A 111,159-nucleotide genomic window follows, 5' to 3' on the forward strand; every position below is an offset into this window, starting at 1 on the left:
AGAATTAAAGGCTTTAATTTAACCGGTGTAACACAATACTGAAAGACAAAATAAATGAGCACCTGCCAAAGACAAGCAAAATAAAAACAACATATGGGAAGAAGGTTTAAGAGCCCAGAAGAAAGATCTAATTACAGGCAGCAGTAGCAGCCACCATTGCCGGAAGGGTGACATTTGCTTTCCTTTGTATGTGCAGGTCAAGCGCTCCTCTCGCACAGCCCTGGGGGCCGAACGGCCTGGCGATCTGTAGGAAGGGGAGCGTAGGACTGAAATGCTAAGGGCAGCACTCTGAACACAACCTTACCTACAGGTCGCCAGGCAGGGAGTTATTTTGCACCATTTATAAACTACGCAGCCGACCGCTGTGCATGGCATACACCCCGCAAAGAGTCCTTCCTCCTCTGTCCCCACAGATAACGGCATTTCAGAAGAAGCAACACTGGCTGCGTCTGTGGTCATCTGCAGAATCCTCAAGTGGCAGGGAATATACTGACTCTTACTAAAAGCAAACTAACAGGGTACGTACTTCTAGCCCAAAGAACAACCAAGTCAATCACCTCAGTTACTGCAAAAAAAAAAAATGCTTCCAGGTGTTTAGAACTGGAACAGCAGAGACAGGTGCTGACAGTTCTGAAAAGCAGGATAAGATTAGCCACAGGAGTTACCTGAGCTACCCAAGCAAAAGTGATGCTAACTGAAATACGGGTAGGAGTATGGAGAGCTTATATTTAAAACAGTTTCGCCCTCACTGGAAAAAGTGGAAAAGAATAAGCAGACTTGGAAGGAGAAGAAACTCGTTTTTCAAAGATGGAAAATGCGGGCATTTCTGCAACAGGAGGGAATTCAGGTGGCTCCGTGCCAAAGGATTCACTTACCTCGGTAGAGGGATTAAACTTAATAAATACAATGTGAATATTAGCACAAGGAAAGGAGTCCTAGAGTTGCGTCGTGCAATCTTTCACATTCCGTGCAAGGCAAGGAAGGCCCGGGATAAAATTACAAAAGCAATTTTACATTAAGGAAGATGGGAGATAAAGCTCTACACAGTGCAGAGCTCATCTGCTCAGCATCGGATCTCATGTTGAACTCCCCGTTCTCTTCCTCGTTCCCAGGTAATCACCAGCGACTGAGCCGTAAAATACCTTGGCAAAAGCCTCGCTTGGGGAAAGGGATGGAATCCACGACTCAAAATTAAACGTCGCCCTTATTAAACTGCTAGATCTGAATACTAGCAAGTTTTATGAGCAGGAGATTCCAAAGAAACTGTAACTCCAAATATGGATTTGTTGTAAACTCCGTGTTACAGCCTCACCAATATTACCGGGTGCATCCATGTGCATGTTTTAAGCTTGCCTGAACTTTTCAGTTATTTGAAATCCAAAACCTAACTGTGTAACCAGCTGTATTTATTCCAAATAGACACAGATATTGGCTGTGTCCATAATAGATTTCAGGGTGAATGAAGAGTTCACGATCACGTACCACCCCAGCAAGGGGTTTTTTGAAAAACTATAAGGCCTTCGGTGCTGATGTCCCCCAGTTCTTCCTGACTTTGTCTGGAGCGAGGTAACAGCTACGTTATCCAAACGAGTACTCCATGCCTGTAACTGAGGAGCTTGCAGAGTTGTTACAGATACCAAAGCAGCTGCAGTACTTTCATTGCCCTGCAAATACCAACCGTCCAAGCCCGCCAAGATCTTCCTGTGTGCAGGATCACACGTCAGACATTCGTCACACAGCATGCATTATGTTGAGTGCATTCCATATCTGAAGGTAATTTAGATAGGAGTAAGCCATTCAAATAACAACAAAAATACTTGGAACCAACAGGTTTTGAAGCTTTCATTCATTAGTGTTCAAACCAATTTCTAAGGAGTTGTGATTAAAAAAGACCAAGCTGTGTCCAGTCTGTTAGTCTACAATGACATCTCTTAAACCTTCCCCTGCAGCGCTTGGTGCTGGCGGCTGCTGGAGGCAGTACTGCACGCTGGATAGCCTGCTCCTGCCAATCCCTGCCACTCCTAATTCAGCTCCGCCTCACAGGTGAAACAGCGTAATAGTTACTTATAAAATTATTGATAACTTATGTTGATAACTGGAAATTTAAACGGCACAAGACACAGACATTAGTGACTGTGGGAGACAGTGACCTTTCCTATACAAGCTACACTCAGTGATAGAAAATGGCAAGTTAAAATTGAAGATGATTTGTATTTTAAATAAAAAGGCACGATAGCACAATTAAAGGCAGGAAAAAAGTTCTTGTATCACCCTAGCGCACTCGGGCAGGGAAGGAGTATCTGTGAAAACATTCACAGCTCCTACTAATGACATTCATGTATTCACAAATGCTTGTTTATTTTTTTTTTTTAATTTCCAGAAGGAAAAGCTCATTAACTATTCTCACTTTCCCTTTTAAAAAGTTTCAGGCATCCAGTCAAGGGGGAAAACAACCCACTGCCATATGTTTTGATCAGCAGCAGAGAATGAATAGCAAGTAGTAAATAGCAGGGAAGATTGCAAGGTGATCTTACGAAAATACTGATTTAGAAGTACAGGCAACTGACTCATCAGGAAAGAGAACAGAAAGCCAATGTTATATTTGGCCAAGTCTAACTAATACTCAGTGGGAATTAATAAAAACAAAACTAGGAGCCACGCCGAAAGAGGAGAGTCTGTGAATGGGTAAATGCGCGTGGAAGGTTGGCATGAATCTTTGATGAGGAGGCTGCTGCCTGCTGATATTTGGGAAGAAGCTAGAGGGGAAAAAAAAAAAAAAAAAAAAAAAAACACACAAACCAACAGTGTCACAGATTTAGCAGATGTGAGAGCTTTTCGGTAAAAATCCCCGGAGGGACACAAACAAAATTAAGTGCTTCAAGAAGTACATATGGTTAAACAAAAACCAAATAATAGAGACAATGACAGAAGGGCTTGGGTAGGACAAAGCTCGTGGTCTGGATAGAATATATTTCATTGTAGCCTTTGAACTTGGGAAAAATAAATGACTCATTAGCAAACTTTCTTCATGACTCATTAAATAATTGAACACTACAAATTGATACAGTATTACTCTAAATGAACTAAATTTTAAGTAAAAAGAAGATCATGGTTTTAAACTGTTTGCTTCCAACTTCCTTTGCTTTAGCTCCAAACAGTAGCCCGTTTAACAAAGGGGCTCGTACCCCTTGACATTTTTAATTAAGCCATCAAACTGGCACTGTAATGTTCTGTTTCTAAAGATATCCTGGTAGCGTGGCATTTCCAATGTCCTCCTAAAGCGTGGAGAGGGCCGAGCTAATACCGAAGGGGCAGGGAGAGCCAGCTGGGATGCGGGTTCTGGCAGCAGAAGCAGCTTGTGTTCCCCCAGTGATCATTCCCAGAACTGTTAATTTTGGGGGTGTTGTTTTAAAAGCTGGAAAAACATCTCTAGAGCAAGCAGCATGAGGCTTCAATGCTAAAGAGTCTCCACGTACATATCAGTACATTTGACTCATTTTTATCCATGAAGCTGTTTGTTGCCAAAGAAAGAAACAAATGAGTACATGGCTAAGATTAAATTGGGAAGCAGCAAACTCTGGCAACACGCCCCGAATGATTAATTATTTAGTAGAACATTTGGTAATACGGTCATGCCCAGAACCACTTTTCACAGAGAGAGATTGATGGCATTAATAATAAGGTGATTGAGGGTACAGCGTAAAATTTATCACCACTTGACACAGCTCAGCATTGTTAATGCTTGAGTACTTCTTGAAATTCCTTTCTTGTATTTTCTCTTGCCACAGATATATCGCCCACCTACTGCGATAAATCAGAGTGCCATTCAGGCATTAATGGTATGACAACCCCTAAAACTGAAATTTCCAACAAGGAGAAAGCATGGAAGTGGGTTAGGATCTGTAAAGCAAGCTGCAAGGCGCACTCCGCAACACTGCCGCACCCTGGAATCGCCACGCTATGAGAAATTGCGTCGCCCACGGAAAATCAGAGGCAGGATTAAAACCAGAATTTATTCCTGCTCTTGAACTTTCTCGCTTAAAAGCCGCCCGTCGTTTTCTAGGCCAACGAAACATTACAGTGGAGCTGACAGCGTCAAAGGCAGCCAAAAGGAATGAAAAGCATCAAACAATGAACAGCGACTCCAGCCTGCAGAAAAAAAAGGTGATGTCTATGAGCTCCAAAGACAGCGACGTCCTGAGCAACCGCTGTCTCACAATACAATTTAATGATCAAATAGATCAAACCCAAGCCCGAGTCCACTTCTGAGCCCCCAACGCTGCTCGTACACCAGCAGCCGCACAGGCTGGGCTCCTGGCACCTCGCCGTGCGCGCAGGCTTTGCTCCATGGGCACAGACGCTTTGGGCACGCTGCAGCCCAGTCCACCGAGCCCTCTTCCAGTCTTGGCTCTCCTGAGCACAGCAAAGATTTAAGATTGCTTCTTCAGCACCGGCCGCAGAGCCCTTGTGCTTTTTAGACCACCAGATTTGTCTGGAAATGAGAAAAAAAAAAAAGGAAAAAAGCCACTTCCCAGGACAGACTTGCTTTCTTCTGCAATTCTGAATAAGTAAGCACGGTAAAGAAGTACTGTCACGGGTAGAGCCGGTAGTTATAAACCTTGTAAAGCGACAGTGAGTGGCTAAAACAATCCAAGAGCGCTTTCCTGCTGCAAAGGCTTCTGAGATTTTGCTTTTATTTAATGGGATTTGTTTCCTCAACCACTGTGCAATGTTTTCATTAAACAAAACCATTTTACAGTCTAAGACTTCAACCAGGGAACAAACGTGGCCAAGGGTTTCCAAAACAGAAGCTTAAATTCAGGCTTTGGTGCAAGTGAGATGTTTGGGGTTATTTGAGAAAATTGAGGTAAACTACTGAGTATTTGGCAGTTTGGGAAACACCACGACTTAATTAGGTGCCTGAACGTACCCGAGAGGTGTTCGAGGAAAAGGTCCCCCATTTACCTGTCTCCTGTGCAAACTGCATTCATGGTGGAACTTCTCCCTCACTTTTTTTTTGTCTAAGGCTCTAAGGCTGTTCAACAATTTAAAGAAATAAGTCACGACCACCCCATCATATTTGTAGAATATTACTTCCGACATTTAAATCCGAGAATCCTAACCAGCAGGAAAAGTTCCAAGCTGAGAAGCAGAAAGAAGGTGAATGAACGCATTTTCTTCCTCTGGGATTCTGTACACAAACAGGAATTTGCACTGTCTTATCCTGTGATGTGTAAGAACCAAAAATATAGTACACATTTTGAAAGTTATTGCAGCAAGTCCCAGGCCTGGTGTCCAGTGTCCAATTATTATTAATCCAGTCTGATTTTCAAACTGCATTATACATTCAGATATTAAATTGATTTTGAGTCTTTGGAGATGCTGCAGCTACGCAGCAGGGGAGTAGCAGACCTGAGACATGCTGGTAGCGCACAGGAGGGGGAAAAAAAAAGTTGACTATTTCCTTAAAGTCTCATTTATGACATTTGTACACGTGTGAAAACAGGGATTATTCAGGGGTTTATATGTCTGAAGTGATCCAGCACTCTGAGTTCAGATATAGGGTGGTCTGGGTTTAGGGAAAATGGGCCAGTGATACCTGGGAGTACAGGGAGCATTCATCCTCACCTGACACAGGAAAGGTCTAAGGATTAGAAGGATTAAGATTAAGGAAGACAGTTCATGCGTGAGGCAGGCTGCTTAACAGCGCACGAAGACGACGTCTGCATGCCATGATCTACATCAGTGCAAAAGTGTGCTTCAGCACATTTTGGATCATACGCATGTTCTTCAAAACACCGCATTCTCTACCTTTTCACTCTGGTATTTCAGAGACATGAGCCTTTCTAAGATATGAAAGCAGAATATATGCAAATATGTATAAAAATCAGAACCAACAAATAGTTTGTATGTGCAGCGAATATTTTTAAGGGGTTGTTCCCCTAAATCTTTTCCCTTAGCAGACCAAAACTCCATGACATTCGCAGGAGAACACCATAATTCAAAGGAGTCTTAAGTCCTGCAAGGGTGATCCAGCGTAAACACGAGCAGTATTTCCTCCTGAACACTGTATGCTGGACCTTTCTGGAGACAAACCACACCGAGAAAGTTCTAACCCCAGTCCAAAGACCTTTGGCAAGAAGGCAACGAACATGAATTTACCTTCCAAAACTACAAACCACTCACAATATACATTTGGGGCAGGTCTTGGCTAGCCAGTGAAGTTACTGAGCGATACGCTCAGATGTTAAAAGACAGGCAACCGCATTATTTTTGCTGGTAGCAAGGTGTTGCTGTTTACCATGGGAGCGTTTGGCAATAATCGCTTCTTATGTAAACAGCTAGAAACGAACAATGTTTTCTGGAGGCCTAAAGAGAAGTCTTGTTGATTTTCCGAAAATATGCATAGATGCGCAGTCTTGCACCTGATAAATACTCAATCATTATACACTTAAAGTTCTATTTCATCTCTTAGGTTAAAGCAATAAGAGCAATAAGTTTTGTAGCACGCGGATGCGTTCGAAATACCTGCAAACTGTAGGGCTGGTTTAGCACACAGTACTCTTAGAGTAAATTAGAGCGCTATTTTTTTTTAAGATTTTAACTCTGTAACAGACAACTAGACTACCCTGGTGATACTGTAATTAGCAGTGATGTAAATGTAATAGTGAATAATGAATGTTGTTACTGTAAGTATATTGTGGAATATCTAATCAACATGGAAATCAACATGATGCCTTTAGGATACAATCAGCTGGAAGAACTGTCATTAGGTGTCATCTACTTTGTTCCTGCCGCGGCAAAGAAAGCATGATACGAACTATCAAGAACTCTTATTTACTGAGAAACTTATTTTTAAAAGCTTTAAACTCTCCTTATGACCTCCTTATTTTTCTGATGCAAGGGACAGCAGATTTTATAGCAATATTAACTTTCCTCTGACTACCTCAAAGAGCAAAACTCCTGGAAAAAAAAATATGCTTAACTGAACCATGGTTAGTTCTATCTTTAACAGTTTGCAACACCAGTTCACGAAGCCCTTTATACCCTTTCATTACTCCACCCATCCCCTCCTCAGCACACGGCACTGAAGGTAACGATCAACATCAGTCATTACACCATGAGAAGAGCAGTTGTTTTTTAAAGAAGAAAAAAAAAAAAATCCAGCTTGCAGATTGATTTTAGAAGTTGATTACTACTGTTCTGCACATATACAAAGAACCATGCAGTGTGGAAGAAATTATGCCCTCGTTTAATAGTTTGATATCATATTTAGTAATATCTTTTGCCTGGAGGAATACCAAATAGCCACGCTCTTCATTCTAAGGCACCAAATGATCTCCCAACCTGCTGAAAAGCACTGCTCCCAAAGCGCTTCTAGCCCTCACAGTCAGCCTTGGGGCAACCTGTGATTTTCCTACGTTCATTTACCAGACTCAAATACAAAAGAAAACCTAGTCTCCATCTAAAAAAACCCCAGCAAATAAGACATCAGTGCTTGTATAACCAAAGCCCGAAATCTTGACAGACTCCAAATCCAGAATGTACTCTTAGATTTGCTATTAACATTTTTTAAATTTTCTGTGGTGCAAGTAAACTTTTTTTTTTTTTTTAAATATAGGCTTACAATGTGGCTTTTGAGAGACTCGTTGGACTTTGAGAGACCATGGCACTTACTGCCTACAGAAACCAGTCCCTGACTTAGGAAATATATACGTATACATAGAGGCTGTGATGTCACAGGAACTGGCTAACACAAGTCCCAAAGAAGTCACGTTTGGCGTGCCAGCTGTGCCCAGCTGGACATGCAGAACTGCCACTGCCATTTCAAGAAGGTGTTAGATTGCCACTTCAAAGAGCACAACAAAACTTCTGCCAAGGAACAACAGGCAGACACACAGGTAATCCTCCTGTTGAAATAAACTCTTGGGTCCCCTGAAAATTCAGATTTTTCCCTTCCTGCAGTCCTAATGAACAACTTTATCTGGAGCAGGCTGTTCCCAGGACATAAATACTCCAAATCAGTTGCTGTAGCCCCCTGCTCTCCATCACCTTTGCCCTTTTTCTTTCTCATCGCTTGTTGTGGTACGTGGAGCATAGCCCTTGATCTTACAGCACTTCCACTAGACCAGGATCAAAGTTTAGAGGCTGGCAAACAAGCGTCGGAGACTCCAGCCACAAGGAAAAGGCCTTTTTGTACTCGAAAAACAACACGCATACTTCTGCTGCCGCGTAACTAAAACCACAGTCATGGTTAGGCACGTGATGATGAGTAACGAGGATACTCGTTGCAGATTACTAGCTCTTGAGTGCATGGAGATGCGTTCACGCCATCCCAAATGCTGACAGCGCCAGGATTCATCACTTGCTTTTAGTGACATCTCCCCCTACGTGCTTTTATTTTTCCATCGTGAGCGAAAATTTCAAAATGTGGCAGTAAGAGCTGGTTATGGATGTCCTGAACTGACAAACAAGTGGTTATCCACAGAAAACCAAGTATATTTTTTTAAAAGTGTGAAGCTCATGACTCCATATCCCACCTTGTCATCACTAATTGAGGTAATAGCCCCTCTTCATGACAGGTTTAATGATGACGTCTCTACGGCTGCATTCCCTGCCCCTTAGCTCGGCTAACTGGTGTGCTGAAATGAGATGGGGAGGGAAGTTACAAACCCAGTCTGGTTCTTCAGCTCTCGGTGGCTCAGTGCAGCTCTCGCAGTTGGTTTTCATTCAGTCCTTCAACGGGTGACGGAAAAGACGGGACGGTGAGCTGCTGATATCATTCTCAGGGGTAATTCTGGGACCCGCAGCCAGCGTTGGCAGGAGGACGCTTCTCACTGGGATCAGTGGAGGCACTGCCGCTCCTCCCCAGAGCCAGTTATTTTTAAGTCACATCTGAACAAGGAATTATCAGCTTAAGATCAGCCTTTCTCCTCTGCAGCGGGTTCAGTTGGATGCAGTACTTGGTAACTGGAAAAGCAAATTGCATCCCTTTTTCTTGAGCCAGACTCCTGTTGGCTTCGGTGGGTGCTGCCTCCTGCTGAGTGGAAGAACTCACAGCCTGGCGGTAGGTACACGGGTAAATACCTGGGAGGGTGACATGCCACGGAGGCACAGCAGCCCCATTTCAAATGCTACTCCGCGTGCTAATGACCGACATCCTTGCCTACAGGAGGTGGATGACTCCACACCACTTCTCGTACCACCTGCCCAGTACCACCTTGCTTTCTGGTGGTGGTGATTTGCGTTCTCTTTAGCCCATCACCTAAGGAAAAATAACCAAGCACCCCAAGAAAAGCTATCACCAGACTCTCCACACCTCACAGCCTGCCCCATGTGCACTCCTCTCCCTCCTTGCTGTCCAGGCCCTGCATTTTCAGTGGGCGTTTGCCGCTCCAGCCATCGCGTATTTAGCGGCAGCACATCCACGCATCGGGTACACGGCTATAATCCAAGGAGAGGCTAAAAGCCCATTGCAGACAATGTCTCAGAAACACGAAGAGGCTTGCGATACAGCAAACAAAACAAAACCAAAATGGTCTTAACACACTGGTGGTTTTTTTCACTGAAGTTATTTTATGGGGTTTTTTAACCCATCACCAGATCACCTACACAGTATTATTTATCATTAAATAAAAAGCTTCACATACCAAAACAAAAAGACATTGCATTTGCTAACAACCAAATCCCAACATCTTTATTTTTGCCAGGCTTAGCTCGGGAAGCCCCTTACTGGGATGAACGGCTAAGCACCGGACCAGGGCCCCCAACAGACATTTATATTGTCGATTCCACCACACGGCAACGGGCAGCTCCAAAGCCAGGCTCTCCTTTTCTCACCACTGAATGAAAACAGCTTGGGTAAATCCCCTTTCCCCCACAAGTCAGAGCATTTCTGTTCACACCAGCTGGGTGAAGACTGCACTCTATATCCAAATACCTCGGGAGTTCGGGTGGGTGTGGATCCAGGGCTGACACTCACGTCTTACTGACCTCCATGGTGTTGCTCCTCAGCTTCCTTGCAGCTTTGGTGGCCCACATCTAAGGCTGCGGGTCCATGGAGCATCTCCAAGCGGCGCTCACCCGCAGCCCCGGTTAACCCCCTCGGCTCCTCCTGCTCACCCTGGGTACGTCCGTCTTCTTGGCCAGATTTCGGAAATGATTCAGTTGAGGAAACAAACAAAATGGAGCTTCCTCCCTGAGGGAGAGGCATGACCAACAGGTGAGCCGCGAGAATACCAGCAACCTGCCGTCACAGTCTAAGGCTGTCATTACCTTACGTTGTGTAAAATCAAGGCTACGATTTAGCCTTGCGGAATTAATTTGTTCAGTCCTCATTCTCTTACTTTTATTGGAGGGGAACGATCTGGAAGCAGCTGAAATCACGGCATTGGGGCACTGCATTTGACTACAGGTGGGCTTCGGCCATGAAAAAGGTTCCAGATTTGTACTCCTCAGACTCAAAACCAGAAGACTCCTATCCAGACTCCTCCCTAGTCCTTTGTGCCTGCTTCTCTAGCTGCCAAGATTTGTTTGAAATTGATGACCAATCAGGAAATTTCTGAAGAATCTGACCAGCACAGGTATCTGGGTGAATTTTGTGTTTATATACATTTTGAAAGATTTCACTTAATTTTATCAAAATACTTTTGCAAATCTAGGTACACACTTCATATAAAAAGGTGGAACAAGCCTAGGACTGATGACGAAAGTGCTGACGGAACTAATTCGCATTTAAAACCTAAAACCGTTCCCTTCGGTATTACTCTTTCTAACAATACCACTTATTTCAACAGCTGATAAGTTAAAATGTATTGCCAGTGACCACACAACCCAAAGCTATTTTTCTCTTGAAAATTTAATGGAAAGTTATCCCAAGTAATCATGAAAACCCACAGCAGCGCTGGCGTTACGTCCAATGTCAGTCCTGGCGCATTAAAAATGTCCCTCTGTACCGCTTGCGATCAGAGAAAAGATTAAACGATACAGAGGGTTGGCTGGTGGGTTTTTAGTAAGTTCTGGCAACAGGGGTTGCAGCTCTGGATGGTGGCCAGGAGAGCAGTTTTCGCGTGCAGTCGAGGCTACGGCTTAAAACAGAGAAGGAATCAAACCTCCCTCTCTCTGCAACCCATTGAGACCAATGCCCGTTGATGTCAGCACCCGGTTCGGCCCCGTTCGCGCTCCACCCGTTGACCGTGAGATGTGGGCCACCACCATGGCAAGCGCAATCTAGATGCCTTCGTAGATAGAGCAAGCCAGGGAGGCTCTGCCTGACTGCTTCTCAACAACCCTAGGGCAGAGCAGCCCTCTCGTTGCGTAGATGGGGTAAGGAGCGGCATCAAGCCGGACAGGAATTGCAAATGAAGCTAAGAACACCGTACCCAACGGCCTCGCCTTTCAGGAGCATCTTAAATCTCAGCGCTCAGCTGAAATGACGCCTTTTTACAAATAAGCAAAGGAGTCCCATTTCTATCGGAAGGTGCCACAAGGGCCCTGCAACATCAACCTTCACTGGAAGCAGAAGCAGAGTTTTTTGACGCCACTGTGCAAAAAGTGCAATGGCACATGATTAGAAGTTGTTCATGGAAAAGATAAATTTCACGCTTTTCTCTGTTTTTTCAAGCTCATCCTATCCTACACAGCAAACATAGCAATGCAATCAAGCAGTATTAGAATATCTTTCCAATACTGAAGAGGATACGTCACATATAATCTTAGCAAAATTGATAGCAATGCCATATAAATATTAAGCATGTCAGCATTAATCAGCTACCACCATACAGACAAATAATGTAATAAACATTTTTTAAACCGGGGGTTTCCATGCAGGTACCCACATCAGCAACCTTTTTCCCAAAGGTTTAGAGTGCCAGGCTGTTGGCATAAACAGATTCTGGCAGAAACAAGACGTGGGGCTTAGGATTCCTGCTAGTAAAACAATTAGTTGAACTTCAAAGTCATTTTATGTTGTTATATTCACACTTTTGGGTTTGTTCTTTCAAATGTGGTTGATTTCCTTACATGCTTTGCTTTTTACTAATGGTTTCACTATAAATATCATCTCTGTTCCATTTTCCCGTCTCTTATGGAAAAGATCAATCATGGAGTTTATGTCAGCTTTTAGAACAAAAATGATTGTCTAAAGGAGGAATCTAGGAACTCTCTCTTATATGAAGGCAAACTTCAGTGTTTAAAAAAGAAGACCCAATTGGTGATAATATCACTTACTGGCTTTACCTCCACGGCCAGCGTGTCCAGACTGGGATAAGGATCCAAGCTTTTCACACCCACGAGTGGTTTTCCTCAGAGGGAGATGAGCCTTTCGAGATAGCCTTGGTAGGGTTACTCACCTTGCAGTTGGGGTCAAGGTTTTCCACAGTGGATTTTGAGAGACAAGGAAATTTAGTGTACTCTGGTATCCAGTTGGCAGCAGCAGACACCTGGGAAGCAGTAACGACGCCATGGCCAGAGAGGTAAACCGAGGCGCAGAGGACAAGGGCCCGCTCTGAATCCCAAGGCAATCCGTTAACGAACTCTGCTTTGTTTGGTACTAAATGGTCAGCCCTTTGTGAATCCGTCCCGTTTGCCAGCCTGCTGTCCTGACTTCTGGGCCACGTTCAGACTCGGATCAGCCCCACTTTTACCTGGTTAAAAGGACTGAGAAGCCAACAGAAGATCTGTTTTTCCATTTGAGTTTGGTTTTAAAGACACAAAGTTGTCACACTGGCACCGATTATCCATGAGTAACTTCTCCCAAGGTTTTAAGGCTGAATTAGGACTCTCTGAAGTGCTTCATTCCCGTAAGGTTTGTGGCCTAGCACTGAGGTCTGTCTTACCTGAGGTTTCTGTTTACTTCAGCAGTACGCGTTTCCTTAGCAGCTTCTAAAACAGTGGAGCGGTATGGGACTATCTGGGTGAAGAGAAAACTTCAAGTGCTTTGCTCTGAAATGTCCAGTCTCCAAAGACAACACTTCCCGAAAAGCATAAAGGTCTCTTGAGACCACGTTCCTGCGAGAGGAGCCCAAGTCTGAAAGCCAAACAAATGAGAAACCCGGATGGTCTACGAGGCAGAAGCCATCAGCCCTTTTTCCTCGAGCCCTACAAATTTCAGATGACTTGCTGGTGCCTCCTTGCTTTTGCCTCACGTAAAACTGCAAGAAGCTTCACACATAAAAGCCAGGCTAACACGCTATCTACTGGGGGAGGGAAATCTTCTCAAGTTTTCCTGCCAACTTCAAGACCTTTCACCTTGCGCCGTATGTTTTCCAAGAACAAGAAAATGCTACAGGCAAATGCATTTCAGCCTTCCCGCTGTTCATCTGATTCAGAGCCGATCTGAATTAGCCGCAGAAGATATATTTAAGAGCTGCCATACACCAGTGAAAAGACACCTTGCTTGGGACTTATTTCTGCAGTGCTTCTTGGAATGGATGCTGGAAAGGCTACAGATGCTTGGTCACTGAGCAAAATCCAGAATAGCAGCAGGGGGAAATTATTGACACATCGACATTAGCATTTTAGTTCAGCATTGAACTGAATCTCCCAAGCATAACGGTAAGAATTAATTGAGGGTATGATCTGTGACAATGGCTGTCTCGGCTTGCCTATCTGCGCTTTCTCTCTCCCTCTCACTGTTTACGGCTGAAATATCAGCTTCGTTTTTCTTCTCCCCGACATCCCACCGCGCCATCCCCACCTTACCGAGCCTCTGCGCCGCGACACACAGGACACGCCGCAATTCAAAGGCCAAAAGTTGCTAAAGCGCTTATGCAAGTTAATTACTGTGCCCGTTTAATCCCACATAATGCAGATTAGCGCTGTCAGCTACTGTTCGGGGAGCAGTTGATGTGACAGGCTGGCCCGTCAGCAGGGAAACCGCTCTCTTCAAGAGCGGCAGAGTCGCTTCAAGCAAGGAAACGCTGAGGAGCGCCGGGAACAAAAACCTCTCACGCTGTTCCCCGCTCGCTGTCGGGATGTAGGAGGCGGACGCAAAAGCTAGATATGACAAACAGGCAGGTTTAAGGAAGGTATTGCACCTCTTTTTTCAAGCGAAAATTGTCAGCTTTGTCCCCTTGCCCCACTTCTGCACATTCAGATGAAAAACTTGGAGGTTTCAGAGTACAGTCCCACAAAAAACATCCTTACGTCCAGCCACGACCCACTATTTCTATATCAAACCAAAAATCCCAATGCACGTTTTTATCAAAATGAATACCGACAGGCCAAAGCAAGCCGTTCGGTTTGAGCAGCCGGTCATTCCCGTGGGCAGGAGAAGATGGGAAGCTGGAGGGCTTCGTGGGAACTTCAGCTTCTCACAACTCGAGTCCAATCTAATTGAATTAATTTGCAGTCATTACTCGGGTAAAAAGCCGTTTGGCATCAATGTGTGTTTGTATAGGGCCTGCTTATTCGCCGAAAGAGTGGAAATACAATGCGTTCAGAGGGGTAATTCCAGAAATTAATGGTATGTAATATTTCAGGATTTCCAGCAATGCTTTTCCTGTTCAGGATGGGTAAATAATACTGGTTATCTTGATTTGTAAGCAGTAGCCAGGACTACAGCATTTCACACGACACCACTGGTAACCGAGCTATGGTAATAACGCCCATTTCCTCCACCCATGCATTATATGACAGTTAAGCAAATATTTTCCACCTCAGCAGACCGTATGGTCAAATTATAGACTTTTCTCTCTCTGGTTCACAGCTGACAAAACTTTTTTTAATGGCAGTAATAACGACAGAATATGTGATAAGGCTGTCAACCACTGGCTGAGAGTTACGGCACAGGATACTAAACTTCCATGTTTTTAAAAACCTTTTTTATTCTATGTAACTTGTAGATGGAGTAAGATTGAATCATTATTTTTTTTAAAAAGGGATAATTAAATATAAATTGCATCAATATGTTTTTTACATTAGAAATCTATCTTTTGTATTCTAAAAAATGAGATTTTGCAAGCAAAAGAGACGTGAGATTAAAAGATGAAGAAGCGCCGGGAAATTTTTAACCTCGCACAGCATGTTAGCCCCGGTGCTCGAGGGTGGACAAAAGTTTCTCTTAAATCTGCAGCCAGCTACCTCAAGCTGAAGCCGGTTCCCTTAAAACCTGCCGGCTCCCACGCGTGGCTTCACAGGGATGCTCTCCTGGGACGATGCTCACAGGTGACTGCGCATGAAGTCTCGGCAGCAGCCAGACACGTTCCTGCTCATCCCTGCCTCTTCCTCGCGCCTCTGCCAGGTGAGATGCCAGGCTGAGACATGGACATGCATCTTGTCCTCCCAGCTCCGCTAAGGGAGCGCTGGGGTCTCTCAGGGAGATGGGGCAGCAGCAAAGGGGCGACGTATCGGCCACCACGGCAGGGCCTGCAGCAGCTTGGGCAGCAGACACCGCAGGCAAACCTATCAGTCAATCATTTGCCAAGTCAGTCACATCACACAGCACCAGCATGGAAAGTTGCAAACGAAAAAGGCAGAAGCATCCCGCAGAGGCAAGGTGGCAAGAACAGGGCAGCAGAGCAGCAGCTGGGGGAGAGGCTCAAAAGGATGAAGACACAGAAAAATAAAACCTGCTATAACGTAAACAAGCTTCTGATTTGAGAATATTATGTTTTCCTTTTGCTGAAGATCAAAAAGTGATGATATATTTCAAATAGCTTCCAGAGCAGCAGCAGTTGTTACCTTTTCTTTGCCTGCCTTCCTCCTCCCAGCCTCAAGAATAAAAATGCCAAGCTAAAGTCATATACAGCGAGAATTTTTTCAGGCAAAACACTGAACCAGAGAGAAAAAAAGATATAAGAGAAGATAGTAGCAGGGAATGAAGGCAGCACCCCAGATTTGTGACTCCAGTGACCAGGTTAAAATGAAAATTCAGCACCGTTTTGAAAATTTCTTCACTGATGTTGGAAAAACTGCAACTCTTAAAGAAAGCTTGACTTCCAGGTCTTAATTTTCAGAGATGCTGAGGAGTCACACTTTATGTTGGAGCTTTTTAAGTGAGCGCTTCTGAAAACCTGCCTCATACCTCTAAAAACAGAGGTGGGCGGCAACAGGCCTCTCTCTGTACAGGGTCTCACCGCAGTCCTCCTGTCGTGGCCTCCACGTTGCATTTCTGCCAAAGCCCCCACACTGAGTGCCCGAGAAGGGGTACGCAGCCACAGTTAATTGCCTGAAAGCTTTGTATGCCCACAAAACCCAGGGTTTTGGTGCACGCCACACGCTGTTGGAGGCAGAGGAGCTTAACTGGAGGCAGTTAAGCTTTCCCGCGGAGCCCTGGCAAAGGAAGCCGTGAGGTGGGCTGACAGACTCCTCGCTGTCACCTGCCGCCTGGGGAAGGGCTGGCCCTGCCCACACACCTCCGTGCAGCCCTCCCCGCCCCGCCCAGAGCGGTTAAACCGCCGCCTCCGCCCCTCGGGTCCCGGCGGGGCAGGTGCGAGCGGTCAGCGTACCCCGCCCCCCCGTAAACCGGCCACGACAGGCTGCGGCGCGGCGGCGCCACCTGGCGGCGCGGCAGGGCGACGCCGCAGAGCCCCGTCAGTGGCGGGCTCGGGTGTCCGGCCCACGGGCACGGCGGGCCGGCACAGGCCGCTCCTCCCCGGCTGGCGAGGGTTTTCTGCCTTTCTCGGCCGTGCTAAAAGACAGTGCTAGGTGATGTACCAAAAAAAAAAAAAAAGCTGCTCCTCACCGGTAGAGCCTCAGGTCTTCATTCAAGGAAATGCGTCTGTCCAAGGGTTTCAGTCAAAGCCCGCCACGCGCGTTCACGCGGTGAGGTGGCTGGGCAAGGTTCGCCACCCACCAGCCACAAAGCTGCAGCCAAAACCAGTTCGGCACCCTGCTCTGCTCCGGCCACTGGCACCGAGGCCACCGGCCTCCCCTCAGGGCCGGCCCCCGGGGTAGGGAGTAGCGTCCTCACCTGAAACGTGTTTGTCCAGACCTGAACTGAGGTCATGCCTAAGTAACCACCGGTGGGAAGCGATGCTCTGCGCGAGCAAACACGCGCGGTTCGGCCCCGCCTGTCTCATCTCCTGCAAGAGCTATGGCGGGACAGAGTACACGGGCTGCCCCGTTTTAACTGGACTCATTGTTTAGATAGGCCTCTGCTGGGCAGGAGTAATTTGGGAAAAATCCTGGAAAAAAAAAAAATGCTTGCTTTAAATAGAAAAATTAGGTTTTACTTTGTAATAGGCAGCAAACAATTTTAGAGAAACAGCACAACTTCAGCAGCAAATTAAATACCTAGGCTCTGTTTTAATGTGGACTTCAATGCATTTAAAATCACATATATGTCCATACTATAATGTCTAAGAACTAGTCCTAACCAATTTCCCCAGGAAAACACTGTAATGCATGTCCCTCCAAAGACAGGCTCTGCTCTACAAACACAGAATGCCAGTTTTGCAGTCAATAAACCGATTCTCTGCATTTAAATACCGCTTACCGGTTGCAGAAGGAAAAGATCACATCGCTTTTGATTCCTCCTTTTTCTCTTCCCTTCCTTTTCTACAGCTCTATTTTGCTAAACTGAGAGAAGAGCTGCTGGGGTCTGCGATACGTGACATGAAATCAGCTGACACGAAACACATACCAAGCTGAAGAAACAGCCGAAAAACCATCTACGTCCTTCAGAGTCAACTACTGGGGTATGGAGGAAACATCACTCACCTATCGCAAGCAGTCATGATCAGGATTGGTGTAGCTGCAGCACCTCCAGGAGCATGAAGGTTCAGTTGCTCTCCACTCCTGATTTTTCTACCTGTCTTGCTTTACCAGTATAACTTGCTTCTTTTTAGTATTTCAGCAAAACCAGGATGTGATGTTGATCCATTGATAAACCACGACACACCCCCCACTTACACACTCGTGGCTATGATGAGACTACTTCAAAGCAACCCAAGGCCGCTTCACTTCTTCTCCATTTTTTTTCCCCTTCATAGTATACCGAGATGCAACGTGGGATCATTCCATAAAGAATTAAACCACTAAAACACAAATAGCCTTTCCCAGGCTTGGGAATTCATACCTCTTGCTGCGGCTGTTAGTAGGAACATTGCCATACTTTTAGAAAACCCTAAAATAAATCACTGTTCGAAGGTGGTTGGTTTTCCTCCTCCCACCAGACAAATGCAACACTTTTTTACTCCGAGCAGCTACTTAGTTCCGCAGCTCCTAGAGTGAAGCAGAGGTTCTGCAGGGTTTGTTCTTCTTTCTAGGCTACAGCTGCAAGTTTCACTTAAAATTCAAACTTAAACTTAGGTTGAACCCACCCCCAAAAGCTGTTATTTCACCAGTTCCTCAGGTGTTGCCCACCCTCCTGCGCTCCAGCTTCCCCTTGGCACCGCGTTCCGGGCTGCACGGTGCTGCAGCCCAGCCCTTCCCTGCCATGGATTGCTTCTTCCTCAGATCCTCTGGGACTGCCAGCAGGAACCTGGCCTCAGGTGATCCCTCAGGAGACTGTAGCGAGCAATCCATCGTCTTCCCTGATTTCCCAGCACGTTAGGAGCATGGCCTTACAGCCTCTAACAGGACCTCTTGAAGCCCTTCCCCAGCAGTGGCGAGGCGTATTTGAAGCCCAGTCACCACAAGCATACGTTGATCCAAACCTTTTTATTGTCTCACACCTCCTGGCCACAGCTATCATTGAAACAACTGTCATTCGGATTTTACAGGTACCATAAAAAGTTACGAAGCGTAAAATATGCTCACAATGTAAAAATTCTTGAGGATTGACGTGTAAAGACTTTCTGTAAACAGAATTTGGCAGAGAGATGTTCACCCACAGGCGAGGCGCAGCTTGAGCAGGCTGGAGAGGCGATGTTTGGATGGAACAGAGGCAGAGAATCTGTCTTGTCGAGAGATTACGAGCTTTCCTGGGATTCCCCGGGTCATCACACAGGGAGAAACACACCACAAAGCAGATCCCAGTAAGCGTGGACATCCCATCAAAAATCTGGGTGCTACTTGATTCTTCTAATCACAGCTGGGGGCTTTTTTTTTTTTTTCCCCTCCATCTTCCTGAGTTACAGAGCAATGAAAATTTCAGTAGTCAGAGTCCCTGCTTGTTCTAACTGTGCCGATTATGGATGGTATTTAGAGCTCCCAAGCAATTTTCTCATGGAATTCAGAGGTAAGCCTGCTTGTCTCTGGACCAGATATTGCCCCCAAATCAGTATCCTTACATTTCCTAGTTTTAGCTAATTTGATCAACAACAATCCATCGTTGCTTCCCATCCTCAGTCCAACCCTGATGCTTTTAAATTTACATCCTGAGCTTCTGTATCATTAAGGTAATAGGTAAGGAGCAGACTGAGAATGAGAGGAAATATCTCATCAGAGCAGATGATCTAGGAGAGAACAGTCTGACACAGACTCCAAATTCTTCTTTCGTGAATACACCAGCACTACTTAGCAGGGCAGGCAGCAAAAAAAAAGACAAATTCAAGGGAAATTTCACACAGCTGGCTAAGCAAAAATGGGGCTCATCACTTACTACAATCCTTGGGACCCTAGAGATCTCTCACCTTTTCCCAAAGTCTCAACTGTGTTTCTTTTAAGGAGACTCCAGCACAGCAACCACACAACGTGCCCAGTGACTTTTAGGAGCCAGTGCTGCCACTCCTGCAGCACCCCAGTGCTGAACTGACCCAGCCGCAGATGCCCCAGGCTGCCTGACAAGCCCGCGCGTGTCCTGTCAGAGCACCTAACTGATGTAATATTCCAGCACCAAAACTGCTTAAAGCAAACCAAACACCTCAACAAAACCAGATCTGCAAAGAAAGCACTTACAAATACAAGGATTTATCTCATAAAAATTTCAATAATATACTATGATTCTCTTCACACACCATTAACCCCAAGACATAGGCATTTTAAATGAAAAAGAGTTTGGCTAAGTTTTTGTTGGTTTTTTTTTTTTGTTTGGGTTTTTTTTTTGTTTTTTTTTTTTTTCTTTTCTTACATGGAGATCCATATTTGGGATAAACCTCCTCTCAAATTTAGGCACCTGGTTTGTGTACAAAGCATCCTCTTAACCCGCTGCACCCTAGAGCTGTGCTGACACTGCCTCGGCAATGACAGCTGTGCCACACTGCGGCGCAGCTTTCCACACACCTCCCCACATCTCTCAGCAGGCAAGAAAAAGGCAGGCACATATCAAGTACACTTTACTGGGTGAAGTTTCAGAACCAGACTGAACAAACCGGGCTGCTGTTCCTTCTGTGGACGTACTTGGCACGTGGTCATTTTTAATTCGCACAAGATGTTGACATGATTCCTCCACTAGCTTCCTCGGTACGCTTCTCCTGTCCTGTGCCTGCCATCTCCTCTGAGGCCAGAGCTTCCAAACAAAGCTGCTTCACTTTCCAAACTGACGATTCAAAGCACAGCTTGTCCAAAAAATAGTCACATCATTCGGTGCTTTCCACCATGCAGCATAAACATGCACACAGAAAACTCAACACGCCGCTCTCCAGAGGGTTTGCTCTGCTCCGTAACTTGGACAAACAATTTTTGCCGATCTCCTATTCAAGGCAGAAAGAATTTTATTCTTGAATTCACATGTAAATAAATGGCTTATAATAGCCATCGGCTGAAAACAAACACCTTCATTTCTACGGAAGAGCAGCAGGGTTTTCTGATATTCAGAGAACAACCTGATGTCATGTTTGATACGTGCTGGTTGGTCTCTCAACTTCTAATCAAAGACTTCTCGTGTTCATACTTTTCCTGCTCGGGATCTCCTGCTGGGGCAATTTCCTCTGCTCAAGCTGTGCTTCGGTACCACGGTGGGAAGAACATCTGTGCGGAGTCTCTCACTAGCATTTCTGGTAAGGATGCACCGAAAAGGACAACTCAAACCAGCACTGGCTTCGAGGCTCACACCCTAAGGATTCCCCCCCACCTTCCCCAAGAGTAAGATAAAAATCAATAAATCATCTAATAATCCCTTCTTAAAATTATTCCTTACACAAGGATAATTACAGATTGCAAAATACAGATTGCAAGAAAGACATCTTTCAGCATACACTGTTTTTTTTTCCATGAGATTTGGAACGACAAATCGTAATTTGCTACTCGAAGATGAGAGATTTATGCTCAGGGATCCCATAATTTCTTTTGTGTTCTTCAAATAATGTTCTTAGTTTCTGTAGGTACAATGCGTGTAGCTGTTCAATCTCTTCAGTGGTGGGGTTCAAGTTGCGTTTTACAGGGATGGGGCTTCCCACTGTAAACCAAACACAGCAGCAGCGTTAGCTTCAGTGACATCTCTAAGTAGAACGGCTCTCCCTCCTGTAACAGCTCCACCTCAGCTCCCAGCAAGGTGGCAGAATCACAGCACAACTCTCTTGCCCTGGGGCCTGATCCTGCCTTTCACAAACCTGAGCCTTGGGTCTGGTTCCTTCCTTTTGCTTAAGTTGAGACAAAATTAATTTAAACACGCCAACATTTCAGTTTGTTGGCTACCTCAGCCTAGGGAGCGATAGCACATCAAACCCCCAGACCCTAGGTGTCTCTGAACCATCCGTTGCCCGTAAGTATCGTTCCAACGGAAGCGCTCTCCAGGCATGAGGCGCTGCTACCTGTTCTGTGGAGAGGGAGCACGGGAGGTAATTCCACAGGAGTCCAAAGGGCAGCCTCCTCCTCTGCAAAAAGTTACGGCTAAAAAGCCTGAGAGATGCTAAGAGAAGCTTCCCATAATCTCAGTCTTCCTTGTGTTGTTCAACCACTACAGATTTTGACAGCTGTTCCTGCAGCACTGAGAGCTTACTAGACCTGACCGCGATTACAGAGGAAGTCTGTAGAAAAAGCAGAGTTAAAAGCACCCCCCAGGAGCTTTCACAAAGGCGCCTGAAAATCCCTTTCAGCAGGTGTTGCCTCTTCAGATTGGACGGCGTTGACTGAAGGGAAGGGAGGTCTCGCCAGAAGCACAAAGGGGCTGATTCTGCATGTTCCCGCTGCCAGCGGCTCTCGGGCCCTATGTGGTGCTGAAATGCAGCCTTTACGTGGCTAGGTGTGGGAAGGACCCAGCCCTGGATTGAGCAACACCTCCAGGGAGTGAAATCAATAGACATCCAATACACCATTTCCAGAGGCATGACTGGAAACGCCAAACAACGCCCCCAAGCCCTTCTGCAGCAGTCTCTTTCTTCTCCTAAGAGCGTAGAGTTCTTGTGGGGTTGGAAACTACACTCACCTCCCTAGTTTTCTGTGCAGCTTTAAGCAACCTGCTTGATTTGGTATTTTAGAGTTGATTCTATTTCCGAAAAGCAGTAATAATCTTCACGAAAAACAAGAAGTTCTTCGCTCTGCAAGCCCAAAACACTCAGATATCAGGGACCTTGGCTTTGCTGAATTGTATCTCCTTGCTTAGGAACCACAGCTTCCGAACGAGGAGGAAACTCGCTGATACCCGGCCATGTTCTCAACATGGCTAACCGGCTCGGGTGGAGCTCAACATGACTCTGCGCCTTTCAGGAGCTGAGCTAACTCCTTCAAAGCCGTGTTGAGCCATACCCCGCCCCCTCCTCTCCATGAATGCAGGGACATGGTGAGTTTTCAAACATGAGGAAACACAGTCACCGAAAGGTAAGGGATTTCTTGAGATAATACAAAAAATTCTGGTCTTGCTGATTTGAAGCACTCCCATGCTTTAGCCATGCACCACCTCTGTCCTTGCAGTAAATATTACAATTATGAAGATTTGCCTCAAAGTGAAAGACATTTTAGGCTTCAGAACGGTCTCAATGTCATCAGCCCAAGAAAAAACGGCAGAAAAGATGTTGCTCTCATATCAATGCTTTGAAAACTTCTTAGCTTTAAAATAAGTGACATTTTTAGCCTGCCTTTGCACAATGTGGCTTTAAAAATTAAATATTTTCTAAAACATTGAACTATATGCACTGATAAAGATACAGAGCTGCATGAAATTTAACATAAGAGCTACATTTTTGCTTAAACATTTTTATTTGATCCAGACTAAAATCAAGTCATCCCTCCATTAAAGGGAGGGCCTTCTTAAATGTCCCTGATGAAATACCAGAAAAGCTCAATTTACCTTTCTGTATAAAGGGGCTTCATCAGTTCACTCAGCTCAGAACCTCTCTAAAATTGACTTATCCAAAATATGACCTTTGCATAATGCCCAGCACAACTTTTTTTAAGTTTGGTTGTCAATAACACTAGTTAAAGCCATTAAAAATCAGGATATTCAGCCCTACACTCCAGTGAGAGTAGATGACCAGGGATTAAAGTTTTCTGGGGAAAAAAAAACTCTTCCAAACTGCCTGTTGACATGGCACGCATGCTCTCAAGTAAACACGAATGGATCTTTCCATGGGAAAAAAAAACAAAAGGGAAGGAGACATCCTACGGAGCTGCAGAGCCATCTAAGCAGCAAGCTGCTGAAGGGCTGCGGCAGAGCTGCCAGAAGGTGCCCCCTCTCTTGTCCTCCATCTCTGCCCCTGTCCTGATGAGCACCAGGTTAGGACTGCACCGGCTCCTTCCAGCAGCCTTGACCCAGAGCACTGCTGCAGTGGCCGTGTATCTGCCGAAACGCCCAACTGGTGCTTCTCTGCGGGGCTAAAAAATGAAGGTGCTGGGCATCTTACAAACCGCAGCATCCAGAATGGCTGTGGCAGCCCTCCAGTACGGACTGGACAACCCCTTGGGTTTCCTTGAGGATTGCTGAGGGTAGGAGTCTGTGAATAACTGAATGAAGAATAAGATTTGGCCTGGGACAGGAAGGGGAAAGGGAGAAAAGAATCCTGCCTTTTAACTGGGGGAGGACAGGAATGAAAAAAAAAACAAAAAGAAAAGATTTCTTTTAAATCTCACATACTTGCTTTAGATGCACAGTAACCAGTTGTTTCTGTTAGAATTATAAATCTACACAGATATTAGTAGCACACTTACGCATTTTTAAACACTTGCAAAAGCATTAGAAAAGGCACAGGGAACTTACCAACAGTATGAATAGGCTGCCTGTACGGTATTAAGCCAAAACTGTATTGAAATACTCCTCTAGCATGAAACAGCGGTAAAGCAAAGCCCATTATCTTTTGCAGCTTCTCCTGTACATTTCTGAGCCATGATCCTTTGGGGTTTGCAACTTGCTTGAATAGCTCGTTTTCACCAAAGGAAAACACCGGGACCAGATGAGCCCTGTAAAACAACGAACACACTGAGAATCCCACGTCAGCCTGCACTTCACATCAGCAGCGTGGAAAGGGTTGCACAATAACCAGCACAAAAAGCTTCAGCACCTCCAGACTTCATCAGCAACAGGCATTTATAAATAAAAGTGATTGGCAGGCGACTAGCAACTACCTGTTGGGCAGTATTTAGCAGGTGGCTACCCGTCACAACTTTTTATGACTGTTTGTAACCATAAAAATGCGTAATTATATAGATCATAATTAGAAGGATGATCTTATCCACCACTATTTCAGCAAGTCCACTCTTGTTCCACTGCAATTTCTCCCTCAGCAAGCGAATAAGCCTCTCTGCTAACCTTAACAACGCTCCCAGCTGGGTGGCATCAAAACCCGATCTGGGCTTTCCTCTGCCTTTTGACCAGAGCAATGCACGCACTTGATTTCAGCACAAAAAACATTACAGAAACCAGACATCCTTACAGACACGAGTGCAATGCCAAATTCCCCTGCTGTTCTATTCCCAGTGAAACCCCGCTTCCTCCAGACCTCTTCAAAAACACTAGCCTTAATCCATTATTACCAGAGGTCAAATCCTACCCACAGAAATTACTCTTGCTCACTTTGGCTTCTTCACAGCCTAATGAATTCTCATTCAGTGCATGAATTGGCTTGGGAGGAAAGGCACTGACAAGCTCCCAGACAAATTACTTAGGCTGATGGGATCAGTGCAGTTGTCTCCAACACGCAAAAATGCTGCTGTATTTAAAACCCTGACTGCAGTATGCTTTAGTTTCACTAAATGGTACTCTACACAGTTTAAAGAAAAAAGAACAGAGTAATCCTAAGCAGTCTCTGAAGGATATAAAGGTGTTTTATTTGCTTTACCAAAGTCTTAGCTCCTGTATCTCAGGTCCATTCAGCCCACACTATCTTTGAGAAAAACCTTACGGTAAAACACCAGCCTTGCTGTAATATTGTCAGGATGAGTTCCTGCAGAGCTCTGAACGCCTGAGGAGGATGCACAGAGGACAGAGCTGGCTGGAAAGTACTGTGGACAATCAAAACCCACGTATATGGAATAAAACCCAACTGCTTCTACAGCTTCTCAAGCCTGAGGACCCCCAAAGACTATAATTCCCACTATTCTGATGGGTGTCTGCTCAAAGGTTCTTTCTCAAGTAGAGCATATATCACCCAGCCATCCCTAAAGGAAATAGCGGAAAGCCTGGTACGTACTGTGGCTGTGTAAATCCTGTTTTCACTACAAGGCTAAGACAAACAGGAACATCTTGTGGTGCAATAGTACCCTGAGACTGTGGGATTTGTTTTAATCTGGTAAAGGCTTTTGCAAGATGCTATGTAGGAGGTTGAGACAGAGAAATAAGTAACTTATGATTGTGAAACTAAACGTAAGTTAGCTGATTCATCATTTGTTCCAAGTCTTTAGGATTTCTTCACTTCATATCAGATATCTGTACTACCTCAGACCAAAATGTCTTTTCCAGAAGCGCAGAGGACTTTTGCTGATATATTCAGACGGCATTTGACAAGTTCCTAGCTGAGGAACTGCAGCTTCTCTGTGCTGGCAGTACAGCAGCCAGGGCCAGAGAGCACAAGTCTCAAATTGCCCCCGGTCTCCGCATTGCCCCTTCCTCACTCGGTATTTGATGCTGCAGATCACAAGCACCAGAAACATACGCAGGCACTGAAGGCAGGTGGTTCTTCTCATCTGCCTCCCACAAGCACCCCTCATCCTTTCATTTCCACAGGAGCTGGAAGCTTGTTTCACATTTTACTAATGTTTAGAAACAAAATGTTAAAACCAGAAGCAATTACTGGATGCACAATCTTTGGGCAAGAGCTCAGGTCTACCAACAGTGCTGCAAAAGCTCTCCTGTGGTTTTTAAGTGTCCTGATCTGATTGTTGTGTGTTGTGGATGCTTTTGAAATAAAGGGCATGAGAGGCACAGGTGTATCTAGTTTCTCAATCCAAATCAGTTTAGATGAGAGATAAAATACCTTTGTGATCTGACAGATCAGATATTTACTGACATGCTCAGAAAAAAGCGCACCTAAATATTCTTCCAATCTTTAAGGTTAAAAAATAAGAGCTACTGATAGTGTTTAGGATCCCACTGCATTAATCAGCAATTGAGCAGAAATTGAGTAAAGGCTCATTTAGGCACTAAAGTCCTAAACTACACAAGTGTTGTTTTGGGATACAAAGTAGACTAAAATGCTACTTTCCATCGCAGAACAGATCCTTTATGAGACTCCTAATGACATGTATAAGAAATCCTTTAGGAATTTTGACACAGAATAGTTTCTAGAAAAAAAAAAAAAACTGACCATAGCATGCTGTATGAAAACAGAGCGCTATTCTCAGAGACCACCTTTTTACCAGTTAATAGCTTAAAAAACTGTTACAGCTTTCTCAAACCAGTATTTTTTTTCTTCATTGCTTCTCATGTCAGTATATAATCCTGGGAGCTGTTCAGAAAGTCATTGGTTTCAATATTTCTAGTATACAAGACACCTAGACCAATCCAGCACAAACATGATACTTATACTGTATAAATCACTCAAAAAATATCAATATGATCTGTTTACTTACGTACTGATGGCTGTTTGATAGTAAAAAATAAGCTAGACTTTCACCAAAATTCCCAGAAACTTGCTTTTGCACATAACAATCTTCAAAAGAAAGTCTTTAGAATAAAGGTGAAAGCACATCTTCCTAGACCACAATTTTCAGTGACTTAATAAAACAGGGCCTTGCTTTCTAAAATTTTTTTTTGTTTGCCGAAAATTGTAAGAAAATCCTATCTTAATGTAACTTCAATTCACAGAACAGAATGTTTGCTCCATTCAGCCACAGGAGCCAAGGCTTACTAATATTGCTTCATAATTCTTACTCTTTGCTGGTGCAAAAGACAACTGAAACGAAACAGCAAGATATGCTAATAACACCTACTGCTTACAAATTATGAAAGTCAAAGGGAGTTTTCAGCACTCCCAGATTGGATCTGGGTGGACAAACTGGCTCCTACGCCAGATATCTGCACGTTCTTACACAAGAAACTCTTTCGAATTCTAATTATATGAGTTTACTATATATAATGTGAACTATATTTAAGAATCAATCTGTATTCAAAGCATGCTTACTGCAACAGCCCAGATGGGAAACCTACCCGTGTTTCAAGGCCATTTTAATAAAGCCTTTCCTCTTGAGGATGTTCAAAGTTAAACTTCCAGGGTGTGCATTCAGAGATTCCTCTGCTCCTCCAATTACAATGATGGACGCGTGGCCACCTCCTTCGTTATTCAGCACGTACGAGACACTCTCCTTGGATGCAGACACCATTCCTTCAGGAGCAAACATTTTAAGAGTGACCACTGGATCTTCATGTACAAGTACAGTGGAATTTAAGAAATAGTTTTAAATCTTTAAATGACGTTTCAAAATTATTACAGCACAGGCCAGGCTTCAAGTTTTGGGTTCAACCCCCTCACTCTGCAACAGATTTGGTCTTGGGTAAGTCCTTTGATTGCACACTGATGAGCGAGATGCTGTTTGCCTATGATAGGAGTTTTAAGACCTTCAGTGAAGAGTGCGTTCTTCTGCCAACTTAACTCCCACTCTCCCTCAGAGAGATTCTCTGCCCGAGAACAGAAGAGCTGAACGGCAGCAGATACTCTCGAGAGCAGCTAAAGCCATACAGCAGGTGCATACAAATACTGGCAGAGAGGGTTTAACAGAATGAACGGAGGACTTGTGAACTGAAACTCGGACCTTCGGTGCCAAGCTGATCCCCTTCGTTCCTTTCAAAGCCACAGAGCAGCAGCTCCAGCTACGGCAACGGCACGACAGCACGAGAAGAAGCAGAAAAGGCTCACTTGTGCCATTCCCAACGACTGCATCAGCTCATTCTCTGTAACCAGGACCTGGCGCTCATCAATCTATTTAGGCTAGAACAGCTGAATACGTGAAGCTTTGCTGGTACTCCTAACACTTCTAATCAAAGGCACGCTGCTGTACAAGCCTTTGGTATCAACTGAGATCTTGCTCTGAACTTGGCGCTCTGGAAAATCTACCAGACAAGCACCTGACTCTCCAGAGTTCTTTTGTGCCCTAAGTTTTACTTCAAAAGCTCATCATGGTACCATTTACCCAGAACCCATATTTAATTACACTGTGTTGAATTAAAATAGCATATTAATATATGACAAACTAGAGATCAAGTCTAGTTTGTGGTGTTGGTTTTGGGGGGGATTTGGTTTGGGTTTTTTGGGTTTTTTTGAGTTGTTTTTTTTTGGTTGATTGGTTTTTGGTTTTTTTTTTTTTGTTTGTTTGTTTTGGTTTTGTTTTTTTTACAGGGCTAGTATCACAGCACGCTCTTTTGGATGCCAAGCACATACTTCATCTCCTGTTACCTACTTTCTTCTTTTCCCCATCAGGGCCATTACAACACGGATTATAAAAGTCTCACAAGAAAGGCAACATGACGGTGATCTAGTTTTCAGAGCTGGCCACCAAGAGAATCAATTTGCTACTGGAGCAAGTTCAGACCTCAGTAACAAGCTAACAAGCTACTTCCATTTGCCATGTATCTCTTCACAGTCACTGTTACTCTGAAAAATGCAGCTGACCTGAGATTCAGAAATAATTTGAGTGAGGCTAGGCAATGTTTAAAACTGTCATCTCCCACCACTGCCAATCCCTCAGCTTTACAAGCCTGAAAGAATCCCCTCAGAGATACTATTTGCATGGAGGAGCATTCTCTGGCATGCTGAAGTATACGTGGATCTGCAATTCTTATTTTAATGTGAACAACATCCTAGGCACGCTTCTACGACTGGAACAGCTGCATAGCTTATCTGAGATCACAGCGTCTGTGCTGCAGCGAGGAGTAAGAGTTAGAGCTCTTTCTCCCAAACCTAGTCTCGTGCACCAGACCGTACTTATCCTCTAGTTTATAGAATCACAGGATCATAGAATGGTTAGAGTTGGAAGGGACCTTCGAAGGTCATCTAGTCCAACCCCCCTGCAAGGAGCAGGGACATCTCTGACCAGATCAGGTTGCTCAGAGCCTCAGAGCCTGGCCTTGAACGCTTCCAGGGATGGGGCATCCACCGCCTCTCTGGGCAACCTGGGACAGTGTCCCACCACTCTCATTGTAAAAATTAACCAATTTAAGTAAAATAACTCCTCTATCAAACCACCGTGGGGGAACACTAGCCCTGATTTCATCATAACATTCTCCTGCTCCCCAAACTTTACTACTTGTTATTTTTATCTTTTATTACTGCAGTACCAGTCATGAATATCACCCTTTTACGACAAGTGCTGCTCAGTACAGAGAAAAAAAAATCCTTCCCATCTTTAGAGGTTACATCTCCATTAAAATTATACAAATTTGCAATATGGGACCTCAGTCAGAAGCAGGTAATTAACTTCCAACTAGAAAGATATTCGTAATGAGTAGGACTTTAAGCCCTTCAGATAAGAGATTATCCTCAATTTGTTTTACATGTGTCTGTGCAATGACTACATACCATATCCATTAATATGCCCTTCTCCTCTTGTGAGTAACTGGTACTCAGTACCGCTGTCTCATAGTTCAAAGGAAAAACAGCAGTTTTTCTCAGAAAGAAAAAAAAGCTCAGTGATATGGTTTAACAAAACTATTAATAAAACATTTCAAATTGTTTTGCAGCAATGGTTCATCACAAAACAGACGTTTAATTTAGCACCAATGCTGATCCCTCTGAAGTGAAATTACTTATTATTTACAGGTATAGGAATAGACTCCACATTTGAAGCAGAAGCTATAACACAGAGCAACAGCTGAGATATTCTGCTTTTACCTACCAGCGCTCATTACGTATTCTCTGAAGAAGGGACAGCCGAACCAGATGGGCATAATATGAAGGTACGGAGTAAGCCCAGGAAATAAATTTTTGAAACTTGGACCAGTGCAAAAGTTTCCAAAGGCTCCAGCTACCAGGACCCCATGAGGGTGAAAGCCAAGTAAGTAGTTGTGATTTGGACTCAGATCTGAAGTTTTTACAAGCTGAAAAACAGAGACAGTGGAGGATGTTATAATACTTACCTCAGGAGGATGCTCAAAAACAAGAAGTATGGAGATTGCACATGGATAGGACACAGAACCAATGACAATTCATTTCCTTCTGAGCATTTGAAACTACTGTCCAGTTTTACATTAAATAGATGTGTCTCAAGATATCATGTCTAACACTTACTGTGCTGAGGCACTGTCTTGTGACAGTCCAAGCAGAAAATCAGCCCCTGCCCCTTTTTGTCACGAAATCTCAGACTTCCCACGTTTAAAAAAGAAGTTAAGTTCACTCTGCAATAAGTATTACAATTTTACCAAAGATGAGCCTTAGACATTTGTCCATGCTTCTGGCTATTCAAGCTGTCTCTGTCCCAATGTTTACAGTTCTGGGAGAAACCTTTTACTCACCTGAATTGGAAAATATTCCCTAAAGTACTTCCAAACAGTCCAGCTTCTGACCCACTGGGACCGTCTGCCCCCTGTGCACGGTGTTTCCCAGTCAAGGTAGAGCCATACTAGGTACAGAACAGCGAGGAACCAGAAGTTACCCAGGATCAGGATCACGAAGAATCCACAGCAAACCTCTGCTACAAGCGACAAAAAAAAAAAAAAAAAAATAAGGAAACCATAGCAAGCATTAATCACGCCTGTCTGCTTTTAAGACCTTGAATTCCAAGCCATGATATTTTTATTACAGATGTGACTCAAAATGCATACAAATTGAAGTTAGGTTATTCCATTCAGTGAATGTTCTTAGGTTGTGGGTGAATCGCCTGCAAGGACGTATCACCTCAGTCTGTATTTCTTACTCTACTGCACAACTGGACAAATAAGCCTGAGACAATGCTGGTTTAAATTAGTAAAACAGAAGCGTAAGCTGAGAACCAACACACTTGTCTTCTCCCCATGGTGAGGGTGAACACTAACATCTGGTAGACAGCATCTAGTTCACCTCAGTCAGAACAAACAGAGACAGTGAGCGAGAAGGGAGGAGAGCTAGGGAAGGAAAGAGGGGAAAGGGAGCCACAGCAAGATCTCTTTTCTAATGGCAGCGGTGTCAGGCAGTAACTTTTCCTTTCTCTTTCTTAATTTCTCTACCTATAAAATAGGGATGGTAGTTCTACTCCCTGTGAAGAGTGCTCTGTGACTGGCCAAGGAGATGCGCTACACAAAACCAAAACATTATAAGGTTCCATTTCAGCCTCTAAACACGTCACTGTATGTGGAAACTCACCACTATCATGCGAACACAACAGCAGTTTCAGTTCCTGATACTTTCACGCCCAGGTTAACAAGAACTGTAACATCCTACCACAATAACACCACATAGGAAGTGTATTATACACAACTGAAAAAGCCAGAAAAAGTTGTCTGATTAAACAGAAGGTGTTACTTTGGGGCTCAACCCTGAAATAATTATTCAGGAAAACTCCCTATGGAAACATCACCTTTGTAGGACTTGCAGAATTTTGCACTCTTGCAGCACCTCGAGGAGCTATGGAGGCAAGGCTTTAGCATCGTGGATTTATACAATGGCAAGCGAAACAGGACCCAGTCCTCACTGGAAGTCTCAACAGGCAGAGTTCTACGAAACAGGCATTTTTCTGGGATATTTTACAAAGCAGTCGTACTTTGTATGTCCCACAATTGACTGGCTTTCACGAGAGCAATATCCTGTTATGTCCTAAAAGGAGTTACACCAGTGAAACATATTAAGCTAAATACAGAACTAAATAGAGCAGAGTAAAAAATACAACAAAAGTACATCAGGCAAGAATTTGGCTAACACAATGCAAATATTACCAGAACTGAAAACCTTGAAGTAAGGAGATGGATCAACAGTAAAAACCACTCATGCTAGTTAAGATCAGTTTCATTCGAGAGAGATTACTTGGGCATTGAAAACTCACAGCAGATTCCCTCCACCAAGCAGGTTTTGAGCTCAGCTTGGCCTACGGGCACTCTTGTGCTTCGTCCAACCTGAATATTTATTCTTTTCTGAACTTCTGCCAACTTGCCCTTGTGCCTAGTTTGACTGTGCCTTCAGAGTAGAAATGGATATACTGTCAGGAGGTAACTGAGAACTACCGTGCAATCCAGAAGCAGACAGGGGAAGTGAAGCTGCTGGTTAGATTGAGTAGGAAAGAAAGGGATGAACATTCCCATTTCTGGCAGGGAATGAGCAGAAAAAGAAGGAATTGCACTTGCTCCGAGGAAAGAAGAGGGGGACAACCATAAACAAAACTAGAAGCGGGATCAAATCAAGTGTTTTGAAGAATATTCCATTCTTCAGTATCATCGGTACAGAAGCTGACTGCTTCCTGCTTAAACAGGCAACCCTGGTTTTGCACAGAGAAGCAGCTCCCTAAGAGCTCTAGAAAAATACCACAGACCTCCAAAGCTGATGTGGAAAACTCCCAAAAGCTGCAACGATGAGTTCTAGGGAACATCGTCAGCACAGGACGAGTAACACAGGTGAAAGATAATTCTCAATTCCACTGCTCCAGGGGGAGAACTCACTGGGAATCCCACACCAGCACCACTTCAAAACAGGGCACAAAAATATTTTGAGGAAAAGTCATTACCTGTTCTCTGAAGAAGAGATCCTGAAACTATAGAAATTTCTATGAAAGCCAATCTGGACAGGACGCTAAGGTTCATGATCTAAGTTTGAGCAAGTATGAGAAGTTTTTTTTTTTAATTGCCATAAACCAACTAATTTCAAGTTGTTATGCAAAAATTGGTAAGTATTTGTATTTCCTACCCATCCTTTTGGAAGGACTTTTGGCTCAATGCAGAATCACATGGCTTTTTACTATCAGTTTCCTGGCCAAACAGCTGAAAAGTGCTTTGGATCAAAGTATCCTTGCTGTGAGAGCTAATTAAATCAGCAGCAGTAAGTGCCAGATAGCACTATTTAATACTACGCAGGCAAACACACAGGAGATGAACAAACTCACTGCTCTGCTTTAGCTAGAACACGTTCCTGCGTGCATGTAAGGTATGTGGAGATAAGTATGCTGTCAGCACTTCCAAAAACAAGCTCAGCATCTTGCAGGACAAAGCCGATTTATTGCTGCAGTCGCAATGAGACAGGCAAAGCAAATTCCTTTTACTATACCTCCTTATTATTTCAATGCATTAACAAGCCTGCAAGGTGAGTTAAACACTGGTGACTCAAAACCAACGAGCCTATAAATGCAAAACCAGCATTTTCTCCTTCAGAAAAGACAGCGAGTAAATAAATGACAACCACTTTACCAAAATTTATAAACAAATTCCAGGCAAAGGGTGAATAACTTGGAATTTGTCACTTTACTATATCACTTGGATGTAGTTCCAGTGTACGCTGTAAGAATAACTTTTTGCTGAAATGTCAATTAAAGCTTTGAAAATATCTCTCCGGTGTATGGCAACAGTGGGGGAAAAGGGAAACCATATGGATTAAAAGATAAATCACTGCCATGGGACTCAACATCCAGTTTGCTAGCCAGCCCTGGTGAGACTTTACATCCCTTTTCCTCCATTTCCCCATTTACAAGATGGGAATACTCATCAGCTGCAGGAAACGGATGAAAAATATTATACATGGCGCTAGCTAGCAGCACGGGCAGTCATCCTGCCCAATGATGTTTGAACACCTGATGCATCACTCACTAAACAGGCTCTAAGTCTGCAGCTGTAGGCACCAAATTCATAAAATACTTAAATACCACAGAGATAGGAAGTAGGAAACCAGCACATTAGGTGGGGAAATACAGGTGATCGCAGCAACTGGAAGTTCCTAATGCAGTTACTAAGGAGTCAAAGGTGTCTCTGGACTGCTCGACAACTCAGGCAGGTCTGAACTACGAGACGATTCCTGCCGTTCACCACGTGCCCTTCGCAAAGCTTTCTCCAAACACGTTGTGCTGCTATGTCTTAAAAAAGCTGGAGACTTTAAGAGTTCAGTGATGTGAACCTTACGCCACAAAAGATTTGATAAACAGGACAATTTTATCCCACTGCCATTCTAGTGAATACACACAGGTAGAGATGCGGTTTTTAATATATTTTCTGGGCTCTATGAGTACATGTGCATACTGATACACAAAGCAAGGTGAAAAAGCTCATTTCTTACATCTACAGCCACAGGGGAAAAAAAAAAGCAAAGATGGCATATTCTTCAACAACCACGCTGATGTACCTGCAACAGAACAGTCCTTTCCTCACCTTTAGTCTTCAGAGCAGCAATGCCTTTTCCCTGCTTAGTGGATTCTTTCATTAGGGGAAAAGAAAAACAAGTAGAAATAAAAAAATCAGCCTTCATTTCTGGAAATACTTTCTAAATTATTCCTAAATCATAAAGAAAGGGATAGAAATTTAAGTGAAATAACACATACACTCCATAAATGGACTCCAACAGTCCCATCAAAGGAAGGCCTGAGAGGAAGCAACCTGCCAAGGCAACAGTAAGCAAGTTCCTGCCTCTGCAGAGTACTGCTCCGCAGCTTTTACACAGAAAGTCTCTCGTTAAAAATGGAGTAGGAATGTCAGTACTATCCTATTTAGAACCTACTAGTCCATGCAATTCTGCCAATATACAGATTTCCACAAGGAGCACAGGAACCTGCCATTAACTTTTTACCCACGGCAGATAGGGACTCCCCAGCAAAGAACGAGCTCAGTCACAACTGGGAGCCCCAGTCACAAGGGTATTTGAACATTCCTACCCAGGGAGCTATATTTCAACATCACTGTGATAACAAATACAAACCCTCGGATGACAAAGTTTGGAGGCTTGTTTACTCTGGAATTTGGTTCCAGTTCCCAAGCAAGCAGACCTTCCATTGGCAAATACTGATAAACTAGAGATAGGGAGCATTAGGCACTATTGACTTGTAGATAGATGGACTGCATACAGTAAATCCCCAAGTTACTAATTACCAAACCCCGAGACAGCATGCCAAATTTCATCTACGTCTTTCCCATTTCTTTTATTCCTCCTTAGGCAGCCACTGTCAGTTATGTTCACATAAGTTGCCAAGCCATGGCCTCTCACCTGACACAGCACAGCCATTTTTCTCACCTTATTCTCGAGAGATACAAACAAATATACACAGCGACATGGTTAAACTCCCTCCCTAAACAGAGGTAGCATTCCTAGAAATAATAGTCAGTCAAGCATCACTAAGTACCCTGTTATTCTCTGGGATCACACATCAGGCCCTACCCACAGGCCAGCAATAAGCTTCACGGAATACAGACCGACAAAAACAAGTAGCGATACCAGCCAGCTTCCTAGGAAGAGCTCATAGAGCTGAGCTGAGTTTTCTTCAGTATCAAAAGAGAGGTTTGGGGTTTGTTTTTTTTTTTTTTTTAAAAAAAAAAGGCTTTGAGGAAGAATGAGACCATTTCAGTTAGCCAGCTACAGCTGATGAATTAAATCAGCACTAGGTAACAAAACATGGCGACATATTTGGGGAAAAGGTTATTTTTTGCTTTAGCACATTACACCGACACTTGCTTTCTCAACACATAAGTCATTTATTATCCCAGCAGCAATATCTCGCTGTGGCAAATGTTTCATCATTTCTATTCTTTGAGGAAGACAGCTCCACAACTCAAAACTGTCTCCAGCCAAGTTGAATTAACAGGGAGTCCTTCATCCGACATGACATGTACATGCACAGAAGTTTAATCACTAGAGAACAGGATGCGCTTTAACACAAACCAAAGTCTTTAGCATAGTATTTTGTGGCTTCATGTTTATTAAAGTATACCTTTTACTATGTACTGATTTGGTATTATTAAGTTATTTTGCAAATAAACACAGGGGTGCGTGCACAACAGTCACTTCCTAGGCCTCCAGTCAGGAAAAGACCAGCGTGCCACTGCTGCACCTAGAAAGTGAGCCACAGAAGATGCACCATTCTCTCCTAAAACAAAATCCTGGTACCCTTGTAATAGGGTGAAACTCTCTCTCATTTCCATCTCTCGCTGTCTGGACCAAGACACCGCCACTCCCACTCCACCCAGATTACCTAGTTCTGCATTTGATTCTGTACACGTTGAAATTCCACTGTCCCTTTTCTCATCGCATGCACAGAAGTTGCCAGAGCAGAAGCTCACCGATTCACCTTCTAGCTTTATTTTCTCCTAAATGCTGCAATTTGATTTGTGTACATTAGGGAGGAAGAAAAGGAAGAGGCTAGAGCATCTGCAAAGGAGCACTTAAACCAAATCTCAGATTTTTCTTTGTTTAAATTGTTTTGCCCTTAAAATGAACCCTCCTGCCGAGGTACTGATCACCTCCTGATACAAACCGAACGCCGCTCAGAGATGGGCAGCACTGAGGCATGCAGCTCACCCTGCACACACTTACAGACCAAGGGTAAGTCGCTGCTCAAGTACTGTGCAAGAAACAGAAAACCTACACCAGTTCCAAACAGGAGGATATCAGACATACTGCAACAAAATTAGTTCACAGTTCTCAAGAAAAATATTTCCAAGCTTAAAACTGAAGATTTCACGCTAAACACCAGGGGCACCTGTCGCATCTATCGATGGTGACAATTTATTTTGTGTATACATACTGTGAAAACTACAGAACAAAATTGGGAGCGATGTAACCTTTTTGCTCTGGTCCCCAGTCGGTCCAGCAGCACTTACGGGCCTGGAGATTTCATTTCTTCAGGTGACTTTCTGACTGGGGTCGGGCTGGACAAGGGCACAGGCAGATTTCAGTGCGCAGCTTCAGAGGCGGACACGACGTGGCTGCTGCACGAGCTTGGGCTGGGGCCAGACCTGCCCAGGGACTGTCAGCCCCCGGCCAAGCCGATGACCCTCTCACAACAGTAATTACAGGCATAAAACCACAGCTGGCAAAACTGTCTGTTTCAGCTTTTTTTCCAAAGCAGGTACTCTGAAATTGCAAAACTTCATGTATTTGCTGTGAAACACTAATGACTTCAAATTATGCTTCACCCTGAAGCTGGTTTGGATTTCTGCTTAACAGGGCAAGAAACAGCAGCATTTTAGCGTTTCCTGTTTTTCAGTTTTCATAGCTTTAGTTTTGTAGACTCCGGGGTGATACCGCTCTTCTTTTAAAAGAGGGAAGCTCATTTTAAACCCTTTTCTTTTTCATGGAACTTTATCTAAACTATTTTAGCCTGCTGCACTTAAATCACGTAAGATAGGAAACTATATGGCAGTTTCAGCTGGCACATGGGGAAACTGTCAGATGGGCATTCTTCTCATCTACTCCAAAGCTCTTAGATACTGATTGCAGTTAATTCAGAATTTATTTTTGCTTCTGCTGTCATGTCCCTGGATAACGAACAGAAGAATCACCGCTACAATGAAGACTTGTCTTTTCTGCTCGAGCGCGAGGCTTTGGCAGCTTGCAGTACAGAGCAGGGAAGCACAGGAACTTACACCCGGAATTTTAAAGAGGTTCCTTTTGTACGTAATGAAATTCTGTGCACATCTGTACAGCTTCTCTGAGGCAGAGGCATGTTTATTCTGCCTACGCTCTACGGCAGACGCAATGGATCTGTGGTGCAGACTTCGCTGTGCGAAGAAGCAGAACGTTCTTGTCTGTACCGTGCGAGTGCAAGCTATTTGTTGAATATTTGTCGACTGATTCCCTCTGCCTACAAGCGGTGATGAGATTCAGAGTCTTCAACAATTACTGTGTATATTTTTTTCAGGCCACCTTGTGTCACACAAGCAAGAAGGCATTTTCAATCATCAGTTCCACGGTCTCAGAAAACCACGCAGCATTACGACAAAGTGAGCTTGGAGAGCAAGGGGCAAAGACTAACACAACGCGCTTTTTACATTAAATTCAGCTACTCTGAAGGGGCTCAGCCAGGAAGAGAAAACCAATGCTCGATTCTCAGAGTCTGCTATCCACATCACACTATGGATTCTAAGTTGTAACAGGCTCATGTTCCCCTTACAGCGTACTCTGTGTGCCAAAACACACTTTCACGTGTCACTTCCCAGATTTAAAGGCTGTCATTACCCAATTCAGCGTTTGTCTTTCAGGGCACTGATTTTCAGAATTACCTTATTTATCTGCTGGTCCTATTGGTCCATTGTATTAAGCTATGGCACCTCACCACATACCTAGATGGACAACTTCAGGAACGAAGCCAGTACTCTGTTTATTCAAAACAGAATCCCTACATCTCTCATATGAATCACTAGTTATCATGTGGCATTATCTGTTCATGTTTTCACAGGCAGATATTTTTACATAAGAAAGACCGGACCTACAGAAGACCTTGCTTGGTGTAAACTAGTTCCAGCCATACACCAACCCCCAAACACCACCTACCCCTCCAACCTATCCTGTGATGAATTCACACAGGATTTCACTTGTCCCAGGGCATCCCCCGCATGACTTGAAAGCGCCACTTTTGAATTCAAGACCTTACAAACGTCTCCATACTTTGTGTGCTCAGCGAACAAAAAAAAGTCGGAAATATCCAGACGTAATGGCAACCCAGAACATCAGAAACCAACCCATTTTTCACTTCTTTAAGTCATTTAAGATTCAGCCATCTGAACTGTCCTGCAGCTAAGTGAAACTTTTTGGCTGGATCACTCCAACTGTCCTGTGACTGAGAGGGTACGCCTACAAAATGACAAGGTCACCTTGGACAGCTCTAAAGATAAACATCCCCATCAAAGCACGACCAGTTGATTACTACTGGAATCGATGTGTCCACCAAAATTCAACCATTCTTGCAAACAGATTTCTTTCATGATCATGTGCACTCACTATATTAAACATAACCAGCTGTAAGTCCACTTCTTTGTGGATTTTCCTTGGCAGTTACCTATTTCTCCCACTGAACTGCAGCAGGAGTGGATTTTCTCCAGCCCGATCACTCCTCATAAGCATAGAAGGATTTGATTTTCTGCAGCAGTGTTGTTACCAACCAGGCTAGGACAAAAAAAAAAATTGTTTCCTTCCACTGCCACTGAACTTCCACCCCATTATCATTAGACTGGAATAATGGCATATGCCAAGACCTAATTCAATAACAAAAAATTAAGAGCACAGGCTATTTACAATGTAGCCACAAACATGGACTGTTTATAGTCCAACCACATATAATTTAGAGGTAACAAAACAGCCAAGCGCCAAGGATACATCTGTGAAGGTGCTTCGTACCCTCCATGCTTCCCCCACACACCAGTGGGCTAACAACTTTTTTAAAAAAAAAAAAAAAATCATCTGAAAGACATCAGACCACTATCTGAATGATATCGTATTTGCAAGATATACAAGGAAGATACGCACACATTCCTTTTCTCCTTGGAAGTCCTAAAGCACAGACAATCCTAACACGTCCCACCATTTCCAGTAACGCGCAGGCAGTCAGTCGCTCTGCGCCTCAGAACAGTTTTGTTCCACAGACCACAGTCAATAACCACTTGCCAATTTACACAATCCACGGATCTGGCCCTAGCGTTAAGGCTTAGCTGACCTTATCAAGCGACTCATTTTATCAAGTTTGAGATAACTATGCATGAGAATTGAGATTTGCTGCTGTGAATAGATGTTTAGAGACAGGAGTCTATTCAGATATCAGGAAAATTCACTATAGAGGAATCGTCACTGGAAAAAGTTTACCGACCAAAATTGCGAGGAGCACTTTCTTAAAGCAAGTGAGATAATTTAAAGAACTGGCTGCATTTAAGCCAGTTCACTGCCAATTCTTATTATTTTTTTGTCACCTAGTTAAATGAGAATTTTATTGAACAACAGTCTACCAAGTTCCTTTACAAAATCAGTAATGAAAACAGCATTAGCCACATATCAGCCTTTACGCTCACGTTCAATAAAAAGTTGTTAGTTGCCCCAGAAACCTAGCAGGCGTCTCGGCGAGGAGACGCAATCACTAGCTTGTGAAGGTTATATTTGAAAAAGAACCCATAGAAAGAAACAGACCCAGGAAAAGAGGAAAAAAAAAAAAATAAGAGAAAGCCATCCAGAGCTCTCAGGGACCAGACGGCCTGAACCCAGAAGCGTGATGCTCTTGCCCGCCCGGGGACGAGCTGCCCGGCCGCCTCGCCTCCTGGTGACAGAGACCGATGCCCACGGGTGCCGCTGCTTAAGGAAAAACTTGATTCTTTCCCTTTTCTCACTGGGGCGAGGGTAGGAAGGCTGTTACCCAGCAGCAGGAAGGAGAAGATCCACTGCAGGACGGCGACCGTCTGGATCCTCCTCTTTAGGGGGACGTTGATGGGGGCAAACTCGACCTTCATGCTGACGGCGGCAGAGCAGCGCGGGGGAGGCACGGACCCGCCGGCTCCAGCGCCGTCCCGCCGCACCTGCCCGCCGCCCCGGCCTTTGGCGGAGGGAACAGGGCCCCTCCCGCCGCGGGGGCCCGGGCGCGGCCCCAACAGGCGGGGACGGGGAGGCGGCGGCCCCGGCTCAGCCCGCCCCGGGCCGCGGGCACCTTCCTCCCCCGCACCTCCCGGGCTCCGGGCCGCCCCCGGCTGAAATAAAACGGCAGCAGCGGCGGAGGCACCGCGGGTTTTGTGACGCGGGGGCACCCCGAGCGTTTTGGCGGGTTTCCCCTCAGAGCGGCCGACGCCATTTTTGCCCTAACCCCCCCCCCTCTCCGCCCCCCGCCGCCCCCCGGCGTATTCTCGCCCCTAACGCTCCTACAGAGACCACGGGAGTCGACCAAGAACCCAAAATTTCTCTGGAATTCGGTCTTCACTCACAATTCCCGCGGAATGCGGGTTTAACGCTGCCGCTTCCAATTAAAGCCGCACACGCGCAGCCCCCTCCCGCCCCACGCATTTCACCCTGGTGTCAGTATCGTAAAAAAAAAAAAAAAAAAAACCAAAAAATTAACAACCCACCCCAAAGCTCGTGAAAGCGCCGCTCCGGTCGCGCGCATCTTCCCGCCGGCTGGTCCCGCACGCCGCTGTCAAAGCGCGGGAGGAGGGAGGGTCCTGGCCAACGGGATTATGTCACCGCCGTAGCTGCCCGCCGTGCTGCCGGTGCTCGGCGCGCTGCCCGCCTCCTCCCTAGGCGCAAGAGACCGGCGGATCACGCTCCACGGGCGCTCGCCAGCGCTGCCTCCGTACTGCCGTACCGGGGTGTGAGGAGGGGCGGCGGGTGCGGGCTTCAGGAAGGGCGGGCGGCCTTCAGGCAGCGCGGCGGGGGCCTGGCGGGCTGGTGCGCAGGCGCGGTGCGGGCGAGCCGGGTGCCGCCATGCCGACTGTCAGCGTGAAGCGGGACGTGCTGTTCCAGGCGCTGGGCAGGGCCTACAGTGAGTGCAGCGGGCGGGCCGGGGGCCGTGCGGGGCCGCGGTTCACCTCCCGCCTCCCGGCCGGGGCGATCCGCGCCCCGTGGGATGCCGGCCGGCGGCTGAGGCGGGTGGTGCTGTCGGCCGCGGCGCCTCCGGGCTGAAATGTGCTGGGGATCCCCGGCCACGTTTAGAAATGTGGCTTAAAAACTGTTTGTTTGGGTGAAAGAAGGGGTTATGGAGCAGTTTAGCGAGCCCACACGGGAGTGGGTGGGCTCTCAGGACACTTGAGTGCAAGTCTCCGTTTTCAGAGCAGGGCCGTGTTACTCACATGCAGGCAGCTGATGCAACCGCTGTGTGACAAGCTGGCCGATTAGAAAAGTGGCTCTTGGTACGGGCTGTGCAGTTACTCCCTTCTGTTCTCATTATCTGTGCAGCCAGAGTTCCCCTGACAAACTTGGCTGAGGAGCTGGCAGTGAAGCTGGGCTCCGAGGCTTGAAAGCCCTTGCTGTGACTGTATGAATAACATGTCAAAAAAAAAAAAGCAATAGATACTAAAGAAACTGCTACGCAGATACAAAATATAAGCAAAATTCTTTAAATTACTTTGACCTTTTCTTTTTTTCAAAATAGCATTTGTCATCTTGAAAACATTCAAGACAAACACAAAAAAAAAAAAACTACATTGGAAGTCTGAGGTCTGCTTGCTAACCAAAATTCATCTTCTTTCTTCACAGCTGATGAAGAATTTAATGACCTTTGCTTTGAGTTTGGTTTGGAGCTTGATGAAGTTGTAAGTGCTCTTTTTATTTGTTACTTTTTCAGTAGAGGTAGCTTACTGACAGCAGCTGTATTTGGTAAGAGTTGGCACTGCATTACTTCCAGCATATTCCTGGTTGACCGATCCCCTCTAGCACGTACCAAAAAAAAATCTAGGCAAGGTTTGGAGGATACCATGCCCCAGGTATCCTCAAAAAGCCACGTGGATGAGACTTGGAAGTCCCCTTGACCTATAGAATCTTTCAGCAGTACTGCAGCAGGCTTTTCATCCTGAAACATCCTCATACGTTTCTGTATCACAGGGCAGAATATGTAACACGTACTTTTAGGTTCCTGTTATAAAATATTGTTGTAATATGCTGAATTAACACAGATGTTTGGGGTCTGAAAAGAAAAGCAGATGTACAAAAATTAGTCTTAGAAGCAAGAGAGCCCAAGATGGCACACTGCTGTACTTCTTGGGGGTCGCAGTCCGTGCCACTTGGTCTTCAGTCTCTGGCCCTATTTTATTTAGCAGCATAAATACGGCCACGGACCGTGTACTGAACGTATTTTACAAGACCTGTTTGACTCTGGTTTGTACGCATTCTTCTGTGCAATATCCACAAGTTGTAACTAATTTATATGTAGCATTTTTATTTAGATTCTGTACTTGTGAAAATTTGCTGGCTCTCTTAACTGTATCCATGTAAATCTTGTTCAAGCAGACCTGCTTCGTTTTGCTTTTAATTTGAATTAACGTATCTTTTAATTATGTTTATCAAAAGACACCTGAACATCGTATGTTACACTTTATTTCAGATTAGACTCTTGGAGACTCTTGCCCCTATAATCTCTTTTTTAAAAATTCAAATTCTAATAGTGGATTTTTCTTTTGGGGTACTGCATTACAGTCTCCAAATCTGAGAAAGATTTAGATTTTGTGTCATTTCTGGTATTCGGTGTGCCCGTTTGCTGTATAAATCCAAGTTACACTTTCAAACTTTTAAAAATAAATACAGTTTTTCCTATTATTTTGTCTCACTATCACACTCTTGTCAATGTTAAGCTATTTCAGGTTCAAAACACATTTTTACTTAATTTCAGACATCTGAGAAAGACATCATAAGTAAAGAAAAAGGTGAAGAGAAGGCAAAGGGTGCATCTGATACCGTTCTCTATAAAATTGAGGTTCCTGCCAACCGTTATGATCTTCTCTGCCTTGAAGGGTTGGTCCGAGGACTGCAGGTCTTTAAAGAAAGGTAATGCAGAGTTGTGAGATTTTTGTGTGGCTTGTTATTTCTTCAAATACGAGTCCATTTCGGGGCAAGAAACAAATGTGCCACTTGCTTGGATTTTGAGTACGATCTCAGGTGTTGATCAGATTCATCAGGTGTTCCTGTGGAGAGGACCTATTACGTATTTTTAAAAGACCAGACTAGAATCTTAGTGGGGTTTGGATCTAATCTAAAAATGTTTCAACTGCTGTTCCGTTTGAGACTCATCCTCTGTAAAGAACTCCTGCAAAGGAACTTCCTCCTCTGTAACAAATACCAATAGAAATTATTTCACATTTCTGCTGTGACTTTATCTCCTTTAGTCCTTCCTTTCTAGTTCAGTGATCTGTTTACCACCCCGTAGGAAACAGGATTTAAACAGTTAGCTAATTTATGTGCCAAGAAATGTTATTAAGAAAGTTTTCTGCATATTTACTTTCTGCATTTACTTTTCTGCATATTTACTTTCTACATTTGTAAAGTTTCCTGCATTTTGGAAACCCTCTGTCTTTCAGTTACAGACTTGCTTCTCGTTTTATTCTAGGATAAATCTCCCTAGGTATGAAAAGATAATACCAGCTCAGGGTGAAGGTCAGAGGCTGATTATCACTGAACAGGTAAAATTGTTTACTGCACCTTTGTCAATTTATTGGGAGTTTCTGAACAAGCAAGATTGGTATGAACTATCAGTAGCAATTTTGTAAGAGCAGTGAGGCTGGAAATCTTATTTGCAGAACAACGGCTAAATAAATTTGAAAAAACAGACAGGTTATTTTGGGTGAACGTCATAGCAGATCAAATCAAAGTTTCGGATGCTTACGTTGCATTGACCTACAGTTTGTGTGGGAAACCTCCGCTCTACCAGACCTGGAGTGGCTTTGTTTGGGTTTTTTTTTTCCCTTTGAGATTCCGATGTCTTTCTATGAATTCCAAAAGAGGATTTTATGAAGAAAAGCACACATTTAATCAGTTTTAGTTTTGTCTATTCTACGTACGTGACATTTATAATGTGTTGCTGTTGCAAATTGCAGACTGTCCACGTCCGTCCTCATGCTGTAGCTGCCGTCCTTCGTAATATCACTTTTACCAAGGAACGTTACAATAGTTTCATTGACCTCCAAGAAAAACTACACCAAAATATTTGCAGGTTAGTGCTGAAATGTGTAGTATATAGGGTCTATACGTGTGATTTACTTACATGCTAAGGCTGCACATCCCTATTGCAGAGAGGCATTACATTTATATTCATATTCATGCTAAGGAAAATCTTTTCTAGCAGCTCTCTTGATCCTTCTCATTTCCTTACCTGTTTCTGCCTGCTCTCAATATTTTTCAACATCAATTAGCTGTTACAGCTCCTACAACAGCTGGGAAAGAAGCGTTTTGCAACAGTCTCGTTGGATTTACTGGTGACTGTTACGTGTGTTGTCAACATTCATTAAAATGTTATTGGTGTAAATAATTTCTAGGCTTCTCAAAATTACCCTTCTCCTTTTTCAGTACATTCGATAAATGCATAGGAATGTAGAGCATTGTGAGATTATCTCAAAGGAATCCCAAGTATTACAAGGAAAATCATTATTTTGCCTTCTTTCTTTCTAGGAAAAGAGCATTAGTAGCAATAGGTACCCATGACTTGGACACCATCTCTGGTCCATTCACTTACACAGCTAAAGCACCTTCTGAAATTAAATTCAAGCCCTTGAATCAATCCCAGGAGTACACAGCTTCACAGATTATGGATCTGTATAGGGTAAGTGGGATTTTTCAGACTTCAGATAAATTTCCAAGGCTTAACGTCTCATATCCTTGTTATCACAAGTTGTTCTTACAAATAAAGCACAGCTACCTTCTGGAGCTTCGTTCAGTGAGCATTCCACGTTTTGCTTATTCGTGAGAAATGCATGACAATACTTTATTTTTATTATCCGTGGAAGACGTATCATGGTGATAAGCGTAACTGTAAGAATAGAGTGGCTAAGCGTAACTCTTAAAGCAGTGAGTTTGATATTTACCCTCTGATTTACGCACACAAAGACTGCTTTTCATGATGCTCTGAATAATACTGTAGAAGAGTTGTATATTTATCTGTCTACACGGGTGAGATACTCGGCGTACAAAGCTGAGAAAAGCTTGAGACGAATAATACCAGATTTTTTAATGTTATTTTAATTTGGCCAGTTTGTTTGGGGAAGATGTTGAATAAATTACCCAACTACATATCAGGCAAGCGTAGCTGTGTAAAATGCTCAGGTTAAGTCTGGCACTGCTCTTGGCCCAGCATCCTGATGAAACCAGGTAAACTCTAGGGAAAGATTCTGTCAGGTGTAATTTTGTGACCTCTACGTGGGCCACTTTAAATGTCACCATTTGACGATGGTACCGGTATCACCACTATTACAATATACAGCTCTGCTCAAGCACACATTCTGGTGACAGAGAGAAATAAATTCTCAAAGATCTCTGACTAAAGATGAGTAAGAGCTAAGAAACAAGGGATATCAGAGAGACTAAAAATAAATTATGGTTTTGGTACAGGATATACTGATGTCATTGGAACTGATGTAAATTTTGAATGAAATTTGAGCACAAATTTGTCAATATTCAGCAATTGATAATTAAAAGTAATGTAGTGCTGATTTTTATCAGTCCTAAGGAAAAATAATGTAAACTAAGGTTTTGTGGCCTTAGGTTTGGCCGGTCTGCTGTGGTGAACAAGGGCATTGTTTAGACAGCATGGCCTATGCATCTTTGAGAGAATCCTTAAATGATTTTTAACATTTCTGAAGAAAACCAAAAATCCAGTTCTCTCATGTCAAAGTTTTCTTACTTCTGAGATCAAACAGCTTTTGCTAGTGAAGTGCCTAGCTCTAAACCCAATCCTTCCCTCTTTCAAAATTCCCATTGACCTCTCAGCAAGGGATTGTGGCGGTGTGGAAGTTCACAAGCGAGCTAACGTGCAGTTGAGGTTGTGCTTTGTTTCTCCAGACGGACAGCCACCTTCGGCACTATTTACACCTGATTGAAAACAAGCCGCTCTATCCTGTTATCTATGACAGCAATGGTGTTGTTCTGTCCATGCCACCCATCATCAACGGTAAGATGACTTATGCCAATTATTTATACTGTTGCTATTTTGTGGGTGAGTTAGGGTGTCTAACAGAAACATTGATGTGTAATATTTATTATTGTTTTCTTAAAATTTGTTTATTTATAATTTTATATAGTCTTCTTTCCTTCTTTCAGTTTAAACACAGCCAAATTTTTTGCTCACCCCCAGGTTGCTAGTGTTCTTCTTTTCTCATCAAGAAGGTGTGAAAGTCTCTGTTTAGCCTTTTATACCCTTCTAGATTTGTGTGGTATTATTAATTTTATCAATTAAAAAGGTTGAGCTAAATTTAGCACCTGTCTGTGTTTTAAAAAACAGTATTTGAGACAAGCTTCCAGGTTAAAGGTACTTTTAAAACAGATAATGAAAGTAAGCATCTGTATTGGGTTTTTTAATTACCTACAAGCACTCAGGTGAAAATTACATTTGCTTTGAAGTGAGCCCAGAAGCGCTGAGTGCATTGCGTCTGCAAAGAGGTACAGCGCAGCATCCTAGGGAAGGGGATACAAGGTCCCTCAGGCTTAAGATCTTTCTGATCTTCAGTCTAGCTGTGACCTAGTTTCTCAGGTAGGAAACTGAAATGCAGAAGCTGAATGACTTGCTCAGGGTCAAACAAAGGAAGCGAGAATGCCCCTATGTGTATTTTCTGCCTCCTTCCTACCTGCTTCTTCCTGAAGAGAAAGTTTTGAGCGCTTCAGTGCACACCTCGTGAATTCAAGTACAGACACCAAGCAAATTAAAGCCTAAAAGGAACCCACGCTAGGACCTGAGTCGCTGATGTGGACAAACCCATCGTGTATCAGCAAACGCTGTCAAGAAATCTTGGTTATTCACAGAAGCAGCTATGGATATTCAATAATCCAATAAATAATAATTCAATAAATAACTTTTTATTCCTGTCCAAGGCTGCTTTCTTACACGTGTCACACATTGAATGCAACTAAAGCCAGGACAGAGGAGATGCTCTGGGGGTGCAGAACCAGTTTTGAACCACCAGATGGCCATACTCTTCTGAGTATGGAAATACCTGTAGATTTGTTTGTCTTTCGATGGAAAGCATAACCCAGTCAGCAAGTCTGGTCTGTCTTTTCCCTCTTTTGATTTATAAATTTAAAAATAAGAAGAGCTGCTCTGCACGTAAGAATTGTGAATGTTGCTGCAGTAGACATAGTGAGTTTTTAAGCCGTGGAAGATGACAATGATCTTTCTGAATCACAGAAGGAGTCAGTATCAGTGTGATTGCAAGGAAAGTAATAACATCTTTTTGTCTTTACCTGTTTTAGGAGATCATACAAAAATAAGCGTAAACACCAGAAATGTGTTTATTGAATGTACAGGCACAGATATTACAAAGGTAAATTCATCTTTCCTGCTTTTGATGTGCTGTAATATCATTCTTTTCCCTTTGAACTGTAGGGCTCCAACTCAAAGAGCTACAATAGCCAGGGATTTACTTCACGGAGAAGACCTCCCATTTCAAAAGAGCAAGATAGTGTTGTTGCTCAACACTTTTTCTAAATCTGAAAGGCTTCCAGAAGAGTGAAACCACTAGGCTGCCTATTTTGCTAGAATACTCTTCATAAAGAATCATTTTGTCTCCTACTTAAAATTTGGGCTGAGGGAAGGAAGATGACACTTTTTGTTCCGAGTTATCTTTTTCAAGCAGGGATGCTGTGCAAATAATTGTCAGAATGAAGTCTTTCCATGTGCAAATGCTGCAACTCAAAGCTGAAACATGAAAGCCTAGCAGTTATAATGGCCTGCTCTTGAATATAGGTTGCACATTCATTGATAGTTTCCCCAAAGTGTATATTTTGATGCTTAAGAGCAAAACCACTTTTCACTTACCCTACTACACAATGATATGTTAACGACACAAATAAATTTGCACTTTGGGGAGTGGCTTCTAAGCAAACTAAAAACTAACTGCTTCTTGCTACTGCTTGCCTTGATAGGAAAAATAAAAATAGTGCTGTTCTGTTTATGTGAAGGAAATTATACTGTGAGGCATCAAAAAAAACCCTTGTAGATTGAGAAGCTGATCTGAATCTTACGATTGCGTTCTGTTATACTAATCTTTAAAATATTAACTGTAAACCAAAAGATTTTGAAGTTGATATTATTTGATAATATATTTCTAAACAATGCAGAGTCCTTCAGTCCCTACATTCTCACTTGGAACTTCAGTGAAATGACCGATCAGACTAAAGGTTGGGAAGACCCAGTTCCAGCTGGTAATAAAGACCCTGTATATCTTCAGAACAGAGTTTCAGAACCTTGAAAACCAAAGATTACAGATTTTTGCATAAATGTCTTTGTAGCAGAAAAAAAAAAATTAAATTCAATCTAGTATTCTAGACTGATAGGATTTTGGTTATTACATTATTAAATAGAATAGAATGAAGAGAGTGTAAGATAAGATTTTTTCCCCTCATTTTTTGTTAGGATATTTTGTCTGCTTCAACACAAGTAGATGACAGATTTCAATGCGATTATCTTCTTTTACTTTGCAGGCAAAAATTGTTCTCGATATTATAGTCACGATGTTTAGTGAATATTGTGAGAAGCCATTCAGGTGAGTATAAATCTCCGGTCAGAAAGATACTACACATTTGGGCCATATGTGAAAAACATTTTTTACTTCTGTTTTTCTGTCTCTCTCAGCGTTGAAGCAGCAGAAGTAGTTTATCCTAATGGGAAGACCCACATCTATCCGGTAAGCATAGTGATACGATATCTCAGTGTCCTCGGGGAAAGGATTTTATTTACACAAAGTCTGGTAAGAGTGACATTGTCTTCTTTTTCTGCAGAGGCAGTATATAGTTTTGAGGTATATTGTAAAGCTCAGCTTAGCACTGTTATTGAGTCAGGACCTTCTCTAGCTTGACAAAAAATAACTCCAGCACTAGCTTCCTCTTACCTAGGAAAGTCACTCTGAAGCTCTACTAATTTACGCTAAGGCCAAAAATACAATCTCACTGACACAGCCTGATACTCCAAAAAGAAGGATAGGGTTTAACGTTACGAGCAGTAACTGCTATTGTGGTTTAGAGTTCCCGTGATGCGGACTTTTTTAGGAACAAGTAAAGATTGCAATCAAAAGTCATAATCTGTGTCTAAAGCCTTTAAAACCTACGTGTTCCAAATCAGGAAAAATGAATGCGGGAAGAGGTCCTTCAGGCTTAAGCTAGTGGACAACTGAAATCAGCCTCAGCGTAACTTACTTATCAGATCTGGAAGCTTTAATGCCCTTCAGTTAAAATGACCTTGTACACTGGAATTTTCAGTCACTCTGTAGACTCCAACTATATAAAGGGCTACAAGGCAGGATGTTGACTTCAAGCGCAAATTTGCCTGCATTCAGAGTCCCCGGCAGACCCGTTTGCAGTGATGGAGTCTTACTTTTTTGTTCTCTTAAAAAGTATAAAGCAAGCAATTCTTCCTGTTTCCTGAAAGTTACTGAAGACAAACAGAGATCTGGTTGAGTTCATACAATCCGATGTATCAAGCAAGTGCACACTGTTTAGAGGGAAAGAAACTTATTTTTACAGAGAGGTTTTCTAGTGGTATGTATTTTCTTTCAGCAGTGTCAGCTTTAATCAACAGAAGAAAGACCTAGAATCCTGAAGAGGTATCTAACAAGACAGACATCTCTGGAGTAGCCAAATAGCTTCCCTAGATAAAATGGAGCAGAAGATCCCCAAAGTTTTAGATGCTAAGGATTTGTAGATCTAGAAGTTTAGAAACGCCTAAGTAAATACAAACAAAAATTACTTTCTTAAATACATTGTAAAGTTTCTGAGTAAAATACCGTTAGATTCTTCTGTGCCAATACGGAAATAGGAAGTTTTCTTTCCTTTTCCTCCTAGAAGTCATTTGATCTCTACTAGACCATGAGATCTCATGCATGACCATTCACTGCTTTAGGGCTTTGACTTAGGACGTACTGGTGACTAGAACCTTTCAGAAACTCTGTTGCTTGCACATATCAGAAATTATCAGAAGTTTCAATAACAAGGATTTCACGCTGCATTCAACCTTCCAGCTTAACCGAGAACAGCTTTTGAATCACGTACTACGATATATTTTCAAGAATCCTGTCATTTTTAAATATGAAGTTTAGCCTAATATTCCACATTTGTCTTCTGTGGATGTCATTTTAGTGTCGTAATTAGAAGCTAGATTACTCAGATGTCAAAATGGAATCCTCTTAGGTAAACATGGCAGGCATTGTGTATGCTGAGAAGCTTTGTCTTTCTTTTTAGGAACTGGCTTACCGAAAAGAGAAGGTGAAACCTGAACTCATTAACAAGAAAATAGGAATCAGGTGTGTTATTGCAAATGAAAACATAGTTCTTACTCAAAAAATGAATCATGAAAAAGGTTGATTATTGCATTATTTTAAGGAAGTTTACGTGATTTTCTTTTTTTTTAAATTTATCAAAAATACAGGGGTAATCTTGGGTAATTAGATCAACTCTGTAAGACTTCTTCCCCTGTTTTCAAGGAAAGTGAATGATTCTTTATGGCCTCACACAACTGTTAATGAAGGAAAGAAGAATTACTGTCTCAAGACTCAGAACCTGAGCTGGTTCTGATGGAATGCTAAGTCTGTATAGAGTCCATAAAGCAGTTGGAGATTCTTCAGGACATAAGGCAATGCAGCAGAAACACTGATTACTTTACAAAGCCAGCCTATGTAGTGCAAGATCCATAAATTACTGCTCTCTCCTTTTGTTTCAGTGAAACTCCATCAAGCCTTGCAAAGCTGCTGACCAGGATGTGTTTGAAGTCGCACGTCGTAGGGAACGGGAACAGTCTAGAGATCGAAATCCCTCCTACCAGAGCGGACATTATCCATGCGTGTGATATCATCGAAGACGCAGCAATAGCTTATGGTTATAACAACATTCAGATGACTCTTCCGAAAACGTACACCATAGCTAATCAAGTAAGATTGCCCCTTCAAATGAACGCTCTGTTGTCAGTAAATGACTAGTGCATGCCAGAAGGGCTTTGGGGAAAACAGAACCTAGAAATTAAATATTTTGACATGCTTTGCCTTGAGAAGTATTTACCATGGATGGGATACAAAACAGATGCCCCACTGATTTGAATAAGTCCAAGACCAGTGGTTGCTGGTACTTGAAAAAAAGGTTTAAGTAGGGAGCCCGTATTAAATCTCTAATTGGGAGATTCATTTCCTCGGGCAAGCCTAAAGGCAGCTGGCTGACGCTTTCAAAAATTTTAAGCGCAAGCATAGTACCTCCCTAGTGAATTCAGCAAAATGTAACATGCAGAATCACCCAGGGAAAGAACAGAAAAACGCTTTTAGATGGAAGTTGAAAACTTTCTTGTTTCATTTCAGCTCCCCCTCAATAAGCTCACAGAACTTCTGAGACTGGACTTGGCAGCTGCTGGATTCACTGAAGCACTCAGTTTTGCCCTGGTATATTATATTGATTTTATATTTTTCTTAGTTGTTTTAGAACAGTGATGCAGCCGAAAATGCAGTGTTGTTGTATAAATGTACCAGTGTTATCTGTTACTGTTTTGGCAGGTGATTGCTGGTGCTTTGGAATTATATTATATTATTTTGTGAGTCTGCAGGTCAGAGAAATTGAATGAGTCACTGTTAATGTGGCATGTAGTTCTAAGTATAGAGGCAAAACCAGCTGCTGAAGTACTGATTTTAATTTAACGCGATAGGATGAAATTGTAAGACTGCAAGTCTCTCTCTCGACTTTGATCACCAGATGTTAAATTCATCATAGTTTGATAATCAGGAAAACAAACAAAAATTTAGTACTTTCTGGTGGATATCACTACAGTTTAGAGATTACTCTGTTTCTGTTTGTCTCTTTTTAGTATTGTCACTTGCCCATGATTCCTTGCATTAGATACCAAGCTGATATGTAGTTAGTTATTCAGTCAGCAAAGAGTTTATTTTAAGAATCCCTGTAAAAAAAGTTATAATGCACACTGAGGAGACACAAATTCCTCTGGAAATTTCACCACAGGTGGGGTTTTCTCATATAAAAAACCCAATAATATATTGTAACCACTGGTTGCAAGTATTAGTCATATTATTTGTTACAGCCATGCCAGTAGGCTTTTACCAAGAATTAGGACCCTGCAGCAGCACGTGCCGCTCGCATACTAACAGCTGGCATAAATTCTAATATTGAAATTTTGCAGCAGGATTGGTTTGTTGAAGTAAAACGCTCAGTAGGAAACACCCCTCTTTGCCAGAGTTGTGAACTGGACCAGAGAACCTGATCTACTATTTAAAAAAAAAGTTAAGTACACCTCCGAATGTCTATGGTAACTGTCCATACCTGGAGATTGGCATAGTCGTCAGCTATTGAAAACACACTGTGCGTTTTAGAAAATCCTTTCTGTTGCAAGATCTGCTCACAGCCTTTGTCTTAAAGTGCAGTTTGTGGACATTTTAGCATATGGGGAGCTACCGTCACACAGTCCATTAAAAACTCTGTGGGATTTCTCATCCTTTCCCCCGATGTAAAACTTACTAGGTGGCCAGAAGTATACATCCCTGAAAGTACATAACCTTTTAAGAGATAGTTAACTGATCACAGATGATTTTTTGATAACTTGCTCAAACATTTTAGGATACAGTGATGCAGGCTCCTAAAACACTTCCATGCGTTCAAAAAGTTCAGGTATTGCAACCGAAGTTGGTAATTCAAATGGATCGAGTACAATTTTACACCTTCAGATTTCGTGGAGCTTCAAAAGCAAAATTTAGACTAATTCTGAAGTCTGAAAAATATATTCCAGTTTTAATATTTTAACTCATTTAAGTAACCAGGACAATAATTAGTATTACTTCCTGCAGTGCTAGTATTTGACAAAGGTATTTAGAGTATCTGTGGTAGTACCGTGTTGGGGAAATAATACGTATAGCATGGTCACGCTTTTATAGATTTTCCTTATTCATTAATAAATATAATTCCATTTTTTCCAGCACTGAATAGGTAATATGTTTAAAAACATTGAATATATTACGTCCCTACAGCTGAGGGCTGAACTGCAACAGCAGAGTTTTGTAAGATCACACAGTCTGTCACGTTACCACACAGATATTTGTATTTCTGCTGTGGCACGATGAGACCCAGTCTGCTGCGTCACCCACACTTTATTAAAACAGCAACGTGAGGCCTGTAACTATGACAAATATCATTTCTGCTACAACATTCTGTAGACCAGTGTTATGTGACAAACACTGCTTAGATATTTGTGCCTACAATCTGTTTCTTGGCTTGAGCCCCAAGTTATACGCATCCACAATAACTTCGCTTTCTGTGAGGAGCTCTGATTCAGCCAAAATACGTTTAGTTAAATCACAGTAACATCCCATAGTTTCGATACACATCTGAAAACTGTTTAACAGTTTTCTCCTCCTAAGGTCATCATTCATTTCAGATTTTATTTTTTTTATATTCAATAATCCACTTTTTCAGATTTTCCTCACGTTCAGTCTATTAAACACACTTTTCAGAGTGCTGCCAGCGCAAAAGGAACACTTCTGGGAGACTGCAGCGTACTAATAAATCCTCAATTACATGCCTAGTCTTCTGTGGGTTTCTTTAATACATTAATAAAGCTAGAAATCCTGGAAATCTGTAGCGTGGATTGTGGGGATGTGCACAGACATCCTCTGAGCCTGATAAAGTACATTGCTCTACTGACCAGCTTTAAAAATACACCTTGAGAATAAGGGCTTTAAAAATACTCCAGCTCAAAAAAAAAAATAAAAACAACAACAGTGAACTATGAGAATCCTGTGCAGCTATGAAAATTGGAGGTTTGGCTATGACCTGTTTTTCATAGACAGCACTTCACTTTCTGTAAGTAGCCTCCAAGGGATTTTTTGTGAGAAAGCTCGGCTACCGTTCCCTTTATAAATGCTATTTTTGGAATAAAATATTTTACGCACCGCAAGTCAGGGGGCAGAATCTGAGCCTCCATTTTTAAAACAGACAACAGCAATCCATGACAGAAGCCTAAATAAACCCTTGCCCTTTTTTTTTTTTTTTTTTTCAAACTAGCTTTATTTCGGTTAGTAATTAACATTTGTAGCTAAACCAGTTTGCCCACTTAGTCTTAAGACTGGGGCTTCATTTTTATTATGAGTGGGTGTTGCACAGCGAGCGTATATTACGGGGCCTCAGAGCGAGTGCTACAATTGCATTGTTCATTCTTGATACCAAATTTCATCACTGTCTGTTTTAACTACTTGACCGTGGTGGTTTTTTGTCTCTTCCTCTCAGTGTTCTCAAGAAGATGTTGCAGATAAACTGGGCATGGATATCTCCGCAACAAAAGCGGTGCGCATAGCAAACCCCAAAACTGCAGAATTTCAGGTGAGGTAATTCAGGTAAAATTGAGAGCAACATTGTCACAGATTCTGTACTTAAAGAGAAAATAAAGGAACCAACAGGAAATAAAATTTGGAAACTATAGAGCTACTTTTCCTGCATTAAAGAGGATGCACATATTGATGTGCTAAACTTGCTAGCAGTCATTTTCTGTTACTCCTTCACTAAGAAATACCTTATGTGGTGTGAAATAACGATTAGCTTTTCAGTAAGGTAAAATACCATGCTCTGTGTGACAGCATGTGGCAAAATTGAGCTGTCTCATTACAGAGAATCCCAGATGACTGATCGGCTCTCGCATGCAGAAAAGCCACTGAATGTAAATGGAACTACTAGACCTGGCAATACTCTAAACTTCCTGAGCTCTGCATAGGAAATGTTTTTTTTAAAAATTATTAACCATTATCACTCCTCCTTTTAAAAAAAAAAAATTCTATACTGCTCTTCAAGTTTTATAATACCCATTTCTAGATCATTTATTCTTTGCTAGAGCAGACAGTGAGAGCTCAAGTATAGTACCCTCAACAATTCTGAAAATACCTAAAAGTGTACTTATAGTTTTTGTATTTCTTGTAGAGAGTGTTTTTTTAAAAACATTTACAGGGAAGGTAAATTTAAAAGCTTTTTTGGTTTCTAACCTAAGAAACACAAAGGTAAACACTCTTTAGAAAGGTTTAGAAAAGTTTCAGCGGTCTGTGGGCATTAATTTTTTGTGATTTCTGGGGTTTTTTTTCCTCAAGATCTTCTTCAGTAAGCCTGACTTCTCTGAATATCTAAAATACCTTTCTAGATCTCATTTCTTATACTAAAAACAGTCTTCTGCTGCTCTGAGATTCGGGATCGGAATTTTTAGGACCCTGCTCTTTGTAATGCACGATAAACCTGCAGCTTTAGATGCTGTCATGGGATTCTCAGGATGGCTTTTTCCCCACCCCCTGTCCTCTGCCAGCAAGACAAGGGCAGGATGCTGCCAGCGACCCTCTTCCAGCTGACTGTGCAGCTGGAACTCTTCATTCCTTAGGAAAAGCAGGATAAATAGACAGAAGTGCTGCGTCACCAATGATAAGAAGTAGCTGTGGCTGAGCATATGGTAACTTTTTACCTGCAGTCAAGCAGCCGATGCAAAGATGCTTAAACACAAGAGATAAGTTCAGCATTTGCACCTGGGTACTTTTGTTACAGATCAGTAAAACAAAACATGAAGAAAACGAAGTTTAGCTGTTTTGGGAAGCATTTCACTTGCAGCATCCCTGTTCGTCCTGCAGGTGGCACGTACAACCCTCCTTCCTGGGCTACTGAAAACCATTGCTGCCAACCGAAAACTGCCCTTGCCTCTCAAACTCTTTGAGATTTCTGACATTGTAGTAAAAGATCCTAATACAGGTAAGAGAAGGTTCCTCAGAACCCTTGATAATGGAAATATATGTTTACGTACTAAATGGTAATAGTAAGTAAATTTGTATTTCTTTAAAAATATAATAATCACTACATACTACATTCTGGTTTTTTATTTACGTGCAAGAGTTAAACAATTGGCATAACAGGCTAGATTTTAGAGTGGCTAGAGATACAATTCTCAGAAGTGCAAGTGGGTATCTTGTAAATAGTTTTAGAAATCTAAATATCCCTTAAAATCTGTCAAGAATATTGATAAGTAAGATAAATGCAAGACAATTTTGCACCAAAAAAAAGAACCTGCTCTAAATTGCTGATGTTGGTGGACCCATTTTTACTTGCTCTTAATCTAGTGCTCCTTTGTAATCTTATCAGGGCTGTAACTCATAAGAGAAATGTTTTTAAGTGGCACAAACCTTGGAAAGTAGTAAATATCGAAGGCAGGCTGCTATTGCAGTGCTAGAAGCCATTTAACTGCTGCGGTCTCAAAGATGTGCAGTGCTGTGCCCGCTGAAAAGCAGTTACGTCTCCAGCCTGGCAACAGCAGGCTGTACTTGCAGACTGATTTTATTCTGGAGAGCTGTAATTCAGAGGAAAATTTTGGAGTCAGCATGTCTCAACATTATTCCTTTTTCCATTTTTCCAGCATCTTTAATTTGTTCTCCAAAATTATCTTCTGGAAAACTGACAACCAATATGAAGAATTAGATTTGTAGCACAGATACAGGGTAAAGAACAGAGCAAGTCTGTGTATAAAAATTTATACATAAATAAAAAGCTGAACAGTATAAAATTTCCTCTCTCATCTATAAAAATATTTTCCTTATCTTTCCACTTCATCCAACTGTGCTAAGAAAGCGTGGCTGCCTTTGAATTGTTCTGTAACCTTAATTGTTTTACGTGAAACAGCCCAAGCAGCTCGTTCACTTTTCAAAAGCTTCAAGTGAAATCCCTCCTGTTATCTGGAAAAATGTATCAAAGTAAAATGAACTGTAAAAATGGGGTTTTAAATGTTAAAAATGTCTCTCAAATTTACCAATTCTTTTATTTCTCCATGGTATATTAAGGGAAAAGGAGTGCACAAGCTTCAGCTTCAGTGAGGAAGTGCACGTACACCGAGTTACAGCCCTGAAGTTTTCCCTCTCAGTGAAAGAGGCTGACATTACTTGAAATTCAGCAGCAGAAACTGTTGTTTCGTTATCTGGTTTCAGACTGTAGTGGCTGTGTTTAAGATATCTGGGATCTGCAAAACAAAGGTTTATATAAGGCATAAACAAAATGGCAACTAAATTGCTTTGGTGATGAATTTAATTTGTAGATCACATTTTTCTTAAAAGAAAAGAAAGCCTTGCCAAGCAAAATAAGCCGTTTTAGCAAACCATGTAGACTTTTTTTTATTAAATGCAGACAGTTTGGTGGTGCAGCTCATTCCTTGTTGGGCATGCAGTTCGCTAGGACTCAAAAACTTAGTGCAGATGGCAGAATAACATCAGCATTCCTCAGAACCAAGAGTGGGGGCTATTTACCTCCGTCTAAGGAGGGCGTTATGAAATTTGCAAGTTAAATTGTTACTTTTATTTCCTGTGTGTTAATTGTAGCTCTTGAAAGCTTTCATTTATGTGGATGGCTGCGTAGCAGTTTTATAAAGACAGATTTTTGTAGTGTACTTCATTTTGATGAGAATCGTTGCAACAGATGGAAGAGAAAGACTTCTGAGGCAGCAGCTTTGTACCCTGTGCTCTTGGGCAGCCCTCTCATGTTTTATCCTAAACACAGCATTAAAAACAACTACTGTCTTTCCCAAATCTACTTCCAAAATTAATCTTGCCTAATAAACAGTCGGAAAGGGGAGGGGAGAAAGAAATAACTGGAAACACTAAAATATGTGGGGTTGTCCTCTCACATATGGAATGAGATTTCCTTTCCAAGGCTTATGTCATCAGACTGAGTAATTTAATTTTATTATTTCATGATTTTGGCATGCAGGATTTCCAATTAAGAATTTAAAAAGCATGGGTCAAAAGAGTACTGACATTAACTGCATTTGAAATGGCATCTTGTAGTCATTCCTGTGTGAATGAACCTAGCTCTTTCAAACACACTGGTTTTTAATAAAATACCTTCTTTACACAGAAATCCTGCTCACCAAGGTGAACCCAACGTATTTCTCTGCGGACATATCTGGCAGAAGGGTTTGACGTACTAAATTAGCAAAACGTGTGCCCCATTTAATAGAGCTAAATGGAACCAAATCTGCGCAGAAATGTTTCTTCTCAAGGCAGGAGGAAACGTGCTGGTTCTGAATATGTTATGCGGCATTTGTGCTGTTAGCTTGCAACACTAGATAGTCACTCCTGGCAGGATAGTTACGCCAGTTCAGGATATAAATCATCACTTTACACCACCAGTCCCCACAGAGAATGCCCTTTCTTGTCCTTACCACAGCGAAATAAATTAATCCGTTAGAAAATCACCTCTAACTAGTGATCTTGGAGAATCTGGCCAGCTCTAACGCAATTTGCATCATTTGTGAGTACAGCTGCTGCCATATTTTGAAGCATTTTCCCAAACAGTCTGGAAACATTAGATACACACAGAAAACAGTTAGGGATTTTTGTGAGGCTGAGTTTAAACGAGCAGGTGCCACCTTTCAGATCACCCAAGTCATTTTTCTGAAGCATCTCTAATTTGGAAGGGGGCAGCGTACAACACCGCTTTCTCTTCCCCCGCACTCTTTTGGCTCCCGTATTCCTAACCAGCTGCCCATCCCTCGGATTGTTTTTCAGCAGCACCCCCGGGAAGTGCTTTGAAGTCTCAGAAATATAGATATATATAATTTAGGTTGACATACTTGGCAGGCTCATTGAAAAAACTAGAAATGTTTCATGGCATGACACAAGAGATCTCTTAAGTGAGTTAGAAAGAACTGAAGCATTTCTAACATCCGCCAGCTTTTGCCTACAGTTCCTAATACGTTCTTTTTTTCTTCCTGTTGCCTGTAGTGAATGAACTTCTTGTGTTGTAGTACAGCTCTGTGAAGGAGTAAGTTTTATAACACGGCTTTTTTTTTGTGTGCTTGAAAATGCATCCTTTCCTTTCCCAAGGATTTCTACTGCTGAAAACACGAGGTATAAACATTCTTGTATATTTTTATTTCTGATGTCTTCTGATCTGAAGACACTATTGACTATTTGAATAATAACGAAATTAAAATTCAGATAGTTGTCACAAATTCTGCTAGCAGAACGGCTCACGGAAAAAAAGAAAAAAAAAAGCAATCATTCTACTGAATGCCTGGCCCAAAGAACATGCTGTCTTAGGGAAGGGAAAAACATTTTTTTCTTTTCTGTGGCTCAGTACAGCATGAAAATAAATTATGCACCATTTAAGGCTGTATCACTGATGGGTATCTTAGTAGAGCTGGGAAACAGACTACATGTGATGGGACTGAACACAGCGTGCTCAGCCCAGAAACCAGATGTTGCACTTACTGATATTTTCTCTATAGCCCTTACTTTTCTGCGTTGCCACTTTCAACTCTGGGATTGGATTCTCCAGCATTATTTAACACTGCAAATTAGTATAACGTCAGGAAAAAGATCCTGAGTGACTAAACGCAGACTTACTGCCACAGTAAGTTCAGCTTTCAGCGACTGTTGAGAGAACTAACAGCTGTACAGCAAAGCTGCTGCCCTAGAAGTTTTGAGTCACTTTTGGCTCAAAAAGGCTGTGTTTTCATCTTTTCTGTATGCTCTTGCTCCTGTGTTTGCACTTCCCAGCCACTTGGGAAGTGTTTTCCTGGTTAGTTTTTGATGGATTTTTTTTTTTTCTTACTAAATGGTTTGTTGGAGCAAATAAACAAGAGGTAAATTGAATTTTAAGAAAATGGAGATTTTTTTTAATGTGGTGGGTATTCAGAGTTCAAGGAACACTCACTGAGTACTGGAGTTTGTTTGCTTTAAACTCACTGTACATCATGCACAAAGATTGGCTGTGGTGGGTCAGGCCAAAGGCTCGTTTAGCCCAGTAACCTGTCTTTAGCTAAAGACCCACTCCTATTCTTGCTTTGAGCTTGGCTCCTCTTGATGTTGATTTTCTTGTATTGAATGCAGCAGCAAACATGTAGAAGAGAAGAGTCTCTCGAGGGCTAAGGTGCTCGGTTCTGATCCTTACATCCAGAACGGCATGGAAATACAACTCAGACCGCAGATGCAGCTGCAACTCTCGTGAAGTCACTAACTACAGGGATCTGTAACTGCGCTCTTTTCTGTGAGCTGTGTGTAGTACGGTGCCTTTTTTTCTGGGAAAACTTAAGTTCAGTCAAGATGTTTCATGCGAGAGGTCCTGGCATGCTCAGAGTGAAGACAAGTTGACTGTGTGAAGAACATAAAGGCACATGAAATCTGGTAGATGCCAGGGTGAATTCTTTTGGGTAATTTCTGCAAAGAAATATGAAAGCCCCACACATGCAATTTTATGTCACGGGGTGCTGCCCTATCTTAACCAGATAAACTTGCTCTTTTTACTCATTCATTCTTCATTCCTTCACTGCTGAAGAAGTTCTTATTCCCTCCTTCCCCTCAAACTTTACAAGTATTTATAGATCAGAAGGATTTTTATTTTTTAAAAGGAATGGAATTGCTCTCAGTAAATAAATTTCCTCCCTCTATCTAATCACCCCTAAGTGGATGAGAAAGATGAGAATGCCCATGTAGACTTGAGCAACTAGGAGACTACAGATGCCAGCAGACTCTCCAGAAAGGGAAGAAATCTGTCCATGAAAAATCTGTCCGTAACTTATTGCACTATATGTCAGTATTACGAATGAGTAAAGCTTTGAAGCAGGCCACAGTAGTCCTAGAGCGTATATTGCACTAACAACATACTACTACATGCTCATTTTGAAAGTTAAAAAAAAAGGAAAAAGTATTTTGATAAAATGAATAAAGTAGGAAAACTTACAGCAGGGAGAAGGCAGGGTTTTGACTTAAGGAACTGTCCAAAGCGGGAGACACTGATATCACAGTCTGGAGTTAGTGAAACGTAGCACGTTTTTCATAGTCACTTGGTTTCGGGGATGTCCGAGATGATCATGAAAAGCATCAGTTGTGATTTGGAAACAAGAAATCCCATTATTTCCTCAAATCGTATGACGGGTGTGTCAGAGAAGCCATTTTAAAGACTTATTTCTCCTTGCAGCCACAAGCACCTCACAGTACAGCAGAAGAAAAGCCCAAGTTAAAAGTGTGGTAAAACTTCCCAGATAACCTAATTGTTTCCTCCTTTTTCAGATGTAGGTGCAAGGAACTACAGGCATTTCTGCGCCATTTATTACAACAAGAGCCCAGGGTTTGAGATTATCCACGGTTTGCTGGACAGGGTCATGCAGCTTCTGGAAGTACCACCAGACGAAGAGAAGGGGTACACCATCAAGGCAACTGAAGGTAAGGAAGACAAAGCCGCAGCCCAGAGGCTGTTCTGGAGCTCAGGTGGTCCCCTGCAGTCTGAGGTGAATGTTTGGTTCTCAGCAGCAGGCCCTAACAATGATTGTTATATACACCGTCGTACTGTGGTACGAATGAAAAGGCATTAACTGCATTCACTGGTTGTAAAATGGGATTGCTGGCTTTCCGTGAGCTGGTCTGAGTAGTTTTATATAAATTGCGAGCTGACAGCTTTTTAAGGAGATTTATTTATAGTAAAGCACGTGCCATGAACTTCCTGGACTGTTTACAAAGAGTTAATCCACTCATTTCAAGGACAGTAGAAATTAATTGAATTGATGAACATGCCAGGTACCCACTGCATTCCCTTTAGCTAACAGTGCCTGGAAAACACAACTCACACCTGATATTTTAATTTATAGCTTTATCTATAGCTTCTATTCGTATGTACCTTTTATTTATACACCTTATAAACCTTATATGTCTTTTATTCAAAGACTTGCTGTCTTTAAGACTAAGCCTGCTGCTTAGACAAGTAGTTGTATAACAGCCCTCTTCCTTCTCCATACCAGGCACGCTGCACATGAATTAAAAATAACATCCTAAAGTGCAGAGTCTCCTCTGTGCGTGTGCGTGTCAGAGAGAAAGCAAGCGGGCTGACCCCATTACTTCATTGAGAGAGCGTAGGTAGATGCACAAGAGCAAGCATCAGCAGCTAATCTATTCTGCTACCTAAAATAACCGCGTAGTAAATACAGTGTAGAAAAACAAGACTGCAGGGATAGCAGCTATGCCCTGTCCCTGGAAGCATCCAAGGCCGGGTCGGCCGGGGCTCTGAGCAACCTGATCTGGTTGGAGACGTCCCTGCTCCTTGCAGGGGGGTTGGACTGCGTGGGCTTTGAAGGTCCCTTCCCACCCAAACCGTTCTGTGATTCTGTACTTGAACATCACACATTGACGTTCAGAGGTACAAGACGCTGACTCAAATTGACTCAGCGTGAAGAAGTGCCTCCGTTCTGCGCGTCCTGCGAGTCCCTGACAGCCTGACCAAGCTGGCCTATTCATAGAACTTCAATGAAACATTTTTAGATGTCTCCCCGTTTTGCAGCACGCTGCCAAGATACCGGACTCAACACTTCAACTAAGTGGTCTTCTAGCTCTGTAATGCACATTTGTGTCATATTCCTTTGTCAAAAGCATGACTGTTTTCCTCAGTATTGTTCAGGCAGACTTACAAAGGGTTTATCAGAATATTGTTAACAGGATTCTCAGGTCGACCAGAGGAATATTGAAACAATTGTACTACTACTTCTAATTTTACCAAGCACAGAACAGGTAATAGCAAAGCTTCTTATTGGAAGGGGGGAGGTTAGAAGAATCTCTAGGAGTTGGGTACTCAGTTGTCATTGTAGTCAAACCAAACTGTTAGATTTCTTTTCAGTACTCTTCTGCAGCTTGCTTTTGAATAGACATATCAAGAGTTTGCTTTAGTACTGAAAATATTTCAGGTGGTTTATATTCCGTACCGTAGCATTTCAGTGATGTATGGCTGCCTTCCAGAAACTGGAAAAAAACTTCTCAAAAAGTAATCCCAACACAGTGAAGAGATTATTTCTAGATCTTAGTGCTGTTCAGTATTCCTGATGCCCATTCCAAATCCTTGCATTCCCACGAGATGACTCCCCGGTGCGTTCAGTGTAAAGGATGGATTGTGCCTCTTCGTATGCAATATTCCAAGCAGTTTGTGGCTTTTGCTATAGACAAAAAAAAAAAAAGCGTACAACTTTGTTTTGCCAGCGATTCCAAAACTCTCCAGGGATGGCGCGTAGATGCCTTGCAGTTCTCCTGACATTGGAATTTAACCTTGGTGACGGTGCAGGTGGCTGATACTCTAGCGCCACAGCAAATGCAGCGTCACTGCAGCAACTTACTCAAAAAGACCTTGACTGCAAAGATGGGTGGAAGTCAAAGCAGTTTGGGGGATTGTGTTTGGGTTAGTTTTGTTTTTTTTCTTTTCTCTAGACTTGCTTCACCATCTGTCAATTAAATGCGTGAGAGAAAAATCTCAGCAGATGATGGAGTAAGGTCAGTTGCAGAGTGAAAAAAAAAAAAATCCTGTAACATCTTCAGATAATTACATAATTCAGGAGAACGCTGCCAGTTCCTTCAGAAGTTTTAAGTCAGGGCGTTACACATGGCACAGATTTTTCAATGCATCTTTATGCTTTTTTTTTATTGCCTGTGCCAAATTCAGATTTGTACAGTGAAAAATGGGTTTACCCTCTGACTCTGGTGTAGAAAGATTCCAGATACTTTTTCTCTAGGGGACCTTAAGCAGAATTTGAGCTTAGTAAGCAAGACAGTTTAAAGGTAGGATTTTAGTCCAGGGTTTGGTTTTGGGTTTTTTGTTTTTTTTTTTTCATTATTCCTTGTGTAACTCATTAAAATAGTTCCAGTGATTACTGGAAAACAATACAGCGGAAAATAAAAAAATAGTGTTTTAAATGAGCAACAAAGATTAGAGAGATGTACTGGGCACATATTTGCCCCTTTTCCAAATTCACTTTGAAAAATGAAATGCCTGCGCTCCAGTCCTCTGTCCATATGTGCAAATCGCGGTTATTGAAGTTCCTTCTGTTCCACCAACACCTCGGTGCCCTGGGATTTGACCCTAAGGTCAGAGCCTTTTTGCCTTTATAGCAACACCTGTGGAAAAAAGTACAGATGCTAGAAAATGTGGGTGAAATTGTGATGTTCCCCTGGCCTTTACACTGCATTTTGGTGTAATCTGAGCCAGGTAATAAAGGGAGAAGAGCTGTTTGGAGCAGCCTTAAGGAAGAGAGGGCCGGGAGCAACTGGATTCAAGGATTTCGACATACATCTGGCACTCAGGTTCTTAAAGTTACTAATGGAACCTATTTTTTTCCTTATTACCACTAAATACACAAAATTATAAGGTTTTAAAGATAAAACTCTGAAATGCTACCCATTATTTCAAAAAACACAGAATGGATTTTTTGTTACATCAGTAAATCCTACAAGTACTGGGCTAGAAAAGCATTTTTCTTTTTTTTTGTTTTATAGCATAGGCATCCCTAATCAAATGTAGATTGAAAACAGTACAATTATTGCCTCAGTCCTCACATTTGTATATGCTCCATATGAAATTTTTTTTGCATAAAACTCTTGATTTTAGCCAGTTTCATACCATTAAGAAAATTTAAAGATATATATGGATGTATATGATTAGGAGGTAAAAAAAAAAAAAAAAAAAAAGGGTGGAAACAGCCCACTAATTTGGTCATATATTGCCAGGTAATTTTATTTTATAAAGTTATTTTTCAGTTCACTGGCATTGGTTTCAGTTCCCTAGAATTGAAAGCTGGAGGCGTTCTGACAATTATATTGGAAGGTATTCTTAATTTCAGGTTCTAATCTCGGGAGGAATGGGTATGTCTTCTGCAACATTTTGGTCATCTCATGCTTCTAGATGACCATTTTCTTCCAGAACTCAGGACCACAATGACAGGAGGTGACGTTAATCATGGGATTTGCATCTGTAGTAAAGTCTTATTAGGTTAAAAAGACTAAAAAAGGGCTTAGTGAGCACTGACAGGGGGTTCTGTATCCTTCAAAGGAGCGGTGTGAAGTGTAAGGTGTAATTATCCTCGCTCACGTTACAGCTTTTAGAGTGACTGTCCCTTATTTAAGGGCAGAAACCCTAATTTTGCAGTGTATTTTGAGTCTGTGCTTCACAAACGGACATTAACTGGGCACAAACTGCTTGAAAAGGGAAAACAATATTCATTTTTTATGGAAATGAAGCAATTCGCCAGGCAATCCCCAAGCAGTGCGAACTCATGACAGGAGCTACTTCTTTGTACATTATCGATTCTTGTGAGTTTTAGCTAACTCCTGGATTCTTGTTGGGGTTTTTAACTAAACCTTCATGCCGTTCATTCTTTTAGGGTAATCAACAGCTTAGTGAAGCTGAAAAGTCAGCCTGTTCGCGTTCAGCATAAATGCGTGCTTAATAAATGCATGCTAACTCTTGCTTCATTCAGTAACTGACAGTTGTCTTTCAAAAAAAAAAAAAAAAAAAGAAACAGATCTTGCACTCCCTTCTTTTTATTGCCCTTATTTTAATTAAATGAAAGGTGTGGCAAAGTGTAGAAAATTTTAATTCCACAGTAAATCACAGTAATAGCTTCTCATTTAGTAAGGCTTAGCTGTGAAATTAGAGGTGTAATAGTTATCTCCATAACTAAGAGCATCAATAAACATTTGCTTTTCTAATAATAATTAGACAACAAACCGCAGTCTAAATCTTCTCTTAAAGTTAACCTCAGTTCACCAGGCAAGAGGAGGGAAGTCTGGGACTAATTCTGAGTCACACGTACAGACCTGAACCCCAGCATCTATCTCTGGTGATGGGTTTAATATTAATATTAATATCTCTTTTATTTTAAGGAACTGTAGCTTTTAATGGCAATCTTGGCCTCTCAGCTGCCTGTCTTGGCAGCCGTTCCTTGCTCATGAATGTCAATAATTGGCTGTTTACTCACAGATCACTAAAGGAAACGTGCCAATTTTTTTATGAAGCCTCCAAATATAATTTATGACATTCTAGAAGATACAGGTCAATTCTTAATCCATTTAATTGGCGCTCAAAAATAGATATTTTATAGGTGCTATTGCATCCTTGTAATTGGATTTATCTACCCAACTTGTGATTTGAAAGGCTATAATCAGATTTATTTGACAAGTGTTTCCAATAAAAACACATCAACTGGCCATTGACTGTATTGAATTCCTCTGAATTTCACGTTTTCCAACTCCCAGATAATTTTTTTTTCTCACCCAGGATCAATCTGGATCACCCACCTTGGAATACTGACACCACACAAACACTTTTTCTGTTACTACAGAATTCCCAGTATCAGTACTGGAAGTTAACAGCAGCAGGCAGGATATTTTCTGAGACCTGCACCATAATTCTGGTGCCCGAGACTCCTGGCACCTCAGAAACCTCCTAGTCCCCATAGATGTAACCAAACATATTCCTCTTTTTTCAGGGGATTGAAAGAGACCTGGTTATATTCAAGAATTTTTTCCCCAGAAGAAAAAAAAAAAAATTGTTAAAAACTAACACATTTCTGTCTCACATAAAAAGTTCAGCCAGTCCTTTTAGCAGATCAAAGTATCCTCTACCTAAAATTTGTTTCTAATATTCTTAAAAATCTTTCTAATGGTGTCTTTATTGCTGCCAGTCATAAATCTTTCCCAATTTATTCAGTTTCCTTCATCAATTTTCAGCCAGGGTTACTAATCACATTTTATGAAGTGCAATTTCTGTGATTTTTATCTATAAGTAGCTTTTCTGATTCTTGGCCACTTTCACTCCAGCACTAAATATGAATAGGATTTTAGCCAAAAATCTTCCCTGTACTACTCACTTACCACATAAATTGTTCTTGGAAGATCTTCTGCTCCTATTTTTCTGTTTCGTTTCCCCTGCTCCCCACAGTCAGCTCCATGAATTAACACCGCTGAGAGGCACGGACAGTTTTGTTTGGTTTTTTTTTTTTTTCGGTCTGACTGATTTCAGTACTTTTAAATGTATTACCCTAATTCTGCAAGGGGTGCAGGAGTTCCAGCACTGGTCATCACAATGGCTTAATTATAAGTAATTTTGCAAAATTTGATGTTTATCTCTACTTCTTGGGCACTACTTTGAGATCTAATGAATTCCTAATTAATGTCTCATCCTTTTCTCTTGAACAATTTTCCCTGCAGCATCGAGGGAGCTTAGTTATATGGAGAACTACAGTTCTAATAACTCAAAATGAAATTAAGTTCTCTAATAAAAAGGGTGTGGCTGCTCACTTAACATCCCTTTAATTGTCTTATCTCTGTTCTTTATTTCTTTCCTGTGAATACAGGGCTTCAGATTTATAGGAGCTAAATCCCTACAAACTTAGGCCAAGTTTGTTTGTGTCTGAGCAAGTATCTCCCTACAGCAGCGCCAATGCCTCAAATTTGGTCGTAACCATTGTAAGACCCAAGGAAGTACCTGGCAAGGGGACCAGGCAAGTTGCTTACACTCATTTGGTTAATAAAATTATATATCAGGTAGAGGAAGAATACATTATTTTGGCCCTGCACAGGATAATAAGAGGTTTGACAGACTTAGACTTCTGCATCTTTTAAACTTTCAGCACCAAGTTATGTTTGACTTGGTTTTTCCCTACGTATGAAATGTTTAAGTTCAATAAGAAAACACAGAAAATACTTGTTTCTCAAATTCAGAGTATTATTTCAGAAGAGAAACTCCTTTGAACTGACTAATTTTAAAGTACGTTTCCTGCAGTATGGTACTAGGAGGAAAAACCTGTGGTAACTGCAAAAATATTCTGGGGAGGAGAGCCAAGTCGACTTGTAAAGAGACACAAGCTGTCTTCTCTTGTCTTCCTCTTTTTGCAAGTACTAACAAATAAAGATTACTCTTTTCTCCCCACCTCATTTTATTCTGGCAGACTAGGGATGCTCCAAGACGTAGCGCCATTTCTCCTGACAGACTTTTCTACCAGGTTTTGTCTCCCAGAGCCACCTAAAACATCGGCATCTGTGTTTCTGACCTCACGGTATTTGTTTCTTCTCCCTGATGTTAAGTCTTTGCTCTCCTGCTGTTCTTTGACTGGGAAGACCTCTTCAGAGTTTAATTCTTTTTTTTCTCTCCTCCAACCGCCTTTTTTAATCATACATCATCAGAACTCTCACAGGTAAAAATCTTCCTTGCATCAAGTGTTTCAAACATCTAATTTTGTATTATACAGTGTAAGTTGTCCCAGGTCATTTCATTTTTTTCTGTCTTCTTACATTTTGAAATAGAAAGTTATTTTTCTTAATCATTAACTATATTTTCACTGTTGCAAAGCCTTCTCTAGAAGAGAGACGGTCCATCCAAGCCAGTAGCAGAAATAGCAGCAAATTCCCATCTCCTTTCTCTGTGAGCGGGGGCAGCGATCCCAGCGGTGAGGGTCAGGGCGCAGGTCCAGTTGCAAAACAGGAGGTGGTAGGTAGCAAAGAAACACTGAGCTAGCGCAGTCTCAACCCAGTACGTGCGCTGAGCACAGACCCTCCTTGTTCAGGTCCAGAAGCAAAACATTTGGTGTAGAGATGGTATCACTTCTGGCCCTGAGCTGGCTCATACTGGGCCAGTTCAAGCATTTCTGTTCCTGGGGGCTGAGGCGCTTGGGTTTGCATCAGAAATCTCAGCTGCTGAAGCTAAGTGATTAATAGCTCCAGCGCCTGCGAGATTCATCGTTTAATTACGTATTTTTCCATGCCAGTTTGTCAAGTCCTTTTCTAAAAGGTGCGAAATGCGGTAGCGTCACGTCAGGTGGCTGTTATTTATCTCAGCAAGTGACAGACAGGGGAGGACACGAAGCGAATAAACAACACACAAACTAAATACGACAGGCTGAAGTAGACTTAGTGCTGGCTCTTGTTATTCTCCAACGCTTTGATGGAAGCAAAGCCTAAAAGCCAAAATCTGCTGCCTCACTGTGCTTGCATAGAGTACCTTATGTCCCCTACTATAGAAAATACAGCGTGTATTTCCTGGTTCCTGACAGATTCTGGTGTTTGCAAGGATGAATTATTCCTTTAGATATTTAAAGAGGGATAAAAACATTGATGGAACAGAAAGAAATTAAGTTTTTTTAATATTCAAAGCTTTGTGTTCTCTAACTTAAGTGAAATAGCAAGACAACTTAAAAAAAGAACACTTCAACTGGGATTAGGAATTCCTTAGCTTTATAAATAGCTGTGGCACAATATCAGCTTAAGTTTGACTTTCAGACAGGACAAAATACAACGTTTCAGATAAATCTGGATAAATCAGATAAAACTGGCCTAAAAGTAAAGATTAGCTATGTCATGGTAAATCTCTACAGTGCAGCTAAACTCAGCCTAGAGTTGCTGTTTCTCACCACTGCAATTTATTGAGCTTTAGACGCAGATACTGATTCCTAGAAAAAAGACACAGAATTTGGTGGATTTATTTCTAGGTTTCCTACTGAAGTTTTTCTGTAGGCGTTATTTAAGCAGCCACCCTGGTACTCCAGCACTGAAATCCTGTTACCCAGACGGGTGACCCAAAATGTCTGCTTGCCTCAGCATCCCCCCAGATCTCACCTTCCATTAGGAAAAGCCGTGATTTTACCCCAAAATCCTAAGTGCCTGACACTGCTGTAACCCTCACAGTAACACAGCAGAATGAAGAGGAGCTCCAAACCCATTACATTCTCAACCCACATCCTGACATCCAGTGACACCGAACGTTTTCTGTGAAAGCTCCTGGGGCGCTCTGCAGCAAGAATGAAAAATAAACCGAGCCTAAAAGGCTGCGTTGCTTGGTCTCAGCAACCTCTTCCCTTCATTTGCCTCGAGAGCAAGCTACACCAGTCCCCAGTTCGTGGCCGCAGCACGCTCTTGCTCCAGACCCAAGCAGCCTCACGATTATTTCCACATTGTTTACAGTAAGTTTCCATTTGTAAAACAATATCCTTGATCCCCAAATAGTCTTAAATACAGCCAAATACAGAAGAGAACATACTCTGTTGTAGAGTTGTATGTGAGGGTTCTTGCGAGACAGACAAATACAAGTTAATAAAAATGCACCCATTGACTTAGTTGTAACACAAGGAGATGATTAATTGACTCAAGGAGATGATTAATTGACTGGCCACTGCAAATTTCTGGGCGATTCTCCATACTCCCTAGCCTCACCGTCTGCACAAGGACTCTAATACCCAACCCTATTTTTAGCCAGTCAGTGTAGCAGCGCAGGTAAATAATTGATTGTCCCTCTGCCCTCTTTTGCTTTGCCTGTACGTGGCAGCTTTTGAAAAAACGTAGGAAGAAATCAGAATGAAAGATGTGAATATGAAATATTTGGTTCTTTAGACAGATAATGTATTCATTCATATCATACAGATATTTCTTCTGCCAACTTTTCAAGTGTTAATCCCTTTCTTTGGAGGGGGAGCAGGAAATTTGTCTAACACACCTTAAATTTGATCGTACGGATTTGAATTTCCCGAGGTGTCATTACAGTCCGGTGCGATCTGGGGAGCGGAGGTGGTTCTGGCCCAGCTTTGGTCATGAGTTACAAACCAGGAAACTCAAGTTAAACATCCCACTGATCCCAAAATACGGGGTTTTTTTTTCTGGACATGAAAGTATACGGGGGAAGAATTGCTGACAGTGTGCAACTGAAGAGAGCAACTGGTCTCTTGATATGTTCCAAAAATCATGCAAGACAATGTGTATGATTTCTAAATTAGCTGAAGGCCTATCATCCCATGACAAGATGGGATTTCGAGGTTGCTACTGCATTGCTCTAAGGTTCTGGGAGCCTGACTGCACGGGGAAGAAAATACTGACAGGTCCTGTAACTTCGCATTTGAGAGCATCCACCAAAAGAAGGAATTAGTCAGAAATGTGAAGAACCTGATCCTAAGGAGAAAAACAACCCCTCGCCTCACAAAACTAAATTCCATCCAGTGCAGCCCAGGTGAGTCAGGAGGAGGTAGCGAGAGGGCAGCTGGAGCGACTGAGGGGATGGGGAACGGAGATGAAAGACTTCAGAGGCCAGATGAGCTCTGCTCCATTACCTTCTTAAGCTTCAGCTTCCGATCTTCCTTCCAATTACAGGGACGGTGGGTTTGAAGGCTTAGGGCATCTGTTTCTCTTTGAAAAGGAGGGAGAGCAAGGCAGAGAAAAGCAACTGTGCAAGGTGTTTGACAACAAAGAGCGCGGGGAGCTCCGAGCTCTTTGAGGGGCAATTAGCCAGAAAATGTGCTCAAGACGACACGCTCGATTGGATTATCGGCCAAAGAATTACCCCAGAGCAACCAAAGTGGTCCTAGAGCCTGACTGCAGAGAGGCAATTACACATCTTGAAGACGTGCTACAGAAGCTTTAATTAAAGGTGTTATTTCTACATCACTGAACATTGGAAATTAAATTCTTCCTTGCAGCCACAAGAAGTAGCTTTTGTCTTTTCCCGGCGTGTAGCCTGTCAGCGTAAGACGTGGCGAGCTTCGGCACATCTTCTTTAGGAACACGTATTGTGTTTCACCCCACCCCTTCTCCTAACTACCAGTTATAGCGTAGACGTATTAAGAGGTGGATTTCCACTGCTAGACCTTCTGGCTTCCTCAGGCATTGTGTAGGTCTCGCTCGGCGAGGACAATTCGATCGCTGGCTAGATGTCAAGGTGAGGTTAACGAAGTACTGTTTGCGCGCGGAGCAAACAGTATCGAGAGGGATAAATTATCATCCTCGAAGTGGATGGTACAGCAAATTGACATTTTTAAATTAAATTTGGCTACAGTCTCGGTGACACAGCCAACCAGACTACAAGAGCAGTCCCCTCCTAACTGATAACAGTGCCTCCGGGTGCATTGGGGTGACTACTGACCAGCAAAAGCCTTCTCCAGCAAGACCACGCTCTTCGCAACCACACATCTTTCCTACAACATCGACTCTCACTCTGAAGTTTTATATTTTCCAAGTTGACGTGATGCCCCAGTCTGTAACACAAGCTTTGCTACAAGTCTGAAACACCATTGCTATTTACTCCATAACACAAGAAACATGCAAATTAGGTTAAAAAATATCGTTTACCTTTGTTTCCTGGTTCTTTTGGCATGTCCTCAGGTTTGCTGGCCAGTTCTGTGGATCAGCCACACAACCCACCGCTCGTCCTCAGCACAGTGAGGCTCCTCCAGCCCATGGCTCCTTTTCTAGTGGGGGCTGGTCCCCTGGCCAAAGCACTCCCCCCAGCTGCAAAATGCTGGGTTTTCTTTTCCCCCCTCCTTTCCGCTCAGATTTTTGCATCTTTCTTCCGAGTTTTCCCTTTTTTTAATGTGCTCCCCTTTCAATAGCTGCATTTTTTTAATCTAAAATTTACATTTACTCCAAATTCTGGTGCCCTGGAAGAGATACGTGGCCCAACAACGCCCGGTCTCAGGCCTGAGCCAGCTTCCATCCCGTACCACGCGTGGGTGGTCGAAGGGAGAGTCACCAAGGTGAGGAAGCCCTCAGATGCCCCATCTGTGGGATGGGGTCTGGAGGCCCTTTTGGCAGGCAGGAATACACTTGGAAGCATTCAGTAGCGCAGCCGGTTAGCACGATAGAATCATAGACTTACGGAATGGTTAGGGTGGGAAGGGACCTTCAAAGCCCATCCAGTCCAACCCCCCTGCAAGGAGCAGGGACATCGCCAACCAGATCAGGTTGCTCACAGCCCCGGCCAACCTGGCCTGGAACATTTCCAGGGATGGGGCATCCACCACCTCTCTGGGAAACCTGGGCCAGTGTCCCACCACCCTCAGTGTAAAAATTTATTCCTAATATCTAATCTGAATCTCTCTTCCTCTATTTTAAAACCATCACCCCTTGTCCTGTCACAACAGGGCCTGCTGAAAAGTTTCTCCCCGTCTTTCCACACCAGGGCAGAGCAGAGGGGCAGAATCCCCTCCCTCGACCTGCTGGCCACACTTCTCTTGATGCAACCCAGGATGCGGTTGGCCTTCTGGGCTGCAAGGGCGCATTGCCGGCTCATGTTGAGCTTCTCGTCCACCAGCACTGCCAAGTCCTCCTCAGGGCTGCTCTGTGCCTGGGATTGCCATGACCCAGGTGCAGGACCTTGCACTTGGCCTGGCTGAACTTCATGAGGTTGGCACGGGCCCACCTCTCCAGCCTGTCCAGGTCAAATGCATGGTTCCACGGCAAAGGCTTCAGCCAGATCATCAGCTTGTCCCGCTCCGCTCCCCTCTCCAGGTGGAGAAGCCACCACCCTCCCTCCCTTGCAGCAGTGGGGATTCACCGATTCCGTTCCTTTGCAATGGGAAGCTGTGCTGTAAGCTCGTGGTGGGAAGGGATGAATTTTATTGGTGTTAAGATTCCAGCTAACGTAACACTTCGCTTCACGCCATAATCATTAAGCCGTTTCCAATATAATGTAATGAGTTGCCATCAGTTTTCAAAATTTGTCACAAATGCACATCATTTGGTTAAACACAAAGGAACTTTACTGACGTTGACCTTCTAGAGAAGATGAGTGGTGGTGGATGTGAGGGTCAGGAAAGGCTTCAGGACGCCCACCACTTTTCCACCTTCATTGCAGGGGGGTTGGACTGGATGGCCTTTGAAGGTCCCTTCCAACCCAAACCATTCTGTGATTCTATGATTCTGCCCGACTTCTGGCTGGGGGAGCGGCAACAGCTGATGCCCAGAGAACAGAGCATTGCGTGCGCCTGGAGACATGAAATTGTTCCACACACCAGGAAGCAGCGCAGATCTTGGAAGCTGCCCTCATAGGCTGACAGGGCGCGGTGTTATTTTAGACCCCATCCAGCTGTCCAAACCAAGTTTCAAACCAGTTCTGTCTCATGATATCACTGGGTCTTGATGTGCAAGGAGATAAAGGAACTTTCCCAAGGCTGCACACAAGGCGGCTTAGAAAAACAGACAAGCCAGGCTCAGAGCTTTTAACTCGCTGTATTGTCAACGCTCTTCTTCCCCAAATTTTATAGCCAACATGATCAACTTCTGCTGGGTTCTTGCTTTTGTGCCAGTTCAAGCTTACGGTCAAGTTTCTAAATGGACGTTACTGTGCTGCTCGCACCCGTGACACAATGCCGGCTTTCTCCACAGCGAGGAGGGCCCTCGCCGCTTTATTTTTAGGTTGTGTTTTCCCTCCCAGTCTGCAGAGTGATCCGGATGCGTGGCACTTGTTTCTTTTCTAAATTTCTCCCATCGAGTTTTGTTTTAACGCTCGTTTTGACCAGCGGCGCTTGGCAGGGGCAAGCGTCTGTTTGGCTCCAGCCACGTGTCAGCGCCCGGACAATTCCACTTCGCTACGTCCAGCCTAAGTCACCGGTTTGCGCTTGTAGCTGAGACTGGAACCGGATGGTTTATAAGATACTGGTTCTGAATGGTTTTTTCAAACAGTAATGGTGCCGTGATCATTGCCTGCTGCCGTCAGATTTCACAAGGCAGCCAAAATTGAGGCCCGGATTTAAATTAATTTGCACTTGCGGACAAGAAGAAGCCCAAATTGCTGTTCTTGTTCTTGTAGCCGCAAGTTATGACTGCAGATCTCACGGGAGGCACCTCTGAAACCAACTGTTTCCATTGGGGAGCGAGCACGGAACGCATCTCTGGGCTTGGCCACTGGTGATCAGTGTCATGACAGCGTTCCTGCGGGCTGAGGTTAATCTGGCCCTTTATTAAACGGCTACTTGCAAACGCCTGATCCTGAATTTTAAGGTGCAGTTGGAGCAAGCAGAGAGCTTTTGTCTTTTGAAGGGCTATCGGGTCAAAATGCCGCTGGCCTCAGGACAGAGACCCCAAAAATGCAAGCGTAGCTGCTGCAGGCAAGTTCCAACATCTTGCTGACGTAGCCGCCGCGCACAGATAACTCCCTTTGGGTCCTTCATTGTTCCACAGCCTCACAGCCGATATGAAACTGCTTGAAATCTCTTCTCCAGACGAGGAAAGTAGGTTATTTCTAATTAGGGGACATGTAATCAAGCGTGACGTGCCCACTTACCCCTTCGATGACAGAAGCTTGATGTCCTTACATGGGTAAGGTGGGAAAGGGGCAGGTAGGAAACAGCCTAAAGCCTGTAAAGGTTCTTCGTGTCGGCGTCCCTCTGACTTCGCTTCTCCATGCTGATTTCTGTCACAGGAGGAACTCGGTCAAAACAACTGGAGGGTGAGAAACGCCTACGCTTTGGGCTTCACATTTTACTTTTAACTCTGTTTCCTCATCCCCTATCAGTCATTACTGTCAATGGAAGAAAGCGAGAGCCCCTTCTTAGCATCTCAGCACAGAGGAGAATTTCATACTGAGAGCTTTGTTCTCCGTGTTAAATGCCTGTTGACTTCTTTGGCCCAGAGAAACATTGATTTTTCTCTCGCTTTCTTGACAGGCTCTGCTTTCTTTCCTGGCCGCTGTGCCGAGATCTTCGCCAGAGGTCAAAGCATTGGGAAACTCGGCGTCCTACACCCCGACGTGATCACCAAGTTTGAGCTCACCATGCCATGCTCTGCCCTAGAGATCAACATCGAGCCCTTCGTGTGACGACGGGACGTTTCTCCTCCTCCAGCCATCCGCTGGCACGTGCCGTGCCCTCCGCTTACGCTTTTCTATTCCAGTAAACTAGAAAAACACAGAGCCTGGCTCCCTGGGTAAATATGTTCCTTACGGTGCAATTTGGCCAGCTTCTGCAGGGTAAGAACGTGGCATTTTGGGCTTGCCCGTGCCCTCGGTGTTTTTCAAGGGCGGGGGAAGAAGCGAGTTGGGTCGAAGCCCAGCGTTCTCCGAGAGAAATGCAAGGGCAGAGCACATGATTAGTTCTCAAAAATCAGAGCTGTTCCACAGACACAGCTTCGTACTGTAACTGATTATGGCTGCGTAACAGGAATCTCATTCTTTTCTGATTGCATGAAATAAGATAATTGATTAGAGCAAATGTTGAGTGAATGTGAGCAGAACGAAGGAGCTGAGCTTTTATTTTGTATGGTTGTCATGTGCTCGTCAATGGCTGGAGGAGGAAAATAAACTTGTTTCATGAAAACCAGAGCTGTTTTGTGAGGGAGATGTGTGTAATATCTGCTTCCCGACCCCAGACGTAACTGTTGGTCCTTTATCATTCGAAATTCAGACAGGGGAGGGGGTGGAATTAATTTTTTCACGGTTGATGTAAGCCGAGTGGTTTTTGAAGCTCCAAACCAAATTGGGGAAATGCATTTAAGAGCATTGGCCAGTGTCTTTTGCACGAGGAGCTGAAAAATATCAAAGCCCTTCTCCGAGCGAGGCTGGCACATCTGTCTGCAGAGGTTAGCGTGGTCCCCGCACTCGTGTCGCTCCGCCAGTGCTTTCTGGAATTTCACCGCAGGGACCACGTGGCTTTTGGGCAGTTTTTACTTTTCTTGCCGTCTCGCCGTGACGATACATGAAAACCTCTCGCAGGTCAGGGTTTTCCTCTCGGCTTCCTGTCGTCGTGCCTCTGCCGTCGGGGAAACTGAGAACCTGCATCCAGCACGGCAACGCGCGATTCGGCCCTCGTCACAGCGAGTATTTTGCATTAGGCCAGCACGCCGCCGCTTGTTTCCGTTGCGAGAGCCAGCTAGGCCTATCCTCTGGTCCCAGGAGGGGACCGTCCCAGGGTGATGGTGGAGAAGGGTGCTACAGCGAGCAGCGCATCGGAAGAGCGATGTCTGCCCAGTCCCCCGTCGCTGGGCCCGCGCCAGTACCCTGTCGGTACTCTGAACAGGTGGGAGGGCAACAGGTGAGGCTTTCTGGTGCAAGTGTTAATCCAGTTCGGAAAATGCACTACAGTTGCCCATCTGGAAACCCTTCAGTTCCCCTCCGATGGAAGTGTAGACGGTAATTATCTCTGCGTGACCGACGCAGAAGGAGAACGCAGCTCTTGCCATACGTTGCACGACTGACTCCGGCGCCTGCGGAGAGCGAGAAAACTGCAGCTCACGTTTTAGAGGCTGCCAGGGGCTCGGCCGGCCTGGCGTTTGCGGGATGTCTCTCTCCGCTGTGCCTACACGACCGTAAGCGAGCAAGCCTGCGGGGTAGGGAGCGCTCTGTGCCGCAGGTGGGAAGCGTTAAACCCCCCGTTCAGCGGTGCGTCACGCACGGGGATTGGGACGCCAACACGGCAGATCCGCCTTTCAGCAGAGCGCAGGCGTTTTTGCGTGCGCTGAATACATTTCTCCACGCAAGATTTTCTGATTCTTTGGGTGTCTCAATTCTGCTGTGAATTTACTATCCTTTGAGCCTAAAAACTGGATTAGGCTGAGCCTAAGGGCTTGACTGCAGTGGTATGCGTTGCGAGGCTTTTAGGGATCGCTGCTCCTTTTCCGTACCGTTTGCCCGCGTGTCGTTAGCAAACGTCTCTGCAAGCGGGACATCAGCTCCTGGGGAAGCTAAAAGCAGAGAAAGGGAATGGAGAGGAAAGTTTAAAAAGCCTCTTCAGAGCCACCGACCCCTCTCATGGCGAGACGCGGTGCCGGCAGCCTTCCAGAGGCTGCTGTCGCTCCGAAATTCAAGCTTTGCTGTAGCGCTGTGCTCGGGATTCGCTGTGAATCCTGACGAGCGGGGCACTTCCTCCAGGTCCAGCATCTTTATTGCAGGCCGTCGTCTTTCCCAGCCCTGAGCACGAGCACGAAGGGCTGGAGCTGTGCTGACAGCGAGCTTAGAGCCCGTTCTTATGCGTTGCCTGGGTTCATTTCAGCCGGACACGAGGGCCGACTCCTGGGTTTGTCCTTGTTCCAAAGAGCAGAACCCCGAGACAGCCTGGCCGCAGCTCCCAGCCACGGGTCTTCGCGCTCGCAGGTCGCTGTCGCCCGTGAGCATTTACATAAAGGCAACGCTTGGGATCGTTTCCATCCGGCTGCGAGTGCGCTTGCTTGCAATTTAGATCATTCTCCATTTGGCAGGTGATTACGGAACAGGCCGAGCTGAAACATGGGGCGCTGCCAGGAGGACCACGGCTGCGGGCACACGCGACACCGCTGACCGCCCAGCGACCTTGAAACCGAGCCCAGGGCGAGCGAGCCGGCAGCAGGGACGGCAGGCAGGGCATGAGCCGAGCGGTGGTGTGGTCCCATGCGTGCCGCGGGGCAGGCGATGCGTTCTGGCAGCAGACAAGGGCCACGCTTCAGCCCATTTTGTCAAATTTGCAAGGTCCCACCTGCTGCTGAGCCACACTTCCATCTTCTACCTTCCTAACTTCTACTTGCAGCAGGCAGCAGAAGGGTTAAAACTGAACCTGAGACCATTTTCTTCTCTTCCATCCCCTAAATTAAATCACTTGTATCCCGAAAAGCAACCCGCACACTAACTTGTGGTTTTACAGAGAAACTGGGATGGATTGGGAGACTGGGGTCACGACAAAGTTACTGCTGGAAATTAAACCAGGGCAATCCAGCGCTCGCTGGGTTGGTTTTTACTTCCTGCACAGGGGGACAGTGAGGTTTGGACGCCGCCAGAGCAGCTGGTGCTGTGCTGGGGGACTGGCACGGGGCAGTGCGGAGCATTTCCAAAGCACAGGTGGGTTTGCAGCGAGGCCCTGGTGCTTCGGGTCAACGAAATACAGAACCGTGGGAGGACTCCCCTCTTCAAACCCGGCCTGCGGGAACGGCTGTGGTCCCCTGAGCATCCCACGAAGCCCAGCTGAAAGCCCTGACTGGTCCCAGCAATGCTGCAGCACTGGGGGCCAGCCTGGGACGAGAGGTGGGCGGCTGCACTTGGGCAGCTTTTTAAACGGCGACTCGTTCACCTTACATCAGTCACTTCGAGGTGGCAATGGAGGACGCAAAATGAACAGAGAAAGACCAAATTTTGCAAAATACATATATTTTAAAATTTGAACCCGGTACAGTTCGCACTTATTGCGTGAATGACATGCAGGTGAACACTATAAAAGATAAAAATACTTGTGCACATATTTTATAAATCCAAGCATTTATAGATGATTTATAAAATTTTCATAGCACAAAATAGCTGCGATGCAGAACAGGAATGTTACACAGAAACCTGCATGAACGTCCCTGACAAACCGGGCCTTTCCTGGGGCCAACTGATCTCACCCCATGGCTCATACTCAGCTTGCTGTCAAGTTTTTCCCCAATTCTGGTCCCCTCCCCCGGGATGTGGCGCCTCCGCGGGGTCTCAGCTCTGCCGCGCAGCTGTACAGCCCAGAGCAGCCTCCAAATGAGGGGGTTCAGGGCCCGTGGGGTGCGGGGGAAGGGAGACTGGGGACAGGAGCCCTTGGTTTCGATGGCCGGAGCCCTGCACTCCCCCGAGCGCACGTGTCCCGCTGAAAAACGTGTTGAAGCTGCTCGCATGCATGCGTAAAGAGAGATGCGTCCACCCAGCCTGATTTAAAATCATTCATCCAAATCTAAAAATTATAACAATTTCCGCCTGCATTTTTTTTTGGAGGGTACTGACCTGGTTTTAAAATCTCATGGCTCTTTCATGCACACGCCTCCCCCTCAGACAAAACTCCCAGCTGCCTTTTTGGAACTTGATTCTATTTCTCCAAGCGCTCAGCTGATGGCAAAGCACCTCCTCTCTTTTCTTCAGGTTAATTTTCCAGGCATCGCCGGTGAAAAAGCTGGCTTTTACGTGCACTCTGCCGGGAAAGGCACCGGGGCCACACTCCAAGCTCCACGGCCACAGCCCGTTACATTTTTCCAGCCAAGCTGACCACAGTCACCGCTGTATTTCTCAACAGCTCATGGGTCCAGCAGCAGATAGATATATATATATAATTTTTTTTTAAATAAGCAGCCTGAGTTACAGCGACGGCCCTGCTATGAACACTCCTCCACTGCTGTTCTACAAGGTATCGCAAGATGCACGGAAGACCGACTGTAACGAAAGTGATGGCATCTTCGCGTCACCGCACGTTGCAGTCACTGGAGTCGCCGTCAGCTCCTTCCACAACACGGTTTGAGGACACCGCTTGTCGCCCCTGCGCACAGGAAGGGCTTTGTCCCGTCTCCCAGACAGGGGAGCTAAATCAGAGTGAAACGGTTTGAGCACAAGCCTCAGCATCGCGGTGACAACTCTGCTTTCAGCATCTTTCCGGGGACACTTTCTTATGACTATTCAAGGTTAATTGTTATCAATCACTTTAAATGTTCTGTGTTGCATTTTTCCTTTTTCTGTTTTACTTTTTTGTTTGGATTTTTTGCAGCGGGTAAAACCATACACACAGAACCAGCCAGGTGCGGCAGTGCTGTCAGAAGACGCTACGACAAGCGACAAGCACGAGGATCACCACGTTTCCTTAGGGAAATGACAGCCATATCCAAGCGCGGCCGGCTGGCTCCAATCTCTGCCGATGCCGGCTGCTGCAGAAACCTGCTGTCGCGGCCGGTGGGACGCTCCCACCGAAGCCTGACAGCGGGAAGGTGCCAGCGCTTGACGAGCCTCCACCCCCACCCATCGCCACATCACCTTCCGTCCTCTGCCGGTCCTCCTCCGCCCCGGGGACAGCAGAGTGCAGAGCTTTTGGCTGGTTGCCTCTTCCCCTGCCCCACCAGCCGCTCGCTTGCCCCCGTGCCCCAAACACGAGCCCTTCCTTGCCTCGCTCTCCTTCGGCAGGAGGAACCCCGCAGCCAGGCAGGCAACTTCGGAGCCCACGGAGCCCCCGGGGCGGGCATCCCACAGGCACAGCCACACTTCCCTGCACCCCGCTGCCACCGCTCCGGCAGGGATTTTGGCTTTGTACTCTGTGCTTGTCACCTGTAGTTGTCTGGGGCGGGGGTCTCCAATTACGGGACACAGCGGGGTCCGTGATTTCTATCCCCAGGTTATTTGTGTAGGGTGATTCCCAGGACTCTTCCGAATCGGGTATTTTAGGCCAGTGCAGAAAGGCACAAAACACTTTTTGGTCAAGTTAGCAGCCTCAACGGGCTCATCGCATCTCCGAAGCGGTGGTGCCGTACGTTGCTCTGTAAGGAAGGCGCTGCGCTCACATCAACCCCAACAGCTCGTGCAGCAGCGGCACGAGCACGGTAGCGCTGAAGCCGACTGAGGAGTACGTTATAAATTTATATGGCACTTCCACTTCCAGTCGTCGTCGGGCTTTCAGGTCGTCAACGGGAAACTTGTAGCGGTAACCCAGCAGGCCCAGGACCACGTTCTTCATGAGTTGGCGCGTCAGCAGAACAACAAGGATCCCTACGAAGAACCTGGCTAGCATGAGCACTGCTATTTTACCGGTGAGCAGAGGAAATCCCAGCTGAAAATCAGCGCTGGTGTCGGCCGGCACGGCGTACTGGTTATTTAACCAAAACCCCACCGTTGCTCCAGCTCCTGCTCCTAAGATAGTAGTGGTGTCTCCCCTGGTAGGGCTGTAGTATTCTAGTTTGGGGTAGTTGTAACATAAGACGAGAGGCACAACGATGGAAACCAGCGGACAGAAGGGACTGGTTAACAGGAAGTCATCTATGGCGTCCCAGGCGGGATACAAGAGCACGAGCAGCACAGCCGAAATCAGCGCCCCACCGATGACGTCCTGCAAAGAGATCACGTTTAACAGCTTGGTGAGACCTGGAAGGCTATGAGAAGACAGTGGTATTTGCATTTGTGAGGGCACAGCGGTGGAGGAACACCCTGAATTCACACATGGTGACAACCTGACGCCTGCGCTGAGCAAAACGTGACCACCTGTGACCCCAACCTAAGCCTTGGCCACGTGCACGCATCTACTGGCCCGTATTTTTCCCCTGAGTACGTGAGGTTCTTCCCCTCACCCGCTTTCACGTTTTAAGGCCACTCTCCATCTGCTACCTCCACAGACGCGGTGCGCGTGCCGTGCTCCCCGCCGACCGCAGCGAGAGGTAGGCGCCGCCGGGCAGGAATACGTCGAGAAGAAATTTCTTGCCCAAGCCCCCGAAATCCAGCTTGTAGTTAAACGCCCAAGGCAAGTGCGTAGTTACAACCTAATTTATTAACAGAAGCAAATGAGGTGTTTTGAGAACTTGATCGCTGTTGTCCACAAGGCTGGGAAGGGAGACGAGCTCACTCCTCACAAAAGCGATCTGCATTAGATCAGCCAGATAAAAAGCAATGTAACGAGTTTCCCCGTGCTGCTCTCCCGATGGCACTATGGAGGCGGCAGAATTCGTACTCCAACCACAAAGTTCCCTGCAAAAGCTGGAGTTAATCACATACAGAAATGGCCTCTTCTCAAGATTGTATCTTTTTCACCACGTCATGACCGTTGACTGCTACAGTGCTTGGTCACAGCCTAAAATGAATTATTTATAGAATCATAGAATCACGGAATAGTTTGGGTGGGAAGGGACCTTCAAAGCCCACCCAGTCCAACCCCCTGCAAGGAGCAGGGACATCTCCAACCAGATCAGGTTGCTCACAGCCCCGGCCAACCTGGCCTGGAATGTTTCCAGGGATGGGGCACCCACCACCTCTCTGGGCAACCTGGGCCAGTGCTCCACCACCCTCAGCGTAAAAAATTTCTTCCTAATATCTAATCTAAATCTACCTCCCTCTGTTTTGAAACCATTACACCTCATCCTGTCACACCAGGCCCTGCTGAAGAGTCTCTCCCCACCTTTCCTGCAGCCCCCTTTAGGCACTGGGAGGCCGCTCTAAGGTCTCCCCAGAGCCTCCTCTTCTCCAGGCTGAACAGCCCCAGCTCTCTCAGCCTGGCCTCACAGCAGAGCTGCTCCAGCCCTCTCATCATCTGCGTGGCCTCCTCTGGACCCTCTCCAACAGCTCCATGTCCTTCTGATGTTGGGGGCTCCAGAGCTGGACACAGCACTGCAGGTGGGGTCTCATGAGAGCGGAGTAGAGGGGCAGAATCCCCTCCCTCGACCTGCTGGCCACGCTGCTGGGGATGCAGCCCAGGATGTGGTTGGCCTTCTGGGGTACAAGGGCGCATTGCCAGCTCATGTTGAGCTTCTCGTCCACCAGCACTCCCAACATCTCAACACCCGCTCCACGTGTGACTAAGGGGTGAAATTCAAAAGCTGTTCATGTGCTTTTCTGTGCCAATTGAAGACGTTTAACCAAACGTTAACATTCCCCTAACAAAAGCTTTGCTCAGATCTACCCAGCCGACTCCAGTGGTTCCTGGTCGGGGCGCAGACACCCTCTGCTTACAAACCTGACGAAAGTTTTCTGAATTTTATTATCCTCCCGCTCTCCCCACCACAGTAACACGGCCCCTGTAGTTTCCAACCAGCTCTGCTCCCAACCAGTGGCTCAGACCAAAGTGGGAGCATGAGGTGACCCATCAGGCTGGGGGAAGAAAATACTTTCTACACCACTAATAAGTAAAATTAAAAATATAGATCTTTTAAAAGTAGTGTTTATTTCATACTTATCTCATCCTTTTTTGATTTTTATGTTTCTGTATATTTTATAGTGTATTTATCAGTATAGTAATATATGTATGGTGTGCAGAATTCATTATTTCCCCCCCTCACCTGTTAAACTAAGGAGGAGCTGAGCAGAGAAGGGATGGCGCTGATTTCTGGGAGAAAAACTGCTTTTCTGGACTCTACTGTGCACCCCAGAGCAGGACCCGAGCTTTTCCTGGTGGCGGAGCCGCTGTTAACGCTCCCGGGAAGCGCGTTCTCGCCTGTCTGCCTGTGTAAACAGATTGCCCTCTCGCCAAACCCGCAATTAGAAAGGAATTTTTAAATGAGGACAGGCACTAATTTTGCTCAAGGTGCAGCACTACTGGCAAAGCATAAAACCTCCCATTTTCCTGCTGGGGTGCTCCAGCTCCCTCAGCATAGAGAAGTCCTCCATGGGCTCCGTCCCTCCCAAAAAGCCCCACCGCCACCACGCAGCTCCTGTGGATTTTAACTACAGAGCTCTCATTTTGCTTCACAGGTTTCTAACCCTGCAAGTCCTTCACGTTGTTTTCCTGTGCTACGGGTACATAAAGAAAAACAACTGGGGTAAACACCCAGAATGGCTGGGATGCAGGACTGGGACGTTTCAAAATCCTTTGTGCCCGTCCCTGAGGCCACGGACAGCGGCACGGCGGCTGCCACTCTCACACCAGGCTGGTTTTTTTGTTTCACGAGGTTCTTAGAGCACGATTTGTTTTCGGATTGCAAAAGCTTTTTGAGGGTAAGACCCTTCTATGCTCTTCCCACTGAAATGATGGTTGGAGAGACAAACACTCCCAGGATATCGAACCAGCGCCCCAAACACAGTGGCACTCGAGAATCTTCCCTGCTACTGCCACAATCAAAGCACAAATAACATTTTTCTATTTTTCTATATTTTTCTATTCTGTCTTGCATTTGGTCACTTATTACCTGAATTCCCCTCGCGCTTTCATTGACCGTGTGAGGCTCTACTCGCTCTCCCAAACAGAAATCCCTAATTTGCTTTCCACTCCTATCAGTTACTGCTCCACCCCACGAGGACTGTACAGCCACGGTGCGTAAACTGATGCCGATACGCTGTTTGTTTATCAGCTTTAAAATATTTAAGATGATTTCAGGATTCACAGGGTCAAAAAAAGGGAGATACACCAGAGCTTCGGCTACGGCTGTCGCAAAGCACGGCGCAACCGCCTTGCCACTCCTTCTCCCGTTCCTCAAACGGGAACAATTCAGTTACGCTCAGTCGATGGGCGTATTTTACCCATTCACTTGCTTTCCTAAAATATTACGATGGCTTAATCCACAATTATACTTTGGTATTCATTTTCTATTAGGACTTCAGCACTTCCATTAGGGAGGCTGTTTCGGCTGAGCGGCCCTGCAGCATCTCGGGCAGCTCAGGGCAGTCCCTCGAAGCGTGCCAAACGGGCTCAGAACCACCCTTCTTCTCCGAAAGGACCCGTGGGTTCGCCGCAGGTGGGCCGGACGGCGCTGCACAGAGCGGGGCCAGATTTGGGCAAGTGCGATCATCCCCAGCGGCGTCCCCACTGCGGGATGAAGACGCCACCAAAGTACGTTTGCCCTTCTGAAAGGGCAAACTCTGCTCAGAGTTCAACTAAGGAGCTTTTTTTATTTTAAAGCCCTTTTTTATCGTGTCAAAGGCACAAAGGACTTTTTCTTCTTTACCCCAAAATCCAGCTAAATTTAGAGGAGCCTTTCATTATGATGGACCAGCAAGGGAAGTATGCGAGGAATTTTTACTGACTGACTTAAGGTCACCAGCGCAGAAAGGGTGTCTCCAGCTGCGATTTAAGATATTGTTCTGACCCACTAGGTCTGGAAGGGAAGGTCAAGCTATATTTTATCGATAACCCTGATCTCATAAGGGTTACATTCATCAAGCCTCCTTATTATAACAAACGTAAATACTACTTAGTGAAAAAAACGCAAATATTTATGCATACGCAAGTCACAAACAATCCAAAGTTGCAGATATTCTATGATTATTTTCAGACAAAAGATTTGTGCATCTAAACCCTTTGCGAATGAGTTTCCTACCAGCCAAAAACCTGAAGCTTGTCATAATATTTTTTGGAAGTGCCGCGTCCCTGCGCGGTGACAGGAGACAGGCTGTCCCCCCCAGTCCCCCCAGGGCAGCTCACTCGTGTTTTACCGTCTCTGTCGCTCTCCGCCGTGACTCACCCGGCTCTACTCCTTCCCCGGCACTCCCAGGCTAAACCAGCCCCGCGTATTTCTCGCTGACAACAGTGATACTATTGCACAAAAAGGCTTTGCTAAGGAGCAGCGGCGGTTGCCCAAGCGCGTTCCTGGCAATTAAAATTTCCAAACAGAGAACGACAGATTCGGCTGCCACACCGACCTCACCCGGCTCCTCAACCCACGCACGCCGCGGCTTCCCTGACGGTATAAATAATTCCCCTGCGGATTCAAGTAGCGATAGCCTGGGGGTTTCCTCATAGCTGCCTTTGAACCTACAGCCTCAAATTTAGTGGCGTGACTCCTGTATTCCTGCAGCGGCACGGCCAAGGCAGGACGCGCATCGCTTGGAGAGTGGGAGATGGGAATTGCTGCAGGTAAGCAGAGCCGGAGGCACGACCGGCACGGGGCGTCCTTACCAGGACCGTGTGCATCCCGGTGTAGAGCCTGCTGAGACACACCAGCATGGAAAACACAAACGCTGCTACCAGGCCTAGTTCGAAGGGATACTGCGGAAAGGGGGGAAAAAAATATATAAATAAATAAATACACACACATTACATCATTATCCACTTTAACATCAGCCTATATCCGAAATAAAACACCCAAGCAGCTGGATCTCACGCTGGGAAGCGGCTCCTGAGCTGGACTTTCCCAGAAGGATTAACGTGACCCGAGAGGAGACCTCACATCAGCCAAAGTGCAATCTTGCTGGAATTTTGTTACCTGCAGTGCCTGCTTTTGCAAAGCCCTAGTCTTAGCGTGGGGAAACCTGGAAAACAGATGGCATTTGCAGAGTTTTTCCCCATGACACCCACCTGCAAAATCCATGTCAGTGCTAAAGGCCTTAGGGAAAAAAAGGCTGAGCTGCAGGCTCAGATCACCCGAGGGGAAGGCGATAGCCGCAGAGCAGGACCAGAAGCGTGATCAATAGTCCTCGAGCAGCAGGCTTAAGGTGGTTTTGCTTAATTCCATCTCTGACATGGAAAGAAGTGTTGAAATAAATCAACATTTAAAAAGGAAAAAAAACCCCACATATCTGGTAAAGAATAAGCTTAACATATTAGCCCTTAATCCACTCATTCAAATCCTGAAACCGAGTGGGCTGGTGGGCTCCTTTCAGTATATAAAAGACATTTTTCTGGGGGGAAAAAAAAAAACCAAAAAACAAAACAAAAACCAAACCCAACCCAAAATATAAATAAATGAAATTAATACACCCAATTAGACACAAAGCCAAGAGGCTGACGACTGACCAGGGTTGTCATAGATCAGTGCAAAAACCCTTCTGCGGAAATTTTAAGCATAACTACTTCTGATCCTCTCCCCTGGCCCCTGAAACAGAGAGCTCCCACCCGGCTGCAGATGTCACTCCCAGTTCAGAAATCGCTATTTTTTGCCTCCGTCCTCTAAGCCTCCGGAGGATTGACGCCCACTTTATCCCCGCCTCAGCAGGCAGCCTGGGAGCTGGTCCAGATTGGTAATTGATGACTAGGGCAGCTTTAGAAGATAGCAGCATAATGTACTGGTAGATTTTTCCTTCTTAATAGAGGCAATTAAATCATTTAATTATTTTACAGCAGCTTTATTGTTTCATAGCAGTTTCCAAGAAGCATGAGACAGCCCATGAGGAGCTGCATGTCCCAGTGGTAGCTTATCAATGCAGGAGGAGGAGAAAGTGCTGCTGACCAGGTCTTTTTGGCAGATCTGGCCTTCCAGGGCTGACAGATATCCCATCTTATGGCTTCTCCTCCCCGTTCCCACCCCGCTGCCAAGCTGCTCCGACCAGTTACCATACAATTACCAGGCACCACCGACCTGCTCACTCATCCCTGCGCCTTGGGCAGGAGCAAAGCCGGCTGCTTCAGGGGTCTCAGCGTTATTCAGAGGTCTGCGTTTCTACGAGTCACAGCCTCAGGACACGGCACCTTTGATCAAGCGGGTGGCCACCTTCTACCCCTGCACACTTGCGGGCACCCCGGCTGCGCTGCGAGCCCTCTTGGTTACATGGGTTTATCTTTGAAATACGCTTGAAGAGGTTGAGAAACACACTTAAATACAGCTAGGAAGCTATTGCTGGAGTGCAGGAAATCCATGTTTCGATTCATAAAATGAAATTTAAATAATCATTGTGGAGAAAGGAGTTTCTGGGAAATAAGTTTGCGTTTCCCAACATGCAGCGTTGGCTTGGCGGGCACAAGGTGAACACAAAATGCTGATGCCGGGGATCTTCCTTCCCTCCACGGTCACCTCATTTGAAAACACAGCCACCCTGCCAAACCACAACAGGGCAGCACAGCCTGCCTGCAGCTCTGAGCGGTGTTTGTGCTAAAGGAAGGAGATTTCCACTAAATTTCTTGTTCTGTCTATTATCAGCCAGCTTCAGGGAAAAATACACATCTGTGGAAATAAATACAGGGCTCCTCTGGAAGCGGCAACAGCTTTGGGTTTGCCTGCTTTCTGTAGCTTGCTGGAAGCAGACACATGCTTTGCTATTTTTTTAATTTTCTTTTTCTACCCCCTACCTTGTACTGGTTCACGGTTGCAATGAAAAAAGAGAAGGAGATTGCGGTAGCGGCCATGGCGTGGGTGGAAGGCATCCCGTACTCCGCGTCCGTCCTCATTTCCAGCTTGACGACAGGTGGCGAGAGGGGCCGAGGCCACTTCAGGATGTCCTTGGAGACCTGGCCTATGTACATCACTATCTGCGGAGAGGAAAGGCTGTCAGTCAGCACGGGCAATCCCCACGCAGCCCACCCAAGAGCCACCTCTACTTCTGTGCTTTTTCCACTACCGCAAGCGCAGAGTTTATCCCCTGAATTATTAAAGGATTTTTCATTATCCCGGTCAGCGAAGGAAGCGCTGTTTTCACTGCACTGTGTTGTAACCTGATCAGATGCAGGACCAAAAGGAGGGTTCTCAACACAGGACACCTCGAGACAGACAGCTGGCTCCCACCCCACGCTGGAGGAGTTCACGTTTCCTCCCTACCCCTCACCATCCCTCTCCTGCAAAGCAAAACAGCTGGAAGAGAAATTTTTCCACCACCACCTTCCCATCACCGCCTTGCCCAGCTGCCTCCCTCCCAGCTCTCCGAGGGCAGCGCCAGCAGCTCCCACTCCACCCAGCGCACAAGGCGCTGCGGGAAGCCCGCTGCGACGCCCCGCCGGGGTGGTTATTAAACAAGAAGCTTGGCATCCTTGGGGAGGCAGCGGAAGGAAAACTGGACAAGCGACATGAAGTACCAGTTCTCCTGCCTGACTCCCCAACAACAAAGGGCTTCTGTGCCCTGCTTGGGACACCGGAGACGTAATCAAGGGCTCCATTAATTAGCTACCAAGCACGGCAACGCTGTGATTTTGGAGGCAAATCTCAGGTCGCTGCGAGGAGTAGCGATGGGAAGCAGAGGCAAAGCTGGCCAGCAGCCCCGAGTGGTGCAGCCCATCCTCAGCACCCCCTTCCCAAGATGGATGCAAAGAAAAATCACCCCAAAATCCCCTGTATTTGCTTTTTATTGTCGTTCTCCTCCCTCTGGATAGCACAGCCAGACATATGCAAAGCAAGCTCTGCAAAACAAAGCAAACTTATTTTCTCCTTTTTTTTTTAAATACAAAAATCAGGTTAACTGACATCTGCTGCGAAAACTCGGTTGCTGCGCGAGACGGCTCGCTGTTCTGCTTCTCACGCTTCCACCAGCAAAGGAAGGGTCTTAAAATAACATCCTTCCCGTGACGGTGTTAGCCACATGCCAGAATGGCAACGCCATCGTCCCCTGCCGCAGTTGTCACTAGCCACGCCGTATCCCGCTCTCTCCCACCAGCCATTTTCAAGTTTTCAACAAAAATTTCAAATTAAAAGAAAAAAAAAAAAAAAAAAAAGAGGCTTCACGTTAAAAGACAGGCGTCAAGAATCACAAATCAGGAGCAGGAAAGAGCAAAAACACCACATTCCTTCATCCAAAGGCTGGAAGAGTGACCGCTGGTGCCCTTGCATCCTTTATCCCCCACCACAGGAATCCCATCGCCGCCCTGTTATCGGCGCCGCCCGCGGCACGCCTGGCTGCTCCCACTTCACCCTGATCCGTGGGGCATAGGGCAGTCGGCAAACACCGTGCAGAACACAAAGGCTCGAGGGACACGTGCCTTCAAGAAACCACCGCCTGGGTTTATTCGGTCAACGCCACCAGTTTCCAAACGGATGCAGGAGCATCTTTGGAAGTTAATTAAATTCCAGGGTTGAAAGCAAAATTACTCTCTCCGCCAAAACAGAAAAACACTGAGGCTACCACTTGTGATACCATCTGAGAAGCAAGGTAGGACGAGCCAGTTTATCAGCAGTCCTCCATAATAACGACTTCCACTTGCAGAAGTATTATTAGCACCAGTGCATAAGAGCGTTGCAAGAAAGGGAAGTGAGTCATCTTTGAAATGAAGGCTACGCTAGGACTCCTCCGACAGTGAAAAACAGACTGAATGTTGGAGGTGGTATGGGTAAGGAAAAACATCAGGTATTCTCACAGCACCTTCCTGGCATTCCAGACTAAATTCTGACCCTGCTATTTTTTAAAAAACATATTGCACAGACACATACAGTAATGAGAGGCGAGACAACCTCCACACAACATGAAGAGGAGTCCAGAATACGTTCACACTGATCCCTACCAGACCTTTGCCTTTAGCTTATCTGGGCACTGCGCACGTGGTTTCACAACGTCCCGGGTTGTTCGGCAGAAGGAGCGGTGGGTGCGGTGAAACATCCTCCATCAGCTGAACTGGCAGGCTTCCCCGAGACAGCGAGAAGCGCACCGTCGCTGAAAGCCACCCAGCAAAGGTGTTGCCCTGGCTCCCCTGCCTCCGCACGTGCTGCGGAGTTGCACTGCAGCTCTCATCTTCTCAGGATGGTGGCATCCGCCTTGGCCAAGCGGCATGTTCTCTCTTAAGCCACATTTCATTATTTCCTGACCTTGTTTCTCTGCCATTCTGCATTTATTCTCCAACAGTTCCAGGAAAGAAAGCAAGCAGCCTGAAAGTTTGGGCCTGTTATCAGCTTTTTTCAGCCTACAAATGAGAAAAATCCCTGTAATAAACATTTCCAGACCTTCAGCGCTTACGGTTCGCAGGGAGACGGAGAGATGAGCATGGAGGACAGGCTAAAGATCAACACCGAGCTAAGCCTCACCTCCGCTTGTTTTGAATTACCTAGTTACATGACACCGAACACCTTTGATGGCCCTGGAAATAAATTTAGCACAGGCAGAAATTACCCCAAGTCTCGACCATAAGGGCTGGGAAGATTTAGGGAGGAAGGAGGGGCTAGGCTCAAACCATACTCATCTGACATTGAAATAAAACCCATTGCAAAAGTCTTCACGTCCGCCCGATGGGCCTCCAGGCCCAAAGCTGAACGTCGGAGAGACGAGGGAACAGCAGACCCCGGAACACTGTGGGAGCAGACACTGTTTGCAGTTGCATAGACATGGCAAAGACAAACCTTGAAGCACATCATTTCTTCACGCTTCGTTGTTCTGTTTGCTTCTTCCCTACGTCACCGACACTTTTTGCCTACCTAGAGTGCAATATCACGGCTCTCGATGCTATCCCTCCGTGTTTATTTCTAGCACAGGCTTTCTTCCACTCTGAGTGATACAGATCAACCAAATTTTCTGCAGTTCCAGTGGAAAATGCTTTGCAGACATCTTCAGCATAAATAATTTTAATTTGCACATTAATAAGTACCTCTGTCTCTGCCCGGGGAATTTGCCTGAACCTGGAGTCTTCCGCTACTAAAGCGACAAAGTCAAAGGCGTGACGGATTGCGGACTCAATGAGCTGGAGAGGATAACGACACAGAAACGCATTTTTCCAACCCCCAGCCCACGACACCAGTATCCAGCTTGGGATTATCTGAATTTCCAGTGCTGTGCAGATGACCGTGAGCCTTCAGAATTAAATACTTACAACAAATGCAAGAAGCATTTAAAAATTACTTGAGTAAAGACTTCTTATTTGTCGTACACACTTTTTCCCCTCTCAAAGGGTTTTTCTGTACTGCTGTAAGCAACTTAAAAACAAGACTTTCCTCAGACTCTGGTGCCTACCAGTACTGCTGGAGCGGCCAGAGGAGTAGCAGTCCTGTACAGCCAAGGCATCACCTCAGGGAAAGGCAAAGCTTTATTGCCACCCTGGGTCAACAGCATTGCAATTCTACTCCATGAACGCAATTAGCGGTTGCTATAGCAGCACAATAGCCTTTTGCTGAGGGTTTCCTCTGACTTTGCCCTGAGTCACGTATGTGGTCCATCTCCAAAAGTACATCCTCACCTGGGGCTTTGCGCTGAGGTAAACAGGACGAATCTACCCCTGCGTTTTAACAGATCTCGCTTTGGTGAACAACGATGAATCAAACCCAAGGCATTGGCGTCCACGCAGGTGCAGGTGCCAATGCGTTTGTCCCAACATCTGCAGCGGTTCCCTCCCCACAGGCATCAGAGTCCCATAAAGTGACCCGGTCCTTGACACCTGCATTGTTTCAATAATTTAAAAAGTGGTTTTGCTCACCTGCAGCTGCTGCCCAACATTTTCAAAGGTTTTTTCCCTCCCTACTCTTGCAATTGCTGTGGGCAGCACTTCTGTGGCACGAAGCAAGAGCTGCACAGAGGTCTGCCACCACAGTGCAGACGCGTGAAGGCACACAGACAAACACAGCCGAGCCACCTCCGCAGGCACGGGACCGGCGCCTCAAGGTGCCGTTTCCCCTGGCAGCTGCCTGGACCCGGAATCTGGCACGTTTTAGGATAAATCTGCTGTTTCGTCTCCAAAACAAACTCTATAACCTGGCTTTAGAAGCCCTGCCCTGCAATAGCATTTGTCTTCTTCCCAGAAAGGAAATTTAAAGTTGGAAAATGATGTTGCTTTTGTTTTCACCACAACCACTCTGTGCTGATAGGAGTGACAGAGCACACTGGGAACGCTGGAAAGAGAGGGGGGGAAAAAATAAGAATGCTCTATTAATAAACTGGCATTTTCAGGAGATTAGTCAAGCAGCAAAGACTGTATCCTGAAAGCGCCAGCTATTTTTTGTGGTTGTCAAGGTGGGCGTGACTTTGATTCACCACACAGAAATTAAACCAAGCACCCAGTCTGCACTGCTTATAATTTTATTCTCAGCAGCTCCAGCTAAGGCTTAAGTGAATAGATGACAACTGTGACTGTGCCCCTCGAGCGTCACTTCGTTCACAGGGAAAGAGGAAGAGTATGTTCTTCTGGAGATGCTCCTCCTACCCCCAAGTCAATGCCAAGAACTAAGATTTTGGTTTCACTGGACCGTGAAAGTCACTGAGTAGCACTGATGGCAGCCCAGGTGGAGGAAGCTCCGCACAGCCCCAGGCACCCCGAGCCTGGGGGGCCCTAGGCCACCCTCTGATCACGTTCTGCTCTCCATCCCCTCCCCGAGTCACCTGGATATTGCCCACATGGGAGCACCTCCTTGAGGCACACGCACCTTACGGGAGAGAGTGGTTGGCTAGGGGAACTCAAGGAGCTGCCGTCTCCAGCATCGTTCTTGTTTTCCAGAAACATCAATCTCATGCTAGCTGCATTAGACACAATGTTTGTTGAGGACTTGGCCAGGTGCAAGGGGACGTTCAAGGTTGCACTGAGGTGGTGAGGTGCTCAAACACTTATTTGAGTTGTCCTGGCCACGATGTGAGCAGCACACTCACAAGGCAGGTCTCTCTCTCCAGCCCAACACAAGCAGTGCCACGCAGCATGCATGTCACGAACAAGGGGCAGCTATCTTGTGGCGAGTTTCAAGAAAAGAAATTTGGTGCCACAGCCTCCTGGTAGCAGGAAAAACTGCTGCCACATTGATCTGGTTTATCACATCACACCTACAACTGGGAAGCTTGTAGTTCTAGTGAAACACAAAAGGCTTTCAATTTAAACTTAAATTATTCTGAGTGAAATTTAGCAGTCTTGAACCGCCATCAGATACACAGCGTTTACCTTCATTCAGTGTCTCAGTTACGAAAGCTTCACCAGCACTTTTTCTTCAAGGCCACATGCAAAATCCTCTTTCAATAAGCACTTTAGCAGCTTGCCCATGGCATTTGCTTTTATGGGCCATTTATTTTTGTATTCTGACATTCTGTAGTTAGTTACATGCCTGAATGCAGTCTTGCATGTTCTTACACACTGTAATATCCAGCACTTTGAAGCATTTGGCTTTCCAGTGACTATGTTTATCAGCCGTTCCCAGTTTGTTTTGGCCAAGTGTTGTAAAAGTACAAAAATGTTTTGGTGAAATGCTGCAAAAAGCACAAAACCTAACAAACACATAAGAACCAATAAACTCAGGGTGTGCTGCAAAGGGCATTTTCACAGCAGCATCCAGGGATTCAATCACCGTCAGTGGCATCATGACTGTAATTTACCAGCAGGTAAATTCCTGCTGGTTATTAAACTCCTGGTTACCCAGAGGCAGAGCTCAGACCTCATGATTCCCAAGTAACCAAGTGCCGACAGCCTTTGGAAAACTGTTCCTCTGAAAAGCAAGATGGGAAACTTAACTGCTGTGGATTCAGACGCTGCTCGCAGGCAGTTATTTCCCTCATTTATCCATAAAGGGACAGGTAAAGCCTACACCTATACTGCGAATCCTTGGAGGAAAGGCACCGTGGCAGCACAGCATGCTGCTTTAAGCTCCCAAAGTGCCTGGATGTCATCACAGCCACCCTTTCCAAGAACCATCCAGCTCAACAGAAAACCACGGGCAGCCAGTTTTGGGAACCCAGGACTGGAGAAGACATCCCAGAGCACCATGTGATAAACCAGATCTGCTGCTGCTGAAACCGCCTCTCTTCATAATTTTTCTCACTGTTCTTCTAGAGCTATTTCACAACCTTCGGCTTCAACCTAGCTTATTTATGATTCTCTTATGCACGTTTCTTCTTGTGACTGACTGTACTTTTATTTTAAGAAGCTCCTTCCTTCCCCTAGTGTTTACAGCCAGCCCCATTCTCTATCTGTCTTCCATTTTGTTCGGGACTTATCTAAGCTTTCAGTCTCTGCTCAGAAAATAGCCTGTTCCCTAATCATCCCTGGCCCCGCTCCAGTTCGAATTTATCTTTCTCCAGTGTGGGTGACTGGCTCTGCAGCAATTATTACAGATAAGATGGCAGGAAGGCCTTGTAAACAGCATTAATACTGCTTTAATTTTTAAGGGAAGAAGCTGCCCTGATTCATCCTCGGACCCTGACTCTGTCGTTTCCAATTTGCAGCAGAAACTCACAGTCCCCGGTAGCACAAGACATGAAGTACCACACTCAGTACCATTTCTGTTTCTCCATCGCCCAAGGGTAAGCCCACTTCTCCCACACAGCGGTCTAACGCCCTTCGTCACGACCGTCCCCGTCAACTGCGTTTTACCTGCTCCCGTACGCCCTGCACCAGGCTCATGAAAATGTCGCTGCTGGCTCGCGGTCTTTCTCCCTGCTGAAGAGCCTCGCGAATTATCTCTCCTCATCCCAAACAGCGTTACAAGGGAACTATTACTGCCTTCTCCCTAGGGCTCTCTGTTCCATACCAACTCCTTTCCCAGCTGGGTATTTAAAACAGCTTCACCTTTACCCCTTGTCAGTATAAAATGCAACTCCACAACTCCACCAGTAACTGGAAAAATATTAATAATCACAGCGTCACATGCTTGAACACTCTAATTAAACCAGTCTGGATCTGGACAGTGCTCGGATGGACTTCTTGCAAGGCAGAGGCACGGCGAGTCTGCAGAAAGGCATATGAGGAGCTCTCAAGAGTCATTTTTTGAGCAATATGCAAACCCAGAAGGCAGCGACTACCAATCAGCATCTGCTGTGGCACATTTCCAGGAGCAGTAGGTGTACTCCTGGCCAAAACCCAGCTCTAATTATACAGTGTCCACCTACTTCTAAATTTCATCTGCAAGTTATTTTTTCATGTTCTCTTTATAAAATGTATTGACTAGGGTGACTGGCACAGAACAACCGATGCTTTCTGTCCAAGACCAGGTGCATTTGAAATGTATGACCCAATTAAAATTGTTTTTATTACTTCTCATGTTATTATTTGGACAAAAGATAGAATATTATTAATCAGAACTAAGTCAAGGAGAAGCTTCACTGTAAAGAAATAAATCTAGATACCACATCCAAGTTTTTAACAAGCTTCAATTTCTTAAATCAGTGTAGATTGACAGCTAAACCTCCAGGGTCTGTCATCTGCCAGAGATGCTTCCTGCCTCCTTCCTTTGTTCTAAAATGGTCTTATTTGGGCAGCAAAGACCTGATCAATACTGAGATGAGCAACGGCAGCAACAAAACAGCCATTCCTAGATTGAAGCGCCTGGTTATCTACTGGTTTTCAGTGCCAGAATGGAAATACATTCTTCTGGACACCCCAATCACATTTGTGAAGGCTGAAGCAATGCTGAAGCCTGTTGATTTCAGACTGCCCTTATAGTAACAAAAAAAAAAAAAAAAAAATCAATGCTTTTAAGTCTGAGCCTTCAACACAGAATCCGATACTTCCCCCCCACCCCCTCAAGTGACTGCAGAAGCATCCTGTTTATTCCTCTGCGGCCTGTGCATCCCCTTCCTATTAGATTTATACTAATTTCAACCAAGCCAGCACTGTATGAAGGAGTTATGCAAATTGGGGTAAGAGAAAGATTTTCTAAAGTGATGAAAAACAATCCTTAAAATACCACGACATATTGGGAAGGAAGCTTTTTCCCCAACTGTTCTCTGGAAACCCTATCAAAAGCAGCTCAATCAGTTATTGGGCTGAAAAAAACAAGTCAGTCCAAGACGTAACAGAGATGAACAGACACCCTACGTCAGCTAACGCCCCTTGCCTCCTCTCTGAGTTGCAACGCCTCTGCTTCCTGAATGCACGAGTTACACGTATAAATAACGTTGCTTTTGTTTGTTGGAAGGGTTATCTTTATATATTCATTTGCTACAGAATTAGCAACAACATGTTTGTAGAAATACTTACAGACCAAACGATTATCATCCTTCTAGACACAGAGTGATCTATGTTCCAGTAGGTAAACGGAAGGAAAGTGATATAAAAAATCTCTTCACCCAAAGCAGCTGAAAACTTGAACAAGTAGTAGTACAAGTAGTTCTTCACAATGTACTTCTGTGTGCAACCCTGCAAATGAAAGGATTTCAGAAAATTTTAGTGAATTAGCAAATGATATTAAACATTTAAGATATTTTAACTGTTACAACAGAGATGAGGCAAACTGCATGAAGACAACAAAAGCAAGATGGAAAGAAGTTGCATCCACTCACCTATCATAGAAAAAAACCCACAGACTCCGCTCTGGTGCGACCCTACCTGCAGCACTGCGTCCAGCTCTGGAGCCCCCAACATCAGAAGGACATGGACCAGCTGGAGAGGGTCCAGAGGAGGCCACGAAGATAATCAGAGGGCTGGAGCACCTCTCCTGTGAGGCCAGGCTGAGAGAGCTGGGCTGTTCAGCCTGGAGAAGAGGAGGCTCCGGGGAGACCTGAGAGCGGCCTTCCAGTGCCTAAAGGGGGCTGCAGGAAAGATGGGGAGAGACTCTTCAGCAGGGCCTGGTGTGACAGGATGAGGGGTAATGGTTTCAAAAATAGAGGGAGGTAGATTCAGATTAGACTTCAGGAATAAATTTTTTACACTGAGGGTGGTGGAGCACTGGCCCAGGTTGCCCAGAGAGGCGGTGGATGCCCCATCCCTGGAAACATTCCAGGCCAGGTTGGCCGGGGCTGTGAGCAACCTGATCTGGTTGGAGATGTCCCTGCTCCTGGCAGGGGGGTTGGACTGGGTGGGCTTTAAGGGTCCCTTCCAACCCAAACTATGATTAGTAATAGAGGTCACAGATGAGCTACTGGCATCCCTTTAAGATAACCCAGCAGCATGCCAAATGACACAGCAAGCAGCCTAAGTGTCTCAAGCCTCATATGCTAATTAGAAAACACGCCCAGAGCAATTAGCAACTCTGATGCATCCATCTGAGATTCTGAAACTGTATTTGGCCATACTTACATTGCCCCAGAGAAAGCCCTCCTCTGGCATCGCTAATGCCTCAATTAGCACCAATCTCCAATATATTAGGAATGATGTGCTCACGTATTTTAGATCAAAGATGATCAGACATATCCCTAAGGTAATTCTTTTATACTTGGAACCTTGTGGGATGAGGGATATTTTCTAATTCCAGTAATCTGGTGGGGGGGGGGGGGATGATCAATTTCTAAAAGAAATCTGGAGTTAAAAAGTATTTCCAGGCAGAAGGCAAGGCAAGGCCAACTCCTTCCACATAATTCTTAAAATCTTTTATTTTCTTTCTTCTTTTCCTTTTCTCTGAGAAAGCACCTCCCAACTTGTTTGAGTTGTCTATTTGGTTGGTTTTTTTAACACTTTTTTTTTTTTTAAGCACTACACCAGCAGCTGTGGACAGGCCAAGATGTGAGGCAGGGGACAAACAGATCACGCCTGTGACACGCGATGGTGACAGCCACACATCTGATGCAGAAGCAAGGCAATCACTGCAGGAGAAGCAACAACAGGCGCCCAGCACGCTGCAGTTAAAACACCTCAGTTCATCTCCGAATACTTCATATTTTAATCTTCAGATTGTTTTCCCTTCCACTCTGATTAGTACTCAGGAGGAAAACCGAATTACAGGTTATCTTTCTGTACACTGCTCTTGAAGTAACATAATTATCCCTCCTTCCTTCTGTTGAAGAACACACCTGCACCACTTCATTTGTTTCGCAGGCTGTTTTCAGAATATCATGCCACCACTGCCCCATGCTCAACCTGTGAACTCCTCTAATAATTTCTCCCCCACGAAAGCGCTACCAAGCCTACTGTTTCCCATCATGTAGGTGAGTATTTATTACACCTGCTTGTTCAGTAGGTAACTGCACCTATTGGATAAAGTCAGTTTTCAACCATACCTTCAACTTGACAGGACTATTTGGGTTCTGCTCCCATCCTCCAGCCCACTCGCAGCTGCTCCTGAATTCATCTCACAGGTAGCATGCCTCCCACACCTATGTCTCCAGCTAGTTACTTCCACTTACGTAATAAATAAAACGTGTTCTGAAGAGCCTCTGTACTCATCGCTTTCCATCAAAAGGCGTTCTTCGTGGCGTTCAAACTTGCAGGCCATTCAACTTCATAGATTCCGGTCTTCACAGATGTCTGGAGAGTTGACACCCATGATTCCTACCAGCTCACATGCTTTGGAGCTTGTGCTAGTTGCTAATAAAAAGGCAAGATCATCTGATCTTCTCCACATCTTCTCCATATGTTTCAGCCCTTTTCTTCCAATATCATTCAGAGAAACCCAAAGAGGTCTACCTTTCACCATGGTCTTCAGACTTGTGAGCAAACACCCATACAGACATCCCTGATACTGAGGGTAACCTTCTCTTTACAGAAGGTTGTCCCTCTCATGGCCATTCCAAGTTCATAGAATCATAGAATGGTTTGGGTGGGAAGGGACTTTCAAAGCCCACCCAGTCCAACCCCCTGCAAGGAGCAGGGACATCTCCAACCAGATCAGGTTGCTCAGAGCCCTGGCCAACCTGGCCTGGAATGTTTCCAGGGATGGGGAACCTCTCCATCCACCACCTCTCTGGGCAACCTGGGCCAGTGTTCTATCATAACTCCTCAGGCATCCAGCTCTTACACTTTTGTTTTCACTGATGAGCATCAACAGCCGTGTCCTGCCAAGAAAGCTGAACATCAGCAGCTTAAGTAGGGCTGCGTGCATCTATTTCTCAATGAGCACCACAAAGGCAGCTCATCTCCTGGCATCCAGAGGTTTGGCAGGTTGGATGCTATTGTTCCAGGTGCCCTCGACAAAAGTAGTGGGTGAGCTTCCCATGAGCTTCAGCGTCCTCCTACGTTCCAGGAAGGACTGGCTGATTTGTGCAATAAGGAAGTAAGAGGGCAAGAGAGGGAAGGGCAGAAGGAAAAGGCTTCAGTGGGAGAACAGGTTTGTTTAATTGCATTTTAATTTGTGAGAATTAGATTGCAATTTTGTGAGGTGCACCATGGAGCCTACGCCTGAAAGTGTCTGAGGAAGTCATTTGAAAGGTTTGGTTGCTGCAATGTCTGTGGATAGAAGGGGGAAAAACTCAAGTTAAGACACAAAGAAAGTAAATTACAGACGGCTCAGAAGGACACAGAGATAGAAAAAAAAACCACTCTGAAATTCAATCATATTTCACATCTTCAAAGGCTGAGTGTTACTAAAAGTGTTTTTGGATAGAAGAAGGATGCGTCACACAACAGCTTTCAAGCTGCACAGCATTAGATGGCCACTCCGCCCACACACCAGCTCCCTGCGAGCACCACCACCTCTTACTTCTGACTTCCTGCCAAAACAGATGAGTCAGAGCGTTACTAGGACCTGCAGAGCTGCTGGATACCCAGGCTGCTCCCCAGAGATCCAGAGCAGTGGGAAGCCCTTCAGCTCACTTTTTTCCCCCCCAGCACACCAGGTTTGAGGAGCTCCCAGCTGATGGGAGAAATTATAGTTTCCCCAGCAGACAGTTCCCAGGATTCAAGTCAAAGAGCAGGGTTTTTTTTTTTAAGGTAGTGCTGAGTAAGGCTTCAGGTTAACTATCGTTGCAAATATGCCGGTGCCAGGTAGACATCCTCCTGGAAGGCAGTGACCACTGTAAATGGGAAGAGACATGTTGTTCAAGTTGAGAGGCATGCTGGAGGACACCTCAGCAGCCAGCCAGTCCCTGGGAACGAGAGTCAGAGATAAGATGTTCTCAATTCACTTGCTGCCTCATTATTGGTTGCAATTAGTGGACGCCATGCCCATGTCAGCTCTGTTTCCAATGGGGAAACGCATAAGGAGACCAACGGGTGACCCAATGTCACCAACAAGCGCAGTTCAAGCAGACTGTCAGGCTCTCTCACACCCCTGAACAAGTCACTCTGCAGCTGGAGCCCCCTCGGTATCCCGGCAGCCTCTGCGTGCCAGCACGGCTCGGCACACGCTTGCACGGCTTAACAGCTCAGTCTGCGCCAGTTCACCACTCACCCCGGCACCTCACAGGTAGGGGCGGACACTGGCATCGCAGCCACCCTGCTACACACACCCCCTTCTCCTCCCTAGACCCCTCTTACACTGTTTTACTTATTCTGTCCTCTGCTTCATGCCATAGATCCTCATCCACACGCAGAGCACATACACAAGGTCAAGTAAAAGACATTCCTATCCAAAGGAATTTTCTGGGGAGAACAGATTTTCCCTGGCTCTTCGCCCTTTACACCTACCCCTGTTCTCCAGAGACTCAAAGGACAGCTGATGAGCTTTTATACTTCTGGTTGGTATCGGAACTACCGGCCTAAGACACCCATCAGAATTATAAAACAGGAAGCGGGTCACCTCCGAGTACTGGGATTAGTCCTAGGATCCCGACAGCTCCTCACTACGAGGTCCAGCAGCCTACAAAAAGATTATTCCAGCTGTGAGCCAGGAAGCGCTGAGTCACAAAGCACCTAATCCTCAGCATAACTACTCCGGCTTGCGGCGCAGCCCCTCGCATTCACCCTGCACCGCCAGCTCCCTCGGCTGCCACACTGGGTAGGGGAGAGCTGAACACGAAGTACCAGAGCTACAGGAGTGACACTGAGGAACGTGAGCCTCGTGCTCAGCCTATCAAAATAAGAAACTGGATCTCATGTTTCCTCCAGCTGCAGCACCAGACTGAGGAACTTCCAAAAGCACAGCTATGTTCCTTGGGAGGACAAAGTGCTAGCACTCGAGGCAGAAATGCCTTGCTGCCAGCTCTCCTAATGGTGCTCGTGGGCTTTTCTCACAAGGGTTTGTCTCACCTGCCCAACCTACTTCAGCTACTCTCAACTCACTGCTGCACGGAAAGGGAAACAACGTGAAACTGAGTAAGTCAGCAATATGATTTTAAAAGGAAAAGCAAGGCTCAGAAGCTGACGCAAAAATCTATTGCAAGGGAACGCCACAGAAGAGAGACTCAAGCTCTAAAGCAAGTCTACCTCAACTTACCAGACATCCCATCGCAGCAAAAGCAGTGCTGTCATCTGTGTCTTACCATAATTAACTACATTTTTGGAGACTGCAATACATCCAGAACACATGTGTAGTTTTTACCTACCCTCTCCGCTCCTGTTACCATCACCCTGCTGTCATCCTGCTTCTTAGCCTCCTCACCTAAGGCAGAGCAAGAACTAAACGTGATCTGGCAGTTTGTAAACACTACACCAGTCCGGAGCAGTTCTGACAGTTAAGGTGTAACTACAGAGTAAATACGAACTGTATTCTTTCAAAGCCAGAAAGACAGATCTCAAGAGATGATAAAGCATCTGGAAAAAAGACGACTGGAGAAAAGCAAACAAATCTCCACAGAGAACTTTGAGTAAAAGATTTGTTTTTTTCCTTTGTTCCCTTTAATTCAGGTTACCAATTTCAGGAGAAAAAAAAAAAATCCACTGGGAGGTTACAGATTAGCAGAGCTCTACTTTTTAAATATACCTAACATTGGCCACTCACTAAAACACTGGACAAGTCTTCAGAAAGTTAGCCAGTTTTTTTAAGTGTGCAACTCAAGGACTTCATACAGAACATCAAGAAAAAGACACCTTCCAAGCAGTTTCAGAAAGAAATTCCCCATGAAACAAACTAATATTAGAAAGGAGTGCAGAAAACAAAGAGACAGGATAATTACAAAAAGTTACAGTCTTGTCTTCCATAGTAATAAAGCCCAAGTTCCTTCACTAAAAGCCCATGGATCCAAGCCAGGGCATAAATCCAGCCAGCGTGCTGGACTAGCACCTCTGACATCCAACTTCTCACTTGAGGTGTTAAAAAGCGTTTCTAACTGATCTGGTAACCACAGGGACATCAAGGACACGGGCTAGGAAACGTGATTCAATATTTAAGAAACATACACAGCCCTCATATACATCTAAGCATTTCATTCCTTGTCCTCTTTTCAAAGGTAGAACTTACCAATTGTCCAAGAACTTACGTAGAACCTGAAAAACTTCAGGACTATTGCGCCGTGGCAGTGAAGACAAAGTAATACAAAAGTTACTACCTCATAGAAACCTTTTGCCCTCCTAACACAAACTTTGAAACTCCCAAGCTTCAGGAAGGGATGCTCAAGCTGAGCACAGAGCCATTCAAGGTCACCAGGAGTGAGATGCAGGGACAGCGCTAAAGCACCTTTCTGCAAACGCCGGCAGCTAAGAGCAAGAAAATACTGTTGTCTATAGGGAGTTTATGGCCAAGGACTTCGACACACGTATTAGACTCCACAACCCGCTAGGCTCCTAAATCTGCTTCTTTATGGATACATCAGTGCAACCCCAGTTCACCTAGCAACGGAGCAGTGAGGATGGTTTTTGGCATAAGGAAGAGCCAAATTAACTTTCTGCACCTCCTGGCAGGTTGCAGAGGACCCTTTTTTTTATATATAAATGGATTTTCACAGAGGCAGAGTGTCTGTCTTTATAATTCTAGCACTTCATTGAAACATCACCCAAGCCATTCCTCCGATCTCCATTTTCTTTGGGTTTGAACCCAGCTCCCACACGTTTCAGAAGTGAGTGTTCTAATTACGCGGCAACAAACCCTTCTGCTTTTATCTGCAGGTCTTTGCAGTCTCACCCGCGCCATATTCACCTTTCACCTAAAGGCAGCCCTGTCTTACTTTGCGCAACTCGAAACAATTGCTCCGGGTGAAGCGAATGGGATTTTAGTATCAACGCCGTCACGTAAGCAAGCAGCGAAAACAAATCTTTCTGCGAGTTAGCTGCAGAATTTCCTTAAAATAGAGTTGACTGATGTTTGTTGAAAAGAGTGAAGGACCACCCTGCTTTATCTTCTAACTGAGAAAGAGTCAAGCAGCAGCTGACGAAGAATTTTAGACACTCGAAGTGGAAATCCAAGAGGTGGATGTAGAACTGGGGAGGGTGAAGCAGTACGAGAGCCGTGCCTGCATTTATTTTGTGGGTAGTGTTTGGAAGGCCGTTACCACATCTCCATCCTGAAAGGCACCAGAGTGACCTGGTAATGAATTTGGGGTAAGAGAATGAGCGAGTCACCCAGCCCGTAGGCCTCGGCCGCACCGGGCCCTGCCCCGCTCCCCTCAGCCGCCCAGGTGGGGCTCGGCCGCGGCCTGCTGAGCCCGGGGGTGGGGGAGCGCGGCTCCCTCCCTCCCTCCCTCCCAACGGCCGCGGGCCCGGCCTCAGCCCACGCGGGACCGGTCGGAAAGGCGTGGGTCAGGGAGACGGGGCAGGGAGAGCCAGGCCGAAGGGCCGGCCGGCGGGAAAGCGCGCAGACAGGGCGAGGCAGCGCCGCCGCAGAGTCCCCCCCCCGCCCCCACGCCGGCAGGCCCCTGCGGCGCCGCCAGCCACGGCGAAGGTATGCGGAGACTCCCCCGCACCGCACCCCACCCCGCGAAACGCCTCCACGGCGGAGCCGGGCAGGCGGCGGAATGCGGGGAGAAGCCGCGGGAGGGGAGCGGGGGCGGCTCTGCCGAGTCACGGCCGGGCTCCGCCGCACTCACCTGCGGGCCGCGGCCGCTCCGCACCCCGTTGGGGAAGCCGCGGCCGGGGGCTGCCGAGCGGTACTGCGCGCCGTTACAGGCGCCGCGGTCCCGGGCCCCCTCCGCGGGGTCTCCTCCGCCGCCGCCACCGCTCTCCTCGCCGGCGGGGATGAGCCCGCAGCAGCGCTGGAAGCGCGCAACGGGCTGGGAGCTGCGCAGGGTGCCCAGAACACGGGCCATGCTGCTGCCGTTACCGCACCCCTCCGCGCCGCGCAGCCACGACCCGGCGGCCGCGGGGGCCGCGGGCAGGTGCGTCCGGCCCCGCCCTGCCCCGCCCCGCACAGGTGCGTCCGGCCCCGCCCCCTCCGCCCCGCACAGGTGCGGGGGCTCCGTGCTGGGGCGCCCCCTGGCGGCCGGGCGGGGCGGTCGCCACTCCCCGCACCTTTTTTTTTTTTCCAGGATTGCGTCCAGGTTCTTTTTTTCCTAGAAAACCCTTGAAAAGCAAATCCATGCTCTTTTGCTTTTTCAAAGGGTCGGTTTGTCCCCGTGCCACCGCTCACGTTGGCTGTGGGAGATGCTCGCCCAGCTGCTCTCCAGCTGGCAGGGTCACCTCCTCATCCGGCCCCAGCGCAAGCCAGGCCGCCTCCATGGCCGTGGGCAGCATGGCCTCTTTTATCTTTACTGGGAGAACAAGAAACCACCCACGGTAGGAGATGATTGGGTTCAAGACCATCTGGGGAACCTGAAGGTGGCTAACCAATTTGGTGGCCTTCTACAACAGGGTTGTAGCGTTGGTAGACAGGGGACAACCAACTGACATCACCTACCTGGACTTGTGCAAGGCATGTGACACTGTCCCGCACGACATCCTTCTCTCTGAACTGAAGAGACATGGGTTTGATGGATGGACCACTCCGTGGATAAGGAGTTGGCTGGATGGCCGCACTCAGAGAGTGGTGGTCAACGGCTCAGTGTCCATGTGGAGACCGGTCATGAGTGGCGTCCCTCAGGGGTCCGTGCTGGGCCCGGCCCTGTTCAACATCTTTGTCGGCGACATGGACAGTGGGATAGAGTGCACCCTCAGCAAGTTCACCGATGACACCAAGTTGTGTGGTGCCGTCGACACGCTGGAAGGGAGGGATCCATCCAGAGGGACCTTGACAGGCTGGAGAGGTGGGCCCGTGCCAACCTCGTGAAGTTCAGCCAGGCCAAGTGCAAGGTCCTGCACCTGGGTCATGGCAATCCCAGGCACAAATCCAGGCTGGGCGGGGAATGGATGGAGAGCAGCCCTGAGGAGAAGGACTTGGGAGTGCTGGTGGATGAGAAGCTCAACATGAGCCGGCACTGTGCCCTTGCAGCCCAGAAGGCCAACTGCATCCTGGACTGCATCAAGAGAAGCGTGGCCAGCAGGTCAAGGGAGGTGATTCTGCCCCTCTACTCCGCTCTGGTGTGGAAAAACTCTTCAGCAGGGCCTGTTGTAAAAAATGAGGGGTAATGGTTTTAAAATAGAGGAGATAGATAGATTCAGACTGGACATCAGGAATAAATTTTTTATGCTGAGGGTGGTGGAGCACTGGCCCAGGTTGCCCAGAGAGGTGTTGGATGCCCCATCCCTGGAAACATTCAAGGCCAGGTTGGCCAGGGCTGTGAGCAACCTGATCTGGTTGGAGATGTCCCTGCTCCTGGCAGGGGGTTGGACTGGGTGGGCTTTGAAGGTCCCTTCCCACCCAAACCATTCTATGGTTCTATGTTCTCAAAATGTGATCTTCTAGCATGCGATGTTTGCCCAGCCACAGTTCCACGGGCACACATGATGTCAAGCGCTTTCCTCACAGCTCGTGCACGCACGCACTCGTCCGTGGCCATGATGACAGGGTTGCAGCTCGCTTGTTGACAGAACCAGTTCACGCAGGTGGAGGGAGGCCGCCCGTTCCAGCTTGGTTGTATCGTTATTTTGTTTACTTGCAGGAATTATTCATTGTTTGCTCCTGGCTGAGGACCACAGTGCATCAGCGGGAGGTGCTCGGGCCACAGAGAGGATGTCCCACACTTTGTGTGGCCCGTACAGATTTTCTGACGTTTAGAAAAGCAGTTTTCTGTAAAACCAGCGGCAACAACATCATCGCAAAGGACCAGGTGAGTAGCATTCTGAGAGTGTTTAAAAGAAGCTATTTATAAACCGTCCAGCTGCAAAGAACATTTTGTAAAGCTTTAACTGATGAAACTACCTCATCTTGGGCCAAAATATCTCACTGATAGCTGGTCAGCACTCCGCCACATTGTCACAAGGGATGAAAATCACCTCTGGGCTGAGGATAAGCGTGAAAGATGGGAGTCCGAAGGATAACTTGTGAGAAAGCTGAAAATAGTGCCATGTGCTGAAAGCATTTCCTTAACAACAACGGGTGTCACTGTCATGACAGTGGATAATTTTGCCTCCAGCGTCAACAAAACAGAGAGCGAAGCACAAATTCCACGGCTGGGGGTGGAAAACTGCTCGGTTTTCGGATGCCAGCCTGAGTTTGCAATCCCGGCAGACGGGCAAGTCTTGTTTTGACTCGTCAGCCGCGGGAAGGGGTCTGGAGGAGCAAATACAAGCGTAACTTCTACAGTGGCTCTACAGACAACAACCGCGTTTCGCTGCGGAGGATCGTACTTGGCCTTGCTTCAGCCCTTTCAGGGGGCGGCAGGTTATTACTCAAACACACAAATGTCAGAACTGCAAGTTTTCCAAACAAAAACCCACCGAGATGACGTGAACATGGACAAGCCAAAGTCTCCGCTGAAACTGCCGTAGAGTGGGCACGGAGCCACTGCACGACGAGATCTCTGGTGCCAGGGGAAAGGACTAACGCGTATCTTTAGTACCTGAAGGGGTGATGGAGATTTAAGAAGGCAGAGCTCTAAACACCAGCACACCATGACCTGGGACCTGCCGAGCGTGAGACGGTGGGACTCAACTTAGCAGTTTGCCACGATCCCTCTTCTTCACCATTTGAAGACACTTAGGGCGAGATGCAGAAATCCTTTGGCCATGCAGTGAAGACAGAAATCCCACCAACTCATCAGTATCGCGGCACATTGTATCTAAACAGGCTTTGGACAAATTTTCTTTCCCAGCTTCATCCCATGCAGGGTTTTCCTATCCTCAGTCATTTTCTCAATGTAGAGCCCAACTCTTACCTTCATTTTCCTTCTCCATTTTTTGGAAATTTGCATTATTCACTGTTTATATTGCAAAAGAAACTATTCAAATGTGTTTAATACCAAAAGTCCGAGTACTCTTTTGATAAGACTCTTGCATTTGCAATTCATTGAGTTGACACGTTACTGAACACATTATTTTGGGTGTGAGAGTTTTGTACTGAATGTCAGACCCAACCGCCCGCTAACCTCGCAGGGAACAACAAGGAGCTTTCTCAGCTTGGCTGGAGGAACTGCAGATTTTGAAGGTGAAGAGATGGCAAAGTTCTGTAGAAGGTGCCCTTAGAAACCAATGCATGAGAGACTATGGTTTTCACAGCACCTGAATCTTTTGCTTTTGATTTAATGCATATCAAAGTTCAAATAAAATTCATTCTGAAGACGTTTTCTTAGGAAAAAAAAATCTTTTGCAACACAGGTGAATAAAGAATCACAAAGTTTCACCAGGCTTCGCTCTGCAGCATCAGGAATGGTCTTGTGTCTGCAACGTAAAGCCATGGAGAGGAACAATCCTCACCGAGTCTCCCCCAGATTTGATCTCCATTTGGGACGTAACAACACAAACCAGCTTGATTTTGCAGGAGTCCACAGAGCCGTGACGGGTCTCAAGCCGGCATGTTTCGTTATGCCTTTTCCCACAATGAGAAAATGTTTTCTGTGCAAATATCTTCTCTACTTTAACTGAGCAGTCCAGCAAGATTGCACAATGTGTCTGCAATAACTCAGCAGCCTTCGACACGCTGAACACACAGCCGATTGTCTTTGCACAGATGGTTTTTAAAAATGTAAAGCTTCAGCACACAGCACGTGCTAAATATATCGGTCCTTTAAGGTCCTAACTGCTCATTCGCTCCTGTCACTTTAGGCATGGAAAAAATGGAAGTGTAGACGTGTGTTTTTATAATTCTCACATAACTTCATTATAAAATCCTTATTTTATAGATATGGTCATATTTCCAGTTTTAGAGAATGTAAGTAACAAAAGCAACGTGAATTTTAGAACTTGGAAAGATGAAAGCATCTCCAAAAACTACGAGAAAGAGAATGTGCTGAAGCTGCGGCTGCTGTCTTGGGTAGGAATAATTAACTTTTCTGTTTGCAGTGTAAGTAACCAGATAATGCTACGTAATTGCTTATGATTTGCATTGCTTGAAATGGTATTGCTAATTTCCAGCAGCGATTAGCATGTCATTTAAATAATTATTCTGCAGCGTATCATTTGGACACTTCAATTGCATGCACATCTACTGTGAAATTCCTAGAGGTGTTCTCAACATTCAGAGTTATTTGTAGGCTATACCATACCTTGGCTGTGCAAAAAAGGGTGAAAAATTGTCTTTCTTTGGGTCGAGTTTTGCCTTCGCGCACTTGAAATGACAGAAAGTTTTTCTAAGCATTTTTTACAGCAGCGCTCACGCTGCTGCCTGGCACGTCTCTGCTGATAGCAGTGAGTGCCGGGGCTGACGGGATGACACAAAGACAAGGGAATTCGGCAGTCGGTCTGAGGGTACATCTTTACTACGGAGACGCGGTCGCTGCTGGAAGGGCTCAGCTGAACAAACATCCTTTCTTCTTTGCTTGTTTGACTCTTAGAAATCTCCTGGCATGCCATCTTGAATAAACCCTCGTTCAGCACGTGAAAAAACAGTGACAGCATGACAGTTTGGGGGCAATTATTATCGAATGCAACGCAATACCCTGCTTTGTACAACTTCCTTGCCTTTCAAGCGAGCTATTATTCTAGAAAATTTGGTTTTGCTCTGAGTCCGTACGCTCAGAAGGAAGCCCGAACACAATGTGTTGTCTTTAAGCAGCCAGCTGCTAACGCATGTCCTCACACCCTGCACGAACAAAACCGAGCAAAGACCGTAGGAAAGAAGCTGCTGATTCTAACCACAGACCTTTCCTGGAGGAAGTCATTGATGCTCACTAGTGGTGGGGAGCAGTGGTTCATCTTCCAGCATGAGCCACTGCCTCTGTCAAACACTTGTCAGGAATGCAACGGACTGAAGGTATTTTTCTTTCCTCTGAACTCTGTTCGTTTGCGGTACGGAGAAAATGCTTCAGTCCCTGCAGAGACTCGGCCAACAAAAGCCATCCTGAGAAGGGCAACGTCGACTTTTGTTGGGAGCTGCCAACTTGTTAAATGTTGGGGTTTCTTTCCAGGTGACGGATGAGTTTCACCAAAAAGTCTGTTTGGGAGTTGCCAGGTCAGAGAAGGAAGAAAGGTGGGAGTGGAAAATGAGCAATGAAATGGGTTGAGGCTCATGTAGCCATTTGAATGATTCATTTTATCTTTAGTTCATAGATTTATTTAGTTTGTATGCATCAACTTTGGGTAACTAATGCTTTTTAAACCACTAAAAAATATAAGCTCACTCAATTCATTCAACTATGAAGAGCTTCAAAATTCTCTACAATTCATTCTACAGCCACCCACATTACAGATGTCATCCTAAACCCATAAATAGCTCTTGGGCTTTTTGCTTTATTTCTACTATTGACATGACAAACCTTAATGTCATCGATCCTATTTTAAAGATGGCAAAAAATCCCACACCCATATGTCAATGTTTTAACATTGACTGGCTGGCAGCAAACCCAGGACACCTGTGTACATTTTTAATGGTATAGTAGCTAGAAACAGTCATTAGGAGGTCCGATAGCATTCGCCTTGGTTCATTAGAAATAAGGAATTTGCCCTGATTCTAGCAATCAATGCTCAGCTACCGATGAAGCAAGGGTACTGCCGTTCTTACCTATGGGTCAGGAGAGCTGAGATTACCATTCGTTCCAGGTGTGACCAGCATATCTCCAGATCCTCAGGCTGTCCTGCCCTTGGTTTCTGAAACACTTTTAAAAATGTGACCATTTTCAGACCAGGGGAAGGAAGGAAGGAAGTAAAAGGGATCCATAAAGAAGACAGAAATATAGGGCTACCCTGCACTTACAGACCAATTTGTGGAGGTATCACCGAATTCAGACGCAGGCAGACTGAGGAGATGGCTTGCCTGGGCAGCTCCCTCATCCCTCTTCAGAATGAAGTCATCATTCATTCTTCACCTCTAATAGCAGCAGTGATCTTCTACTACGCCTCCCTCTGAGAGCAAACATTTTGCTGTGGAAAGGCAGGTAAATATCACCAAATGGCAGGCATTTTCAGTATTTTTTGCAAGAGAGAATCGTGGCCATACTCTGTCATCTCCCTTTAATGCAAACTCCATCAACTGTCTGTACCGTTGTTTTCATAATCCTTCTTTGTAACTATTTTAGCAAAAATATTTCCTCTGCATCAAATTGTTGAATA

At 45.0% G+C, this 111,159-nt stretch overlaps 3 protein-coding genes and 1 long non-coding RNA gene across 8 annotated transcripts; 1 reads left to right on the top strand and 3 right to left on the bottom strand.

Moving 5' to 3' along the window:
* Positions 1-20,519: 20,519 nt before the first annotated feature.
* MOGAT1 (monoacylglycerol O-acyltransferase 1) lies at positions 20,520-40,591 on the bottom strand. 2 transcript variants are annotated; one of them, XM_086754281.1, is made up of 6 exons: positions 40,399-40,591; positions 30,638-30,813; positions 30,022-30,223; positions 27,341-27,515; positions 23,957-24,156; positions 20,520-21,220 (listed from the first exon to the last, which is right to left on the bottom strand). In XM_086754281.1, the coding sequence occupies exons 1-6, from the start codon at positions 40,490-40,492 to the stop codon at positions 21,066-21,068; spliced, it is 1,002 nt and encodes a 333-aa protein (XP_086610407.1). In that variant the 5' UTR covers positions 40,493-40,591; the 3' UTR covers positions 20,520-21,065. The 2 variants fall into 2 exon arrangements, with proteins under 2 accessions (XP_086610407.1, XP_010128085.1); XM_010129783.2 differs by having other exon boundaries at positions 30,638-30,816; positions 40,399-40,590.
* Positions 40,592-41,441: 850 nt separating this feature from the next.
* Positions 41,442-76,535, top strand: FARSB (phenylalanyl-tRNA synthetase subunit beta). Of its 3 annotated transcripts, XR_015259350.1 has the most exons (18): positions 41,442-41,511; positions 42,225-42,280; positions 43,354-43,508; positions 44,068-44,140; positions 44,555-44,670; positions 45,126-45,276; positions 46,512-46,620; positions 47,916-47,986; positions 49,146-49,207; positions 49,297-49,348; positions 50,898-50,959; positions 51,376-51,583; positions 52,001-52,081; positions 54,927-55,019; positions 56,300-56,417; positions 61,721-61,873; positions 63,896-64,765; positions 65,302-66,674. XR_015259350.1 is itself a non-coding variant. In XM_086754553.1 (17 exons), the coding sequence occupies exons 1-17, from the start codon at positions 41,454-41,456 to the stop codon at positions 76,032-76,034; spliced, it is 1,770 nt and encodes a 589-aa protein (XP_086610679.1). In that variant the 5' UTR covers positions 41,442-41,453; the 3' UTR covers positions 76,035-76,535. The 3 variants fall into 3 exon arrangements, 2 of the variants coding, with proteins under 2 accessions (XP_086610679.1, XP_086610680.1); XM_086754553.1 differs by lacking the exons at positions 63,896-64,765; positions 65,302-66,674 and adding an exon at positions 75,883-76,535; XM_086754554.1 differs by having other exon boundaries at positions 63,896-66,674.
* Positions 76,536-79,314: 2,779 nt separating this feature from the next.
* SGPP2 (sphingosine-1-phosphate phosphatase 2) lies at positions 79,315-105,585 on the bottom strand. 2 transcript variants are annotated; one of them, XM_086754700.1, is made up of 5 exons: positions 105,476-105,585; positions 97,099-97,257; positions 88,594-88,773; positions 86,488-86,577; positions 79,315-81,999 (listed from the first exon to the last, which is right to left on the bottom strand). In XM_086754700.1, exons 1-5 carry the CDS (start codon positions 105,539-105,541, stop codon positions 81,454-81,456), a joined length of 1,041 nt encoding a protein of 346 aa, XP_086610826.1. In that variant the 5' UTR covers positions 105,542-105,585; the 3' UTR covers positions 79,315-81,453. The 2 variants fall into 2 exon arrangements, with proteins under 2 accessions (XP_086610826.1, XP_086610825.1); XM_086754699.1 differs by lacking the exon at positions 105,476-105,585 and adding an exon at positions 104,670-104,888.
* Positions 105,586-105,993: 408 nt separating this feature from the next.
* LOC147599593 (uncharacterized) lies at positions 105,994-110,876 on the bottom strand. The gene is made up of 3 exons (XR_015259341.1): positions 110,804-110,876; positions 110,612-110,697; positions 105,994-106,120 (listed from the first exon to the last, which is right to left on the bottom strand). It is a non-coding gene; the product is annotated as an uncharacterized LOC147599593 (long non-coding RNA).
* Positions 110,877-111,159: the final 283 nt, after the last annotated feature.

The sequence above is a fragment of the Chlamydotis macqueenii genome, chromosome 9, assembly GCF_036417535.1.
Source record: "Chlamydotis macqueenii isolate bChlMac1 chromosome 9, bChlMac1.mat, whole genome shotgun sequence".
Lineage (NCBI taxonomy): Eukaryota > Metazoa > Chordata > Aves > Otidiformes > Otididae > Chlamydotis > Chlamydotis macqueenii.

What these genes read in the sequence shown, in the direction of transcription:
- MOGAT1 (XM_010129783.2), bottom strand. Translation starts at nt 40,492, where the DNA reads ATGAAGGTCGAGTTTGCCCCCATCAACGTCCCCCTAAAGAGGAGGATC. An exon ending in CTTCTCCTTCCTGCTGCTGG is followed by an intron (nt 30,817 to 40,398) that starts GTAACAGCCTTC and finishes TGTCGCTTGTAG; the next exon opens with CAGAGGTTTGCTGTGGATTC. An exon ending in AAAATGGCCTTGAAACACGG is followed by an intron (nt 24,157 to 27,340) that starts GTAGGTTTCCCA and finishes GTTGTTTTACAG; the next exon opens with GGCTCATCTGGTCCCGGTGT.
- FARSB (XM_086754553.1), top strand. Translation starts at nt 41,454, where the DNA reads ATGCCGACTGTCAGCGTGAAGCGGGACGTGCTGTTCCAGGCGCTGGGC. An exon ending in CGTACACCATAGCTAATCAA is followed by an intron (nt 51,584 to 52,000) that starts GTAAGATTGCCC and finishes GTTTCATTTCAG; the next exon opens with CTCCCCCTCAATAAGCTCAC. An exon ending in CCAAAACTGCAGAATTTCAG is followed by an intron (nt 55,020 to 56,299) that starts GTGAGGTAATTC and finishes TTCGTCCTGCAG; the next exon opens with GTGGCACGTACAACCCTCCT.
- SGPP2 (XM_086754699.1), bottom strand. Translation starts at nt 104,888, where the DNA reads ATGGCCCGTGTTCTGGGCACCCTGCGCAGCTCCCAGCCCGTTGCGCGC. An exon ending in CAACCGTGAACCAGTACAAG is followed by an intron (nt 86,578 to 88,593) that starts GTAGGGGGTAGA and finishes CCCTTTCCGCAG; the next exon opens with TATCCCTTCGAACTAGGCCT. An exon ending in CCGGGATGCACACGGTCCTG is followed by an intron (nt 82,000 to 86,487) that starts GTAAGGACGCCC and finishes ATCTCTTTGCAG; the next exon opens with GACGTCATCGGTGGGGCGCT.